The sequence below is a fragment of the Pelophylax lessonae genome (genome assembly GCF_965119305.1).
Source record: "Pelophylax lessonae genome assembly, chromosome: 11".
Taxonomy (NCBI): domain Eukaryota; kingdom Metazoa; phylum Chordata; class Amphibia; order Anura; family Ranidae; genus Pelophylax; species Pelophylax lessonae.
The window spans coordinates 175,579,773-175,697,849 of NC_138778.1; the positions used below are offsets into that span (position 1 = coordinate 175,579,773).

At 45.2% G+C, this 118,077-nt stretch overlaps 2 protein-coding genes and 1 pseudogene across 5 annotated transcripts; 2 read left to right on the forward strand and 1 right to left on the reverse strand.

Annotated features, from left to right (window-relative positions):
• Nucleotides 1-2,363: 2,363 nt before the first annotated feature.
• Nucleotides 2,364-20,459, forward strand: TMUB2 (transmembrane and ubiquitin like domain containing 2). The gene is made up of 3 exons (XM_082272566.1): nt 2,364-2,517; nt 16,419-17,062; nt 19,623-20,459. Exons 2-3 carry the CDS (start codon nt 16,422-16,424, stop codon nt 19,984-19,986), a joined length of 1,005 nt encoding a protein of 334 aa, XP_082128692.1. The 5' UTR covers nt 2,364-2,517; nt 16,419-16,421; the 3' UTR covers nt 19,987-20,459.
• Nucleotides 20,460-55,683: 35,224 nt separating this feature from the next.
• Nucleotides 55,684-116,304, reverse strand: ATXN7L3 (ataxin 7 like 3). 3 transcript variants are annotated; one of them, XM_082271708.1, is made up of 13 exons: nt 116,078-116,302; nt 107,202-107,319; nt 90,694-90,826; nt 88,463-88,634; nt 80,555-80,652; nt 80,119-80,141; nt 76,236-76,281; nt 75,474-75,505; nt 71,668-71,736; nt 67,669-67,712; nt 65,495-65,566; nt 64,188-64,321; nt 55,684-56,523 (listed from the first exon to the last, which is right to left on the reverse strand). In XM_082271708.1, the coding sequence occupies exons 2-13, from the start codon at nt 107,250-107,252 to the stop codon at nt 56,375-56,377; spliced, it is 1,023 nt and encodes a 340-aa protein (XP_082127834.1). In that variant the 5' UTR covers nt 107,253-107,319; nt 116,078-116,302; the 3' UTR covers nt 55,684-56,374. The 3 variants fall into 3 exon arrangements, with proteins under 3 accessions (XP_082127834.1, XP_082127833.1, XP_082127835.1); XM_082271707.1 differs by having other exon boundaries at nt 80,534-80,652; XM_082271709.1 differs by lacking the exon at nt 64,188-64,321 and having other exon boundaries at nt 56,390-56,523; nt 80,534-80,652; nt 116,078-116,304.
• LOC309566938 (syncytin-2-like) lies at nt 84,077-84,742 on the forward strand (annotated as a pseudogene). Its single transcript has one exon. The product of its transcript is annotated as a syncytin-2-like (transcript).
• Nucleotides 116,305-118,077: the final 1,773 nt, after the last annotated feature.

Below are 118,077 nucleotides of genomic sequence, written 5' to 3' on the forward strand. Positions count from 1 at the left end.
TCCGTATCTGGTTGTTCATTTGGATAAGGTGGTCTTGCGACCTAATCCTTCTTTTCTTCCGAAGCGAGTTTCGGAATTCCATCTTAATGAGGATATTGTCTTGCCTTCGCTGTGCGCGAAGCCTAAACATCCAAAGGAGGTGAGATTACATTCTCTGGATGTTGTTCGGGCGATAAGGGTTTACCTTAAATCGACTGAGTCTTTTCGAAAGACGAACTCCTTGTTTGTTCTTCCAGAGGGTCCTCGGAAGGGCATGGCGGCGTCGGCTTCTACCATCGCCAAATGGATCAGGCAGACCATTGAACAGGCCTATGCTTTGCAGGGGAAGGTTCCTCCTGTGCCTGTGAAGGCGCACTCTACTAGATCTCTAAGTACGTCTTGGGCCTGTCGTCATGGGGCTTCTGTAGCCCAGGTGTGTAAGGCGGCGACTTGGTCGACCGTGCACACTTTCACGAAATTCTACAAAGTAGATGTTCAGGCATCGGCGGATGCTTCCTTTGGCCGCAAGGTTCTTAGTGCGGCAATTCCCTAGGGTCCCTTGTTGGGGACCTCTGGCTGTTGGGATAAGTTTTTTATCCCCTGGTTATTTGTCTTTTCCTGGGTTGTTGCTCCTGTTGAGCAATTATTTTTCCTGTAGCCCAGCTGGTTTCCTTCCTTTGGTAAGGTTCCTTTCTTTAATGCGGAGACTGCGTTGCCTTTCGGCGCGGATGCGTCTCCCACCCCTCATGTTTGCACTGCTTTGGGACGTCCCCATATGTGACGAATATGAAGAGGCGGCGACTGTCGGAGGACGTAGGAGAAAACGGAATTTTTGTAAAATCTTACCTGTAAAATTCCTTTCTCTGAGTCCTCCGACAGTCGCCGCCCCCGCCCCTCTTTTGGGGTTTGGTTGTATACTCTACTGCTATTCCACTAAAACTTAGATATGGTTGCAGGAAGTAGGAGGGTATTGACTGAGGGGACCACCCTTTGAGGGTGGGATATGTTAAAAGCTTTAATGTTAACATATTCTGTTGCCTAGCTACTCCTTCGGAGCAAAGTCTAATACCCCATATGTGACGAATATGAAGAGGCGGCGACTGTCGGAGGACTCAGAGAAAGGAATTTTACAGGTAAGATTTTACAAAAATTCTGTTTTTTTCATTTTGGATAAAGCAAGGGAGGGTTATAACCCCTGGCAGATTTTTCTCGCCATCTGTGTCCCATTGTGGAGATTTACCTTCACTTCCTGTCCCATAGCCAAACAGGAAGCTAGAAGAAATCCCTGCAAATCAAGGGAATTCCTTGGGGACCTCCAGGTCATCACAACTAGTGTCCCCATTGGAAGATTTCCCCTCTATTATTTTTTCTAGAGTACAACCCAAAATGTGGGATTTTCTTTTACTTTTAATGATAATGGTAAACAGGACAAATAGAGAGGGGTAATCTACTTATCGGGGACACAGACAGCGATAAAAAGGGACAGATGTTCTGATCCCTCTCCACTCTATCTAAAACTTAATAAAAAAGTTTTGCCTTTAGTTATACAAACTGTGGCCCTCCAGCTGTTGCAGAACTACATTTCCCATGATGCATAGCAAGACTCTGACAGCCACAAGCATGACACCTAGAGACAGAGGCATGATGGGAGTTGTAGTTTTGAAACAGCTGTAGGGCCACAGTTTGCAGATACTTGCAAGTTTAGGTGGTTGAAGACAGACATGAGCCCTCTGACAGAGGAGCAGTGCTGCAGGGACTGTGCAGGACTATGGAGGAGGAAGCTGAGCCTGCAGATGTAATGAAGAAAGATGTCTGATCCCTGGCAACTGTATAATAAAGCTGAACACACATGGGAACTGTCTAATCTGCCAAAAGACTTCTATTCATCCATCCATCCAGTCCTAAGATGTATACAGAGAAGCCTCATTATTCTCTGCTGCAGTTTCACATTCAGGTCTCACCCCTCCCCCAGCCATGGACTGACAGTGACAGGAGAAGCAGAAGACGGATGAGTTCCCCTCTGATCAGAAGGTGTCAGGCTCTCAGTAATAATGACGTCACATTGAAGTCAATAGTAAATGATGATGGTAATGCACAGGCTGACAGATGAAATCACGTGACACACATCACTCCCAGGCTGCACACAGCACTTCCTCGTCTAATATTTATAGTACAGAAGCCTGGCTATACTGGATCTCTGCTGGTACTTGTAGTCCCCCCAACACTGCACCACTGCCACCTGATTATTTATAACACTGAAGGACCGCCCATGTCTGATCACATGACTCCGCACTCCCCCCCCCTCTTCCGGGTACCCGCCTACAGGGCGGACGATGATGACGTCGCGTGCTTCCATGCAGGCAGGTGATATTGACCGACGCATGCGCAGTAGGATCCGGACCTGTACGGTGGCAACACCAAGACGTCACCCGGGCCCGCCCCCATTGGTCGCGCAGCGTGTGACGTAAACTTTTCCTGTGTCGGGTGGGCCCTGGTGACCCGGATTTGGGGGTGACAGGATCGCAGCGGCGGCTGGCGGTGAGTGACATCCGTGTCCTGCTCTGACGTCACTGCGCCCCCTCCTGGTCTGCGTGTGGGCCGTGATGTCACCCTATACCTTCGTGTTCAATAACTGATACTATATAGAATGGCTGTATACAGGAGGTATGGGGGGGGGGATCGGTGTATAGAATGGCTGTATACAGGAGGTATGGGGGGGATCGGTGTATAGAATGGCTGTATACAGGAGGTATGGGGGGGGGATCGGTGTATAGAATGGCTGTATACAGGAGGTATGGGGGGGATCGGTGTATAGAATGACTGTATACAGGAGGTATGGGGGGGGGGATCGGTGTATAGAATGGCTGTATACAGGAGGTATGGGGGGGGGGATCGGTGTATAGAATGGCTGTATACAGGAGGTATGGGGGGGGGGATCGGTGTATAGAATGGCTGTATACAGGAGGTATGGGGGGGATCGGTGTATAGAATGGCTGTATACAGGAGGTATGGGGGGGGGGCTCGGTGTATAGAATGGCTGTATACAGGAGGTATGGGGGGGGGGCTCGGTGTATAGAATGGCTGTATACAGGAGGTATGGGGGGGGATCGGTGTATAGAATGACTGTATACAGGAGGTATGGGGGGGGGATCGGTGTATAGAATGGCTGTATACAGGAGGTATGGGGGGGGGATCGGTGTATAGAATGACTGTATACAGGAGGTATGGGGGGGGGATCGGTGTATAGAATGACTGTATACAGGAGGTATGGGGGGGATCGGTGTATAGAATGACTGTATACAGGAGGTATGGGGGGGGGATCGGTGTATAGAATGGCTGTATACAGGAGGTATGGGGGGGGGGATCGGTGTATAGAATGACTGTATACAGGAGGTATGGGGGGGGGGATCGGTGTATAGAATGGCTGTATACAGGAGGTATGGGGGGGGGGGATCGGTGTATAGAATGGCTGTATACAGGAGGTATGGGGGGGGGATCGGTGTATAGAATGGCTGTATACAGGAGGTATGGGGGGGGGGATCGGTGTATAGAATGGCTGTATACAGGAGGTATGGGGGGGGGGATCGGTGTATAGAATACAATTCTATTCCTTTGATCCTTTATTGCAGTAATTGCTTCACTACTTTGTCACTAGATCTATTTTTTGTTTTTTTGTACACATGTAAAAATCTGCATAAAATGACTCCAACCCCCAGAAGTTAATATATTTTCTAAAAGCAGAGACCCTGTAGATGGAAAAGATGATGGTTGCAAATTTTTTATGTTGCACATACAGTATCTCACAAAAGTGAGTACACCCCTTGCTACAATGTAAAGTAGTGAGTGTACAGCTTGTATAACAGTGTACATTTGCTGTCCCCTCAAAATAACTCAACACACAGCCATTAATGTCTAAACTGCTGGCAACAAAAGTGAGTACACCCCTAAGTGAAAATGTCCTAATTGGGCCCAAAGTGTCAATATTTTGTGTGGCCACCATTATTTTCCAGCACTGCCTTAACCCTCCTGGGCATGGAGTTCACCAGAGCTTCACAGGTTGCCACTGGAGTCCTCTTCCACTCCCCCATGATGACATCACAGAGCTGGTGGATGTTACAGGCCTTGTGCTCCTCCACCTTCCGTTTGAGGATGTCCCACAGATGCTCAATAGGGTTTAGATCTGGAGACATGATTGGCCAGTCCATCACCTTTACCCTCAGCTTCTTTTGCAAGGCAGTGGTCATCTTGGAGGTGTGTTTGGGGTCATTATCATGTTGGAATACTGCCCTGTGACCCAGTCTCCGAAGGGAGGGGATCATGCTCTGCTTCAGTATGTCACAGTACATGTTGGCATTCATGGTTCCCTCAATAAACTGTAGCTCCCCAGTGCCAGCAGCACTCATGCAGCTTTAGACCATGACACTCCCACCACCATGCTTGACTGTAGGTAAGACACACTGTCTTTGTACTCCTCACCTGGTTACTGCCACAAAGGCTTGACACCATCTGAACCAAATAGGTTTATCTGGGTTTCATCAGACCACAGGGCATGGTTCCAGTAATCCATGTCCTTAGTCTTCTTGTCCTCAGCAAACTGTTTTCGGGCTTTCTTTAGAAGAGGCTTCCTTCTGGGATGACAGCCATGCAGACCAATTTGATGCAGTGTGCGGCGTATGGTCTGAGCACTGACAGGCTGACCCACAACCCCTTCAACCTCTGCAACAACCTGTGGAAAGTGGAACCTGTCCCGTTAAACAGCTGTATGGTCTTGGCCACCGTGCTGCAGCTCAGTTTCAGGGTCTTGGCAATCTTCTTATAGCCTAGGCCATCTGTAGAGCAACAATTCTTTTTTTTCAGATCCTCAGAGAGTTCTTTGCCATGAGGTGCCATGTTGAACTTCCAGTGACCAGTATGAGAGACTGAGAACGACAACACCAAATTTAACACACCTGTTTCCCATTCACACCTGAGGCCTTGTAACACTAATGAGTCACATGACACCGGGGAGGGAAAATGGCTAATTGGGCCCAATTTGGTCATTTTGACTAAGGCTCCTGTCACACGGGCGGTGCACCCGACTGAGTCCGTTCTGGTCAGCGGGGGATCGATCCGCCGATCCCCACTGAGCAGGAGAATGACAGCTCCGTCTCCGCTCTGTGTGCAGAGATGGAGCTGTCAGATCCCCACTGTCCTCTATGGGAGATCTGATGAGAACGGACCGCCTGTCCATTCTCATCCGATACTATCCGATCCTCCAGACGGATGGATAATAGGGTTTCCATCCGTCCGGATTTCACGGAACGGATCGGATAGCAGCGGGGGTCAGCGGACATGTCATTGCTGACATCTGCTGCCCCATAGAGGTGCATGGAGCATCCGATCAGGTCCACCTGAAAAACTGACTGTTCGGAAAGCCCGTGTGAAAGGGGCCTTAGGGGTGTACTCTCTTTTGTTTCTAGCAGTTTAGACATTAATGGCTGTGTGTTGAGTTATTTTGAGGGGAGAGCAAATTTACACTGTTATACAAGCTGTACACTCACTACTTTACATTGTAGCAAAGTGACATTTCTTAAGTCCCCGTTCACACTAGGGCGACCTGTGAGGCGACCTGGTCGCCTCACAGGTCGCCGTAGGTTGCCTCCCATAAGGGAAGCTGCGGACCCGTTCTAATAGGAGTGACACAAGTCGCTCCGACTTAACAAAAGGGTCCGGAGCTTCTTTGGGGCGACCTGCATTGACTTCAATGTTATGAAGTCCGTGGCGGCCGCTCTGAGGTCGCGGCGCGCTGCTCGCACCGCGACCTCGGAGGGGGTATACTCACTCTAGGCATGTATGTGTTTGTATCTGTGGGAGGGGGGTGTGTGTTACATGATGTTTTTTTTAAATACATTTTACTATAATTTTTTTTTTATTTAAAGGACAACTAAAGGCAAAACTTTTTTTTGTTTTTTAGTTTTATTGCTGTCTGTACCCCTGTTACGGAGAGTCCCCTCTCTACTTGTCTTGTTTACCATTATCATTGAAAGTGAAAAAAAAAAGACAATCCCAAATTTTGGGTTGTCTCCATTAAAGTAATAGAGGGAACTCTTCCAATGGAGACACTAGTTTTGGTGACCTGGGGGTCCCCTACAAATGACCTTTTTAATATGCAGGGATTTTCTCTCACTTCCTGTTTTGACTATGGGATAGGAGGTGAGGGGAAATCTCCCCAGTGGGGCAAAGATGGTGAAAATAATCCTCCCTTACTCTATCAAAGATGAAAGAAGAAGTTTTGCCTATAGTTCTACTTTAACTTTGCTATCACAAGGGGTTAACAAAACGTCATGTGATAGCATTGGGCAGGTGACAGGTTCTTTATGTAGAGTATATTGAGGGTCTAGTAGACCCCAATGTTTCCCCTTCCTTTCAGAGCATCTAACTGATCAGAGATCTGCTTGGTTAGATGCTCCCTTGGCTGTAGCAGGCAGGGAATAGAAGGTCTGAAATTAAAAGTGACTAAGGCTCAGTCCACACTGCCGTGACCTACAGTGCAACTTTGCCAGGTGACTTCCAGGCAATTTGAGTAGTACTTGATGTGACTTTGAAGCAACTTTTGGGGAATGCCGGTGTAATCTTCCTGCAATGTCAGATCTAAATCACATCAATGAAGATCCAACTTGGCAGGGACTTCCATTAAAGTCTATGGGCACAAGTCATAGGAGTCACCATGTCATGTGAGTTGGGGTCTCACACGGGAAGTACAGGGGGGGGGTGGGGGTCACGCCATGTAGCCCGCCTGCACAGTGAAAGTGATCAGCGGCTATAAAGTCACTGGATAACTTTCAAGCTGGGAGCCGGCTGAAGAGACACAGTATAAGCAGTGAACCTTGGCACCCCAGATATTTTGGAACTACATTTCCCATGATGCTCATGCGCTCCGCAGTGTAGTTTTTAGGAGCATTTATGACATTTTTATAAATTTTTTTATTTTACTTGTAATGGCGGCCATCAGCCTTTTTTTTTTTTCTTTTTTTGAGGGACTGCGACATTGCAGCGGACAGATCGGACTCCTAACTGACGCTTTTGAGGGGATCAATGGCAATACTACAGTAATTAGTGCTAAAAATATACACCGTTGCTGTACTAATGACACTGGCAGATAAGGGGTTAACACCAGGGGTGATCAAAGGGTTAAGTGTGCTCCTAAGGAGTGCTTTCTAACTGTGTGGGGAATGGATTTACTAGATGAACAGAGACCTGTCTACATTAATAGTAGGAACAAAGGATCCTTGTGTTCATCTGTGACAGAACAGCGGTCTGCCTTGTTTACATATGCAGACCGCCGTTCTGTCTCCATAGGCAGCGATCACAGGTGGCTGGCGGACATTGCGTCCGCTGGACCTGCTGATTGGTTCCCTCTCAGGCTAATCGGCGCGCGCCCCCATTGTCTATTACACTTAATGACGTACAGGTACGTGGTTTCGCATAATAGAGCCGACCTGCCGCTGTAAGACTACGGCGGCTGGTCGGGAAGTGGTTAATTCTCCAAGTTCCCATTCTTCTTTTCAGGTGCCTCTTTAATGACAATAATAATTTGGGGACCACGTCACTTTAATTATTGCAAACATGAAAGATCTAATTATCCAAGCATAAGGTGCCTTAAGCCGGCCATAGATCAAAATTCGGCCAGTTCAGCAGGGACCGGGTGAATTTCGATCCTTCTGTGGCTATTCCTGCTAGAAAGAAGTCAATCAAACCTAGTGGCTTTATCCTGGAGGGGAATGTTGAAAAAAATTCCCTTCCATCATTGCTGCAGCCAATGAGCTACAGAGCTGATCGGTGTATTCTGACAGTGGAGGAATCCTCACCCACCTGGAATGAGTGCTTTATTTAGATCTGATGAATGAGCTCCTTCACCCAATCACCCCACATCCTTGCCATACACTAAAAGAGCAGGTTGATTGCCAATAGTGTTCCATTTTTTGACAGGATACAAAAAACAAAATTGTGTCTGATCTCTTCTCTTCCATACACGTCAATGGGAGCTTGGAGATCTCTCCTATAGGAGGCTCTTTATTATAAGAGTTCTGTGTATTCTTAACCACTTAAGCCCCAGAAGATTTTACCCCCTTCCTGACCAGGGTTTTTTTTGTTTTTTTTTTTACTGCGTGACTTCAACGGACAATTGCGCGGTCGTGCGATGCTGTACCTAAACGAATTTCACGTCCTTTTTTTCCCACAAACAGAGCTTTCTTTTGGTGGTATTTGATCACCTGTGCGTTTTTCTTTTTTTTTTTGATCATGCGCTATAAACAAAAAAAGAGCGTAAACTTTGCAAAAATAACAGTATTTTTCACTTTTTTTTATATGAAATTCCCCCCCCCCCCCCCCCCCCCAAAAAAAATGTAAAAATCAAAATTTTTCAACATTTTCGGCCAATTTGTTTTATGCTACATATGTTTGGTAAAAAAAATCGCAAAAAGCGTATTTTGATTGGTTTGCGCAGAAGTTATCGTGTTTACTAACAAAGGGAAAGATTTTTGTCATTTTTGGTGTGTTTTTTTTTTTTTTTTAACGAGTAATGGCGGCGATCTGCGATTTTTTTTTTTTTTTTTTTTTTTTTTTGCGGTACTGCGACATTGCGGCGGACAGATCGGACCCTTGACTGACATTTTTGACACCTTTGGGGTTACCAGTGACATTACTGCAGTAATCAGTGCTATACATATGCACTGTTACTGTAAAAATGACACTGGCAGGGAAGGGGTTAACTGTATTGGACAGGAAGGGGTTAAGTGTGTCCTAGGGGCGTGCTTCTAACTGTAGTGGGACATGGCTACTGGTGTAAAAACAGAGATCAACGGTCCTACATAATAGAACCGTCTGATCTTCATTTTTACACAGGGGAGAATGACAGGCGGCTTGTTTACATAAGCCGCCCGCCTTTCTCCTGCTCTACCGACGATCGTAGTGTGACCGGCGGACATCGGGTCCGCCGGTCACACGCCCGCACTCCTCCGTGAACGAGGCGGGCGCGCGCTCGCCCGCTATTGGCTCAAAACCCGGTGACAGGCGAGCGACGTAGACCTGTAGACCTCTGCCTGGCCGGGGCTGACTGCCGCAGTAAATATACTGTGTGCAGTCGGCAAGTGGTTAAATCTTGGTATGCTTTGTGTATTTCTTCCAGATCTGTGCAGTAATCCAGTGTGAGACTTCACCTTCCTGTATAAAGACCGCTCACTGCTGCTCTCTCTGCTTGTGCAGGGCGACTGGTCTTGTCTCCGCCCCCTCTTGTAGTTTTCTGCAGCCAGTCTGTAGTAGGTGGAGCCTGCTGGGCCCCTCCCACAGCTCCGCTCTCTGCACAGGCTATGTACAGCACAGTGATGATGTCACTGCTAATTTTACAAGGTAAAAATTTGGTTTGCAAAGGAGGTCTATATACTTTTTTGTTATAAAGGAATATATTTAAAGCAGAGTTCCACCCAAAAGTGGAACTTCCGCTTATCTGCTTTCTCCCCCCCCCCCCTTCCGCCTCTGGTGCCACATTTGGCACTTCTCAGGGGGGAGGAGGGAATGGGTTCCGGTTTGTTACAAGTACCGGGAGACAGTGCTGCAGCGCCGTCCATCAGAAGTTCCATCCCCTTTCTCCTTCCCCTGCTGCTGAACCAATGGCAATGCTGCGCAGCGCACTTCATGCATGTGTAGAAGGGAATCCGCTGTGAAGCCCAAAGGTTTCATTGCCGGTTTCCTTTAGAGTGAATGGCGGCGGCGGCACCTGGCAGCTGATCCAAAAATCATCTGGGGTGCTGACATCGCGGGCTCCCTGGACAGGTGAGTGTTTGTATATTCAAAGTCAGCAGCTACAGTATTTGTAGCTGCTGACTTTTATTTTTTCCACAGCTGGAACACCACTTTAAGGAGGAATTTTAGTGTCGCCCCCTTCCCTCCCCATGATTTCCTTTTTTTCTCCCCCTTACTGGTTATCCTGGATTTTCCGTCATTCAGATGCACACAATCTAGTGTTGTCCTGCTCAGGTGTCACAGCCTGGGTCTCATGTTGCCATCTGATGCAGCAACAGGCTGCCAGGCCCCAATGAGACGCATCAGGCTTGGAAGCAGGTATACATCATTTATACCTAAGTGAGAATGAGGGGGAGGTTGCAGGTAGGATCACTTCTTTTTGAGAGTGAAGGTCTCCTTTCAATTAAAGTTTTGTGTATCTGGAGTTCAGCTTTAAGCCGGGGGTTCTGTCAGATGACCTCTACCAATCGGATTGTGTAACGGAAGTGATGTTACGACAAAAACCACTTATGCCTCGTACACACGCATCGATAGTTGGCCGTGAATTTTCGGCTAACGTCCGATCGGCCGATTGTCGGCTTGTTAGTATGATGCTTCTGACAACCGACTCCGACTTTTTGGCCGAACAAAATCTGGTGTGCATGCTATAAAATTTTTGTTGGCCGTCAACACAGCGTCCGATTGTTCGTCAGTCAGTACAGATTTCGGCAGACAAAAATCTGATGAGTAAGACTGGGCATGCTCAGAGAAGAAAAAACACAAGGAAAGTAAACCAGAACATGACATCACTTCTGAAGTTGGTTTTTGTTGGCCGATAAAATTTGTGTGCAGCCTAGGCACATTCCAACCAACAAAACACAACTCTGGACAAAAGACAGCCGATCGGTCGGCCGATAATCGTTGCGTGTGTACAAGGCTTAAGGCTCGGTTCACATTGGTGCAATGCGGGAAACCTTAAGTTGCGAATCCACTGCGGGTTCCCGCATTGCACCTGACTCGCAGGCAGTTCACACGGCCATATGCGAGCCGCTGGGAGTGTCAATACAAAGTTAATGTCACCCCCAGATCTGTTTGCATATCGCAGTGCGAACTGTCAGTTCGGACATGAATCGGATCGTATAGGCGTGAACAGCCATGCGATCCGATTCTGGTGCGGACCAAAAAAGGGGTCCTGCACGACTTTGGTCTGAATGAGATGCGAATTCCGCCAATTTGCATCGCATGTGATTTGGGCATGCTCTATGCGTTCCATCACGGGTAGCGGTAATCTAATAGAACACCCATGCGGACATCTTACTACACCCAGCTATGTCTTGAATTGCAGAGTAATTTTAGCAATAAAGTGAGTGGATATAAATAAATATTGTATATTGACATCTGTGATGCTGTCTTGATGTTACCTGGGCACTAGCAGTAGGAAGGTGGCGGAGGCCATGTTGGTACACCCTGCACTAAACTTTTATGCTTTCAAAATGAAACCTCCAAACAGCATCACAGATATCAATATACTTTATTTCTATACGCTCACTTTATTGCTAAAATTACTCTGAAATTCAAGATGTAGCTTGGTGTAGTAAGATGTCCGCATTAGAGTTCAGGTTACTGCTACCCATCAGATCATGAAGTGTGTAGAACACATAGCGCATGCGCAATAAGTACTTTTTGTTGGGAACGTCATTTCTGTTACACAATCTGATAGAACACCGGCTTTCAGCCATAGTCACGCAGAGCTAAAACTTACTGAACGGCTGTTGAAGCCTGCTAGCTGCTGGATTGCAGTGACAAGCAGCACTCCTGTTATGATCCATGTTTAACATCCATAGACTGGAAATGAAGCTGCTGGAAACTTATAGAAAAGCTTGCTGTTCATATTGCTCTTATAAATTCTGACTCTTGCATGTACAAGGTCATCAGGAAGTTTGTAAACTCTTATGCTGGCCATCCATGGCTGGAATTCTGCACTGGTTTCTGTTGATTGGGTGTATGGCTAGCCTTAGATGATAAATCTGCAGCCCCGGGCTGACTGTTCATTAGCTGGCAGCTTAGCAGAGCCGTGGTTTGTATCCTCATGTGGGTTTGGCTTCTGTTTCAGGCCACTGATATGATTGTATAATGGTTTCTATGAGATTCCATGTACCCTTATGGCTGACAATAAATGTTCCCCGTTATCTGATTTCTAAATAAAGTTTGAATGCGTTGGAAGGCGCAGTGTTTGTTTCTGCCATAGTAACTGGAAATGCAGCCCTTTGTGGCAGTTCTGTGCCATGCCCGCTGCGTTCCTCCCCTGGCTTAGCGTCCTGGATGTGAGTACAAGTACTAGAGACACAGGAGCTTCTAGCTTGAACAAAATTGGAAAGTTTTAGAAGCTCCATCATATTTTTTCACTGTGTGTCCCCATTGGAGAGATTTCCCCTCCCTTCCTGTTCTGGTGACATTCACTGAGCAGTACCACCGCAGAACGCAGCCCATTCAAGTAAATGGGGCCATGCTGCAACTGTCCAACAACCGCATGCAGTGGTGTGGCATCCTCTGGATAAAAATAAGAGGCGAGGAGGTGACACATCTCATTGCCAGTTTTTGAAAAGTGAACCAACCATGGATGGCTTTTCAGAGGTGCGTAAGTAACAGCCATGTGTCAGCATAGCCTATACCAGGTGTTTCTCTCTCCGGGAGCTCTGTTACATGGGATGTAGTGAGGGAAGGTCGAAGCTGACGCTTCCACTGCTTACTCCTTTATAAACCATTCAGTAATGAAGGCGGCCATATTTCTGTTCACTTAAAGCAGGGATCTTCAAACTACAGCCCTCCAGCTGTTCAAGAACTACAATTCCCATCATGCCTGGGCATGGCTGTGAATGTCAGAGTTGTACAATGCCTCATGGGATGTGTAGTTCCACAACAGCTGGAGGGCCGTAGTTTGGAAAGTGACACTGTGGTAGCCCCCCCCTGTAAAAGAAGAGGGATTCTACTCCTAGGGGTCTCCTACCTTTCCACTCCTGGAAGTGTCTGGTTTAAAGATTCTGCCAGGGGCTTTAGCACTTTAACCACTTGCTGACTGCCGCACGACTATATATGTCGGCAGTCAGCCCCTCACAGGCAAAGTGACGTAGGGCTACGTCGCTAGCCTGTGAAGCTCTAGGGAGCGAGCGTGCGCCACCGAAGGCACGCTCCTGCTCGCTCACGCCCCCCCCCCCCCCCGCGCGTGTGAGCGGCGGACCCGATGTCCGCCGGTCACTCGCGATCGCCGGTTACACCGGGAGAAGGGCAGGCGGCTAATGTAAACAAAGCCGCCTGTCATTCTCCCCTGTGTAACAGCAGAGATTATACGGTCCTGCTATGTAGGACCGTAGATCTCTGCTGTTACACACACAGCCACATCCAATCACTGTTAGAATCACGTCCCTAGGAACACACTTAACCCCTCCTTCTCAAATAAAGTTAACCCCTTCACTGCCAGTGTCATTTTTACAGTAACAGTGCATATGTATAGCACTGATTACTGCAGTAATGTCACTGGTAACCCCAAAAGTGTCAAAAATGTCAGTCAAGGGTCCAATCTGTCCGCCGCAATGTCGCAGTACCGCAAAAAAAATCACAGATCGCCGCCATTACTCGTTAAAAAAAAAAAAAAACAATAAAAATGACAATCTTTCCCTTAGTTAGTAAACGCAATAACTTTTGCACAAACCAATCAAAATACTCTTTTTGCGATTTATTTATTTATTTTTTTACCAAACATATGGTAAAAAAAAAATTGGCCTACAATGTCAAATTTCGATTTTTACATTTTTTTGGGGGAATTTCATATAAAAAATGTGAAAAATATTGTTATTTTTGCAAAATTGACGCTCTTTTTTTGTTTATAGCGCATGATCAAAAAATTGCACAGGTGATCAAATACCACCAAAAGAAAGCTCTATTTGTGGGGAAAAAAGGACGTCAAATTCGTTTGGGTACAGCGTCGCACGACCGCGCAATTGTCCGTTAAAGTCACACAGTGCCGAATCGCAAAATAGGCCCTGGTCAGGAAGGGGGTAAAATCTTCCGGGGCTTAAGTGGTTAATGGAGGAAAGAGAGGAGACGCAGGCTACCAGAGAAGTGATTATAATACCTCTTCTGTTACTCAATTAATTCTCTGAAGTCTTTCTGTATGACACCTTTCATTGTCTGCCCTCCTTGCTAGTAAAGCCAGCCATAGGCGGATCGAAATTGGCCGGTTTAGCAGGGACACATTGAATTTTGATCTGCCTGGGCAGGCTGGCAGTACTGAATTCGATCCATTGGTTGACTTCAGTACAATCAACCTGTCGGTGGCTTCGGCCGCCAGCAGTGATCATTGTTTTCTGCCAGTGGGGAAGGCTCACTGCCGGCACAACACAGTAATGCTGCTGGACGGATTCCCCTATTGGCACTGACTGTGTTGATTGGGGAATTAAGCAATTTTCTGTGGTTGAAGGAAAGAATGTTGCATAATGTATGAATTGCCTTACACTTTTTCACCCTCCCCCTCCCCAGTTACCTGCTAGGAGAAACTGGTTAATCTGGTCATAGGGCTTTGGATTCTTTCCCCGCCTCTGTATGTTGCCTTTTCTTCTGAATGTCAGAGGCGCCCCCTTGATGACTGGAGAGGTATTGATGAAACAGGACAGGTGTAGGGAGTCAGCCACAGAATAGTGAATGAAGCCAAAGCAGCGGGGTCCATTGAAGAACATAATGGGGAAAGGAACTCTGCTTTGTAAATAGTATTGGAGACCTCTTTTATTCAGACTCTTGAAGGATCTTTTGTTACCAGTGATCAAACACTACATAATAGATTATTGTGTCCATGTAAGTATGCACTGGACAAGACAGAGGACTGGAGCCCAATGTGGCCACCACAGCCACCACCACACCCAAAATGTCTCATTTGGTACAATGGACACTCTATTGTTGTATTATAGTAACACATATCAAAGAACGTTCTACTGCAAGAGCCCTTTCACACTGAGGAGTTTTTCAAGCACTTTGGTGTTAAAAAAAAAAAAAAAAAGCTCACGAAAAATGCTCCCTATAAAAATCAATAAATACTTTCTTACCAGGGCGGTGCACTGGCTGGCAGCGCGGTGAAAAATATCCGGCATGCGGTATATTGGAGAGCTAAAAAAAAAGTGCTTCAAAAACGCCCCTCTCCTTTAAAATTAATGGAAAGCGCCTCAAAATGTTTTTTGGAGACGTTTTTGAGTCTCGTGTCCTTTAACTTCTTCATATTCGCGCTATAGCCGAAGTACGGCTACAGCGCGGACTCACATTTCCGGGAGGCTGTCTTTAAACGGCCTCCCAGTGACAGGTTCCCCGCGTGCTCCAACGAGCGCGCATCGGGGAAAATCTGTGACGGCCGTGTCCCTTGGACACAGCCAATCGCAGATCGTGGTAAATGGCCAATCACAGCGGCCATTTACCACGTGATCGGGCCGTGCGATGAGAGATGATCTCATATGTAAACATATGAGATCCTCTCTCATCGCCAGCGCTCCTTCCTCACACAGAGACTGCAGTGTGAGGAAGGAGCAGAGCCGATCAGCCATTCGGAGACAAAGAAAAATGTAATCAGGGCACTGATCACCAGTGGCCTGATTACAACAAAGGTAAATAAAATAAAATGTTCCCACAGTGACCTCCATCAGTGCCCATAGTGCTGCCAGTCAGTGCCCATCAGTGCCTGCTCATCTAGGCACTGATGAGCACTGACTGGCAGCACTGTGGGCACTGATGGTGCTGCTCATCAGTGCCACCCGTCAGTGTCCATCAGTGCCACCCGTCAGTGTCCATCAGTGCCGCCTCTCAGTGCCCAGCAGTGCCGCCTATCAGTGCTCATCAGTGCGGCATATTAGTACCTCCTCATCAGTGCCCATAAGTGCCACCTCATCAGTGCCCATAAGTGCCACCTCATCAGTGCAGCCTATCAGTGCCGCCTCATCAGCGCACATCAGTGAAGGAGAAAAATGTATTTATTTTCAAAATTTACTCGCAGAAAATAAGAAAAACTTTTTTTTTTCAAAATTTTCTGTATTTTTCTTTTTTTTTTTTGTAAGAAATAAAAAACCCAGAGGTGATTAAATACCACCAAAAGAAAGCTCTATTTGTGTGAAAAAAATGATAAAAATTTCATATGGGGACAGTGTAGCATGACCACGCAATTGTCATTCAAAGTGTGAGACCGCTGAAAGCTGAAAATTGGCCTGGATGGGAAGGGGGTGAAAGTGCACGGTAGGCAAGTAGTTAAAAAGCGAACTGCAAATGCTTCAAAAACACCTGAAAATCGCAGCAAAAGCGCTCAGCGTTTTAGGGGCAGCTTAGAAGCGCCTCAGCGTGAAAGGGCTCTAAAGGCCAAATCCTTCCGAAAGGAATGTGTTAGGTGGAAACACATGCAGAGTTCTCCTACTTCTTGGGGGTTCCAGGGTTGAGATCTGCTCACGGCTATCTCCAGTCCTTCCCTGAATGTCATAGTCAAATGATGGTGTGATCCTCATTGTAAGAAGTTTATAAGATGCATCCTACTGGTGGAATCTGTACACTAGAAGTCACTCTTACCATCCCATGAGAAATAACACCTTTAGGTGAAGCTGGCTTTTTCACGTTAACTCCATTCATTAATAATTTTTTTTTTTATTTTGCTGTAGAAAATGGGCATGGAGTCGCCCCCGCCAACCATGATAGAGGGCCTCGGCGATGAGGTGACCGTTGCAGTGGGCCTCTTTATCCTGCTCCTGGCACTCGTTCTGGCATGGCTGTCAACCTATGTGGCTGAGGGCAGCGATCCTCTACTGGGCAGCCTGATGCCTGCTGGAAGAAGAGAACCTCTTTTGGGCCTCAGCAACTCGGTGCCTCCAAATCCTGAAGCACAGAGGACTGTGGAGCCCCAAGTGGAAAAGCCAGAAGAAGGGGAGCAAGGCCAAGGCGGAGAACAGGGTGCCGACAGCGAGAGCACCAGCCTTGACCAGATGCTTGATATTCAAGGAGTGCCCAAGCGTGGCCAGCCTGTGACCACTGTAAGTGACACAGATGAAGACCTAACAGAAGGAGAGGTTGATGGAGCGGACATTTCCCAGGAAGTAACAAGACGGAAAGTTCCGCCAGAAGAGAGAGAGACAGAGCGGGAGAGCGGCACTAAGCAGCAGGATCTTGAATGGAGGAAGAGAACCAGCAAAAGCCAGGAGCAGACGCAGCCTGAGGAAGAACTGATCACAGTGCGGCTGAAATTCCTGAATGAAACGGAAGAGGTTGCTTTGGTGAGGCCAGATGACACCATCGGAACTCTGAAAAGGTAAGAATACTGGACTGGGAAGACTGGTATTCATCAGAAATAGTCAAAGTAGAACATAGGACTAGATTAATCCTATTAAAGGAGACAGCTATATTTTGTTTAGGAGTATTGATTACCTGGCCTTGGGATCTGGCCGGCCATACCTTGGAGAGGTGATCACAAGGCTCCTGTATTAAACCTAATACAGGAAATCTCAGAAAGTGAGCACCCCAGGAGTGTAGGATCCTGGTAGGCAAATTTGAACTAGCTCCTGCTATCTGGCTTAAATCCATGCCACCTCCTGGGTTCTCTTATGGCCAGGATTCCCATCGTAGTGATGGTTAATAGTGGGGTAACATTCTTGACCAGGGATGCTGGTTTAAAATTGCACACCAGGGTGATCCAGGTTTCAGGGTTTGTGAGGTTGTCAGCAGGAAAGGTAAATCTGTAGGCTGTAAGGCCCATCAGTGATCCTGGAGCACTGAGAACCTCCTTGCGTTCTTATGGCAGTAGTCTCCAAACTGTGGCCCAGGGGCCAGATGCTTGCTTTTTTCTGGCCTTCGCGCAATATTCCTCCCACTCTTAGCAACAGTGGAGCATAGTTCCTGCCATTGACACAGACAATGAGGCACTATTCCTCCCATTGACACCAATGATGGGGCACCATTTCTTCCACTGACCCGTTGATACCAAGGCCATCCCTCCCGTTGATACCAAGGCCATCCCTCCCGTTGATACCAAGGCCATCCCTCCCGTTGATACCAAGGCCATCCCTCCCGTTGATACCAAGGCCATCCCTCCCGTTGATACCAAGGCCATCCCTCCCGTTGATACCAAGGCCACCCCTCCCGTTGATACCAAGGCCACCCCTCCCGTTGATACCAAGGCCACCCCTCCCGTTGATACCAAGGCCACCCCTCCCGTTGATACCAAGGCCACCCCTCCCGTTGATACCAAGGCCACCCCTCCCGTTGATACCAAGGCCACCCCTCCCGTTGATACCAAGGCCACCCCTCCCGTTGATACCAAGGCCACCCCTCCCGTTGATACCAAGGCCACCCCTCCCGTTGATACCAAGGCCACCCCTCCCGTTGATACCAAGGATGGGAGGCCATCCCTCCCGTTGATAACAAGGCTGGGAGGCCATCCCTCCCGTTGATAACAAGGCTGGGAGGCCATCCCTCCCGTTGATAACAAGGCTGGGAGGCCATCCCTCCCGTTGATAACAAGGCTGGGAGGCCATCCCTCCCGTTGATAACAAGGCTGGGAGGCCATCCCTCCCGTTGATAACAAGGCTGGGAGGCCATCCCTCCCGTTGATAACAAGGCTGGGAGGCCATCCCTCCCGTTGATAACAAGGCTGGGAGGCCATCCCTCCCGTTGATAACAAGGCTGGGAGGCCATCCCTCCCGTTGATAACAAGGCTGGGAGGCCATCCCTCCCGTTGATAACAAGGCTGGGAGGCCATCCCTCCCGTTGATAACAAGGCTGGGAGGCCATCCCTCCCGTTGATACCAAGGCTGGGAGGCCATCCCTCCCGTTGATACCAAGGCTGGGAGGCCATCCCTCCCGTTGATACCAAGGCTGGGAGGCCATCCCTCCCGTTGATACCAAGGCTGGGAGGCCATCCCTCCCGCTGATACCAAGGGTGGGAGGCCATCCCTCCCGTTGATACCAAGGGTGGGAGGCCATCCCTCCCGTTGATACCAAGGGTGGGAGGCCATCCCTTCATCTAGCAGGTAATCATGGGGCATTGTTTACTCCCACTGACACCAGGACATTTTCTATTCCCACTGGTGACAGTCTGGCCCCCCTAAAGTTTGAAGAACAGTGAACTTGCCCTTTTTTTTTTTTTAGAAAGATTGGAGACCCCTGTCCTATGGCATTGCTCTTTTGCTGTTGCACCCATTGAGAGGAGTGGCTGCTGCAACCTTGTGACTCTGCCCGTGGCAGAATTCTCAGTGTAACTTAAGCCTGAATGTCAAATACCTTCAGTTTCATTGCAGTGTGGGGAATAGCTCATTGTTATCAGGGGCCCTGACACCTAATAAATGAAATGCACCTGAAATAAATGAAATTAAATTCCCCTTTCAGCAGTTGAAAGAGGACCTCTGGTTGCCATGGATTTCTGCGCATTCCACTGGTTGCCATGGATTTTAGGGAATTTCAGGGCATTCTATCTTGCTTTACCTTTTTGAATGAACCACGCTTTTATAAATGGCCATGAATGCACGTTTCCTACTTGGATTCAGTCCCTTTGACATTGTTGCACATTTTATATTTTCATTTTTGTGATGTGCATTGATGGGTTGGCTGTGAAAGTCATTTCTAGTTCTATGATGAAAATCCAGTAAACGAGCATTCCAATAGTAATGTAAGTAGACTATTGCCTACATCCAAAGAGCCAGCCTGATCAGTATAGCTAGGAGGAGAATATTTCTCAACCCCCTCCCTTTATAAAAAAACAAAAAAACTTTATAATCACTTTATTATAAATATATAGTGTATTTTTTGATATTTGTGCCTCAGATGTGTTTGCCCCCACTCTTAACATCTTCCTCTTCTTGCTTTTTCTCCTCCAGTAAATATTTCCCAGGCCAGGAACCCCAGATGAAGCTCATTTACCAGGGACAGCTCCTACACGACTCCTCACAGACCTTGCGCTCCCTTCATATCACAGACAACTGCGTCATCCATTGCCACCGCTCTCAGGCAACCGTCTCCTCCTCCCCAGTAGGCCCTGAATCTGGAGGGACGTCTACGGAGCACACCGGTCTCACCCCACCCATTGGGAACCTGATGATACCCATTTTTGTGGTCATGCTGGCCCTGATCTGGTATTTTCGGATCAACTACCGCCAGTTTTTCACTGCCCCCGCCACGGTCTCCCTGTGCGGGGTCACTGTTTTTTTCAGCTTTTTGGTCTTTGGCATGTATGGGCGATAGAACTGTGAAAAAAAAAAGGGTTTAAGTGACTTCTGACTGTTGTACAGATTTACTCTGTGGGATAAAGCAACAAAGCTTCTGTTATGTATTCTGTATCAATTCACCAATACCTTAATCTGGCTTAATCCCGTTCTCAGTACCAAATGGATTGGCCATGATTAGGGCCCTAAGCGGTATTAATTACTGTGTGGTATCAGATAGGCCTATCGTCACGGTGTCCCCAATTTATCCAGAAGGGCCTTGCGTAACAGGAGCATATTACGCTAGAGTCACCCCCATGACCTTTAGGACACAATGCTGGCATTGAGGTCAACAACAGGCTTAATAGGAAGCTCCATGAGTTTTGGTCTCTAAGGCAGTGCCAGTGAGATTGGGCCAAAGGCTGGAATAAGAAGGCCACATGTATGAGATCTGTAGGGGAGAGCATTGTAGGAAACATGACATTGTCTAAGGTGGATCTGTATGACATAATAGACTGGTATCTGCCACCTTGAAGTGAAGCCAAGTTTCCCATTTATGACTGGAGGCGTCCACTCCTGGATGCTGTGCCTATTCCGTGGTGGGCACTTCAATGTATGGGGCGTGGCAGAGGTGTGCTATGTTGTACTTTTTATTGAACTGGCTTTTGGTGGGAGTCTTTGACTATGACAAATACCCAGCTTCCTTTGGGGCTCAACCTTTTAACTCAATCAAAACTCCTACTACTTAGAGACATTGTATTTATGATGCTCTATAGGCATATTTAAAGGGCCACACCACCCAAAACCTCTTTGTAACAAGTGGATACATAGCTTTCTGTTTTTAACACTGAGAACTCCAACCACAGTTTAAAAAGTCGGTGGGATTCAACTACTGAACCTGAGGTATCGGTTTTGTGTGGACTGACCCTTTAAGGAAACTGGAATTGATGAGATAAGTCCATTAGCTGCCATTGCTGTTAGTTGCAGATGTAGCATCCTCTGTCTTTGTCTTCAGTTCCTAAACAGGTAGGCAGTAAGTGATCTGCATCATTGAAAGTATATGAGTCCGCGTGATGGCAAATTCATACGGATTTCAACAATGGTGTCTTCTTTATTTTTCTCATGGCAGGATTTCGGGAATAATGCAGTACAAAGGGCAGCCTTGGGGTGGGAAGGACCATTGAAATCTGGTTTCTGTCTGATACAAGCTCATTGTACTGTGTAATGAGCCTGTGAGGATTGCTTTCCCCGTATTGTATGAAATGTAGGTATTTTGGTGTTGCATGGTGTAAAGTTGGACAGAGCACAGATTGTGAGAATCCTGCGCATGTTGTGAAGCACCGTCTTCGGTATCTGCACAGGTGGTATTGTGTTAGTACCCGCACCTTTACTGGTGGCAGGGGCTCATGGGAGAACAGGTCGGTGTGAAGTCCCTACAGCGCAGGTATGCAGGCCTTGGGGTTTAACCTTCCAAAATATTTGGTGGTATAGAGCAGTGGTCCTCAACTGCGGTCCTCAGGGCCCACTAACAGGCCAGATTTTAAGTATTACCTTGGGGAGATGCAGACTAGAGTACTGCAATCACTGAGCAGCAAATTATATCACCTGGGATGTATTTCAGTTCTCTTGCAAACCTGGCCTGTTAGTGGGCCCTGTAGGCCAGGGTTGAGGACCACTGGTATAGAGGGTACAGTATATGAAAGGTGTTTGAAATGTTAGGTCTATATTTGATATTCTAGAGCAGGACAGGACATTATTATCCATTTTCATTATACGCACATAGGGCCTAAAAGGGAAATGTTTACGTTTTTGCTTTTGGCAATGGGGTTCTGTCAGTAGTAGGCACTTGATCACATTTGTGCATATTACCATTGGTGGTGCTGCTATTATTATTATTTACTGCAAATGGATGCAGGGACAGTTCAGATCTGTTCTCAGTGCAGGCTGCTCAGATCTTTGGAACGTGTAATAAAGGGGCCTGGAGCTTTTGGATGGTACTACAAGAAAACTCTACTCTGTCGGTATGTAAAATGTATGTATTCTGGACTGATTACTGCCTCATAGTAACTATCAGTATTTGCCTGGAATTGTTTTTAGCTAGTTTGCCCCCAAAAAGTGTCCCCAGAGTCGCTCCATATGCAGCCAGCACCCCCAGAATGACACGCTACTCAGTGCCCTTCTAGTAACTTAACAGAACCAGTGATCCCATATGCATACAGGGCCCTGAATAATGCAGACCCAGTGCCCTCGTTAAGTCCCCCCCCCCCCCCCCCCCCCGCAATCCGTTACCCAAGTCTGAAAAAACAACCCAATTAGATTCACTATGTGCTTCTATAGTGTGAATTATAGTCACACAGGCCTCTGCCTTCTGCCCCAATCCCAGTGCTTCAGTCCATGCCATAGTACTGCCCATGCTCCCTAAAGGCTGTCAGTGCCACCTCTACAGTCACTAGAGATCCTGGACTGCAGTGACTAATGTGAGTGTCTACTACGTCATTCTCACCATGCACTGCCACTGGGGACTTCAACTCTTGGGGTATTATGGGAGCAAGGATTTTGGTCCCATTGCTGGACGGTCACGGGTTCTGTGCAGAAGCAGATTGGACAGCCCAGCAAACCCTGGGGAGAACGTTTTAGGCTCTGTTCACACATGCTGCAGCCACGGGTCACAGCAGGGGTTCCGGTGCCTCCTTGTTCACTGATTCAGGTGTAAATCATATCCCAATTTTTGCCTGATTTTGCACCAGAAGATGCAAAGGACTCTTTTTCAATGTGAACCGGCTCCATTGAGAGCCATTCACACTCCTGTCATGCAAATTGGATGTGGGGAAAACCACATCCCATTCGCAAATATGTGAACGGAGCCTTATTGGACTAATAGTCCCCATCTGTCTGACAGCAACATTTCCTATAGGGTAACATGCATATTTTAAATCTAAACTTCAAGCAGAGCACCATTTCATCCAGGTATGAAAAAAAAAAAAATAAAACCATTACATGTATTTTTATATTAATACAACTAGCATTATTATCTAAATCTGTTTTTCTATTGGCTTCCAGGAAATCCCTGTAGTTCAGCACCCATCCCATCAGAGCTGTAAAAACAGTATATTTAGCAGTTTGCCTGGTGTTCAGTTATAACAGTATGGGGCGTGCAAAAGGAATACGATGAGTTATTAAATGTTCATCACTTTCTTCCCTAAAGAAAAAAAAAAAATCTCATATCTGCAGTGTTGTAACGGGCTTTAGCTGTCTGTAAGCCTCGCAGCCACACACGGGTTTCTGAACTAAAGCTGGACAGTGCAAAATCAGGCGCACTTCTGCATAGAAACCAATCCGCTTCCAGGTTTTATTGCCAATGCTTAATTGTACAGGCTGAGCTTAGAAGCTGATTGGTTACCATGCACATCTGCACCAGATTCTGAGTGCTCCCGTTTAAGTAAATCTCCCCCATATTTTGTGTTGGTGATCAGATGGGAATGTTCTCTAACAATGACAAGGAAACGGAAGGCTTGTTATTGATTTCAGGAAAGTTCACTATGGACTATTTGTGATACTAAGATGGGATGCTCCGACCTGGCTCACTACCCGACCCGAACTAGAAGCTGGAGGAAATGAGACCGCTGCTTTTATTATACCATGAAATGAAAAACAAATCTACAGGGTTAATATATGAATGAATGAATAAATAAATTTGCTTCTTCATGAACTGGATTTGAGGGGTAAGAGCTTTATTTTCCTCTGTATGCTAATTAAAGGTTTGGTTCATGTATTGTCCAATGAGAGTTTTGTTTACTGGTCACTAAGGCGGCAGAATGGCACTTGGAAGGGCTTAGCCATGGAGGTAAGACATCAGCAAACCCAATTAAATTTTAAGCCCCTCTCTGAGGGAAAAAATAAAATAAACCTCAATACCTCCTACAACCATGCTGTTCTCTGCTTTTACCTATTTACAATTAGTAAAGTGCTATTTTTTTTTTTTTATTCTCTCGGAGTCTGCTGTCACATGGCCCACCACAATGCCTCTTCTGGTAGTAAAGACCAGTGATCTACTGCTAAAGTTCAGGCCCACCAACCGGTCTTGTTGACATACCTTGGGTACGTATCTTCAGGTCTCTGTGAAGACCCCTCCGATCTTGAGGGCCCAGTGAACGGCTCAGAGACCAACATGGGCATTTAAAAAAGAACCCTCCCATGGTGAAAGATTACTTCTGACCTAGCATGTCATGTGACTGCTGATTCAGGATTTCTTTTTTTTTTTTGTAAGATGTAACAAACACATTAGTGGGGAGTGTCTGGACTTAAAGCGGAGTTCCACCCAAAAGTGGAACTTCCGCTTTAGGTATTCTAACCCCCTGACATGCCACATTTGGCATGTCATTTTTTTGGGGGGGGAGCGGGTACCTAGTTTTGACAGGTACCCGCTCCCACTTCCGCTCGGAGCGCCTCGGCGCCCTGAACTGAAGTTCTCCTCTCCCCCTCCCTCCATGCAATCTTCTGGGACATGTCAGAGGTCCCAGAAGATTGCCGGCCAATCAAGACGCGCAGCGCGACTCGCGCATGCGCAGTGGGTACCCGGCTGTGAAGCCGCAAACTGTCACAGCCGGGTGCCCACAGCAGTGCTTCCGGCGCCGAGGGAGAGGATCGAGGCTTCGGGCGGCTGCATCGCTGGACCGTTGGACAGGTGAGTGAAATGGCTGGAACTCCGCTTTAAGTTAGGCTGGCCAAACATTATACAGTTTTCCTTTTGGACTTACCAAAACCATATAATATGAGGTCAAACCTAAAAACTTAAATTTGTATGCAATCTGGCGGGCCCTTCCACTACATAGTTGAAGGTAAATCTGAAGGAAATTGAAATAGAAAATTGTTTAATGTATGGCCAGCTTTAGAGAGGAGCACAGGAAAGGTGTTTCTGGCTCTCACCAGCCATATGCATATATACTGAACAAAATTATAATTTTCATGAGTGTAAATCAAAAGATCTAGGAAAAACAGGATTCATCCATGAAGAGAACACCTCTCCAAAATGCCAGACGCCATTGAATATGAACCTTTGATCACTCAAGTCGGTTACGACGACGAACTGCAGTCAGTTTGAGACCCCGATGAGGACGACGAGCATGCAGATGAGCTTCCCTAAGACGTTTTCTGACAGTTTGTGCAGAAATTCTTTGGTTATGCAAACCGGTTGTTGCAGCAGCTGTCTGGTTGGCTGGTCTCAGATGATCTTGGAGGTGAAGATGTTGGATGTGGAGGTCCTTGGCTGGTGTGGTTACACGTGGTCTGTGGTTGTGAGGCTGGTTGGGTAAGCCAAATTCTCTGAAACGCCTTTGGAGATGGCTTATGGTAGAGAAATTAAAATTCAATTCACGGGCAACAGCTCTGGTTGACATTCCTGCAGTCAGCATGCCAATTGCACTCTCCCTCAAAACTTGCGACATCTGTGGCATTGTGCTGTGTGATAAAACTGCACATTTTAGAGTGGCCTTTTATTGTGGCCAGCCTAAGACACACCTGTGCAATAACCACGCTGTCTAATCAGCATCTTGATATGCCACACCTGTGAGGTGGATGGATTATCTCGGCAAAATAGAAGTGCTCACTAACGCAGATTTAGACAGATTTGTGAATATTTGAGAGAAATAGGCCTTTTGTGTACATAGAAAAAGTCTTAGAGCTTTGAGTTCAGCTCATGGAAAATGGGGGCAAAAACAAAGGCGTTGCGTATTATAATTTTGTTCAGTGTATGTGGTTTCTCCACAGGTGAGACTTAACGCAGAGATTCCGCATATATATATATATATATATATATATATATACAGTACAGACCAAAAGTTTGGACACACCTTCTCATTCAAAGAGTTTCCTTTATTTTCACGACTGAAAATTGTAGTCACACTTCAAGAGGTAGTCACCTGTCAGGTTTAATAAGTGTGATTTCTTCCCTTATAAATGGGGTTGGGACCATCAGTTGTGTTGTGCAGAAGTCAGGTGGATACACAGCTGATAGTCCTACTGAATAGACTGTTAGCTGCTTTTTTCTTGCCATAATACAAATTCTAAGTACAGGAAAACGAGTGGCCATCATTACTTTAAGAAATGAAGGTCAGTCAGTCCGAAAAATTGGGAAAACTTTGAAAGTGTCCCCAAGTGCAGTCACAAAAACCATCAAACGCTACAAAGAAACTGGCTCACATGCGGACCGCCCCAGGAAAGGAAGACTAAGAGTCACCTCTGCTGCGGAGGATAAGTTCATCCGAGTCACCAGCCTCAGAAATCGCAGGTTAACAGCAGCTCAGATTAGATACCAGGTCAATGGCACACGGAGTTCTAGCAGCAGACACATCTCTAGAACAACTGTTAAGAGGAGACTGTGTGAATCAGGCCTTCATGGTAGAATATCTGCTAGGAAACCACTGCTAAAGAAAGGCAACAAGCAGAAGAGACTTGTTTGGACTAAAGAACACAAGCAATGGACATTCGACCAGTGGAAATCTGTGCTTTGGTCTGATGAGTCCAAATTTGAGATCTTTGGTTCCAACCACCGTGTCTTTGTGCGACGCAGAAAAGGGGAAAGGATGGACTCTACATGCCTGGTTCCCACCGTGAAGCATGGAGGAGGAGGTGTGATGGTGTGGGGGTGCTTTGCTGGTGACACTGTTGGGGACTTATTCAAAATTGAAGGCATACTGAACCAGCATGGCTACCACAGCATCTTGCAGCGGCATGCTATTCCATCCGGTTTGCGTTTAGTTGGACCATCATTTATTTTTTAACAGGACAATGACCCCAAACACACCTCCAGGCTGTGTAAGGGCTATTTGACCAAGAAGGAGAGTGATTGGGTGCTGCGCCAGATGACCTGGCCTCCACAGTCACCGGACCTGAACCCAATCGAGATGATTTGGGGTGAGCTGGACCGCAGAGTGAAGGCAAAAGGGCCAACAAGTGCTAAGCATCTCTGGGAACTCCTTCAAGACTGTTGGAAGACCATTTCAGGTGACGACCTCTTGAAGTGTGACTCTACAATTTTCATAGTCATGAAAATAAAGAAAACTCTTTGAATGAGAAGGTGTGTCCAAACTTTTGGTCTGTATATATACCTAAAGATAAACAGAGCTGTGCTGAGAGCGTGCGCCCTGCACACTACCAGCGGGTAATGCAAAGCTCCCAATCGTGTGACAGTCAATCACAGCGGTCACATGATCAGAAACCCTGGCATCTGAAACCCCCTTAACCTTCCCCCATCCGCGCTACAGCCTATATACGGCTGCAGCGCGGACTCGAATTTTCGGGAGGCCGTTTTTAAACGGCCTCCCAGTGACACGCCCCCCGCGCGCTCCCGCGAGCGCGCTGCAGGGGACACGGCCAATCACAGATCGTGGTGAATGGCCAATCACAGCGGCCATTCACCACGTGATCGGGCCGTCCAATGAGCGATGATCTCATATGTAAACATATGAGATCATCTCTCATCGCCGGTGTACACCGGCGCTCCTTCCTCACACGGAGCCTGCAGTGTGAGGAAGGAGGGGGAGCCTCACAGCGCCGGGGACACAGGAGAATGTAATCAGGGCACTGATCACCAGTGCCCTGATTACTAAAGGTAAAAACACGCCCACAGTGCCCCCATCAATGCCCACAGTCAGTGCCCATAGTGCTGCTAGTCAGTGCCTGCTCATCTAAGCACTGATGAGCACTGACTGGCAGCACTATGGGCACTGAGTGTGGGCACTGATGGTGCCGCCCATCAGTGCCACCCATCAGTGTCCAGTGCCATCCGCCAGTGCCCAGCAGTGCCACCTCTCAGTGCCCAGCAGTGCCGCCTATCAGTGCTCATCAGTGCCGCCTATCAATGCCACCTATCAGTGCTCATCAGTGCGGCATATTAGTGCCACCTCATCAGTGCCCATAAGTGCCACCTCATCAGTGCCCATAAGTGGCACCTCATCAGTGCAGCCTATCAGTGCCGCCTCATCAGCGCACATCAGTGAAGGAGAAAAATTTATTTTCAAAATTTACTCGCAGAAAATAAGAAAAACTTTTTTTTTTTTTTCAAAATTTTCTGTCTTTATTCTTTTTTTTTGTAAAAAATAAAAAACCTAGAGGTGATTACATACCACCAAAAGAAAGCTCTATTTGTGTGAAAAAAATGATAAAAATTTCATATGGGTATAGTGTAGCATGACCGCGCAATTGTCATTCAAAGTGTGACAGCGCTGAAAGCTGAAAATTGGCCTGGATGGGAAGGGCGTTTAAGGGCACAGAAGGCAAGTAGTTAAAGGACCAGGATGAAGGGGGTTCAGGTAATAGTAGGGTAGGTAATAAGGCGTCTGCTTTTAGGCAGAATTGTAACATACAGTACAGCTTTTATAGTCTGCACATTAGCAGAGTGATAGGCTATGTAGTACTGCATGTATGTCCTTTTTATTACATATAAATGTATTTACATAAATGAAAAGTGTTGTACATGTAGGGCAGAGGATAGGTGTACTGACATCCGCTAGAGGTGAATTATATCCTACACACAGGCCTCATGTAGACTGGGACTTTTGTAAACCAATTTTTTCCTGGGAGGAGAAGAGAAGCTTCAAAAATGCGCCTAGACACATCAAGCGTTTGGCCGATTATTTAATTGACTAGAATACTAATTTATTCTGGACACCGAAATGAAAAGTGCTCAAGTGCTAAACCCGCCTACTGCTTAGGTGTGTTTTTAAAAACGCATTTTGGCATTCCTCTCTTTAACACAAGCGATGGGGTTTTCTTAATGCCTCTAAACATGGAGGGAGATTAGACGCAGGAAAACTCAAGTGTGCATGAGACCTTAGTGCGGGTTTGCATATTTACCCATAAGCTTTTCTTACATTTATTGCAAACTGGAATAGTGATCAGGTCCTAGCGGTCTCTGGGGTTGGTTAAGGAAGCATGAACCTGATGTGTGGAGTTACTGGTTTTTAATTGTTTCCGGGTTTACCAAATAAGCCTTTTGCTTCACACTCACTCAGTGGGTCCTCCCGTTCACCTCCACATTACTCCTGTGTCACAGAAGTCCGAGGGAGAAACTCCAGGATGTCTCCTAAAGTCAGCATTCCTCAGTCCTGGAGTAGCACAATTACCACTTCAGCCCTGGACGGTTTTACCCCCCCACTTAATGACCAGGCCATTTTTTGCAATACGGCACTGCGTTATTTTAACTACATAACGACCGCCCACTGCAGTTTTACTGCAGCAGGCAGCCGCTCCTGGGCAAAGCAACGTTATACTACGTCGCTCGCTCAGGAGACCGTAGGGGGTGAGCGCACACCGCCGGCTGTGCGTCCCCGCTCGTTAGCTGGGGAGCCAGCGCGTGTGATCGGCGGCTCCGATGGCCACTCACAATCTCCTGCAGCTGAGTGAAGGACAGACGGCTGATGTAAACACAGCCGTCTGTCCTTCTCACTGAAGTAATCAGAGGCTATGTGATCCTGCTATATAGGATCGCATGTGTCTGTGATTACTTCATAAGCCACGCCCCCTGACAGTTAGAATCACGCCCCTAGGGACACATTTAACCCCTTGATCACACATACTGTTAACCCCTTCCCTGCCAGTGTAATTTTTACAGTAACTGCATATTTTTAGCACTGATTACTGTAGTAATGTCACTGGTACCCCCAAAAGTGTCAAAAATGTCAGGGGTCCGATCTGTCCGCCGCAATGTCACAGTCTTGCAAAGAAAAAAAATCACCATTACTAGTAAAAATAAAAACAATAAAAATTACAAATCTTTGCCGTAGTTAGTAAACGCAATAACTTTTGCGCAAACATATCAAAATACACTTATTGCGAAGTTTTTTTTTTTTTTTTTTTACCAAAAATATGTAGCAGAAAACAAATTGGCCTAAAATGTTGAAAAATGTAGATGTTTACATTTTTTTTGTTTGAGAATTCCATATATAAAAATGTGAAAAATATTGTAATTTTTTCAAAATTGTCGCTCTTTTTTTGTTTATAGCGCAAAAAAAAAAAAAACGCACAGGTGATCAAATACCACCAAAAGAAAGCTCTGTTTGTGGGGGGGGGAAAGGACGTTAATTTCGTTTGGGTACAGCGTCACACGACCGCACAATTGTCCGTTAAATAATGCAGTGCCGAATCGCAAAATAGGGGCTGGTCATTGAGCAGCCAAATCCTCCATGGCTAAAGTGGTTAACTGACAATTGTGCGGTCGTGCGACGCTGTACCCAAATAAAACTGTTGTCCTTTTTTTTCCTTACCTCTGCGTTTTTTATTTTTTTCGTTCGAAAAAAAGAGGGCAGCAATTTTGAAAACAAAATAAATAAAATTCTGCTGTACAACCTATCCAATAAAAAAAAAGTGAAAAATTAAAATTCTTCATCAATTTAGGTCAATATGTATTCTGTTACATGTTTTTGGTAAAAAAAAAAAATCCCAATAAGCGTATATTGATTGCTTTGCGAGCAACTAGTAATGGCGGCAATCAGTGATTTTTAGTGGGACTGCAACATTGCGGCAGACGAATCGGACACCTGCTGCTTTTTTTGGGCACCAGTGACATTATTACAGTGATCAGTGCTAAAAATATGCACTGTTACTGTACTAATGACACTGGCAGGGAAGGGGTTAAATGTGTCCCTAGGGGGGTGCATGCTAACTGGAGGATGGTCTGACTTGATGTAGACCGAGATTGGTGTGACTGTTTGGCAGGAACACAAGATCTCTATCTTCTCCCCTGACAGAACCCCAATCTACCTTGTTTACATAGGCAGATGGCCGTTCGGGAACTATCAGCGGGTTCCCACAGACATTCGGTCCGAACACAGCAGGAGCAGGTTGCCGGTGGCGCGAACACCAGACCAGGAAGAGGAAGGGACCTACAGGTACGTCGCTTCGCACAGCCGGGCCGCCCTGCTGCAGTAAATGTGCGATGGGCAGTACGGAAGAGGTTAAAATAAGCCTATACATTTTTCTGGTAACCGGTTTATTTTCATTTTACGAACAGTAGAGAATTAGGATTGTTCTCGTGCGTGCGTGCGTGCGTGTTCTACTGCTCTGAATTCTCAGAAAAATGTGTCAGAGTTCTTGGCTACTTATTCAAAGCTACTTAACTTGGGCTGAGCATCTAATCGTCAAAAAAAAAAACTCTTCACAAAAGAGTTAAAAGATTAAAAAAAAAAAAAAAAAAAAGCTTTTGTTGCAATATTCATTTTCAATCCAGAGCTTTTCCCTGCAGTACTTCTTTTTCACCACAAGATGCCCTCAGTCTGATGACTAGCATAATTTAAACCATTTTCTCTGAGCCCAGACTGTCCTGTACCCATCCCAGCCTGTAAATGGACAGTGAGAGGAGAAGAAGCGCAGTGATGAACTCAAAAATACATTAATCAATGATTATGGGACACGGGGTGAGGAGGATACATATGGGTTACGCTGTCTCCTTAAAGGTGAATTGGATTCTGGCAAACAATGCCAGCCAGTATATTCTCTCCCACACGTTTTACTAACGTCCTAGGAGAATGGATAATGTTTCCCCTCAGGGTAAAGCAAGCCCATATCACTTAACATTTTCTTTTTATCAAGATATTTGTTCTGTTCTCAAGATTCCTCAATAGCGGCAGAGCCAAGAAAGCTCATCTTGCAGCTTCGTGAATTGGCTGACACTGAGCTACCTTGAGCTATAGCCTGACCCTGCCATGAAGATGTAGGACTGGCCTGTAATGTGATGCGCTTCCCAGTTCCCAGGTGCTTTCTTTCCTGTGTCAGTTGCAGTTCGCTTTACAGGTCCAGGACCCCCGCTAACATAATCCTGTCCCTGAAGACTCCCTTGGGATTATACCCACAACGGGAGCAAAGACTGGAATGTGCCAACTCACTGGCATTGGCCTTCCTTGCTAGGAGCAGACCTTGCATTGGCCTTCCCCAGTAACTGGTTGTTGTGTTTGTCACCGAAGGGAGCTCTTCAGACCCTCGCTGTGGTGAGTATTAAGGCTTTGCTTTTTTTTTTTTTTGTATACAAGTCTAGCTTGTGTAGTGTTTTCTGTATCAGGGGTCTACACTACAGCTGGGGTCAGCAACCTGTAGATCGTGGTCTGGGCTTGCTGACCCACCATCCCAGAGCATCAAACAGAGGGACTACTTGTCAAGTTGGATCTGTAGTAGAAAGCCACAAAAGCAGATGCCTCCTATGTAGTGCTGGCTCCTGTCCCATACCAAGTGATACCAACTGCACTCCACCTCTTATCCCAGCTAGCGGTCTCCAGAGCGGCGCCGCCGCCAACAGCATGAAAGAAGAGATCTTCAGGTCAGTGTAAAGCAATACACGGGGCATAATAGTATAGGGCTGCTTTCACATGGATGTGCTGCGGTTTACCCACACCCCAGGTGCAGTGCAGAGTACCTGCAGCTTTCCTATTGGTATGCAGCATTTAGCCATAGACTTCAATTATATCCTGTGGGTTTCATGAGCTTTCAGAAAGTGCACCACACCTGCAGGATAGGATATAATAGAAGTCTATGGCAAAGCGCAGCTAGCCCAGGAATGCAATGTGCTGCACCAACAGTGCAGGTAAACCGCAGCACAGTAGTGTGAAAGCAGCCTTATAGGGGGGCTCAGAACAGTAGGGATTCATTTACATTTGTAGTTGTGGGGGAGGACGGGGTGTAAAACTCCTTAGTTAAGATGTGTTTTTTTCACCAACCCCACTCCAACTGCACCCCCTTTAGCTGCAATGGGCAGGGGTGTACACATGTTGCAGCAAGAGTTATACGCCCTGTCATGGTTGATGAGTGTAGCACCCATCAAGCATGACCCATTCATGTGAATGAGACCGCTCTGCAAGTGCCCTGCAACGTTGTGCGGTACACAAGGGGTTAAAGTTGTGTTATTTTCTCTCCACCTGCTTTGACCCCCGCAGAAACATGCAGTTGCGGGGCGCTTGCAGGGTGACCCCACTTCAATAGGTTGCGATTGGCAGGCAGTAGCACCCATCAAAAGCAACAGCTTAATTCCTGCTGCAGCATGTGTACACCTTTGGCTGCTGCCCCAGCAGCTAAAGGGGGTAGAGTTTGGGGGTAGTAAAACTGACTCAACCACAGGGTTTTACCCCCCCAACTGTATGTGGGAATAAGCCCTAAGGGTGCCACTGCCGAATGCAACTAAGGGCTCATTATTAACAAGTGCAGCTGGCACTGCTGCTCAACTGAAAAGGGATCCGAGTGTGTTTGACAGGTGGTGAGGAGGTGATATGTTGCCTCCTAACCCCATGATTACCGCACATTGTACACAATTGCGACACAGTATTCAACCATTAGAGGTTTATCAGGTGTTAGGAGGCGGCACTGTGCCGCTGATCTTTGACTTCTCCCATGTGGATTGCCACCTCTTTAACCAGTTCTGGAGCGAAAGGATTTGCCTCTTAATGACCAGGCCATTTTTTGTGATTCGCCACTGTGTTCCTTTAACGGACAATTGCACGGTCGTGCAACGCTGTACCCAAATAAAATTGATGTCTTTTTCCCCACAAATAGAGCTTTCTTTTGGTGGTATTTGATCACCTGTGCGTTTTTTTTTTTTTTGTGCTATAAACAAAAAAAGAGCACATTCTGCTATATAACATTCCCAAAAAAAAATTAAAAATCAAAATGTTAACATTTTAGGCCAATTTTAGGCCTATTTGTTTTCTGTTACATATTTTTGGTAAAAAAATTGCAATAAGCATATTTTGATTGGTTTGCGTAAAAGTTATCGCATCTACTAACTACGGGAAAGATTTGTCTTTTCTTTTTTTTTTTTTTTACTAGTAATGGCGGCAATCTGCGATTTTTTTTTTTAGCGGGACTGCAACATTGCGGCAGACAGATTGGACCCCTAACTGACATTTTTTACACTTTTGGGGGGGACCAGTGACATTATACTACAGTAATCAGTGCTAATGCACTGTTACTGTAATAATGACACTGGCAGGGAGTGATTCTATCTGTGGGGGGTGTGGCTTCTGAGATGACCATAGAGACATGTGATCCTATATAGAAGGATCACATGAGCTCTGTGATCATTTCAGGGAGAAGGACGGTCGGCTGTGTTTACAACAACCGACCGTCCTTTTCTCTCAGCGGGGAGCGATCGCGGGTGTCAGGTGGCAATTGGAGCCCCCTGACCCGTGCATCGGCTTCCCCACTGATGATTGGGGGCGTGAGTGTGCCGCCGGCGGCGTGTTTTTGCCTACTAGCTCCTCCCAGGCAAAGAACGTACCCATACGTGTTTTTGCCTGGGAAAGCCACTCTACCGCCGTATATATACAGTATGTGGTTGGCAAGTGGTTAAGAAAAAATAATAAATGCACATTTTTTGCAGGTAAAGAAGTGCATTTTCGATTTTCTTTAAGAGTCTAGAAAGTATTGCACCCCCCCCCCCCCCCCTGCTCATGCACACCGTCGGTGTATGCTGGCTCACAGGGAAAAATCAATGAACTACCACAGCGTTTAACAGTCGTGGTAGTTAATTGGGAACTGCAAGCCCACCGCTGCAAAGTAAGTTCTATCGGTCTCCAAACAATGATAAAACTTTTACATGGGTACAGTGTTGCATGACCGCGCAATTGTTATTCGAAGTGCGACAGCACTGAAAGCTGACAATAGGCCTGGGCAGGAAAGGGGGTTAAGGTGCCCAGGAAGAAAGGTCCTACTTTTGCACAGAAGTGAAGCATTATAGTAGTAAGAAGTTTATACTAGATGACTAACAGCTCACCAATGTCCACATCTCCGAAAAGGTGGCAACATAACCCAGATGTCTCAGAATTCTAATGATCCTGTGTCCCTCAAAGAACACATGAAACAGATTCTATGATAAATCAAAAATCCAGCTTTGATAATTCTAGAGCTGCATTTATTTGAGTCTTTTATATCAACCCAGGGTTCTGATTTTAAGTTTACAAGGGGAATGCATACAATGGCTGCAAGTTCCACTACATAGTGCCTACAGCGTGTGGTAAAGAACAGCGATTGCATACCTGCATTTTGATTTGGGATGCACATTTTGGCATAAAATAGAATATATAATATATTTTGAGCCCCTGGCTGAAAGGAGGAGGGGGGGGGGGGGGGCTGTGGGACAACGTCATCCTGTAAAGCTGGTTTCTGTACAACATACTAGCCATTACAAATAATGCCATTTGATCCAACAGTAAGTCCGTCACTGTGGAAAGCTAGATCCGTAACAGACGGGATTTCTTGTAGCTGAAGAGAAGTCTTGTATGTTCAGATAAACACATGCAGTATATTGGCAGCAAATAAAAGTGAGGAATTCTCCTAATTTCTCTGCTGTCAGAGGACCTGCACCTGACTCCTGTGTAAACTTGACTGGAAGCCAAAGAAAACTGTCTGACAGAGGAGCCCTTTCATTTTTGTTTTACCATACTTCTCTCCCCAACCAACAACCTGATCCCTATAAAAACTGCAGCCATGATCTGAAAGTCCATTGGGGGCACACCACCCACTCCTTACTATCCTTACACTCATATTTCTACAAGTTGCAACATGAGCTAAAAGGAAACCTGTCACCAAATACATGGGCTGCACCTGCTGACCACCCTATTCCCAGGGGTCAAGGCCACTGGTGGGGTGAAAATCGGTTAAGCAAAGGCAAAGAAGGCTTTAATTATTGTGCTAAAGAGTTCGTTTTTTTTTTGATACTTTGACAATAAAGTACAATCGCATTTCAAAAATACTCAGCATTTCACATACGCGGTGCTATCACACTTCCATCCCATCACCAGGTAAATAGTAAAAATGTCCAAGCGTTTAACCAGTGACATTGTATTTATGTGTCATATATGGGTAAACGCTGCATATGTGTATACACAAATACTGTCTTGAAGCTAGAATCTATGGCACATATCAACCCCAGGGACCCTTGGCTATCTTATTAATTGATATATTCATGCAGTTCCTTGGAATTGGTAGGGGATATACTGCCACTAATACACCTTAAGGCCCCTTTCACACTTGTGCAATCTGAAATTCATGCAACTGAAATGACTTGAAACAATGCCTGTGTAATCTTGAAGTCTATGGACCTCAAGTCACATCAAAGTTGGACCAAAGTAGTGCAGGAACTACTTTGATACCCCGTTCAGACTGCGGCGACATGACTTGGTGGGGCGACCTGTGAAGTCGTGGTGCGCAGCGTGCACCGCGACCTCGGCGCGACTTGCACGGACTTCATATAATTGAAGTCAATGCAAGTCGCCTCCAGGTCGCCCCAAAGTAGTACAGGACCCTTTTTCTAAGTCGGAGCAACTTGTATCGCTCCTATTAGAACGGGTCCTGTACTATTCAATGGAGAGCGACCCACCGCGACTTGTCAGGTGACCAAGTCGCGCTAGTGTGAATGGGGTCTGAAGCCCCACAGATATGATCGGTACTCATTGGAAATTATGGCATGATTTTTGCAGGACAAGTCTCACAAGTGTAAAAGAGAACTTCAAGGAGGGATCGTGGTAGGGCCTGAATCGGAAAACTCTGGTATTAAACCTGAATGTATGTTGGGACAGTTATCTGTCCAGTAGAAGTCCAAGTCCCATAAACCTGCACTAATCTGCCGATCTCTGGCATCTGTGGTATCCTCGCAGCAGGATAATGCAGCCTCTCAAGTTCTCCCTGGTTCAACCCAGATAATGAGGTTCACAACGGGTGTGGGATATTGACCTTACTGGTTATTGCTATTTGATCCTGACTAAGCTATGCTTGTACACAAGCAATCACGTTGACATCACAGATATGTCATGTGACAGCCTGAATTCATGATCCCTTTGGCTCACAAATTAGTCTGATGGAACCGTAGTGATTGGTCCCGAAGCAGGCTGTGGCGAGAGCAGGCTGGCCTGGTGGAGATTAGAGCTGGAGCAGGAAATCAGCAGAGGTCATCGGCAGATAGCTGAATCTACATAACAGCTGCCGAAAGATTGGAAATCCACACCGCTGTGGTAAGACCTGCTCGCTCCATGCAAACTTGCAAATAACAATAACCAGTAAGGCCAATAGCCTGCACCCCATGTGAACCTCACTAGCTGGGTTGAACCAGGGAGAACTTGGAAGGCTGCCATATCTTGCTGCGAGATACCACAGATACCAGAGATCGTTAGATAAGTGAATGTGTATGGGACTTGGACTTATAGTGGACCTATTTCTGTCAACTATCCCAACATACATTCCCGTTTAGTACCGGAGTATTCTAATTCAGAGTGTACTTTGATCCTTACTTTTAATGCATATTAGCGGCAATAGAACTACTTGCAATTGGCCCTGTTAAATATCAATATAATGGACTTACCCTAATACATGCCACAGTGTGCAGTTCAGCTCTATGATAATACACATGGAGATCGTGGTTTACAAGCGATTATATCCTCTACCAATTCCATGGTCATGAATCAGTGACATTACTACAGTAATCAGTGCTAAAAATATGCACTGTTACTGTAATAATGACATTGGCAGGGAAGGGGTTAACACAGTGGTGATCAAAGGGTTAAATGTGAGCCTAGGGAGTGTTCACTAACTGTATGGGGGATGGGCTTGTGAAATTACCACAGACACCTGTGATCAATTTAGAGAGAAGAACGGTCAGCTGTGTTCTCTCTCAGAAGGGACCGATCGTGGGTGCCCAGCGGTCCCGTGAATCGGTATCCCCGCTCGTGCTCGCCCCCCCAGCACCACGTGCGTGTTCCCCCCCCAGCACCACGTGCGCGACCAATGTAGAGCTACGTTGTTTCGTGCAGCCGAGCCAGCCTGCCGCAGTAAATCTGCAGTGGGCGGCAAGTGCTTAAAGTTTTTTTTTTTTTTTTCCCTTAAAAAAAAAAAAAAAAAAAACATGTCATACTTACCTGCTCTTGTAATGGTTTTGCACAGAGCAGCCCAGATTCTCCTCTTCTGGCTCCTCCTACCTTCAGAGTGCCCCAATAGCAAGCTGCAAAGTATAGTATAGAGTGACTCAGTCTATAGGAAGGTAAAAAAAAAAAAAAAAACTTCTGGCTTTAGAACCACTTCCTGCCAAGGACTACATTTCCCATGAGGCATTGCTCCTCACACATTCACAAGTTCTAAGGCACTTACTGACATTTATGGACGGTGTACTGAGCTGTATGTGTGCTGCACTGTGTCTTCTGACATGTATGTACCGTGCAGTGAGCTGTGTGCTGCACTGTATTTCCTGATATGTAAACGTATAATGCATTCTGTATGCAGGCCAACTTATTGATTATGAAAATAGTTAACACTGGCACAGGGATAAAAGTGTTAAATTATTATTTTTCTTAACCACTTTGTGCCCGCCCACTGTCAAATGACAGCAGAGCGTTGCGGCTCTCTTTCTGGGATGAAGTCATATGCCGAGTCGGGGGCATGCAGCGATCACGGCTGTGCCATCTTCCTAGGACACAGGGCAGCCCTGATCTCGGTAAAAAGCCGATGATGCGGCTCTTTACCCATGTGATCAGCTGTGTCCAATTACAGCCGGTCGCCTGGTAATGCAGAAGTGCCGTTTAACTACACTCCTCGCCTCACACTGGTCAGGGAGCGACACGGAGAGAAGATCAGCAGCATCTTTCCGAAGGGATGACCAGGACAGGTAATCGGGGCACTGAATACAGTAAAGCCCCATCAGTCACACCAATCAGTGCCACCTATTAGTGCCGCATCAGTGCACATCAGTGAAGTAGAAAAATTACTTATTTACAAAATTTACTGTAAAAAAAAAAAAAATTATTTTTTTCTAAATTTTTGTTCTTTTTATTTTTTAGAAAAAAAAAAAAGCCAGCAATGATCAAATATCACCAAAGGAAAGCTCTATTTGTGTGAAAAAAATGATAAAAATTAAATTTGGGTACAGTGTTGCGTGAGTTGTCATTCAAAGTGTGACAGCGCTGAAAGCTAAAAATTGGCCTAGGCAGGAAGGGGGTGAAATAGCCCAGTAGGCAATTAAAGCAACAGTGTAAAAAATAAATAGAAATATATATATTTTAAAAAATGTTTTTAAAGTGCCCCTGTTGTAGCAAACACACGCAAACCGCGATCCATCTTACACATGTGAGGTATCACCGCAAACGCCAGATCATGGGCAGTACTTCTAGCACTAAACCTCCCTTTTACATCTAAAGTGGTAACCTGTAAAAGGCTTTTAAAGTGTCGCCTATGGATAGTAAAGTTTACATCGTTGTTTGTCACCATTGTGCGGGCGTGTGCAATTTTAAACGTTGACATGTTTGGTATCCATTTACTCAGCGTGATATCATCTTTTATATTTTACAAAAAATTAAGTATTGTTTTTTGCATTAAAATTATATATATATATATATATATATATATATTTTTTTTTTTTCACCAAAAACTGCTTTTGAAAAACGGTTGTGCAAATACTGTGCCAAAAATAATTGAAAAACCCACAAATTTAAATTCTAGGGCCTCTACTTAAGAAAAAAAAGAATATATATATATATATATATATATATATATATATATATATATATATATATATATATATATATATATATATATATATATATATACACACACAGTGGGTATGGAAATTATTCAGACCCCCTTAAATTTTTCACTCTTTGTTATATTGCAGCCATTTGCTAAAATCATTTAAGTTCATTCTTCTTCCTCATGAATGTACACATAGCACCCCATACTGACAGAAAAACACAGAATTGTTGACATTGTTGCAGATTTATTAAAAAAGAAAAACTGAAATATCACATGGTCCTAAGTATTCAGACCCTTTGCTCAGTATTTAGTAGAAGCCCCCTTTTGATCTAATACAGCCAGGAGTCTTTTTGGGAAAGATGCAACAAGTCTTTCACACCTGGATTTGGGGATCCTCTGCCATTCCTCCTTGCAGATCCTCTCCAGTTCTGTCAGGTTGGATGGTAAACGTTGGTGGACAGCCATTTTTAGGTCTCTCCAGAGATGCTCAATTGGGTTTAAGTCAGGGCTCTGACTGGGCCATTCAAGAACAGTCACGGAGTTGTTGTGAAGCCACTCCTTCGTTATTTTAGCTGTGTGCTTAGGGTCATTGTCTTGTTGGAAGGTAAACCTTCGGCCCAGTCTGAGGTCCAGAGCACTCTGGAGAAGGTTTTTGACCAGGATATCCCTGTACTTGGCCGCATTCATCTTTCCCTCGATTGCAACCAGTCGTCCTGTCCCTGCAGCTGAAAAACACCCCCACAGCATGATGCTGCCACCACCATGCTTCACTGTTGGGACTGTATTGGACAGGTTTGTGTGTTTTCTCCACACATACCGCTTAGAATTAAGGCCAAAAAGTTCTATTTTGGTCTCATCAGACCAGAGAATCTTATTTCTCACCATCTTGGAGTCCTTCAGGTGTTTTTTTAGCAAACTCCATGCAGGCTTTCATGTGTCTTACACTGAGGAGAGGCTTCCATCGGGCCACTCTGCCATAAAGCCCCGACTGGTGGAGGCCTGCAGTGATGGTTGACTTTCTACAACTTTCTCCCATCTCCTGACTGCATCTCTAGAGCTCAGCCACAGTGATCTTTGGGTTCTTCTTTACCTCTCTCACCAAGGCTCTTCTCCCCCGATAGCTCAGTTTGGCCGGACGGCCAGCTCTAGGAAGGGTTCTGGTCGTCCCAAACGTCTTCCATTTGAGGATTATGGAGGCCACTGTGCTCTTAGGAACCTTAAGTGCAGCAGAAATCTTTTTGTAAACTTGGCCAGATCTGTGCCTTGCCACAATTCTGTCTCTGAGCTCTTCAGGCAGTTCCTTTGACCTCATGATTCTCATTTGCTCTGACATGCATTGTGATCTGGAAGGTCTTATATAGACAGGTGTGTGGCTTTCCTAATCAAGTCCAATCAGTATAATCAAACACAGCTGGACTCAAATGAAGGTGTAGAACCATCTCAAGGATTATCAGAAGAAATGGAAAGCACCTGAGTTAAATATATGAGTGTCACAGCAAAGGGTGTGAATACTTAGGACCATGTGATATTTCAGTTTTTCTTTTTTAATAAATCTGCAACAATGTCAACAATTCTGTGTTTTTCTGTCAGTATAGGGTGCTATGTGTACATTCATGAGGAAGAAGAATGAACTTAAATGATTTTAGCAAATGGCTGCAATATAACAGAGTGAAAAATTTAAGGGGGTCTAAATACTTTCCATACCCACTGTAATATATATATATATATATATATATATATATATATATATTATAAAATAAATAAATAAAAGTGTCAGAAATGCCTGGTCTTCAAGTAGTGCAGAGTATTTTTGAAATGCAATTATTTATTTTTTTTGGATACTTTAACAGAATAGTAACTTTTTAGCCCAATACTTAAGCCTATTTTGCCATTTCTTAGCCACTCTTCACCCCACCAGTGGACTTTACCCTGGGAATAGAGTGTTTTTTTTTTTTTTTTCATGTATGCATTTTGGATGGTTCTTATGGCAACACCCAACAGATGAATAGGCATAAATAGGCTATTTGTTTTTTAATCCGAGTCAACATCACTGTTGACTAGAGTATTAACAAAGTCACTGACTCAAACACGTATACAGCCAGTGAAGTAAGAACAGGATCTGCAGATGTATTCCAAGGCTGCAATTCAGAAAGTACTGAAGCCAGAGGATCGGTACCAGAATCTGATATGATGGCCGTGTGTTTCGAGGCAATTTATGTTTAAAGGAAATCCTTCAGGACAATTAGGAAGGGATTCATATCAAATAACAAAACGTTGCAACCTGTTGCATCAGAAACTGAGATTTCATCATAAGCGTGTTCCTTTGCATAGAGCACCCCTTTGGGGCCTACTGCATGATTAAGGTTGCTGGGATGGTCTTTAGATACAGAAGAGGGGTTGTATTTGCTTAATGTTCGGCCATACACTGAGACCATGAGGCTGACAACAGTCGGCGTTGTACAGCACAGTTTATCACATATTGCACTGACTCGTGCACTGCAGAGGATGGAAGCCTCTCCTCACTGCACTTCCTTTAGGTTAATGTTAAGAATGTTTCAGCTCAATGTTCCAAGATCAGAAAATAAGAATAAAAAGCTGAACCTGAGCAGGAATAGTGCAGTAGCTCTGAGCCTTTAAAGGGGCCATGTCACCAGCAAAAAAGAAAAAAAAAGTAAAAGCACAGCTAAATCAAGTGTCTTTCTACTGCATTGAGGGACACAGAATTCAGAGAGTAGTGGTTAATGATTCTTACTCTGAATGGTCTAAGGTCATCAGTGGTGTACCCCAAGGTTCAGTGTTGGGACCCTTACTTTTTAATATCTTTATAAATTATATAGGGTCTGGGATTAAAAGTACCATTTCAGTCTTTGCAGATGACACCAAGCTTTGCAGTGGAATAACTTCCTTACAGGATGTCTCCAACTTACAAACTGATCTCAATGCACCGTTTCATTGGGAAACTATGTGGCAAATATAGGTGTAATGTTGATAAATGTAAAGTTATGCACTTGGGAGCTAAGAATATGCATGCATCATACATACTAGGGGGAGTAGAACTGGGGGAATCCATAGCGGAGAAGGATCTGGGTGTTCTGGTAGAGCATAAGCTTAATAATAGCATGCAATGCCAAGCTGCGGTTTCCAAAACAAGCAAAGTTCTTTCGAGAGATAGATAGAGAGATAGATAGAGAGAGAGAGAGAGAGAGAGAGAGAGAGATCTTTTTTTCCCCTGTACAGATCATTAGTAACTCATTTGGAATATGCAGTTCAGTTTTGGGCATCAGTTCTCAAAAAGGATATCAGGGAACTGGAGAAAGTGCAGAGAAGGGCAACCAAACTGATAAGAGGCATGGAGGAGCTCAGCTATGAGAAAAGATTAGAGGAACTGAATTTATTCTCTCTTGAGAAGAGGAGATTAAGGGGGGATATGATCAACATGTATAAATACATAAGGGGTCCATATAGTGAACTGTGTGTTGAGTTATTTACTTTAAGGTCATCACAGAGGACAAGGGGACACTCTTTACGTCTAGAGGAAAATAGATTTAGTCTCCAAATACGGAAAGGTTTCTTCACAGTAATAGCTGTGAAAATGTGGAATAGACTCCCTACAGAGTTGGTTCTGGCCAGCTCACTAGATTGCTTTAAAAATGCCTGGATTCTTTCCTGGGTGTACATAATATAAATGGGTACTAATATTTATAGATAAAGTTGATCCAGGGAATATTCGATTGCCTCTCGGGGGATCAGGAAGGATTTTGTTTTCCCCTGCTGTAGCAAATTGGATCATACTTTCCTGGGGTTTTTTGCCTTCCTCTGGAACAACTGTGGGTATAGGATTGTGTATATGGAAATTGAATGGTTGTGTTTTCTTTTTTGTTTTTTATTGGTTGAGCTAGATGGACTGGTGTCTTTTTTCAACCTAATTATGTTACTATGTCACAGTCTGGGGAAATTTGGAAAAAAAAAAAAACAGTTTTGGCAGTAGGTCCACAGCAAAACAAACAAAAAATCAGGTAGTTCTTACTACGGTCAGTTTCAAGGTTAGGAAACTGGGAATTAAAACCAGCTCTAAGTGGGCATACAAGGAGACGCCAGCACTCCAAGTCCAGCATTTTGTGCTCGGAAGCTATCATTAAAACAGGTTCTTCACCCTGTAAATAAAAATGTAAAAGTCAACAGCTACAAATACACACTTACCTGTCCAGTGATCCAGCGATGTGCTTATCTGACCTGGCTCTTTGCCAGTCTTTAGGTGCAAGTGCCGGCATCCTAACTGTGACTTCACAGCCAGCTGCCCACTGCTCAAGCATAAGCCGTGCCCCGTGCCCCCCCGTGGTCCTGCAGTCTCCTAGGACCTGTCACATGTCCCAAGAGGCCAAGGGGGGGGGGGGGCAGCTGCAGGAATCTGACCCATAATTGCAGTGGGTACCTATCAAAACCAGGCACCCACTGAGTAAAATAGGTATTTGATCCCCTACCAACTAACAATAATTCTGGCTCTCACAGACTGGCCAGTATGTGCTCATGTGGTACACAGATTAGTCCTGTCAATTTAATAAGGTTCTCCTAAAGACAACCCATTATGTGTATAAAAGACACCTGTCCTCAGAATCTCTCTTCTATTCAAACCTCACCATCATGGGTGAGATCAAAGAGCTGTCAAAGGATGTCAGGGACAATATTGTAGACCCGCACAAGGCTGGAATGGGCTACAAGACAATCAGCAAGAAGCTTGGTGAGAAGGAAACAACTGCTTGCGATTATTTGCAAATCGAAGAAATACTTAATAACCATCAATTGCCCTCAGTCTTGAGGTCCATGCAATATTTTTGCCTCATGGGGGAAGGGATGGAGCAGCCCAGATCTACACGTGGGGAGCTTTTGAATGATCTCAAGGCAGTTAGGAAGTCACTAAATAAGCCATTGGTAACACAATACGCTGCCATGGATTGAAATCCTACAGTGCCCGCAAGGTTCCCCTCCACAAGAAGGCACATCTGACATTTGCCAATCCACATCTAAATGATTCAGAAAAGTTTTGGGAGAAAGCTGTGGTTAGATGAGACCAAAATCAAGCTCTTTGGCATTAACTCAACTCGCTGTATTTGGAGGAAGAAAAATGCTGACTATGACCCTAAGAACACCATCCCTACAGTTAAGCACAGAGGTGGAAACAATGCTTTGGAGCCATTTCTCTGCTAAAAGGTACAGGCCGACTTTGCCACATTGAGGGGCAAATGGATGGGGCCTGTATCTTGGGATGAGAACATTCTTCCCTCAGCCAGAACAATGAAGATGGGTCTTCCAGCATGTCAATGACCCAATACATACTGCAAAAGACAACAAAGGAGTGGCTCAACAAAAGGAGTGTCTCAACAAAGAAGCACATTAAGGTCATGGAGTGGTCTAGCCAATCTCCAGACCTTAATCCTATAGAAAAGTTAGGGAAGGAGGTGAAACTTGGAGTTGCCAAGAAACAGCCAAAAAACCTTAAGGCGTTAGAGAAGATCTGTAAAAAAAATAAAATAAAATGAGTGGACCAAAATCCCTCCTGAGATGTGTGCAAACCTGGTAACCAACTACAAGAAATGTCTTACCTCTGTGCTTGCCAACAAGGGTTTCTCCACCAAGTACTAAGTCATGTTTTGCTTGGGAATCAAATACCCATTTTACCCCCTGAACTGTAACCCCATTTAAAACACTTGGATCATGTTTTTTTTCTGAATTCTTTGTTGATATTCTGTCTCTATCATTTAAATTACACTGATGCTAATTATAGACCCTGCATTTGTAAGTGGGCACCTCCACCAAAAGTATTGTGACGCCTGCCTTTACAAGCACAAACTTTATTGGCATCCATATCATAATCCTTAGGGTTCAATATTGAGTTGGCCTACCCTTTACCGCAAACAGCTTCAACTCTTCTGGGAAGGCTGTCCACAAGGTTTAGGAGTGTGTCTATGGGAATGTTTGACCATTCTTTCAGAAGCGCATTTGTGAGTGAAAGAAGGTCTGGCTCACAGTCTGCACTCCATTTCATCCCAAAGGTGTTCTATTGGGTTGAGGTCAGCCTACTTATACAGGTGCTGCTATTGGATGCCTGACTTCACTATATAGCTGGAAAATCCATAGGACTACTGCGACAAGGCCCTGGTGGGGTAATCAGCCAAATAGCACTGCTGGTCTCCTGTGACAAGAGATCCAGCACTGCTGGTAAGCAGGCATTTGTATTATTTCTTTGGTGATGTGTGCCACTTGGACAGTGAACAACTTATGATTTAGCACCTGCAAGTTGAGATTCCACCAACTTGGAATACCTACACAGGACTTTTCACAGCCTATCGCTATACTTAATTTTCCTTGTGATATCAGATATGTTTTAGTATCATTTTATATGTTTAATAATATGGTACCCAACAGGGAGCGCTGGGTACCATATTAATCCCCATAGTCTTAGCTATCCGTAAAGTGGGGCTTTGCATTACCTATGTTCTGCAGTATTTGGCCAAAGTCGATCCCCATGCCAGCCCATGTAAAAATTAAGCATTGGCCACCAAAAAAAAAAAAAATGTGTGTGGCTCCAAGAAGTCCTCTAGTATTAGTGTGCCAAGTATGGTGCCCTTAATCCCTGTGGTTTGGGTACTGCAGCCCCCATTTATAGTAGCTTGACTCGCTATGTTAAACTTTGGCACGGTCGTAGTCTGGGCATTTGAAGGACTGCAGCTTGGGCCCCCGAATGAGTCTGGGGGGCCATATTTGGCACAGGGGGTAGGGGAGGTCTTCCTTTATCAAATATTTTGGAGTCACTAGCCCAAAATTTCCTGGTCAACTATTTCCAGGGCCACTTGAGAGTTTGTGGCCCTCACCCCGTACTGCGGAGCGCTGGGTACTGCAGGAATCCCTGGACTTTTAGCTATTCAACAGTACCTGCAGAGTGGGACTCTGCAGTTTCTGTATTCCATAGTGGTTAGCTAAATCTACCCCTATGCAGGTCCCTGTAACAATTAAGCATCGGCCTCTGGGTATCCTATAGTACAGCGATAGCGAACAGTGGCACCCCCTACATTTCCAATGATGCTCAACTACACTGTAGAGTACATAAGCATCATCGGAAATGTAGTTCCAAAACATCTGGGGTGCCAAGATTCACCATCACTGCTATAATATCTCTGAGCTAAGTTTGAGGCCCCCTAGCCGCCAGGGTTCAGGTACCATGAGCCCCATAATTTAAGTTGGCTTGGTGCTGTAGGACTTGTACGGGGCACAGTTGCAGGGCCCCAAACAAGTCCAGGAGCCCATATTTGACACAAAGGTAGCGGAGATCTTCCTTTACCACTCTTAAAATGTTGGAGTAGCTAGCCTGAAATGTTCTGGTCAACTTTTTCAGGGGCCCCTTGGGAGTGGGTGACCATCAGGCAGTACTGTGGAGCAGGGACTGCTGGGTACCATATTAATCTCCATATTCTTAGCTATCCACTGGTACCTATTTTCCACAGTATTTGTGCAAATTCGACCTCCATGCCAGTCCTCATAAAATTAGGCAATGTCACAAAAAAAAATGCATGTGGCCCCTGGGGATCATCTAGTATCCCTGTACCAAGTTTGGTGCCCGTAACCCCCATTATTCGGGTACCACTGGGCCCTAAAATTATGATCGATTAGCCCGCTATGTTAATCTATGGCTCAGACCATAGACCAGGGAAAAGCTCGGCCCCAAAAAAAAAAAAGAGTCCAGGCTCCCACAGCTTGAGCCCCTGGACATGTTTGGGGCCCAAGCTGTGGCCCCTCAAAATTCCCTACTGTGCCATATATTAACATAGGCTAGGCCAAGCCAGCCTAAATGTAGGGCCCCGCGGTAGCGTAACAATGTTTCCCAGGGGCACCAAACTTGGTACCGGGCTACTAGAGGACTCCCAGGGGGCAATGCTTAATTTTCTTGGGGACCTGCATGGGGGTAGAATTTGCCCAACCATCGCAGGACACAGGAACTGCAGAGCCCCGCTCTGCAAATACTGTTAAATAGCTAAGAGTCCAGAGATGCCTTCAGTGCTCAGCAATAGCACCCGAGGGCCACACACTCCCAAGGGGCCTCCCAAAAAGTTGACCAAAACATTTCAGGCTAGTGACCTCAAAATTGTAGGGTGGTAAAGGAAGACTTTCCCTACCTCTGTATCAAATTTGGGCCCCTGGACTCATTTGTAGCCTGATCTGTGGCCCCTAAAAATTCTCAATCGCAGCTGCACCATAGATAACATAGCAGGTCTGGCTTGCCTTAATGTAGGGCTCTGTGGTAGCTGAACCAGAGTGCCCAGGCACCAAGTTTGGCACAGGGATACTATAGGATCCCCAGGGGCCAAATACATTTGTTTGGGGCAAATGCTTTTTTTTTTTTTTTTTCACAAGGACCTGCATTGGGGTAGACTTTAGCTGACCACCACAGAATAGTCAAGGGATTCCTGTGGTATCCAGCACTCCCTTGCTGTGCTGTAAGACCCAGGGGCCACATACGCTCAAGAGGCCCTAGAAAATGTTGACCAGGCTAACAAACCCCAAAATGTTTGGGGTGGTAAAGGAAGACCTTCCCTACCTCTGTGCCAAATATGGGCCCCCCAGACTCATTTGGGGTCCAAGCTGTAGCCCCTCAAATTTCCAGACTACGACCCTGCCATAGATTTACATAGCAGGCCAAGCTTCTATAAATGTAGGGCCCAAACCACAGGGGTTCAGGGCACCATACTTGCCAAACTTCTACTAGAGGACCTCCAGTAGCCACACACATTTTTTGGGGGCAATGCCTAATTTTCAAGTAAATGAAAAATAAAATCAGCACAATCCCAAGCAAATAAATAAATTTACAGCCCAATGGCAGCATACATTCAGTGTCTTCACTAAACACATAACAAACTAAATACGTAAATAATGCATTTTCAAGTGAATAAATGAATTGACTGAAAAATCAAAAACACAATTATCACAACCAACCAATAGTGTTAATTTGCTCTATAACAAACAAGTGAAAAACACAAAAAATGATATTATATTCTCATGCACATTAATCAAAAAGTCCATTAAAAAAAAAAAAAAAAATCCTTCCATGCTGTGCAATAAATATAAAGTGCTTATGCTCCATCCACACACAAGTGCTCCGTGTGTTTCCAATCAGTGCTCAATAGCAGCTCACTGTACTTTCTGACTCATATTCCAATGAGTCAGACACGCTGTTACACCCAATGGTGTCAAATATAATAGGATAACCTTCTCCTCCTTCCTCCTTTATAACTCAGGGTTGTACAGGCATAAATTCCATATTGTATGTAAGACAAAAGAGATATCCTCTTGTGCTCTCTGAATAGATTTTATTTAACCAGGACACAACAGATAAAACACTCACAATTTCAGGCACTGCAGTGCAGGCAATCACAGGCTCGTAGGTAGTCAATCAACCTGCTGACAAAGTCGTTTGAGCGACACAACGCGTACAGGGGCGAAGCCTGCGCATGGACGCCACATCCAGGTTGATTACCATAGTAAAACGGACAGACAAGCCTGTGATGGCCCGCACTGCTAAAGTGCCTAAAATCGTGAGCATTTTATCTGTTGTGTCCTGGTTAAACAAAATCTATTCAGAGAGCTCTAGAGGATATCTTAGATACAATATGGAATTTATGGCTGTATAACCCTGAGTTATAAAGGAGGAAGGAGGAGAAGGTTATCCTATTATATTTGACACCATTGGGTGCAACAGCGTGTCTGACTCATTGGAATATATGAGTCAGATAGTATGGTGAGCACTGATTTGGAAACACACGGAGCACTTGTGTGTGGATGGAGCATCAGCACTTTATATTTATTGCAGGGCACAGAAGGATTTTTTATTAATTGTCAAGATATTCATTCATTTATATTATGGACTTTTTGATTAATGTGCAGGAGAATCTAATATTTTTATAAGTGTTTTTCATAATAGACTAATTCACATTATTGGTTGGTTGTGGTAATTGTGATTGATTTTTATCAGTCAATTAATTTATTCACTTTTAATTTCACCTCTGGCGCTGCATTATTTACGTATTTAGAATGCCTAATTTTCTCAGAGAACTGGCACGGTGATAGACTTTGGCCAAATACTGCAGAACATAGGTAATGCAAAGCCCCACTTAATGGGTACTATCGGAGAGCTAAGACTGGAGATTACCTACTTGCCGACCGGGGCATAGCCAAATGAAGGCTACAGCGCGGTCAGCTTATAGTGGGAGGGCGTACAGGGATGTCCTCCCAGAATCGCGTTTCCTGCAGATTGTGGTAAAGGGCCAACGACAGGGGCCCTTTGCTAAGTGATCGCTTCATCTAATGACGGAGCGATAATTTGTCAACAAATTGCTGCATGTCCGGTTCAGCTCTCTCCTCACACGCTGTACACACCGATCGGCACCACTCCTGCCTCATCCATGCTTCGTTCATGCCCATGCGTGCCTCATCAGTGCAACATCAGTGGTCCCTCATCATCGAGCCTGTGTCCCCGTCAGAGTGCCCCTTATGAGCCCCAGTCAGAGATACGTGTTCTGTAATCACTACAATATTCCCGCCTTTTCCCAATAAGAATCTCAAATAAGAATAATCCCCCCAATAGGAATCCTTTTCCGTCAAATGCATGCGCAGATACCACAGAGAGCGAGGCAGAATCGGACATTTAGATTCTCGTCCCGCTGCACTCTGTCTCTCGTCGGATAATGCATCCGACAAACTGCGCATGCCAGTGTAATTATCACTCAAGCTGATCGAGGGAATAAGCTGGAGTGAGAAATCATGTACTGCGCATGCGCAGTTCGTCTGATGCATTCTTTGACGGGAGGCATTATTCGACAGAACACCGGTTCACACATATGCGATGCAGAAACCCTGCAAATCTACTAAGGGTTCTCACATTGCACTCGACTCGCAAGTAGTTCACACTGCCATATGCGAATCGAACACCCCCAGATCAGTTCAGACATGAATCGGCTCGCATAGGTGTGAACAGTCATGTGATCAGATTCTGGTGTGGACCAAAAAAAAAGGGTCCTTTGCGACTTTGTATAGTCGAATTTGCATCGCATTTGGACCAATCTGTATGGCTGAATTCGCAACGCACAGACATCGCATGTATTTGCAGAAGAGTGCGCTGCGAATCACATGCGATGTCTGACATCCCATATGTGTGAACCGGCACTAAAACTCGAGTGCCTGCTCATTCATAAGGGGTACTAAAAGTAGAGGACCCCTGTGGCAGATATCTTGAGTTTTTCAGAATGGTAGCCTAGGTTTTTTTTTATGGTTTGGTGAAACAAACAATGGGGATGATTTACAAAAACTGGAGTGTACAAAATCTGGTGCAGCTCAGTATAGAAACCAATCAGCTTCTAGTTGTTTCGTCAAAGCTTTATTCGAACAAGCAAGTTACAAGCCGATTGGCTACCATGCACAGCTGCACCAGATTTCGGATGCTCCAGTTTCACTAAATCAACCCCAACCTTTCGTTCACCAATCATAAAAAAAAACACAACACACACCATTCTGAAAAACTAAAGCCATCTGCCACAAGGGTCCTCTGCTTTTGGTACCCCTTCTGAAAGAGCAGGCACAGGTATAAATGCAGGGAAGGGACAACTCAAGTCTCTATGCCTGCTCTAAACCAGTGATTCTAAGTGCTGATATCAGGCTATCAACATGACAGCGAGTCAAATAGCACTGGCATGGATATAGTAACGGGAGTCTAGAGAGGAGGGGAGATGGCAGCTTTCCTAGATAGGAGGCTGGAGAGAAGATTAACATAGAACAGAGTCATGCAGGGTCATGGACACTTTGGACCCAACTTTGAACCCGGAGATAGATTAACTGTTTGTAATGAAAGAGGAATCTCTTAAGAGCCTTTTTAGACAAAAACCTATGGGAAACTTACAATAGGCATCAAAATGAATGACAAATAAGAAGCTTTACTCTTACAAAGACCCGGCTCCTTAGGGTGGTCCTCTGAAGGCTTGGGGAGGTCAGAACCTCACACTCTCCCGTAGCTCTAAGATGTTTCTCTAGGTAAAAGGTAATACAACGTTAAAACAAAATTATTAACAATGCAGCTCTAGGACGAATCCTAGCACACTGATTTGTATAGGCGGCACTTCATTTAAATCACTTGGGAGGGATGGAGAAGGTAAAAAAAAAAAAAAAAAAAAATCACAAAACCCCAATTGATCCAGAGAAAGGCAACCCTCATCAAAGTGTGGTCATGTTTATTCCAACAGGGAAAGAACAGTCCTCCTCGCTTACTAAAGACAATCCGCTAATCTGTGGATCAAGAGGAGTGAGCAGCTGTGATTTAGTAGAGGCTGGGAGTGGGTTTTTGGGGGCAAAAAGAGCAAGTTTTGTTGAATCCATTGACTAAATACACAGAGGCTGCACAATTTTGATCTATACAACCAGTGGTATGAAATGATCAATTTTTATCCCTTTATTATGGTAAATCTAATAAGCAACTGTAGCCGCTTCAATCATTTTAAGCTTGAACTCCATTCAGTCACATCTAAACCTGCGATCCTCAAAACTAGAAAATCTGAGTAATTTGAAGGATTACCCACTTCTTCTGCCAATCCTCACATGTTGTTTAAGTGAAGGGTGTACGCCCAGGGAGCTGAAAACACAAAACTCCTTCAGAGCCCTGTGCCGTGAACGGCGGCTCCCGCAGTGAGGTTATCGCGCCTCCAGCCAATCAGTTGGCCAGAGGACACAAACCAGGAAGGACGGCCGTACATGTCTGCCGTGTTACCAGTGAGAAGGCGGCACTGCGGTGGCTTCATTCTAAGGTAAGTATTTCATAATGGGCTAGTATGCTATGCATACTAGCTCATTATGCCTTTGTCTTTCAGGTCTTTTTTTTTTTTTCTCCTGAGGTTTACAACCTCTTTAAAAGCAGCCATAAAACTTTAGCAGGACTGGAGGCTACAATAACCTAGTTCACCTACCATGCCACCAAGTGGTGGTATCTGGGATTGCAGCAAATACTAAAGGGGACTCTACATAAGAATCTTTTTGCATGGCCTACATGGGGTTGATTTACCAAAACTGGAGAATGCAAAATCAGGTGCAGCAGTGCATTGTAGTCAATCAGCTTCTAACTTCAGCTTTGTTCGATTAAGATTTGACAAAAGAAACTGGAAGCAGATTGGTTTCCAAGTAGAGCTGCACCAGATTTTGCACTCCCCAGTTTTAGTAAATCAACTACATGTAAGCTACCCTGCAGATTTCTGCTTGGTTAGGGACTCACTCAGTGCTCAAGACAAGCAGGTAATGAACATGTTCTGGGGAGGTTAGAAATAGCCGCCAAATACATTTCCCTTGGCACAAGTCTTCTTTAAAGTATTTTTTTACTCCAACATTTCATTTTCCTGATATATGTGGCAGCTGTACCATGTACTTGTATGAGAATTGATCCTGTTCTCTTTGTATTGCTTCCTTTATGTGAAATCCCTGGTGTTTCTGCCAGTCCCTCGGCTTTCCTATTAAAAACTGACCACACCAAGCAGTAGAGCACAGTGTGGTCAGTTCCCTAGCTGTGCTGGGAATGCAGTTCTCTCCTCCAATGATCACTTGTCGTTTCACACCTCTGCTGCACAGCCATTCACTGGGAAGCTCAGTGTGCTGCTGCTTCTCATCCCCCCAGCTCTTCTGCAGCTGAGAACAGAGGATATGTGATCCTTTTTTTCTTCCCATTTTTTAGAAGTGATTTGTAACGTTTTTTTTATATCTATACACAAATGTTTTGCCTTTAAGTTATATTTTAAATTAAATGGGTTGTTTTACAAGTTGATAAATTTAGAATCCCTTTAAGGCCATTTGCTTAGAGAACGCACACATGCAGCCATTTTAGAAGACACAAATGCATGGATTTTTGAAGTGTATTTGCATACAGGTTTACCTCCAGCGTAAAAAAAACATGTTGTGCTGATCAAGGCTAAAAGTAGCTGTTGAAAGACATACAAATGCAGCTTCTATACATCAGGACATTAAAAAAATAAATATTACAAGGTAGCCATATACGCATCAAAAACCACATAGGAATGAAAGTAGTCTGTATATACTGTTAGGCAACAAAACCCTCTGACCCTGTAGCCAGCAATGAAAGTGCCCGATCTCACCAAGATGGACTTAAGAAAACTGCTTTAGCTCCTGAGGAGGTTGCCGCCTACTAGAAAAAGAGTACAATAGACCCTCTGTATAATCACAACAATGCGATTGCCCAATGTTTGCCACGTCAGGATCTTCTGACAGAAACCACCACATCGGCTGTAAGCACATGTGCTACATAGGTATAGGAACGCTGTAGACAATAGCCCCCATGCATTATCTTTCTCCTGTTAGCCTGTCACCCTTCCACTAGGTGGCAGTGTTTAGGCCTGCAACTGATTGTTCTGGCACAGAGCACTGCATAAAGGGGAGGAAGGGAGGGTCATGCTCAGAAGTTAAAGCAGAGCTCCACCCTCCGCTTGCTTGCATGCTCCCCCCTCCTCTGCCATATTTGGCACCTTTCCCGCTCCAACTTCCGGGTATGATCGCTGCACAATGAACTCAGTGATCTACAAATATTCTGGACCCTAATCCTCCCCCCCAGCTGCCTTCTGGGAGATACAGGGCCTAGAAGACAGCGGAACCATTCAGAAAGCTCAACGCGTCTCACCCATGCACAGTAGGAAGCAGGCTGTGAAGCCGCAAGGCTTCACTTTCTGTTTCCCTTAGTGAAGATGCCAGCGCCTGCACCCAAAGCCGATTTACAAGTTGGCTAGGGGTGCCAACATCGTGGGATACCTGGACAGGTAAGTTTCCTTATATTAACACTCAGCAGCAACAGTATTTGTAGCTGCTGGCTTTTACATTTATTTTTTTACTGGCTGGAACTCCACTTTCAACCCCAACAAATAACTTTTTCTTATTAGCTCCTTTTTAGTCTATTGAATGTACCAGAAAGCATTAAAGTGGTTGTAAACCCTTCCGTATACCCAACAACGTGACCGGCTTTAGGTGATATTAAGAGGTGAAATAAATCCTCCTACATAAGTTTTACTTGCAATCTTCACTTCTCTACAGCCGTTCAAAGTCCAGAATTTAGAACACTTGTCTGGGCTATCAGAAAAATTTAAAAAAAAATTAATTAAAGGGGGGGGGGGGGAGCTGAAGTTACACTCTGGAGAGCTCTGACAGCTGATTGGAGGGAAGGAACACACCCTCCCCCACAAAAGGAACAGAGATGAGGCTGTCAATCTGCTGGATTTCCCTCCCGTCACCATTTTTTCTTTTGGTTTCAGGAATACTTGTCAGAAGTGATTCATGCAGACAGCAGAGGAACGAAGCAGCAGACAGAAATGACACTTAGTGCTCTGGATTGAGACAAGCACACAATATAGAGGGATATGCTTTGTTTACATTTCATGTCTGAGGTTTACAACCACTTTAAGAAAAAAGTACCTGCTGACCATGCTAGGAATCTTGTGAGCCGATAACCTCCTGTACTGCACTTCTTCTCAGTTAGCATTGTACTCAGTTCTATCTGAACTACAGAACATACCCCTTTCCATGTTATGAAAGAGGAAAGCTGTTCTGTAGTCCTGTCCTATGGTGACAATAATGCTCCCTTATAGATGCAGTGACCATTGTCACCCTAGGACAGGAAGTGTGTTGCCGGCAGGATCACCAGGTTAAAATAAAAGGAAGAAAATTGAATTCAGCCACATCATCTGGTAAGCAGCAATATATTACATTTTTGTTCTTTGGTTTAGATCACTTTCTTATTTTCCAGGGGCTGTGCCTATTGTGAAAACAGGAAAGAAAGCCAAAAAGGGTAGAGTGTGACACATAAGAATAGCTACTAGGGGATCATTTCTACTTTACCTGAGAATGTGACAGGTCAACTTTAGCGACAAAGCGCGTCACCTCGCACCCCCCCCCCCCCCCATCCCCTTCAGCCACAGTAATCACAATGCATACAATTTCATTTGTCTTTATCACAACAAAAACAAATCACCTGTGTGAACACTGTCAGATTATGCCTACAGCAATATGACCTTTCCTTTACCCGTCTGTGGCCAAAGTCCTTTTGCTTTTACATGATTCTCTTTGTTAAAAATTACAATGTGATGGATGCACCCATTATACACATTTACAATGAAGCACTTGGGCTTGCAATGAAATACTTAGTGTGATTTTTTTTTTTTTTTAATAATACGTGCAAGATATCCTTTAAACCCTCCACCTGCCAGAGGCAGATACACTTCGATGCCACTGCTCCTCGACTGGCGCCAGGGCCCGCACACCAACACCTAGAACACTTCGTGCCTGAAGCGATGAGGTCACGTGTTTTTTTTTTTGAAAGTCTTCAAGTTTACGGCCTCGCATTCCAGAAAGTTCCAGAGATGAGAGTTACAGCACGGGGAGGGCAGAGCCCTGTCTCATTTAAAAAAAAAAAAAAGTCCAGTTATCCACTGAAAGACCTGATGTCGCTATACGACACAGCAGCAGAGGTCTAACACTTCGGCGAGGGGAGGAAACTCCATTTTGACCTCCCGTTTTCCACGGCCCACCTCCGTATTCCCTCCCCCCCAACTCTTTGCCACAGCCACGTTTCCACAATTGGGCATGACGTTACTGGCAGCAGAGACATGGCATACACAACATGGCAGCACAAGATGTCAGAAAAAGCTTGATGGAAATTGGTACTCTGCCTTATGTAAGGCATTACGTCTTCCTGTCATACAGACGCTGCTTTTTTTTTTCACAGTAGAAGGTTTATCATTTGAGAAAGAGAGGGGGGGTAAGCCTGTTTTTCAACCATTTTGCAGCTGATGGGCACCCGCCTGTGTACAAACAGGCCCACCGGCATCTGGTCCATAGCATTGCAACGCCCTTTTGTCTCAGTTGAGTTCACTGTACATTCCGGGTGTGTGTGGGGCGGGGCCTTTGGGTTTCTTCTTTTTACTGGCACCTCCACCCCCTGCGCTGCTCATGCTGATATGACTTGGCTTTTTCTTCTTGGGTTTCCGAGTGTCTGAGTTATTCGTGCCTGAGAAGCAGCAGACAGGGAGACAAGACATGGAACAAGTTATCATTCATTGCTGGCAAACACAAACACACCACATTTAACCCACAGAAGAGGAATTATAAAAATGATAAAGCCCCTAGCAACCGCTCAGATCCATCAGTGTCTCTCATACAATAAAACAATAACGACTGGAAATTGTAATGGGTCTGCCCTTCTTGTGTTTCCGTTTTACTTCAAGACCATAAAGTGGAAAAGCTGCCAAACTACACTTTGCGCTAGAAAGGGCCAGGCAATGGGCATGGCCTAATCTTAAATAGGGCAGAAGTCAAGGCCTCATGTACAGCCTGAGTGTAGGATCCAAGGGGCTTCAATGGAACATCGTTTTAATTTTAATGTAAATCTAGTATGTATAGTGGGTTTGTATTTATTCTCAGTTTACAAGTTTGATAACTCAAGGTGAAATTTTTGACAGTGGCATATCCTCCTTCCTCATTCAAGCTTCAAATCGGAGAGAGAAAAAAAAAAAAAAAAACCACACCTGATCTCACAAAAGTGAGAACACCCCTCACATTTTTTGTGAATATTTTAATATATCTTTTCATGTGACAACACTGAAGAAATGACAATGTAAAGTAGTGAGTGTACAGCTTGTATAACAGTGTAAATTTGCTGTCCCCTCAAAATAACTCAACACACAGCCATTAATGTCTAAACTGCTGGCAAAAAAGGTGAGAACACCCCCCCCCCCCCCAAGTGAAAATGTCCAATATTGGGCCCAAAGTGTCAATATGTTGTGTGGCCACCATTATTTTCCAGCACTGCCTTAACCCTCTTGGGAATGGAGTTCACCAGAGCTTCACAGGTTGCCACTGGAGTCTCCTTCCATTCCTCCATGACGACATCACGGAGCTGGTGGATGTTAGAGACTAGAGATCAAACGATTAATCGGCAGGGCCGATATGCACTTTCCCTGATATATCAGAATTGGCCTTTTGATTTACCGATATTGCCGATATTTTGGGGACGTCATTCCGTATGTTGAGCGCCCACGTTATGCCTTCTAACCCTGCCTCCCACGCCTGCGCGGCCCATACGTGACGCCATTTCATTGCGCGCTGCACTTAAGACCACCTCCTGCCTCGTGTTTTAGCAAGCTGCAGTCCGGTCACGCTGCCAGCCATCCACCCACCCACAGGCCCTGGCCTCAGCCACCCACCACAACAGGGTGCCAGCCCAGCGAGCAAGCAAGCAACCAGCCACCTAGATGACACCAAGCCCGCCACAACAGGCCTGGGTGAGTGACACCAAGCCAGCCACCCACACAACAGGATGACCCCAAGCCAGCCCCCCCACCACAGTGTTCCAGTCCAATCCACTGTGACATGTGTAGCTGTTGCCTTGCTCTTTTTTTTTAGTTTTTAGTTTTGCACTGACTGCACTGCAGTAGTTGCATTCAGTGACTTACTGCAGAGGTAGTCCTCTTCCACTGACTCCAGTCTATCCAATCCACTGTGTATGTGTATTTTGTGTAGCTGTTGCCTAGCTTTTTTTCTAGCTGTTTTTCACTGACTGCACTGCAGTAACATATTGCAGTGTGTGAATCCACTACTGCAGCACTTTATTATGCATTAATGCACAATCAGATGATGTGAAATGCAAAGCAAATGTCCCTGCAATTGAAGTTTCATATCAGTTTTTATGCAGTTAAGGTGTGAAGAACGAGCACTTAATGTTAAAAATGTTAATAAATAAAGATTAACATGTTTATTAAGAGATTTGTGTAGAATTTTGTGTTTTTTTGCGTAATTTTTACGTGTGTGAAAATATCGGCCAATACCGATATGCGATCAGCAAAATATCGGTATCGGCAACGAAAAAACAATATTGGTCGATCACTATTAGAGACCTTGCGCTCCTCCACCTTCCATTTGAGGATGCCCCACAGATGCTCAATAGGGTTTAGGTCTTGAGACATGCTTGGCCAGTCCATCACCTTTACCCTCAGCTTTTTTAGCAAGGCAGTGGTCGTCTTGGACATGTGTTTGGGGTCATTATGTTGGAATACTGCCCTGTGGCCCAGTCTCTGAAGGGAGGGGATCATACTCTGCTTCAGTATGTCACAGTACATGTTGGCATTCATGGTTCCCTCGATGAACTGTAGCTCCCCAGTGCTGGCAGCACTCATGCAGCCCCAGACCATGACACTCCCACCACCATGCTTGACTGTAGGCAAGACACACTTGTCTTTGTACTCCTCACCTGGTTGCTGCCACACACGCTTGACACCATCTGAACCAAATAAGTTAATCTTGGTCTCATCATACCACAGGACATACCAGTAATTCAGGTCCTTAGTCTGCTTGTCTTCAGCAAACTGTCTGCGGGTGCAGGCTTTTTTGTGCATCATCTTTAGAAGAGGCTTCCTGGGACGACAGCCATGCAGACCAATTTGATGCAGTGTGCGGCGTATGCTCTGAGCACTGACAGGCTGACCCCCCACCCCTTAACCTCTGCAGCAATGCTGGCAGCACTCCTACATCTATTTCCCAAAGAAAACCTCTGGATATGATGCTGAGCATGTGCACTTGACGTCTTTGGTCGACCATGGCGAGGCCGGTTCTGAGTGGAACCTGTCCTGCTAAACCGCAGCATGGTCTTTGCCACTGTGCTGCAGCTCAGTTTCAGGGTCTTGGCAATCTTACTATAGCCTAGGCCATCTTTATGTAGAGCAACAATCCTTTTTTTCAGATCCTCAGAGTTCTTTGCCATAAGGTGCCATGTTGAACTTCCAGTAAAGAGTATGAGAGAGTGAGAGCGATAACACCAAATTTAAACACAACTGCTCCCCATTCACACCTGAGACCTTGTAGCACTAACGAGTCACATGACACCGGAGAGGGAAAATGGCTAATTGGGCCCAATTTGGACATGTTTACTTAGGGGTGTACTCACTTTTGTTGCCAGTGGTTTAGACATTGTAGGCTGTGTGTTGAGTTATTTTTAGGGGACAGCAAATTTACACTGTTATACAAGCTGTACACTCACTACTTTACATTGTAGCAAAGTGTCATTTCTTCAGTGTTGTCACATGAAAAGATAGAATAAAATATTTACAAAAAATGGGGGGGCTCACTTTTGTGAGAATTTTTTTTTTTTTTTTTTTTTTTTTTTTATATTACACACACACACACACACACACACACACACACACACACACACACACACACACACACAATGTATATACATATATACACTGCTCAAAAAAAAAAAAAAAAAAAAAAAAATTAAGGGAACACTTTGAAAACACATCAAATCTCAATGGGGAAAAATATCATGCTGGATATCTGTACTGATATGGACTGGGTAATGTGTTCGGAACGAAAGGATGCCACATCCTTTGATGGAAATTAAAATAATCAACCTACAGAGGGCTGAATTCAAAGACACACCAAAAATCAAACTGAAAAAAAAATACAGCAGGCTAGTCTATTTTGTTAAAATTTAATTGCAGCAACTCAAAATGGCACTCAGTATGGGCCCCACGTCCTTGTATGCATGCCGGACAACATCCGGGCATGCTCCTAATGAGACAACGGATGGAGTCCTGGGGTATTTTCCCCCAGATCTGTACCAGGGCATCACCAAGCTCTTGAACAGACTGAGGTGCAACTTTGCAGCGGCGGATGGACCGAAACAATGTCCCAGTGGTGTTCTATTGGATTGAGGTCAACCGAGCCTGAGGGCCATTCAATGGTATCAATTTCTTCACCCTCCAGGAACTGGCTGCATACTCTCGCCACATGAGGCGAGTCACTGTTGTGCACCAGGAGGAGCCCAGGATCCACTGCACCAGCGTAGGGTCCGACAATGGGTCCAAGGATTGCATCCCAATACCTAATGGCAGTCAGGGTGCCATTGTCTAGCCTGTAGAGTTCTGTTTGTCCCTCCATGGATATGCCTCCCCAGACCATCACTGACCCACCATCAAGCTGGTCATGCTGAACGATGTTACAGGCAGCATAAATTTCTCCACAGCTTCTCCCGACCCTTTCATGTCTGTCACGTGAACCTGCTCTCATCTGTGAAAAGCACAGGGCACTAGTGGCGGACCTGCCATTTCTGGTGTTCAATGGCAAATGCCAATCAAGCTCCACGGTGTCGGGCAGTGAGCACAGGACCCCCAGGCCACCCTCATAAAGTCTGTTTCTGATTGTTTGGTCAGAAACATTCACACCAGTGGCCTGCTGGAGGTCATTTTGTAGGGCTCTGGCAGTGCTCATCCTGTTGATGGGTTAAGGACCTTCTTTGGCCTTGTCCAGCTCTCCTAGAGTAACTGCCTGTCTCCTGAAATCTCTTCCATGCTCTTAAGATTGTGCTGGGAGACACAGCAAACCTTCTGACAATGGCCCGTATTGATGTGCCATCCTGGAGGAGTTGGACTGCCTGTTAGGGATCCTCCGCATGAGGACCCAATAAAACACAATTAAACAATTCGGCCAGGATGAAGATTCTCTTCTGTCTGTTGTCTTTTTGGACATTAGTCTATAATCTGGAGTAGGATGCTGCAAAAACTAACATGATCTTACTGACTTGACATTTTCAACCTCCGGTTGAATAACTTCTGTCAGCCATTGTTTTGCCTTGGCCAATATATAAGAGAAAACATGATTCTTGTATCGAGGATCCAAAAGACATGCAAACACAACATTTTCATGCTCTTCATGCTTCTCAAAACGTTTGACGAGGCTGTCCTTCATAGCCTGCCTACATGTTTTCATGCCACGTGTGTTGAGTCCCTCATTCTCTTGAAGAGGCATCTTCAGCACTCTCACACATGGGATGACAGATGACACAGATGAGTCGTAATGACTCACCTCTAGTGTCACTTCCTCTATGGGGAGGAGGGTCTCAATGACTTTGGCTACAATGTCCCACTGATCAGCAGTAGGACAAGAAAATCCTCCATGTTCACCTGAATAGATGGTAAGAGCTTGCATTTGCTCCAGCATTCTTTGCAGCATGTGAAGTGTTGGAACAGCCTGAATCAAGTTGTTTTTGGGTAGTCCAAGGTCTTCCAGAATGCACCTCAGTCACTGCTTGGCAGGGATTGAATAGTGGAAATGGCCTGCGCACCTCTTCAGCATGCCACTTATATCAGTCAAAGCTCCCTGGCTTGACAGACCATCATTTACCATAAGATGCAGGGTGTGTGCCGTGCAACTGAGGTCTGACACTTCAGCAAGCCTCATTCCTTTAACCATGTTTACTCCGCTGTCTCGAAGCACAAGCATCACTCTGTCTTTGTTTATTCCCTAGTCTTCAAGCATGCCTAGAAACCTTTCTCTAATGTACTCCCCAGTGAGGGATCCTTGCATCACTTTTGTATTCAACACCAAATGCCTTTTTGTCAATCCGCTGTCAATGAAGTGGCATGCAAGACTCATTAGTGACTGTTTGTCCTGACCAGCAGTCAGTCTTGAATGAGAGTGAGTTGTCAGCATTCTCTGATTGCAGCATAGCCTTTACTAACGACCTTTTGGTGAATCTTTCCCAGCATTTCGGTTTGATAATATTTTTCACGCTTCAGTGTTTTACTTTGGCTCAGCTATGGACATCGACCGCTTAAATCCAGAGTCAGACGCCATTGTAAATGGCTGATTATCAGTGACCATCACTGTGAATACTCTGTCCAGCAGTTGGGATCTTCCATACGAATTTAGCCACCTGTTTTTTTTTTTTTTTTCCTGAAACATTTTTTTTTTTTTTATTGTGGTCTGGGATAGTGGGATAGTGGAGGTATTTTTGCTTTGTGATATAGTTTGTTTTTTCTGTGCTGCATTATATAATTCAACATGATGAACTCTTAGATGGGCCCAAAGATTTGATGTATTTTTGGTTTTTGCAGTTGCTGATCCCATGCTTACATTGTTTGTGCATGTGTTACGCACTGCTGCTTCTCCTGGGGGTGGTTGAGACGAGAAATAGTCCCAGACCACACTTTTACTTTTTCTGTCTGCATCCATCTCCATTGCAATTTGCAGAGTACTGAATAAGGTGAAAAAAACTGGGTGGCTGGCTGGCAGGCACAGGGACTTTGGGTAGGTGGATGCTGGCTGGTGTGTCCTCCGTGGCGCACACTGTCCTAGGTGAGGGAGGCAGCCAAAAAAGCCAGAACGTGTAGGCCCAGTGCGCAACATACTCAATGGCGTCACGTGTGCTCTACGCACAATATCGGTCATATCGGCAAATTCCGTGACCAATACTCAAAAAAAAAAACAAAGTGAAGAGTGAATTTCGGCCCCACCGATAATCAGTCGATCCCTACTGCCTGTGCAACCTCTATAGGGTTCAGGTATCGCCTAATGCTACCAATAGTGACATTGACCCTAGCCAAAAGAGGAGTAGGGGAAAAAAAATTAATAAATTCAGTGGCATCCACCAGAAACCATTCTGTTTTGGAGGTCATCTCATTGTTGCCCATCTAGTGCTCCTGTTAATTTCATTAACACCAAAGCAGCTAAATCTAACAACCCCATCTGCTACTTAATTGACACAATCAATATCCCAGGAGTTTAATTGACTTGATGCTATACTCCAAGTATAAACTTAAAGTGTTACTTAAATTTTTTTGGAGCAGTTTATATACAAACACACACACACACACTCACAAATTTATATACACTTAATTTGCCAAAAGTATTGTGACGCCTGCCTTTACATACACATGAACTTTATTGCCATCCCAGTCTTAGACCGTAGGGTTCAATACTGAGTTGGCCCACCCTTTGCAGCTATAACAGCTTCAACTCTTCTGGGAAGGCTGTTCACAAGGTTTAGAAGTGTGTCTATCGGAATATTTGACAATTTCTTTCAGAAGCCCATTTGTGAGGTTAGGCACTGATGTTGGATGTGAAGGCCTGGCTTGCAGTCTCCGTTCTTATTCATCCCAAAGGTGTTCCATCTGGTTGAGGTCAGGAATCTGTGCAGGCCAGTCAAGTTCCTCCACCCCAGACTTGCTCATCCATGTCGTTATGGACCTTGCCTTGTGTACTGATCCATATAATTTGGTGGAGGGGGGGGGGGGGGGAATTATGGTGTGGGGTTTTTCAGGGATTGGGATTGGCCCCTCAGTTCCAGTGAAGGAATTCTTAAGTTGTCAGCATACCAAGAAATTTTGACAATTTCATGCTCCCAACTTTGTGGGAACAGTTTGGGGGTGGCCCCTTCCTGTTCCAACATGACTGTGCAACAGTGCACAAAGCAAGGTCCATTAAAGACATGGATGAGCAAGTCTGGGGGGGAGGAACTTGACAGGCCTGCAGATTCCTGACCTTAACCAGATACATCACCTTTGGGATGAATTAGAGTGGAGACTGCGAGCCAGGCCTTCACATCCAACATAAGTGCCTGACCTCACAAATGGGCTTCTGGAAGAATGGTCAAATATTTCCCTAGACACACTCCTAAACCTTGTGGACAGCCGTCCCAGAAGAGTTGAAGCTGTTATAGCTGCAAAGGGTGGGCCAACTCAATATTGAACCCTACGGACTAAAACAGAGATGGCATTAAAGTTCATGTGTGTGTAAAGGCAGGCGTCACAATACTTTTGGTAATATAGTGCGCACACACACACAATGCAAACTAAAATGATAAATCTTTAATCTGCCCCATCTCCCAGATCTTACTGGCTTTGGATGAGGCCGAGTCAGATGGGGAGATATCAGAGGATCCATCCCATGGAAGTCGACCCATTAGGCCCTGTCCTTCCACCACATCGAAGCTGTCATTGTCTGTACTGCCATCAGGTTCTGGTAGAGACCTATGAGAGAGGAGGGCTGTGTAAGTAGTGGAATCATAGGAAGACCTCAGTATGTGTGTTTGCAAGACTGTCAGATAGGGTGATCAGCAATATTGGGGTTCCACGGGGGGGGGGGGGCAGTTCTCTCTCCCTTTCTTTTTGCAGTCTATACCACTGATTTTAGTTACCAGACAGAGTTTTGCCATCTTTAAAAGTTGTTTTTTTTTTGTTTTTTTTTTGAGGACTCTGCGGCAGGGGGAATGTATCAGAGATGGGGAAGAGTGACTAATAATCATCTGTATCTAAATGTGACTAAGACGAAAAGGAGCTGGTTAAGGATTTTAGAAGGAGAAAGGCACCAGTAACCCCCATCTCCATCCAAGGAGTGAATGTAGTAGAGAGTTACAAGTATCCGGGGGGGGGGGGGGGGGTGCACATAGATCAGCTGAACTGGAGCGAGAACACAGAATGTGCTCTATAAGAAGAGCAAGAGCCACCTCTTTTTTTTTTTTTTTTTCCTTCGAGGAGACTGAGGTCTTAACATTTGCCAGACAATGCTGAAGAGGTTTTAAGAATCTGTGGTGGTCAGCGCTCTCCTGTATGCAGTGGCTTGCTGGGGGAAGCAGGCATAGGGTGGCCGACACCAACAAACTGATTCGTAAGGCCAGTGATGTTGTTGGATTGGAGTGTTGTCCAGGGTACATTGAATCTTTGACAACTCCTCCCACCCACTCCACAATACGCTGGTCAGTCTGCAGAGTACCATCAGTGACAGATTGTTACAACGGAAATCATTTTTTACCTATGTAATAATATGTTATAAGTAATATGTTTAAATATGGTTTACGATCAGGATTTTTGTCATTTTTACAGTATTTTGGTATTAGATTAACTATTATTTGGGGTAATGCTAGAGAAAAAGTGGTGTATTATTTGCACTTTGGTAGTTTGGTTTTCTGTTATTTGTTAATCTGTGTCATTTATTCTTATGTTGAATTTTAATTTTATGGAGGGTTTATTAGAGTGTAGTCCTAATTCGTTTTGGTGCTAGTGATTTTGTTAGGTCTTTGTGTCTTGTCCTGTCCATTGTTGTAATCTTGTGTTGCAATAATTTCCCTTTGGGATTATTAAAGTATTCTGAATCTGAAGGGCTTTTAGCCGACACCACATTGTCCAATATGTGTGAAGACTTACGCAGAGGAGCCTAGGAGGTAAACTCTGACAGATCTACGCTGGTCATCCGTATGCTGGGGACACCGTAATGACCTGTAAAGAGGACAGTAAAAAGATCACAAGTGCATAGGGCACTTGTTTTCATCAGCGCATTAACAGTATAGTCTGCAATCTGTACGGTTTGATTCCCTTACTTATTTACTTCCTAAACATGGGAGCAGTTTTACCTTCCGAAAGTAAAGTATTTTTGTTTCTCCATCCAGTACAAAGATTTGCACATTCTGCCAAACACCAGGGTTAGGTCTGTGCCCTGACTTTACTGCATTTAAAAGGAGAAGTTCACCTTTTAGATCAACTACAACTACAGTCAGCCACTGCAGCTGACTACATGTAGTTCTGAATGGACTATAAGGGCGTTGATGAGCGCTCTCGTAATTCATTCACATGCCCTGCAGCTTGTAAACAGTCAGCCTGTATCAGCGGTATGGGGGGGAAAGCTGAACGGCGAGTCTGCAGAAGCCGGACATTGCACCCCTGATCCACCGATCACAGATGCAATGCCTTCCAGGCTCCTGCAAACACCTGCATTTTTATTTAATGGAAAAAAAATGACCTTCACTTTTAGTCATATTATAGTGCCCAAATAGAATTTCACAAAACCACATCCCAAATGCATATAACAATGGAAGAAAAAAAAAACTACTGGGTGATTCTTGATGGGGTCATATCCTATACACAAGCACATGTGTTTGTTTACAGTTTATATAAAATATCTCATTAAGAGCCGGTTCACACTGGGGGCGACCTGTCAGGCGACCTGGTCGCCTGCCATAGAGAATCTGTGGACCCGTTCTAATAGGAGTGACACAAGTCGCTCCGACTTAGAAAAAGGGTCCGGAGCTTCTTTGGGGCGACCCGGAGCGATCTGCATTGACTTCAATTATATGAAGTCCGTGCCGGCCGCTCCGAGGTCGCGGTGCGAGCTGCGCACCGTGACTTCACAGGTCACCCGGCAAAGTTGGCTCGCCCGAGTGTGAACGGGGTCTAATAGAACTTTAATGAAGATCTCAAATAACCTCACAAGACCATCACAATACACGAGTTATTCCCATTACACCAACTACAATGTTCTGAAAACTTGCTGGAGTTTTAAATGGGAAGAAATGCATTCCAATTGTCGTCTTGTGAGGTTTTTTCTTTTCTTAGATCTTCATGAAGCTTTTCCAAATGTTTTCAATAAGATTTCATATAAAAACTGTAAATAAAAAAAGGTGACATGCTCTTGTATATAGTATATGACACATCGATACCTCATAAATCCCACAGTGGTTTTTTTTTTTTGTTTCAAGGTTATAAACATACTAGGGCCAATTTAGACAGGAAGTAATTAATTTGATAACATGATCTTGAAGAGTGGGGGGAGGAACTACAGTACCCAAAGGAAACCCATGGAAGCACAGGGAGAATGTGCAAGCTCCATGCAGATAGTGTCCTGATCAGCATTTGAATCGGGGACCCTAGTGCTGCAAGAAGAAGAAGAAGTAATGTTACCCACCAAGTCACTATACTATTTATATATTACAATGAATAAAAAAAAAAAAATGTATAACAGTTGTCTTTTGTTGTTTATTGATTAAAAATTGTGAAAGTTGTTTAAATGTGAATCGAATTTAGCTTTATTGGACATCTATAAAAAAAAAAAAAATTTAAAAAAAAAAAATTATATATTTTATATATATATATATATATATATATATATATATATATATATATATATATATATATATATATATATATATATATATATATATATATTTTTTTTTTTTTTTTTAAGAGTACAGTATAGTGTATAAAATGTATATTAGAGTATAAACTACTTTATCCTATTCTTCAATACACTACAATCTTTGCACTCTGAGCTGACGGCCTGTTAACCCCGATATAAAGAAAAAAAAAAGTCAAGATAATAAAGAAAAAAAAATGTAGACTGCCATTTTTGGACTTTATCTCAGAATGCTGTTGCCTGGCTGTTTGTTGAAAATATCAAGACGTAGAGCTCCTGAATCCAACCAGTTTTTCTTCACCTATACACAAGGGAGAGGACTTGTATAGCTGAAATGTTTGCTATACAAACTGTGAATTACAAAGACCTAAACCATCAGACAGATGTCACATGCACTCTGCATCCCACTGACCTGGTGCACATCTTCTTGGTATGTTCTGATATGACTCCACATTGCTAAAAGAGAATAAATCCCAATTCAGAAAGACATTGGTGTACTACATGGCATGGTTATATAGGAGCCAGATGGCACAAATCTCAGCAACATGCAGTCATCAAAAATGCAACCAGGTAAAAAAGGGATATTTCATTTTCTGCAAAAAAAAAAAAAAAATACGGAAAGCCCTCTAACCACAGAACACTGGACCTGAAGTGTTTAGATCCATCCCATAGAAGAATACTCCAGTGGACACAGAACGAACCCTTGTTCGCTTTTAAGCACCAGAAATGAAGCCCGATAGGAGAAGGAATGGCAAGGCAATATACAACATTAAGCTTAAATGTCACTGATTAAAAAAAAGCATAAAGCAAAAGCTGTAAAATTGTCTGTGCCGTACTGGACTCAAGCTGGGTGCCCATCCCTCTGCAGTAAACAAAAAGAGGGGGGGGGGTCATTTTCAAGGTGAAATTACAGCCATAAACGTGAAAATCCATTTAAAATGTGTATCCAGAGCCAAGGCTTTAGCCTCAGATTGAGTGAGCCATCATGTTTCACTGTTATCTGAACCCCTGTTGAGAAAGTGAACACCACTGAGAAAGGAAATTAAATTTGCATCAACACTCATTTTACAATTATAATGGATGGGGCTGACATAGCCATGAAATCACCATCTACCTACATTTCTACTAGGTACATATCTACCACCCAAAAAAGTGACAGCTGGCATAAGGAAAACAGACACATAAGTTCATGAGTTTAGTTAATTTTTGTTTTTCAGCACAAGGGACAGTATTTGCATTAAATGAGCAGTGTTCCCTTGTACTGGCGACTCCTCTCAGTTGCAGTCTTCTGTCCTCTGCACCTTCATCCCACCCATATCCCTGCAGTGGTGATCTTCTGGTGCTGCAGGGGTTAAAGTGGTTGTTAAGCCACTTTGTACATTACACACAATCCCCTCGGTTAGAAAGCACCCAATGCTGCAGTGTTTTTTTTTTTTTTTTATACAAAGAACAAAGACGACTATGCCCATTACTACCTGTTTTCAGAGCGCCTCTAGGCGCTCACATGACTCCCCTCCTCCCCAGCTGATATCCTGGCTCTCTCCTCTTGTTCTTCGCTTTGAAATAAGGTAGTAATGGGCATATTTTTTTTTTACAAAGAACATACACTGCAGCATAGGATGCTTTGCAACCAAGGGAATTGCATGTTTGTTCTTTGTAAAAAAATATGCCCATTACTACCTTAGTTCAAAGCGCTGCTTGGCGCTCATGTGACTCATCGCTGCTCCCTCTCCCGATCTGACAGCTGAAGTCAGTCGGGAGAAGGGGAGGAGAACAGGAGAGAGCCGAGACATCAGCCAGGGAGGAGGGGAGTCACGTGAGCGCTTAGAGGCGCTCTGAAATCAGATTGTAATGGGCATATTCTTTTTTTTTTTTTTTACAAAAGAACAGACACTGCAGCATTGGGTACTTTCTAATCGAGGGGATTGTGTGTAATGTACAAAGTGGCTTAACAACCACTTTAACCCCTGCAGCACCGGAAGATCACCACTGCAGGGATACGGGTGGGATGATTTTCTACAGTTATTTCAGCAGCAGCAGTAGGAGGAGGGGGGGCAGGCACTGGTAAGAGCAGACAGACAGGGAGGAGGAGGACAGAGGAGAGCTGCGGATGACGGAGGCCCGTCAACTAACCACGGTGTCAGGGCTCAGAAGCCATGATAAACCATTGTCAGTTTACAAGGGGAAGGGCAGGACCAGGTAGGTCCAGCCAAGTATTGCAGGTGATACAAAGGGGCCAAATTACACAGCACAAGCATTGAGCTGTATAAACATGCTTCAAAGTAAAAGGATCTATTTTTTTTTTTTTTTTTTTTTTTTAGGGTTACAAACACTTTCATAAAGCCACTGGACTTGTTATAGGTACCTGCCAAGGAAGAAGCTATTCCACCCCCTCTGTCATTCATAGAAGCTGTGCTATAGCTTTGAGAAATCAAAATAATTCTATACATGGAGGGGGGTGAAGGGAAAGGCCCATCTCCTCCATTAATTCTGCCTATCATGTACTGATAGTACAGCCAGGACGAATTGGGGGACCCTGAAGATTGCAAGAAAGACCGCAGCCAACAGCACAAGGGACCTTTTTGTTGAATGTAAGTATACCTTGCGCCAATTAAAAGAAAAAAAAAAAAAAAAACAGTCTGCAAGAATTTATACAAGTGTCCCAATGTTCTTAGAGCATGCTATCACACGTGTTTTGTCTGTGTGATTCAGCGCAATACACTTTGTTTTCTGGTATTAAATGACCGAGGGGCATGAGCACACTTGTGGTGCCACACCCTAGAGCTTGTATTCCTCATAGTAGTAGGATGTTCTCCATGTAGGAGCCCGTGATGCCTTGAAATACCTTCTAATAAAAAAAACAAAATTGTGTGGATACTGCTACAAAAATTCATCCCATTGGGCACTTCTGGAGTGCAAAACTCCAACATCACGAAAAACGGCACCAGAGAAAATAAAAATTCCTTCTTTTTACTCCATATTCAAGCTGCAACAGCATCAATAGCAGAGTAATTATCTACAGTCTATGTTTGGGCTCTTGTCTGACCCTTTCTCACAGGTCTGATTTGTTCATCCTGAATAATCCTTGTATTATGCGGTCATGTAAGTTTTCACCCTATACAAGATGGCCAAGCTGAGGATCTTGACAGATCTTTCGAATAAACTAAAAATTCAGACCACTTCCGGTGCACCTACGGAGGGTATGGATTTATCACGGTAGTGTGTGTAACGTTACATTTGCGGCGGGTAAATTAAAACAGCTCCTCTGCAACATGAGTCATCTCCGCTCCTATCCCTGTCACTTCCCTGATCTCGGCTAATAAATATAAAAGCGGCGGCGGGTGTATGAAATGTAAATGATGGAGATCTGGGCTCCGTGATCCGCTTTTATATTTATTAGCCGCGATCAGGGAAGTGACAGGGATAGGAGCCGTTTTAATTTACCCGCCGCAAACGTAACGTTACACACACTACCGTTATAAATCCATACCATCTGAGCATGCACACTTGTCAGTCCTCTGCTGTTCAATGACGTATCCGCGGCTTTGAGCATGTGCACTGCTACGCTGCTCAGATGTTTCTGACAGGAAGTGACGAGGGTAGGCATTTCTCACGGGGTAAGTTATTCTCATGGAACACCGGTACACACTAGAAGTTTTTTTTTTGTTCAACCCAGCGGACTGATCGAAAAACAAAAACACATCACAGAGAGATCGCTGTACTGACACAAGTGATGTTAGCATGGTGATCTCCCCTGCTGTGCTAGCATATTCTGACAGTGGGACATTTCTGCCAAACGGAACCTACGTTTAGAAATGTTCCCTTCCCCCTCCTACCTATCCGGTGTAAAATAAAGATGCGAATATCTGCCTTTTTTCAGTCCGGTCACAGGGTCCCGCAGGTCTAGCTCCCGTGTCAGTGAGTGGCGGCTGCAGGGAAGAGTAAGTGCTGACAACAGCTGGGCCATGGGAGCCTATGGGTGACATCACCGATCCCTGAATTCACAGCCATTGTTCAGCACTCTGTCCTCTCCCCTGCAGCCACCATTCACTGGGGATCATGTGACTACACAAAAAAAAAAAAAATTACAGAGTTTTGTATTTGGTTTTTTTAAACACAGGTTAGGCAGGATAAACAGGAGGGGGAGGGGACTTTTTTTAGGAAAAGTGAGTGTTAAGCTGGCCATAGACTGTTCACAACATGTATGGGATAGCGTACGTTCCCAAGTTTATCGATCAACTTGGGTACAACCAGCCTGTCAGATTTTACACACAATTATTGCTAGCGGCTATTATAACACAATGACTCAGTAGAAGGTGGTTGCAGAAAGAAATTTGCTCAGTCTATGGCCAGCCTTAGACAGGAATTACACTTTAATTTAACATAAGGGTTGAATGCCTGCAACTCTTACCGTCGTTAGCAGTGTATGAAGCTCTTCTGGCCCAAGGTTTTCGTAACTAATTCCGGAACTGCTACTATACTGCAAAAAACAAAAAAAAACAAATATGTTTTGATTAAACCTTATATACCACTAAATTGCAAATAAAAGTAGAATCTAATACATTTTAATTCAAAATTATATTAATAGCAGTTTAAATAACAAAAAAAAAAAATCCACAGAATTAAAGTAATTGTAAACGTTTTTTTTTTTTTTTTTTAAACAAACAACATGTTATACTTACCTGCTCTGTGCAAGGGTTTTGCACGGAGCAGCCCCGATCCTCCTCTTCATTGGGTGCCCGTACAGAGAGCCGCTTTCCATGGGGGAACCAGTGCGGGCGCACTCATGAGTCCTGCTGCTGCGTCCATCGACACAGACAACAGGACTCAGCCCCACCCCGCACTTTTCGGTCATTAGATTTGATTGCCAATGGCCCATGCCATTATCAATCTATCCAATGAGGACCTAAGACAGAGGCTGGAGCTGCTGGGCCCATGCTCTTCGCTGGAACGTTTGGGTTCAGGTAACAAAAACATGGGATCTGGGGGGCAGCTGCAATCAAGGTTTTTCACCATAATGCAGGGCTTGACAAATTTGCCTGAAATCTAGGAGCCAGCTAAAAAAAAGTTAGGAGCCAGTTTTTTTTTTTTTTTAAACTAACAACCAAACTTTATTTAAAAAAAAAAAAAAAAAAAAAAAAAACTGATACTAAATTTACACATAAATACAACTAGAACCCCGCTCTACTCTATAGGGCAATCGGATGGAAACAGACCATCTGCCTGTTTCCATCCGATGCCATCTGATCCGATCCACGGGATGGATAGAAAATAGAATCACCATCCATCTGTTTTTGGCGGACAGGATCAGATGGCGGCAGATTACCGCTCCATAGAGGAGACTGAAGGGTCCGCCGATCAGGTCTGCCTGAGAAACTGACAGGTGGACCTGATCAGACAGCCTGTGTGAAAGGGGTCTTCGGCTGTGTGGCTGTGGCATGGCAGGGAGATGATAAAAAAAAAAAAAAAAATATTATATATTTCAATAATTGAAAAAAAAAAAAAAAAAAAACTATTATTTTTTAAATAATGTAAAAAATAAAATAATAATAATAATATTATTATTATTATTATTATTATTATTATTAATAATAATAATAATAACACTCCCTGTCCACTTACCTTTAAGCAAAGGTAAGTGGACAGGGAGATGAAGCCTGCAAAAACTTCCCTCTCATCTCCTCTTGGGAAGGAGATGGGCAGGCATTGAGAACAGGCAGTGGAAACAGTCATTAGTGACTGCTTGTGAAACTCCCGGCCACCACAAGAGGGCGTCAGTTCCCCGTTGGAAGCCTCTCTCATCTCACAGAAGAAGGCCGAAAAGCCGGGCCTCAATTTTCGGACGGCGTGGTAGTCCGTGCACTCGGGGAGGAGGTGGGGGGCGCAAAAGGGACAGGACACCTCCTGCAGGGCACCCCAGGCGCCAGGTCGCTAATTCTAGTCGCCAATGCGACCTGGCGCCCGGGGTTTGTCGAGCCCTGCCTTAATGTATAGAATACGTTCAGGTGAAAAACCTTGAGACTTTACAACTCTTAAGAACAAGAGCATTATAATACTTTGGCGCAAGCAGTAAGAGCAGCCAATACAATGTAACGCAGTGATGACCTCAAAAACAACAAAAAACATCTAGCACAATCCTCGAGCAAAGGGTTTTATTTCAGGTTTTCACTCTTACTGCAACACTTAAGCCTCGTACACATGCGTCAAAAATTAGCAGGGAATTTTCGGCCAACGTCCGATCTGCCGATTTTCGGCTTGTTAGTATGATGCTTCCGACAACTGACTCTGACTTTTCGGCCGAAAAAAATCTGGTGTGCAGACTATAAAATTTTTGTCTGCCGTCAAAACACGGCCGATTTTCGTGCAGTCAGTACAGATTTTGACAGGGAAAAATCTAATGAGCAAGACTGGCCATGCTCAGAGAAGAAAGAACACAAAGAAAGCAAACCAACACATGACATCACTTCTGAAGTAGATTTTTGTTGGGCGAGAAAATTCGTGTGCAGTCTAGGCACATTCCAACCAACAAAACACCACTCTGGACAAAAGTCGGACGATCGGTCGGCCGATAATCGTTGCGTGTGTACGGGGCTTAAGTTTGGAAAAAGATGAATAACGAACGGGTAGTCAGTCACAAAACATTGCCTTTACAGAACATTGTACCTTTGGATCTGGTCAGAATATGGGTGTCCATTTCTAGGTTGTCTTGGTATTCTCCCAACTTTTGTTTCTGGATCCCCCATACAGAAACTGATCAGCGCGGGTCCCCTATACAGCAACTGTGCACCTTAATGTGCAATGGAGATTCACTGGTGTACTACAAGATACCAGGAAGGCCCTTTGGGCAGGGCACCCGCTAGGCGAACAAGGCACCAGCCTAGTGTGCACTGCTGCCTAGGGGGCACTGGTTTCCCTACTGGCCTGGCCCCCAACCCAAACACTGGTGCGGGACCCGGCTGTTATTTGGTGTTATGTACCGGCACACAGAGTCCAGCCTGGCCAGTATGATGAGTGTGGCCCCTTCCTGCACCCCCCCCCCTCTCTCTCTCTCTCTCTCTCAGCGCCTGGTCCAACTACACGTGCAGCGCCACGCCGCTACCTCCGGGTTTCCTTTACACTGAGCTCGGCTTGTGGCGGTGGAGCAGGAGGCGGTGGGGAGGGAGCTGCTAGTGGGCTAGGCTGCGGGACCTGACTGCCCCGGAGGGACACACGAGACACTGCTGTGCGCGTTGTATTATATGTTAGTGGTCACACTGCTCCCCCCCCCCCTCCCCCGACACATGGCTCAGTTTCCTGGCTGCTAACAAAACACTAACTCTCAGAACTAGTACTACAGCTGGCTATAGACTGAGCGATTTTCTTTCCTGCAACCATGGAAAATCTAGAAAGAAAAAATTGCTCGATTCCCCTAACCATTAGCAATAATCGCATGTAAAATCCGACAGGCTGTTAGTTGAACAACATTCAGCCTGCCCATTCATGGTCCGAATCTCAGCTGGTCCCTGCTGAACCGGCCAAGGTTTAAACCGTCTATGGCCAGCTTTAGTTACAAGTCAATCAATTAAACTGCTTAGCAGGCACATGTGCTGCTTGGTCAGACCAGTGCTTGTGAATGTTACACTTAAGTTGGGTACACACTATAAGAAAATCGGGTGAATGAATGTTCATTTTTTCTCATCGTTTCACAGTAAACTGGATCAGATGAAGGAAAACCCGTACGAAAATGGCGTTTTTTTTGTGGTTTATGCTCATGCACAGTCTTTCATTTCTGATTTTTCATGTAGGAAAATGGTACACATTAAAACAAAAAAACCTTCGTCCTGTTCCCATACGAGAAACTTTTTGGAGCTTGTCCCTTCTGACCTTCTGAGCGAAAATTTCTGAATTGGCTGTAGAAAGTGGTGTACACGCTATACAAAAATCGCATGAAAGTTCCTCAGACGAAAATTATTTTCTTATAGTGTGTACGAGCCTTTAGGGCTAAGGGGTCATGCAGAAAGGTCCTTGCCGACTAACCCAATGTTTGGACACATTTTTTTAGAGCAATGGGTGGAGCGGCCCCTGGCACTGAGGTAAACCTGACATTTTATGAAGCAATGTTATACTTCACAAGTAGTAGAAGGATCTTTTTTCTACCTTTTTTGGCTATCCAGTTACTGCTTTGCAACTAGAAAGTGAACAAAAACCCTGGGAGTCAAACAGGAGCCAGGACTGTACCTTAAATGGGTCAGTGTTAACCGAGAGATCACCTAAAGAAATAAAAAATGAATTAATATGGATAAAAACAAATAAGAAATTACACAAAAGAGGCAAGCCCCTGAAGCCACGTCCCTGTAGTCCCTAGAATCAGTGTACGAGTGGCAACCTTAGCATGGACTCTAGCCGAGCCACGCTCCCAATGCATTTCACTCCGCCCCTCAAGGCTTATTTATGGCTAAGCTCAAGAGGCGAAGCGAAACAAGGTGGGGGCATGGCCTTGCTGAAATCTAGGCTGTTTTTGCCACTCTTACACCGATTCTAGGGACTACAGGGACGTGCAGCTCCAGGGACTTCCCCTTTTTTGTTCCGAGTCCCAGCAGGAGCTGGGACTAGCTCTATCCTGCTCCAGCACTCCCAGTGGCGAATGCTCGAGGATTTATACACCCCACTTAAACTGATCCTGAGGGGCATACTAAGTTGCATTGGGTCGCAAGAAATGACACAAGTCAGTTTAGTTACATACCCCAGAAATTGTACTTCATCTTCTCAGAGAATGTCAAATGCAGCTAGTGTTCCCAAGACCATGTTCTACCTGATCTACAATATTTCCTTCCCACTTCCTATAAACGTACGCCCTCAGAACAAATTCTCTACTGTTCTATTAGCCAGTAGACCACTGATGTCTTGGTTGGAAACTGACAGAAGGCAAACAGAGTCTCATCTGAACACTTCCCAACATTGCTGCCATTAAATAAGCTCAAACATAAATGTGTTGCATACCATTTTTGTGTTTTATGGACTTTGATCTCCGTGGGGAATTTGGATTCTGAAAGAGGAAACATAAGCACAATCAGTATCAAGAACAGCAAGACAACCTGACAAAACATTAAAACTGGCAGTAAAAAGGATTCTGTAGATTGTAGATTCTAGAATGTAAGCTCTAACAATCAGAGCCCTCTGATTCCTCCTGGATTGGATTGTAACTGTACTGTCTACCCTGATGTTGTAAAGCGCTGCACAAACTGTTGGCTCTATATTAATCCTGTAGAACAAGGGTCTTCAAACTATGGCCCTCCAGTTGTTCACGAACTACAATTCCTATCCTGCCTAGCCATGTCTGTGAATGTCAGTGTTTTACAATGTCTCATGGGATGTGTAGTTCCGCAACAGCTGGAGGGCCGTAGTTTGAGGATTCCTGCTGTAGAATAATAATGAGATTGAGTGGACAACAAACCATCGTTAAGGCTCCATTCACACCTGGGCGTTTTTGTTTCAGGCGTTTTTTCAGGCATTTTTTTCAGGCGTTTTTGCAGGCGTTTTACAGGCGTTTTTTGTGCAGGCGTTTTTAGATTGACTAGAGACCAATGGAAAACGCCTGTAATCTGCCCAAAAAGAAGCTCATGTACTTTTTTGAGCGTTGGGCGTTTTGTTTCAGGCATTTAAACTCTCAGATGTGAACAGGGGCCATTTAAATGAATGGGGTTTTACTTGTTGGGCGTTTTGGAAACGTTTCTTTTGAGCGTTTTTGGAGCTGAAAACGCCCAGGTGTGAATGGAGCCTTATGGTGCTGACAAACTCTTTATACAAACACTTGGCAGGGTTTGGTAGCAAAGTAGATCTGTCAAATATAATCTTTAGCCAGTCTCCGGAGGATGGGCTTCAATGTCTTCCTCACCCTTCCACTGGCCATTGATGGGAGATAAACACCCAAACTGGCTGACAACAGTAAGACTGGGATAAGACTATACCTCTTTGGACACACTTAAGCTTCTGCTGAAATGCCCGCCTTGGCCATCAATCCGTCAAGAAGCTCACAACCTAAAGACCTTATCAAACATATTAGGGCCAATTAACCTACCAACAGGTCTTTGGAGTGTGAGAGGTGACAAACACCCAGAGAGAAAAAAAAAAAAAAACACACCCAATGACAGGAGGACATGCAAACTGAGCACATAGTGTCCTAGGTTGGTTTGAAACGGAGGCCCACAGTGCTGCAAGGCAGGATAGAAACAAAAATCAGAGCGATAAGCCATAACATGATGACCACTGACAGTTACAGTTAACATGGATTATCTCATAACGGCATCTGAAAGTCATTGGGATATTTCGGGCAAAAATGTTGTCCCTGAAGTTGATATACTAAAAGCAAGTGCTAAATTTATAATGGTTAGACAACAGAGTCGGGGCATCTCCAAAACTGAAGCTGTTGTGGAACGTTCAGTCTGCAGTGGCAAGGATCTAAAAAAGTGGCCCAAGAAAAGAAAATTGGAAAACCGTTTATAGGGTCATGGGCAGCGAGAGCTCCTGAATGCACATGGGGAGTGAGCTGGGCTGTGCAGTTCAATCCAATAAAAAAGTACTACTGTAACTCAAACTGCAGAAAAAAAATGTATGCTGGTTCTGACAGAAAGGTATTCGAATACGCAGTGCATCACATTTGTTGTGTATGAAGCTGCGTAGCCACAGACCAGTTAGGGTGCCCATCCAGACAAATGTCCACAGCCAAAAGTGCCTACAAATGGGCACCTGAGCATCAGAACTAGACCACAGAAAAAGGAAAGTAGATTCCCGGTCTGAAGAATTCAAAAATATTTTATGTTTGAGGAAGTTGATGTGGCCTCCAAATTTTCCAGATCTTAATCCGAATCGAGAATCTGTGGGATGTGCTGGAAACTTAAAGGATCTGCTACTGACGGCTTGGTGCCAGATGCCACAGCATACCTACAGTCTATGCCTCGGCAGGTTATGGTGGGTGGTCATAAGGTTATGGTAGATTGAATAAAAAATAATGAGATAACATATAATTAATTTTTTTTGTATTTTACACACACACACACACACACACACACACTGGCCACATTATTATTAGCCTTGCTAGTACCGGTTGGACCCGCTTTTGCCTTCAGAACTGCCTTAATTCTGCATGGCATAGATTCAACAAGGTGTTGGGAACATTTCTCAGATTTTGGTCCATATTGACATGATAGCATGACAGTTGCTGCAGATTTGTCAGCTCCACATCCATGATGCGAATCCCATTCCACCACATCCCAAAAGGTGCTCTATTGGCACTAGTGTGACATAACACTAGTTATGTCACAAAAATGGCTTTTGTTGCAAAATATTGCAACAAAAAAACAATTTTATTCTTTAGGACAGGCATCACTAAATGGCGGCCCAAGTCCGGACCCAATCAATGTTCCGTCCAGCCCCGCAGCGGTCGCGCCATTTAGGATCTGTTTTTTTCTCTCTGCCGCTGCAGCTCTGTTTTTACAGAGCTGACATCGGAGGAGCAGCGCAGTGATTCACGGGAGGACGGGGGCTGGTACAGTTAACTGATTGGTTGCTAGAACTGCCCTGTATTCTAGCAACCAATCAGTTACCTGGGGCAGGTCCCGCCCTCCGTGCATCCCTTTGAGCACTTCCGATGTCAGCTGCTGTGCCTCCGATGTCAGCCACGCTGCCCTGTTTAAGGTAGGACAGGGAAGAGGCACTGCTAATGTGTTTTTTAGTTCTTTTTTTACAGCTCCGAGCAGAAAACGGCTCTGCACTGAATCGCGAGGGGGGTTGAATCGAGATCGCAATTTTTTTAACGATTAATCATACAGCTCCAACTCAGACCAGTCCGTCTGGCACCAACAACCATGCCACGTTCAAAGTCACTTACATCCCCTTTTATCCCTTTTCTGAGGTTTTGTTTGAACTTCAGCAAGTTTTCTTTACCACATTTAGATACCTAAAGGCATTGAGTTGCTGCCAAGTGATTGGCAATTCGTGTTACCAAGCAATTGAACAGGTGTACCTAGAAAAGTGTCCGGTGTGTGTTATACACACACACACAGTAGAAGAGTAATAAATGAAGTCTCAGTAAATTAAGCCAATGAACTGGTAAAACATGTTGGGCTTTTTTTCTGGTATAGAATTTGATTTGGAGAGATTGGAAGAAGGATAACAAGAGCAGCTGATATGACAGATAGAACCTCTGATCATTTCCAAGCTCCTATTCTCTCTCTGTGAGAATTAGCTAGACAATTATTAAATGGTACCCAGTCAGAGTGTAACATAACTTAAAGTGGATCTGCCATCCTTTAGGTAATGTCTAGAAAGGTTAATTGTGATTACACTGAAAAATTAATGTATTGTCTAAAATGACCCTGGATAAATACCACTGCACTTTCTGTCATGTGCCTAGGCACTCCTGTCTAAAAATCACCTAAACTAACCACAGGTTGAAGGAAAGAAAAATTGTATTCTGAGAGCGGGAGGTTTACCAGCCATCAGAATACAATGATCACTACGGACCAACGTAGTGCAGAGACTACTTTGAAGTCACAGATATGAACAGTACTCACTGGAAATGAAGGGGCTACAACTTGTCATGCAACTTTGCAGTCCCAAGTGGCACAAGTGTGAAAGGGGCCTAAGTTTATTTCTCCGTTTTAGAGTCCTATCAATGGCTAACCTTAAACCTGAGTAATGAAAAAGATTAAACTCAAGCTACTCCCAGGGTTATCCAAGAATATATCCAGGCCAAATGAAAGACAAAAACCTACCATTAATTATGAGGTCCTCCGTGGGGCATCCATACACAATCTGGTCTTTATAAACCCAAAAAGCCTTACCCATTATATTCCACAAACTTATGAAAATAGAAAAATCTTACCTTTTCTGATTTCCTCTTCTTTGCTGGAAATGGGGGAAGTTGTACAGCAGATACAGAGAAATAATGAGAGAAAGAACATAGATATATATAGCAGTGGTGACAGGACAAGGCAGCAAAAACAGGTGAGTAGGAGGTGAGACAGGTGTACAGGAAAAGGTCACAGGGAATCAGCAAGACAAGATGTATATGAGAAGATGACAAAGTCAATAAAAATCCCAATTATGCCAGAATGAAGAGCAAATATCGGTTGGGAAAAATTAAAGAATGAACATGTAAAAAAGGCACACCAGGTAAGGAAAAGGGGAGGAACAAAAAACAAACAAAAAAAAAAAATAAATTAAGTTCAGACCAGGTTTATGAATCAATCACAGAAAAAAGTCGTATGTAATTATAAAATACTGCACGGTTTAGTTACCTCCAGACTGACTAAACGCACCTTTCTTCTCCGAGCCGTACGACCAATCGTTATCGTTTACGTCATCGTTATCTTCTTGGTCGCTTTCTGATTTGTTCATATTGTTGCTGCTCGCAATCCTGAAAGCCAAGGTATCAGTCTTACCAATTAGTCATCATTTTTCCTTAAATGAAAACTTTGACCACGGGACTAAAATTATATATTTTTTAAAGTATGCGCACACACACACACACACACACACGATTGCTAACCAGTAACTCGAGGGTTCTAAACGCCGGCCTCATACATTTCCCGTTTTTTAATAACTGCCAGATCCTTTAAATTACTTCTGTTTTTTATACTTCAGGTAAAGACACAAAACAATAAAGTGGGAGGGTAACATCTCCAATGTACAGTAGATTAGCATAAGGTATTGTAATACAAAGTGCTAATGTCAATCTGTCACGTCAGTAAAGTTTATAAACATTGGTAAAGTGCTGGATCCTAGGCCTACTCTGTATACAGAGCAATCATTCAAGTCACGACTGATTGGAGTAACTCCCATTTATATACTTCCTACCCATTATACTGAAAAATATCAAGGTACGGTACTAGCAGTTGACAGCTGTCTTGGAAGTTAAAGTGGTTGTAAACCCACCTTTATAAAAAGCTTTTACCTATAGGCCGCCCGTGCCGTTTCTTCAGAGCCCTGTGCCGTGACTGGCGTCCAGTAATATAACTGGAGTCCGCAGACCCGGAAGGAAGGCGGGCGAAGATTAATGTGGCCGCCAACGGAGACAATGCGGCCTTCATTTGCAGGTGTCACATAATGTGCTAGTATGTGATGCATACCATCACATTATGCATTTACTTTGCAGGGAAGAAAAAAAAAAAAAAACGGAAGAGTTTACTTCCTCTTTAATATATGCTTGATGCACAAATAACTCCATTGCGCTAATAAGGGCACTTTTGGATATTACTATACGCCAAGCGCAATCAATCCCGTTGTGCTAAACAGCACAGTTCTCAGCTCTTTTGTATAAAAAGGTAATTGAGCGCTCTCCGCAATCCCAGGAATACAGGCTGTGATCACCTTAGATCAGGGATCCTCAAACTACGGCCCTCCAGCTGTTGCAGAACTACACATCCCATGAGGCATTGCAAAACTGTCATTCACAGACATGACGGGAATTGTAGTTCCTGAACAACTGAAGGGCCATAGTTTGAAGATCCCTGCCTTAGATGCTCACCAGAAATGTCCTGTCTTAGACAGGAAGCTTTATTTATAAGACAAAAAGGAACAATCATCAGGAAGTGATTACTATACTACATCAGCCAATCAGTTCCAAATGTACAGTCACATGACACAAGTTACTCATATAGAATCCGCCAATGACACACTTGTATACATTAAAATGTACAATACAAAAGGGAAGTACACAAATGTGAATGAGCAGAATCAAGTGTACGGCTTCCCGTCTAAAACTACACATTGAAACTATCTTTGTTTTTACTTCGAGTTGCCATTGACATGATAATGTCAAGGGAGGGGGATTGCTAGTGTGGTTTGAGCAATGCTTGGGGTTTCCCTTATGGTTTTTCTTTTTGTATTTTTATCAGGTCAAATTGGCAACATATTTAATTGATTAAACAGACTGCATGCTCCTTGCTTTTCCTGATTAAGGTAGAAGAAAGAAGTAGAAGAGTGAAAGCAGCATTCAGTCTGGTTTTTGTTTTTTTAGTACGCAACAATATTTTAGAAGGATCTTTGCTTAAATAAAATGTTTTTGAAACATGTTGCCAGTGGCTACAAAGATAGCTAAAGGCCAGGAAACTACATACCGATTGGTACACAATTTAAGGGCTCTGAACAAGATCATAACAGTTCTGCAAGGAGAAGGTTACATTGCACATCCCAGGATACCCAACATCTAACCACCCAGAGAGTAGAGCCCTTGAAAGACATTCAGAGACCTCGGAAAAGTCGGCAGTTGAGAGCCATTCTCGGACTTGTCAATTACTGCAGAGACAGGGTTCCTAATATATCATCCAAACTGGGACCCCTGACCCCTATGAACCTGACTCTAAGATGATGCACCATTTTGAACCCAGTGTCTCTTCTTCTTGTTATTGAGGTGGGGGGGGGGGGGAAATAATGGTGTGAAAAATGACAATTTTCAAAACATTCAAACTAACAATACTAATCTCTCGACCTCTGACCAAATTTCCAACCTAGAAGGACAACACGTTGAGGAGCAACATGACTGCCTTTCTTTGATGGAATGGGGATTAGTGGCCGTCAGTCCAGTAAAGGAGACCCCATCCCAGACGCAAAGAACCTTTTTTGTCGATGGTTCCAGGTATTTCACCCCGGATGGTAGGTTGCTGGGGTCTACTGGAAATGATAGAGTCGGATCGCGGCTCCCACGTCACCGGTCAGATCTTTGCAGATGTAAGGCTTTTCACATCAACCAGGGATTACAAACCCCTCATCATCCCCAAAGTAGTAGTAAGATTGAACGATTAAATGGGATCATTAAGAACAGAATCTAAAAATGATGGCTGATACTGGAAAACCATGGCCTGAATGTCTCCCCTAGCTCTCTTCTCCATCAGGAATGTCCCTAGACAGCCCCATGGGTTATCACCCTACAAGGTTTTGTTGGGAGTCAACCAAAGACTGGATTGTACTTTCCTCAGCAACTGTCATCTTTACATTTTCAGCTGATGGGGTATGTACAGTCCCTGCAAAGGGCATTTCAAAAAGGTCCATCATAGGGTTCGGGAGTCTCTCCCGGACCCAGACACGATAGCCGGTGTACATTCTATTCAACCAGGTGACTGGGTCGTTGTGAGGCAACATCAAAGTACAGGGACTAGAACCGAGATACACTGGGCCATTCCAGGTTCAACTGAGAATGCCGACTTCCTTAAAGCTTGAGGGACGTGACAACTGGTTACACGCCAGCCACTGCAAGAAGCTGATCAATTACATTAAAAAAATGGAGTATCGGTTTTATTTATATTCTTAGCCTAGAGTATTTTGGCAAGGGTAACGATGAAAAGCATCCCAAACTATGGTTTAAAATGCATCTCCAACTAGCTAAGATGGCAAACAGGACCAATTGCTGGGTTTGCTCTTAATTCCCACCAAGCCATTACACCCCAGCAATGGCAGCAGTTTATGCTATATACAACGTTCGTATTGGTATGAAGAAATATGAGAAACTTGCAAAGACGACTAGGAGACACTTGTCTATAGAACTTAATGACACATTCCTAGAGGGTAACATCAGTTATAGTTTTAATGTCAGCTCTGGTTCCTGTTCTTTGCTTTCTAATCCAGTATGGGTATCAGGACAACTAGGTAGTCCACAGATGTGCTTCAACCTTAGTTTTGGCAAAGGGAATAGATTTGTAGGCTCTACCGCTTGCGAGAAAGGTATAACAGTCAATCTTACCAATGAAACCCCTGGTCTATTTAAAGCCACCAATAGACCAGATTATATCTGCTGGAAGGAAAGGTGTGATGTTCAGACTGAGGGAGCAATCCCCCAGTCTATTATGTTACTACTTAGTGCCCATGACCGTCAGAGAAATTCTTCCTGTATGGTTCCGACAGGTCCTTTTTTCTTATGTGGGTCTGCCGCTCTTTAAGGTAATTCCCCCTAATGCGAGAGGTTCATGTGCTTTAGTGAAGCTTTTACCGGTATCCTACATTTCAGCCGATCCCGAGGATCTGCTGGTGTGAAGGAAGGCAAGGATGTCAGGGAGAGGTAGCAGGGAACTGTTCTCCAACCACGACCAAGCCTGGGCATGGTTCCCAGCTTGGACCTGGTGGGGGATTGAACTTATGAAGCGATTGAACAATTTCTCGACTATTGTGGATGAACCGTTCAATGAGACCGTTGAAGCAGTAAGTGCAGTAAGGGAGATTACTCAGGAAATGAGGACTCTTGTACTGCAGGAAAGATGGCACTTGATTATTGGTTAGCTTCCAAGGGGGGGTTCTGTGAATTCATAAGAGAAGACTGTTGTACCTGGATAGCAGATATCAGTGACAAGGTTCAGGCCCATATGGATAAGGTTACTTCCCTGCAAGGCACAGCCAAAGCTATAGCTAGTGAAGGTTGGAATTATTTTAAGGCTTTGGGAAGTTTTGGGGATTTATTGTTCTCCACTGGATCTTGGTTGAAGGAAATAGGGAGTATATTTACTAATGTTGTGTAGCACTGCCCCCTTAAGAGCTGATGTTTAACACTTTTGGATTCCCCTGGGATACCCGTAGCAACTGCAAGCAGAAGTCTTAGCAATTTATGTTCTTGGCTCAGTCAATGATCAGTCTAGCGGTTGATGTTTTTGTTGTTTTTATTTTATATTGGGATGGGAGAAGGGATGAGTGGGATACTCCAACACTTGAACTATTTACAATTCTGAGGACTTCTAACTTGAGGATGAGGCAAGGCCGCTACTTCATCCTGCCACTGGATGAATGTGAGGTTAATGTTCCTTATAGTATTTCTCTTCAGGGCACTCACCTAGTACCCCCTTTCCTCCAGCTGACACCCATCCACTGACTACACTACCCTGGAGTGGTCCCCTTCCTGGGCAGACCCTTAGGCAAGATCCTCTGTACTCCCGATACTGCGTCCAGATTCTCACAGTGCCTCAACATCTACAGTCAGCTCTCCTGGACCTCTGCGCTCAGCTCCACACCTCAGGCTCACCACCTGTGGCCATACACCAACTGCTTTAGAAGAGGAGGCAGCTGCCACCCTCCTTCTGGGACTCTGCTTCCCGCCAAAGACCCCGTGCCCACATGCCCCCTGGCTTTTTATACCACACCCCACAATGCACCGAGAAAGCCGTCTGTGCCAATCCCTGGGGCTGTATCAAAGCCTGTGTCCTCATTGGCCAGGTTTCCTCCACCGTCCAATGTGCCTCCCTATTGGGCACAGTGGGGACACTCCCTTAGACCATAAGAATAACACACTGGACATGTTGAGCAGACCCAACTCACAGATCCTGCGCCCTGTTAAGCAGAGTGCAATATAGAATTTACCTGCTGCTCCTCCGATAGGCAGACAGAGCCAAAAACTATACTCACTCTCTAGCACCTACCTAGGAGGGTGCTACAGTTGTTTTTGTTTCTATTCCTTCTATACACCGTGGTGAGATTTTCCTGTTGCCTGATCGATCGAGTCACCAAAGCCCGAACAGACAACCACATCCTTATTGCCGAGATGATGAAATCCAACCCGTGCACCAGATGCTGAGGAATCCAAACCGAATGACGATCAATACGACCCACAATCTCATGTCCTCCCCCTGAGTCACCGCCCGAACGGAACACTGATTCCGTTATCTTTCTTTTTAACTTGCTGAAATGGATTGATTTTGTGTATAAGAAGAGCTGGGCTGTTTATTTGGAAGAAGATCAAGGTTCATCACAGGGACACATGGGAGCATATGACAAAAGAGGAGGGGCTGTTGTGGAAATTTTATCAGGATTAGTGTAGACATTTTCAGAATTGAGCTAACTTCACGGTTTAGTTTTTTTTTTCCTCATTAAAGTGTATTTTTTCCCCAAAAACTGAATTTGAAAGACTTCTGCTCAATACAGTGTGACATAAAAGATTGCGCCGATCACCAATTTATTCTCTAGGGTCTCTGCTAAAAGTATATATAATGTTTGGGGGTTCTAAGTAATTTTCAAGCAAAAAAATACAGATTTTAACTTGTAAGCAACAAGTGTCAGAAAAATGCTTAGTCTTTAAGAGGTTAAACTGCCCTCACTTACAGGACGGAAGTTCATTCCTTTGATCTAAAAGGAATGAAAAGATACATTGTAAAGCATTGTGTTTATAGTCATCTAGCAGCCTAAATTGTTGATAAAGTGAGGCAAGCTGTGAGTGAGCAGAGAACAGCTCTGTAAGAATCGAGGAAATGCTGTTTTAGGCTCCATTCACACCCGAGCGTATAATTTTCAGGTATTTGTTTGGGCATTTTTCAGGCATTGACATCTAACAAAAACACTTGTAATCTGCCAAAAAACAAGCTCATGTACTTTGAGTTTCAGGCGTTTCACTTCAGGCGACAAAACGCTTATATGTGAACAGGGCCTTAAGATTGTGGGGGCGGGTCAATTGAGATTGCGATTTTTTAACGATTAATCGTACAGATCTAGTCAGAGCCCTACAAAATTACCTCAAGCAGGCCACTGGTGTGAATGTCAATCAGAAACAGACTTCATGAGGGTGGCCTGAGGGCCCAACGTCCTCTAGTGGACTCCGCGTTTACTGCCTGGCACCATTGAGCTCGATTAGCATTTGCCATTGAACACCAGAATTGGAAGGTCCGCCACTGGCGCCCTGTGCTTTTTACAGATGAGAGCAGGTACACCCTGAGCACATGTGACAGGCGTGAAAGGGTCTGGAAAAGCCAAGGTGAATGTTATGCTGCCTGTAACACCGTTCAGCATGACCGGTTTGGTGGTGGGTCATTGCTGGCCTGAGATGCACATTCACAGAGGGATGCCCAGACCTTTACAGGCTAGACAATGGCACCCTGACTGCCATTAGGAATCAGGATAAGATCCTTTGACCCATTGTCAGACCCTACACTGATTCAATGGGTCCTGGGTTCTTCCTGGTGCACAACAATGCCCGGCCTTATGTGGTGAGAGTATGCAGCCAGTTCCTGGAGAATGAAGGAATTTATACCATTGAATAGTCCCCACACTCGCCGGACCTAAATCCATTAAAACACCTCTGGGACATTAGGTTTGTTTTGGTCCATCTGGTTGCACCTCCGACTGTTCAGAAGCTCAAGGATGCCCTGGTCCAGATCTGGGAGGAAATACCCCAGGACTCCATCGGTCGTCTCATTAGGAGCCTGTCCGGATGTTGTCAGGCATGCATACAAGCACGTGGGGGGCCATACAAATTACTGAGTACCATTTTGAGTTACTGCATCGAAATTTCAGCAAAATGGAGTAGCCTGCTGCATCATTTTTTCACTTTGATTTTTGGGGTGTCTGCCTCCTGTGGGTTGATAAATTTAATTTCCATCAAACGATGTGGCATTCTTTCATTCCGAACACATTACCCAGTCCAAATCAGTACAAATGGGCAGCATGATATATTTTTCCCCATTGAGATTTGATGGGTTTTTAAAGTGTTCCCTTAATTTTTTTTGAGCAGTGTATGCATATACACCATACCTGGCCGTTCCCCCTGGAAGCTAGAAAATCACTACAGTAGACATGTCTACTTCAGTGATCTCCACTAGCTTCTAGGGGGGGTCCTATGCAGAGTGACAAGTCTGATGTATTCTTAATACAGGGTGTCGGCTGCTCAGCAGAGAATAATTTGCATTTTGTGAATAATTGTAAAGTGCTCTAGAATTGGACAAGGTAGAAAGCATGACATTGCTGTCCTACCTCATCCAATCAGAGAATGATTTGCATTCAGTCAGAAAATGCAAAGTTTTCAATAAATGGCACTTGTGCCGAGCGTCTGACCTTCTGTGTTTAGTAAGCAGGAATGCAACTGCTCGGCGCAGATCCCAAAAGCAAGTGGTGATCACTGGAGTAGCGGGTGCCCACCTCAGTGATTTCCAGCTTCAAGGGGTATGGGCCAGGTTTGGTACACATACATAGTTACCGTGGTCCAAGCAGTACAAATGTAACTATGTAAAAAGAAAAATTTAACTATGTAAAAAGAGAAATTAATGGCCTATGTATGTAGCACAGACACAGATTGTTTTTACAATAAAGTGAAAATGACAGGTTCACAAATTGATCCAAAGTAGTTCATAACTGGAGGGGGGAATGACATTCCCTTGAAGTGAGCATGCTACCTGGAAGATCCAAGCTAACAGAGGGCATACAGTTTAAAGTTTAGAAAACGCTACCCAAAAACGGAACTTAAAAAAGAGCCTCCCATGTACCTGCGATTTGCGATGCGGCTGCTGTTTCGGCCCATGCCCAGACATTTCTCAAGGTGCGGGGCGAAGCGGGAGGCTGCTATACTGCGATTGCAATTTGGACACACACACTCTTTGCTCTTCCACTGGTTATAAACTTGACCAAAGATGTCCACACCTGGCTGGTCTATGATTTCTGAAGTGCGGGGAAAAAAAAAAAAAAAAACACAACTGTGTCAACACACAAGAAAAGAACATGTAATGCATTAAATAACCAAAATGAAATTGTTGGGGAGCCACAGCAATAAACAGCCCCTGTCACCAGACCAGACATTTCAACAGCAATCTTCTAATATTATGTGTACATTTTATAACGTTTATGCATTATATTTGCCTGTAACAGCCCCCCCTGTGTAATCAAATAACTTGAGACTGCTGCTGGGTGTCACCATCTTGGATGTGATATCAGCAGCCCCTGCAGACAGAGCTGGCATTCAACTGACTTTGTATAGTATTCCCCTTCGCTCTTTGCCCAACAGGTACATGAAATGCTATGAAGGGAGATCAGGGGGAGGGACCAAGTAGCTGGGCCAGCACAGACACTCCTAGAAGAGAGAGCTTTGACATACAAAAAAAGGATGGAGCTGTGCTAGGGAATATAATCTTTCTGAAGTAGTCAGGTTCAGAGGTACACTACAGTGAATAAATAGTTTATGGAATGAAAAAACACTGCAAGTATGCATTTAAAATACTTTTTTGTAGGTCTTTATTTTTCCTGCAATTTTATTTTTAGATGGGCAAACGGAGCTGTAGTGGATATTCAAATACTTTACATTCTGAATGACTATTGTTGCAATGTGATTGTTTTACCTAGCAGACTTTGTACACACTGAAAGCATTCGCCTTTTTCGGTCAAAATCACTGCTCATCACCCAAAGACCAGATATGTGGATTGGCCATAAATCTACTAAACTCTAACTTAATGGAATGTAATCACTGAATGCTGCCATCAGGGTAGGTACTGATGTTCATCCCAAATTAATGCGGGCTTATGAATGATGTACAGCAAACACAGCCTCATCCAAAGAAATAGAAATACGTGTGGTCTAAGGAAAGTGCTTCATGGTGCCTCAGTGAATAGGGGCAACGTGGGTGATCCTAAAAGACGTGATTTCATGGGACACCTTCTCACATCTTCCAGGCTCAGCCTCCTTTGTGGCTCTCAGTTGTCAGTCACATGGCATCACGGAGTCACAAAGTAGTTGGTGTTGCAAATCCTCCCATCTGAAAGCTGCTGGGATCACAGGTCTGAAAGGGGAGCAGGTGGTTAGACAATACCCACCATCATGTGTAACCAACCATCTGCAGGCCCTGCTCCGATCGATGGCTGGATGGTACAGAATACACATTTAGGGCCATCAGCTCAACATGTCTTTCTAGAACTGTCTAGGAGGGAAACGCTCCCGTGCCCCCATCACTGCCCTCTCCTGGGCTACTAGCAATTGATTCTCCCATATTATACTAGAAACATACAGGAGAGATTGGGATTGGTTGGTGGGGGTGGGTAACAATAACAGTTCTGCCTGCATACACATTCTATCATGAAGTCAGTAGTTAGGCAACTGATTATGGTAAAAAAAAACAATACCACAGAAAAATATCAAACGACTCTCAAAGCAACAGTACCTCCAGCCTTGTGTAGGAACTTAAACACAAATATACCAAGGGTGCAGGAAAAACAAGAAGTTATTAATCCCTTAGGCCTTGCTCATAGATGCATACTATAAAACGTACGCCCGTGCAAGGACCAGGTTTGCCCACAGAGATGTGCAAATGTTCCATGCATCCCCTTGCAGGTGGTCCTATTCATGTCAATTGGGACACAGCAGCTGCACAGACACAGCCGCTGCTCCCAATTTAACAGCACGTGGGTGCGGGTGCAGTACTCTGAGGACCGTGCACCTGCACAGCTGCCCAACCGGGAGCAGCGGCTGTGTCCATCCAACTACTGCCTGCCATAAGAAATTAATGGGATTGCTTGCATGGAGCTGCACAGAACACCTGTGCATTCATGTGTAGGCACAGGCCTTGCACGGGCCTACCATTGTACGCAGTGAGAACCAGGCCTTAATCCTATCTTTCCTCGTCCTACAACAATTCTTCCCACTAACCCTCAACAGTATTACATCTGTGATACTAGCAACTCTTTTTCATACAATGTGCAGAAAAACAACACCCATGCTTTAGTGACTTACCGAAGTCTTTCATGCTCTCAGGGTCCGTCTCATCCAGCAGGAAATAACCACATTTAACAGCTCGGTGAATTTCAAAACTCAACCCCAAACAGGTATCCTCCACCAGGTCAGTGTAAATGTCATGAGCAAGGGCCTATGAGAAAATATGGATCAGGAAATTAATAGAAGATGCAATGACACTGAACTAGGTTTTATACACATCATTTGAGAAAAGATATAAAAAAAAAAAAAAAAAAAAAAAAACACATATTGGCACACAGATTCCCCCCCGCCAAATTATTATTTTTTTCTCTCCATCCAGTCCTGGAAATTATACCACAGAACACAGTCCCATTTGGAAGGTGAAGAGTTTTTTTTTCTGCTTTAGAACACAAATACAGTTCTTTTTCCATCCCAGCCTGTGAATGGACACTAAAGAGAAGCAGAAGACCAATGAGCTCTTCCCTGTCACACTGCTCTCTCGTCCAATCAGAATGCTCCTTGTACTGCCAGTCTGATGTATGGGGCAATTAAAACTGGAGGTATTTAGATGGCTTGCAATAAAAGAATAATGAATTACCAGAATACATAGGAGAATTGATTTATGTATTTTATATCTGCATGGTGTTCAGCTTTAAGTATTAAAATGTAAGTTTCCTGACTTTTTTTTTTTTAGCTATTTGGGGGCACATGTACAAATTGTTATTTTTACTGACTGCAGGATATAATAGAAATAAAAAATGTATATGAAGGGTCAAATGCACTTTATACAGGTCTGCAGGTCAGAAGGCCGGGTAGTCCCATGTATGTGCAGACATGCCACAGGTATCTCCTACCTTTTTGGGACGCTAGACAGACCAGCAGCATGTGGATGCACTGGAAGGGGGGGGGGGGGCATCTTGCAGCTGCCCTCATAAAAGGCCCTGTTCACACTAGTGTTATTCCTCCTGCATCTGCTATTGCACTGCAATGCCTGACAATGGAAATCACATTCTCTAAGATGCCTGTTCAAATCAGTGCAACATGGAGCAGTGTGGTTTCTGAAAAGGTGTAGGTGCTGCTTTTGGCGCAACATAGTACATTTGTGGCCAGCCTCGTTTCCACTGAGCGGAGCGGTTCGGGTTAGTACAGTTTGGAAGGGTTAGAATGGTCCGGTCTATTCAGGTGAGCGTTTCCACTGCACGTCGGGCCACCAGGGACCATGCGGGGTTTACACCAAATGAGGTGTTTGTTTTGCCCTTTCATTTGACATGAGCATTGAAGTTTTCCTGTCCGCCAATCAGTGGAATCTATCGTGTGACGCCAGTAACTCTGCCCTAACCGTACCGTACCATTTCCTATGGCCCTACATCTGAAGCAGGACCAGGAATGGGGCGGTTTGGTTTGGTTGTATGGGCCACTTTCATAATGGAAACACTCAAATTAGTGTACCGTACCGTACCGAACCGCTCAGTGGAAACGAGGCAATAGACTTCATTTGGAGTGCATTAAAAAAGCATGTACATTTTACATGCATCCATCCATGGTTTTTGGCAGGGTTTTGCACCCAAGTCTACGCCTCCCAAAAAATAAAATAAAAAAACACCCACACACATCCTGCATGAAGACGCATCATAAACCAGACAAACACCTGCTGCAAATACACACACTGAAAAGTGCATAATTATTCAGCAATTCTAATGCTGCAGTGCACGTAACAGGCTGCATAACAACGCATTTTCAAAAGAAAAAAAAAAAAAAGCCACAAACAACCAGTTTCCAGCCGGAGTAAAAGAACCTGACTGATTGGTATGATCAAACCCAACACTAGCTTTTCTTGTAGTTCCCAAAGAAGAATGTTACATCACTATGCAAAGCTGGATTTGTCTTTCACTTCCTCCAGCAATGGAATGTGAATTTTACACAGCCTTCCTGCAGCAGACAGCCAGAAAAGAAAAAACTGAACAAGGCAATCTACAGTCATCTGGTGCAACGCAGCCTGCCAGCCCTATTGATCTTTTCCCTGCCCAGTCATGGTGCCAGTGCTTCCAGTATGATAACCTTCACTTACAGTATTTTGTTCTGACTAGCACAGAGACTTGGACTACTGCCCCAACCAGAAACTGTGCCCAGGTTTTAAAGCTCCTTTTTTGGCTATTTATAGACTACAAACACCAGAGTATGGGCTGGAAAGCACACCACCAATGGACCCTCTGAATATGCCTTTATTCTCAAATATTTAGTGACCACTTTAGTGTACATAGAGCCAAACCAAAAATCACGTGGCTGTAACCAATACAGCGGCTTGTGCTACATAGCTAGCCAAATGTGCTAGAAAACAGGGATGTCCAGTTACACATTCACTACAGCCAAAAGGTACGTGGACACCCCTCCACATTTCTGGGCCCAGGTGTTTCCAGTGAAGGGAACAGTTAAAGGGCAACTCCAGTTTTGTTAAAGTGGTTCTAAAGGCAGAAGGTTTCTATGCATAAAAAAAAAAAAAAAAGAAAAAAAAAAATCTACAGTGTGCAAAAGCTCCCTTAGCCCCCCTAATACTTACCTGAGCACATCTCGATCCAGCATTGTTGCACAAGAGGCTCGGCTGTCTGGGACTTTCACTCATCATTGACTGAGACAGCAGCGGGCGTCATTGGCGCAAAGTCAGTCAGCCAATGAGGACAGAGAGGGGAAAGGGGGCCAGGCGACGGCTCCATATCTGAAAAGACTCAGAGCTGCAGCTCTGGAGGCGCTCAGCAGGAGGCAGGAGCATCAGGGCTGCTCTGTGCAAAACAATTACACAGAGCAAGTATAAAATGTTTAAAAAAAAAAAAAAAAAAAGCATATTTTGATTGGTTTGCGCAAAAGTTATCACAACTACAAACTAGGGGAAAGATTTATGCCATTTTTATTCTTTTACTAGTAATACCGGCAATCTGCGACTTTTAGCGGGACTGCGACATTGTGGCGGACAGATCAGACCCTTAACTGACATTTTTTACACTTTTGGGGGGACCAGTGACATTACTACAGTAATCAGTGCTAAAAATATCCAATGTTACTGTAATGACACTGGCAGGGAAGGGGTTAACCCAGGGGTGATCAAAGGGTTAAGTGTGAGCCTAGGGGAGTGTTTTCTAACTGTATGGGGGAGGGACTTGTGAAATGAACACAGAGACCTGTGATCCTATACAGGAGGGAGGATCACAGGAGCTCTGTGTTCATTCCAGAGAGAACAATGGCCTGATGTGTTTACAACAGCTGACCGTCATTCTCTCTCAGCGGGGAGTGAACGCGGGTGCCCGGCGGCAATCTGTGCCACCAGTCTCGTGGATCAGCTGTCCCGCTGCCTAGTGTTAGAGCAATTCACGTAGCCGAGCCAGCCTGCCGCAGTATATATGCGGCGAGTAGTCGGCAAGCGATTAAGTAGTTGTGAAGGCTCAAGGTTTTTTTATCTTAATGCATTCTTTGCATAAAGGTAAAAAAAAAAAAACTGTACAGCAGCTCCCCCATGCCCCCCAATACTTACCTGAGCCTGATCCTCCTCCAGCGATGTGCACGAGAGCCCCGGCTCTCCGGGGACTCTCCCTCTTCGTTGGCTGAGACAGCAGTGGGAGCCATTGGCCATCAGGACAGGGGGAGGGGGCGGGGACAGAGGTCCCGGGGGTATGTGAATGGACATGCAGAGGTGCAACTCGGGAATGAGCTGCTTGCTCTGGGGACACTTAGCAGGAGGGAGGGACCAGAGTGCCAATGGGGGACCTGAGAAGAGGAGGATTGGGGCGGCTCTGTGCAAAATTGCTGCACAGAGCATAGTAAGCATAACATTTTTGCTAAAAAAGAAAACAAAACTCCCTTTAAAAATATTACTTTAACACTACCCCCCCCCCCCCATACTGACAACACTGCTTTCTGCTGTGCCTCCTGTTCTAATTCATCCAGAGAGGTTTCACACTAATACAGGAGGTGTGTTACTGGCAAGATCACCAGGAAAAAAAAAAAGAGAAAAAAGCAAAATGAAGATGGATGCAACCACCACATCTAATTTTAATTGGTAAGCTACAACAGAATACCATTCTGATTTTGGGTTGAATACCACTTTAGGTTGCCATATAAATACAAGTATATCAAGCTAACTGCATGCGGAAGAGCCCACCTGAAATTCATTGCAAATGTTGAAAGTCGCACACAAGGAACTAGTGCTTATTTATAACCAGCCATGGCAGACTATAAAAAAATAGGTCTAAATTATTGCTGTATCATGGGCCAATCACAACACTAGATACTGTTCAAATACAGAATAAAGATGTGGGGAATGGACGTGGTAAGAGGATTATACAAATTTTACTATACTTTAAATGGAAACCGGTGTAAATGCTGGAGGAGAGCTACAAGAAAAGCCCTGATTGCACTGACCTGCATGACAGAGAAGATTCAGGAAGTGATAGAAGGGTGTGACCCTATGACAACAAACTCACTCTTTTCTATGCCTGCTTTCTAGCATACTAAGGATCTAAAAAAGAAAGATCAGTGCCTGGCACACTCAATTATGATTATTCAGAATGGAAATGTGCTCTGTTGTGATCTCGGCTCTTCGGCCTTCATTAAAATATACATTTTTATAATTTGGTTAAACCCTCAAAGTATTCTCAGCTTCCCTACATTGGCAAGATCACATTCATTCCTATGGAGAGACTCTCCATCGTTGAGACTCTGCTTTCCATAGGAATGAATTAAATTTTCTCTGTACACGTGCAGAAGAGGCAAGGGACCAGTAGGAGAGAGTAAATATATTTTCCAGCACACAACGCAACTTTAGGTTAAGGCCAAACTTTTTTTTATTGATGAATGATTACAAAACAAGAGTGCAATGTTTCAGAATCATGCAGGTCCCCTTCGTCAGGCGTGTTATCTTTACCTGCCTGACCAAGGGGTCCTGCGTGACTCCAAAACATTGCACTCTCTGGTTTGTAGTGCTCATTCTTCTTTGGCCTCAACCTGAAGATCCATGGTGTGCTGGCAAATCTCTTCACGACTTCCATGTATGATCCAGTCTCCAGTTAGTTGTTGCTGCAGCACCCAACATTTTAGAACTTTTTCCAGGAATGTGTGTGATGGAAATATTGATGGACCGGCAGAAAAGTCTTCAGCTGAACCTCAAAAAAAAGCAGCTAGGCAACTAGACGACCCTAACAGTACAAACAAATGGCCACTACCACCACCTATGGTCTTTGCAGCAGGGAACATATAGAAGGGCGATGCTTGTCAAAACCAAAGAAGATTCCCAGCTCAACTTACCGACCAGCCTGCAAACAACCAAATTGTCTTGCCTAACAGTAGGAGTTAAAACAGAGGTTTCGTTTGCACACATTTGCAAATACATGCGTGAGCTGCAGAGCCTTCTCACTGAACCCCAGTATTATCGGCAGTCCTAACTCGCAATTGTGAGAGCATCCACAGTGGAAGCTCAAGCATTATAATGTATAGGCAGAGGGCATGTGAGCCTGGAGGGAGCCCACTCCTAAAAAGGCATTTGCAAATTGTGCAAACTAAACCCCTGTTTTGAAACACATACTGTTAAGACAGGATAATGTAGTTGGTTGCAAGCCGGTCGATAAGTTGAGATGGGAATTTTTTTTGATTTGGTTTAGCTAGATGTCACAAATCTTTACAGTCTCCTTCCACACTGCAAGGGTTCAATGCTGGTTAACGACTGAGGATGAGCCATAAGATGTAATACTTACCTTTCTCTTTGGCAGGCTCTGCAGTGCTCTCCTCCACTCTGGCTTGTTGGGGGATCCCTCGCTGTCCCCCCATAGAATGTAGGGCTATTGACCCTTCATTGAACTTGAGGACATCATGCAACTGCAGCCCAAAGCACCTTATAGAACAGACTTCAGAGGTCTGAGCACACAGAAGGAGTACTTAAGCACAGAGTTAGTTTACCTTATTCCTCATCCCTTAGCTTTTACAAGCAATTCAATAGGAGTCTAGAATACTTACCTTAGTCCTAACAGTCCGACACCCGCAAAGTCTTTTACTGGAGCCTTTTCCCTGGACTCTGCTGGGTGCCAGTCTTTGGTCATCTTTCCTGGCTGGCGCAGGATGACGCAACTCCCACACATTTGTACGGGTTCAGGCACCTTGCTGGAATGTATACTAAGCTGTGTATGTGCAACTGAGTGTACATTTTAAGAAGACTGCGAGCAGACAGGAAAGTTTAAGTTACTGCAGTTGAGAAATTGCATGTCTTTTCTGCAATAAAGAGTCTGCCTGCTCACGATATTTTAAAGTTAGACTTCAGCTCGGCTTTAGGGCGGGGTGGGGGTTGAAGGGAAGGGCAAGGTTAGGGTCAGGGAGCTATTCAGAACAAAAAATAGTGAACATGTGCTGAGAAGACAGAACAAAAAGGGTGTGTGTGTGTGTGTGTTGAGAAAAAGACACAGTGCCAGTACTATACCTGGCCATTCTCCTTTGCACAGAAATGCGTGCATGTGCGTCAGAATGAACGTTTGCACTGGTGCACACATTCACACACACCTGCTGCCAGAACTGGCACCAAAACACGCTATAGAAGGACAGTGGCTGCACTTTTCAGAGTTTGCTGGATGATCTTCAGCTGCCAGTATGGCTTGCTCCTGTGTTCCTTGGACCTCCTGTTACCGACCTGGCTTGTCTTTGGACTTTCCTGCTTCCTGACTCCTGGTTTTGACCCTGGCTTGCTCTAAATAATTTTGCTACTCCTACCCTACCGTGTAGGACTCTGGCCGGTTACCCGGCTAATCTCTGCTTGCTCCACCCGATTCCCGTGTATGACCTGGGCTACTGTTTCGGACCACGCTTTAGCCCTCTCTCTGGCTTGCCTTTTTCCTGTAGGACCTCGGCTTCTTCCCTGACTATACTTCAGCCTGGCCCTGCCAGTCTGACCATGCTTCTACTTCAGGTGTCATCTTGCTTGTGGCCACTGCCTTGGTACTGCTGCATCTCCAAGGGCAACAGAGGTCCTGCCATTATTCCCAACAGACCAGCCGACAGTTATCCAGTGGACTGCTTAACAGGCACCTGTGCTTCTTCGAGCTGTGCACTCCCTGTTCTCACCTCCAGAGGTGCTCAGATGCAAGGGAAGCCCCCGTCAGGTCGGCCTCAGACAGCATTTGGTTTTCTTTAAATTCCATAAGCTGGGTTTTAAAAGGTTAACTATACAAAACGTATAGGGTGCCAGCCAAAGATAGATGATGTGATTACACCTTGATCAGAAGAGAAGCAGTTTTCAAGATGTGACCTCTGCATACACCCCACAATCAACCTATTTGTAAAGGAGTGGAGTCACTTGTACGAAGGGTGGTCAAGTCAAACCAGGAAACTTGAGTTTATATAATAAAATGCAATTTCTACTCCTTGAAATTTTTATATTTTTTTTTCAACCTACTCCCCTGCTACATTTACACACTTATCCCCAGCATTTACCTAATGGCTGGAAAGCTTTGGCATAGACAGATTCGTCAGTACACCTGAACCATCCTAGGACAGCCTGCTTCGCCATCAGTGCTGAAATGCTGATCCCCCGAGAGACTGTTTTAGATCCAAACAGGTGGCAATCACTCTGAGCGAGGTCCGGGCTATCAGGGGGGGGGGGGGGGGGGTTGGGGGGTGTAGCAAACCCTCCCAGCCAAGTTGCTGTAATGTGTACGCAGTGTGGTGAGCAGTAGGAGCTTGTGCGTTGTCCTGAAAAAAATAGGACTGCCTTAGTTATAGTGAGTACGCATGCTTCCACTGCTTTGATGCTCATTTGGATTCTGGAGTGAAATGATGTGCCCAGGTTTTGTCACATATAATGAAACGCTTCAATTAGTTGCAGACTAACTCTTCAGTGCCCAACGTGCGCTAACTTTTTCGAAAATGCAAAATGTCCATGAATGATTGTGATCACCGTTCCCACAAAAAAAAGATTTGCCTCTTAAGCAATTTCCCAACAGGTTATCCGTTGATTTTCCAGGATCAGGCGTTCCACATGCTGAATGTTCACAGGAATGACTGATGAGGGCTGGGAACCACCACTGCGTTGAGCATCGCTGACTGACGTACCACCATCTTTGAAATGTTTCCACCATTCAAATGTTTTACTGCAGCCGAGTGTCGCATCACTGTACTGTGCTTGAAGTCTTTGGTAGATATCCGAGGGTTTTACACCTTCGTTCCCAAGAATCTTCAACAATCACACACTGTACAATGCATGGCCTATCACTGTTGTCTGCCATCTTAACAGTCTCTGGACTGGCCCACAACATGAGTGCCGCCTATCAGTAATGGGACACACTTGCCACTTGCTAGTGTGGTGGTACTGCACCCAATAGTATCCCATTTTATACCTGTAAAATTAGAAGTCCTAGTTTGACTTGAACGCCCTTTGTATAAAATGAATTATCCCAGATGACTGCTCATGTACCCTGAGAGGATGCTTAGTTTATGAATATACATGATTTAAAGAGGGAAGAATATAGGTTTAGGTCTACGGAAGGATTATGTAGCAATCACATTCTCCAACCACCATCTCATCTCTATACTTAAAGCTGCTTTTAACCACTTGACCTCCAGATTGAGTTACACCCCCCCCCCCCTTACCGGCCAGGCCATTTTTTGCTATAAAGGCACTGCATTATTTTAACTGACAATTGCGCAGTTATGAAACACTGTACACAAATAAATGATATGTCGCGCCCCCCCCCCCCAACAGATAGAGCTCTCTTTTGGTGGTAATTGTTTACCACTGTTTATTTTTGCGCTATAAACAAAAAACGGAATTTTTGTAAAATCTTACCTGTAAAATTCCTTTCTCTGAGTCCTCAGACAGTCGCCGCCTCTTCATATTCGTCACATATGGGTATTAGACTTTGCTCCGAAGGAGTAGCTAGGCAACAGAATATGTTAACAATAAAGCTTTTAACATATCCCACCCTCAAGGGGTGGTCCCCTCAGTCAATACCCTCCTACTTCCTGCAACCATATCTCAGTTTTAGTGGAATAGCAGTAGAGTATACAACCAAACCCCAAAAGAGGGGCGGGGGCGGCGACTGTCGGAGGACTCAGAGAAAGGAATTTTACAGGTAAGATTTTACAAAAATTCCGTTTTCTCTTACGTCCTCCGACAGTCGCCGCCTCTTCATATTCGTCACATATGGGGACGTTCCAAAGCAGTGCAAACATGAGGGGGAAACGCCTCCGCGCCGAAAGGCAACGCAGTCTCCGCATCAAAGAAGGAACCTTACCAAAGGAAGGAAACCAGCTGGGCAACAGCAAAAAACAATTGCTCAACAGGAGCAACAACCCAGGAAAAGACAAAAAACCAGGGGATACAAAACTTATCCCAACAGCCAGGAGTCCCCAACAAGGGACCCTAGGGAACAGCCGCACTAAGAACCTTGCGGCCAAAGGAAGCATCCGCCGATGCCTGAACATCTACTTTGTAGAATTTTGTGAAAGTGTGCACGGTCGACCAAGTCGCCGCCTTACACACCTGGGCTACAGAAGCCCCATGACGACAGGCCCAAGACGTACTCAGAGATCTAGTAGAGTGCGCCTTCACAGGCACAGGGGGAACCTTCCCCTGCAAAGCATAGGCCTGTTCAATGATCTGCCTGATCCATTTGGCGATGGTAGAGGCCGAAGCCGCCATGCCCTTCCGAGGACCCTCTGGAAGAACAAACAAGGAGTCCGTCTTTCGAAAAGACTCAGTCGATGTAAGGTAAACCCTTATCGCCCGAACAACATCCAGAGAGTGCAATCTCACCTCCTTTGGATGTTTAGGCTTCGCGCACAGCGAAGGCAAGACAATATCCTCATTAAGATGGAATTCCGAAACTCGTTTCGGAAGAAAAGAAGGATTAGGTCGCAAGACCACCTTATCCAAATGAATAACCAGGTACGGAGACTTGCAAGACAAAGCCGCCAGCTCCGACACTCTGCGAGCCGAAGTGATCGCCACCAAAAAGGCGACCTTTCTGGACAACATAGACAACGAGATCTCCCTGATCTGTTCAAAAGGAGCACGTTGTAACACAGATAGAACGAGATTCAAGTCCCAAGGGGGCAGAGGATCCCGCCTAGGGGGAACCAGATGCCGCACACCCTGAACAAAGGTGCCAACCAATGGGTTGGAAGCCACGGGACGTTGAAACAGAACGGCCAGAGCAGACACCTGACCCTTTATCGTAGCCAGCGCCAAACACTGATCAACACCCGTTTGAAGGAAAGACAGCACACGGGACACCGAGTACGTGCGGGGTGAAAACCCCCTGGACTCACACCAGGCAAAATAGGCCTTCCAAGTACGGTAATAAACCTTCCCCGAGGAAGACTTCCTCGCGTTGATTAAAGTATGAACGACCTCTGGGGAGAGACCCTTCTCCTTCAGGACCTCGGTCTCAACAGCCAGGCCGTCAAAGCCAGCGACTGTAAAGCAGGATGGTATATCGGTCCTTGAGACAGTAGATCGTCTCGAAGAGGTAGACGCCACGGGGCGTCGACCGCCAGATTCACGAGGTCTGCGTACCAGGACCGGCGAGGCCAGTCCGGTGCCACAAGAATCACCGTGTTGCGTTCCGAGTGTAACCTGCGAAGGAACCTGGACAGCAACTGAAATCGGTGGAAACGCGTACATCAGCCTGTACTGATGCCACGGGGCCACTAACGCGTCCGACGCGTCTGCCCGAGGGTCGCGCGTCCTTGCCACGAACCTCTTCACCTTGTTGTTGAGACGAGACGCGAACAGGTCCACATCTGGAAGACCCCACTTCGCGCACAACATCTGGAAGACAGCCGGGTGGAGAGACCATTCCCCCTGATCCAGGGTCTGGCGACTCAGATAGTCCGCCTGCCAGTTCTCCACTCCCGGAATGTGAACCGCCGATATCGCCGGGACATGAGTCTCGGCCCAAGACAGAATGTCGGCCACTTCTCGAGCCGCTCGGGCACTCCTGGTGCCCCCTTGGTGGTTGATGTAGGCCACCGCCGTGGCATTGTCCGTCTGCACCCGAACCGGGCAACCCTGCAGCCGGTCCGTCCAGCGATGAAGACAGAGACTTATCGCACGCAATTCCAGAATGTTGATCGGAAGGGAAGACTCCCCCTCCGACCAAGTCCCCTGAGCGGACAGAACGCCCAGAACTCCACCCCAGCCCGACAGGCTGGCATCCGTGGTGATTACCGTCCACGAGATCGGACGAAACGACTTGCCCCCGGACACCAACGGGGACTGGAGCCACCACAGAAGGTTTTCCCTGGTGCGAAGACTCAACGAGATTTGAAGATCCAGAGATTGAGGTCGCCCGTCCCACCTGGACAGGATCTCCGCTTGGAGACCCCGCGTGTGAAACTGTGCGAAAGGAATCGCCTCGAAGGCCGAGACCATCAATCCCAGACATCTCATACACGTCCGCAGAGACGAGTTCGGAACGTCCCTGAGGGACCTGACTTCCTCCCGGAGAGTCCTGAGTTTGTCTTCCGGCAGGAAGACCTTCGCCTGCACCGAGTCCAGTATCATTCCCAGATAGGGGAGACGAACCGACGGACTCAGTGTCGACTTTGGAAAATTTATCGTCCAACCAAACTCCTGCAGAGTTTGCATCGTGACAGACAGGTCCTCCTCCAGACCCTGGCTGGTCGCAGACCGAACCAGAATGTCGTCCAGATACCCCAGGACAGAAACGCCCTGGGCCCTCAATAATGCCAGAACCGGTGCAAGCACCTTGGTGAAGACCCGCGGAGCCGAGGCGAGACCAAAGGGCAACGCCACGAACTGGTAGTGATCCTCCGCAATGGCAAATCGAAGGTACCTCTGATGACCCTCGAATATGGGGATGTGAAGGTACGCATCCTTCAAATCGATGGAGGCCATGAATTCCCCCGGAACCAGGGCAGCCACCACCGACCGCAGGGATTCCATGCGGAACTTGCGAACCCGCACAGAGCGGTCCAGAGCCTTCAAGTCCAGAATCGGACGAACCTTGCCCTCCTTTCTGGGCACGGTGAACAGATTGGAATAAAACCCCCGAAACCTGTCCCGATGAGGCACCGGAACCACCACTCCCTGAGCCCTCAGGTCCCGCACCGCCAGGTGCAGGTCCCGCAAGCGCTCTGGAGACAGTTGAAGATTTGAGGGAAAAAATCTGCTCTCCGGCCGAGAGAGAAACTCGATCTTGTAACCAGATCGAACGATTTCCTGAACCCATCTGTCCCGCACACGGGCCAACCAGGGCTGAAGAAAACCGAGCAAGCGTCCCCCCACCCCAAAACTGGGTGAGGGCGCCCCTTCAGGCCGAACTGTTATGGACTGCAGGTCCGGATTGGCCGGACTTCTGTTTACCAGACCAGGGCTTCTTCTGAGAGCCTTGACCTTTGAACGGTTTGCCCTTGTAGTGCGGCCGAAAGGCACGAAAGGACCCCTGAGGGGGCCGAAAATTAGCATGCTTCTTCCCAGAAGCCCCCTTAGCCTTGGGGAAATGGGGCAAGAGAGTGCTCTTACCCCCGGTGATCCCCTTAATCAACACATCCAGGGACTCCCCAAAAAGGCGAGACCCATCATAAGGCAGATTGGCTAAGGTCTTACGTGAAGATTGGTCCACCGACCAACATTTTAACCAAACCAGGCGGCGAGACAACACCGCCACGCTGTGCACACGTGCAGCCAACGGAATCAGGTCCAGGTCCGCATCACACAGATACATGACACCCTGGTGGATCTGATCCACCATATCCAGGGTCGCCGGCGAGGCCGAGTCGGCCACTAGGATGCGCCTAAGCATCTGCGTCCAACTTGCGATCGCCTGGGCCGCCATGAGAGAAGCAAACAGAGCCTTAAGCATAGAACCCGTAACAGAATAAGTATGACGGGCAAGAGACTCCAGTCTCCTATCCGTGGCATCACGGAAAACAGGGGAACCCTCTGCAGGAATCGCAGTGGCTTTGTTCAAAACCGCAATTGCATGATCCACTGGTGGAGGCACACACCACCTTTCATCAGTGGCAGGCGAAAAAGGATAACGCAGCTTGAATTTACTTGGTACCGCAAAAGGTTTGCGCAGATCGCGCCATTGATCCTTAACAGCGCGCTGAAAATCAGCATTGCAGGGAAAAACCTGCGGCGTCCTGCGTTTTCTCTGCGTCCCATAAGCCGCCAAGGCAGCGGGGGGACACACTTCGTCCTGCAAACACAGCGTTTGCTTAATGGAAGCAATCAACTCATCCATGATTGCAAGCTCTTCAGGCGAGCCAGGGGGAGAATTATCAACCCCCTCAACTTCAGCCTCCACCTCAGACCCCACTAGATCAAGAGAGGAGCGGGACCCCGACAAGGAGGCCCCTGCCAGAACAGCCCCATCACCTTCACCCTCAGAATCAGAGGAAAGAGCAACTCTGGGTCTATTAGTAGATTGAGCAGCCACCAGCATTTGCACCTGAGCAGCAAGGCCAGCCACAATAGTGGCTAAATCCCCCCCTGGGGGGGGAAACAGCGGTCCCCTGGCTTTCCACCAATACTGTAGGAAACTTGCCCTCCTGAGAATCCATTGCCCCTGTAATGCCAGACAACCAAGGGTTAACTGCCCCTTTTAAGCAAGCGCGGCAAGCGCAGCCCATCGCACCACACTCAAGCACAATGAGACCCCCACAGGGAATATGCAAACTGAACACAGGCAATGGATAGCAAGAACAGAAGGATAAAACCTGAGGAGACCCTCGCCGCTGCTGCTGCCTCGATCGGTGTTCCTGGAAAGAGGAAGTGATGCTGCCAGGGCGCTCTATGTAAGCCTATGGAGGCTACAAGAAAATGGCCGCCATGCATGTAAACCATGCGGCCGGAGCGGGTGTAGGCAAAATGGCGTCGTTTGGCGCCGAAACCGCCGCTCCACAGTGCATCAAAACACACATTACATTCCAATATAAGAATACATGTCAGATCGCCGCAGCGATCGCTGTATATGCCCAAACATGCCCCACAGCACACAGCTTCTCACACTGGCCAGTCTGACACACACAGTGTCATACAGCTCCCCCCCCCCCCCCCTTGCAGCCCACAGCATGCAGCCGAGAGATAGGGAGACAAGCAGTGTGAATAGAGGCAGGTTACACAGTCCCAGACTGACACCCCCCCAGACAGACAGGTCCCCACATAAATACACTTACCTCACGTGGCGTGGGGGACCCGCACAGGCGAACAAGCCGCTGCACATGAGGCAGGGAGAGTCGCAATTCAAGACGCACAAAATGGGGGTTAAGAAACCGCACGGCGTCCAGTGAGGTAGCCACCTCACCAATCATCCCTGCACCGAACAGGGATGGGTCGTTCACTATGCCAGGAGCGTTACCTGGCTGAACGCTCGATGGCAGACTGGGAAGCCACTGACCCACGACCTGCGACCAGGGGGATCAGCCCGAGACCCAGTCCGCATGATCCTCTTCGTCCGAAGAACTAACTAACGCTGACAAAATAACAGCTAAGTAAAAAGGTAGAGAGAAAACTCAAACAAAATATTAAAAAGAAGAAAGAGTCTGGGACAGAAAGTCCCAGCACAGAGAGAGCCAGCCACTCCTGACAAGCTAGACATTAAAACTGAGATATGGTTGCAGGAAGTAGGAGGATATTGACTGAGGGGACCACCCCTTGAGGGTGGGATATGTTAAAAGCTTTATTGTTAACATATTCTGTTGCCTAGCTACTCCTTCGGAGCAAAGTCTAATACCCATATGTGACGAATATGAAGAGGCGGCGACTGTCGGAGGACGTAAGAGAAAGATACATTTTGAACAAAAATAAATAATATTTTTTACTTTCTGCCAACACCGTTTCTTCATAAATTTGCTAACATGTATTCAGCTACTATAATTTTGGTAAAAAAAAAAAAAACCCCGAATAACCATATATTGATTGGTTTATACAAACGTTATAGTGTCTACAAACTAGGGTATATATAGAGGATTTTTTTTTTTTTTAATACTAGTATTGTTAGCAATCAGCAACTTATAGCAGGACTGTGATATTGCTGCAGACAAATCAGACATTGACACTTTGTGGGAACCAGTGACACTAATACAGTGATCAGTCCTAAAATATGCACTGTCACTGTACTAACGACACTGGCTGCGAAGGGGTTAAGCATTAGGGCGATCAAAGGGTTGTGTGCCTAGCCAGTGTTTTTGTGTATTGGGTTAGGTGCTTTCACTAGGGGAAGAGATGGATTTTATTCTCTACCTTGCAGGGACACAGAATTCATCCCTGGCAGAATGGAACACTGCTTTGTTTACCTAGGCAGAGGTCCGTTCTGTCTCTGCTGATAATATAGACGGGTGCTGGCAGACATCCAGTGCCTGGCTGTTCACTTGGATGTAATTACATTTTAATTTTCATGTACGACCAATTATTTATTTTGTCAAGCAAAGAAAACTTAGTGCCATTTTTTTTTTTTTTGATAATGGGATTAGGAAACAAGGTATAATAAATTGCAACATAAAACTGATAAAGTTAGAAGAACACGCCTTACAATATAGATATATATGACAGGCCATCAGTACCTATCCATACACACACGTGAGTACACCCAAAAGTGAGTACACCTCTCACATTTTTGTAATTTTATTATATCTTTTCATGTGACAACACTGAAGAAATGTCACTTTGCTACAATGTAAAGTAGTGAGTGTACAGCTTGTATAACAGTGTAAATTTCCTGTCCCCTCAAAATAACTCAATACACAGCCATTAATGTGTCTTTGTGTGGAAAAATAAATAAATAAATTTAATTTGGGTACAGTGTTGCATGACCGTGCAATTGTCAAAAAAGTGACAGTGCTGAAAGCTGAAAATTTTCTTGGGCAGGAAGGGGGGGGGGGGGGGGGGGGGAGTGTCTGTCTGGTACTGAAGTGGTTAACATTAGTCAGGTGGTACCAGGAATTCCACATTAACATAGGTGGTATTTAGATTTTGCAAACGTAAATGTTAGCACATGGCTGCCTAAATCCTAGCATTATCAAAAAAAAAAAAAACACTCAAACATCAGGTAAATACCTCTTCTTCTGCTTAAATTTACAGTCTTTTTTAATTCCCTCTTACCTTGTTTGTTGGGTTATCTCTAAAATATATATACACTCACACTTGCAGTGAAGTTCTCCTATAATCGGTCACTTCCATCTTCTTTACTTTTGTCATCGGGAGCTGGCTATCTTTTCCAAGTTCTTGCAGCTAGACCCCTGATGATGTGCATGAAATGCATAACCAGGGGACAGCTGGAAGAATCAGAAGAGACAGCCAGTCCCTGATGATGTGCAAAAAAAAGTACTAAAAAAATACCATGTGAAGGGAGTGACCAAGGAGTACACAAGGAGGATGAAGGTCTGCTTTTAAGACCATAACAACCAAAATAGGTTTCTACTGTGTTGTCAATAACGTTAGGCAGGACTCAAACCTACTGCTAAGCAATCAGAGAAGACCCAGCAAGGAATGAAGGCACATCCCCTCAACTTAACCCTAAATAATCAACTCTGTTAAAGCAATTCACCCTTACCTCTAGTTTACTGTTATCCAGGCCAGATAGAGACATGTCTTCCATTCTCATTTGCAACCAATGCTTGGTGGGTGAGGATGCCTGGCCAGGCAGAGAACAAACGACCAGCCCCCCTTATCTGTACAAAAGACGACAAAGGGAGAACATTGAGCACAAGTTTTAAAAGTGGGAGAACCCTCTGTTCCGACCTAAACTTTCACATCAGGACAGAAGACTGCATGAGCATTATGACCCAGTTACTTTACTGGGCAAGACAAACAAACAATTGTCAAGACCAATACAAATTGACTCCGAAACATTAAAGCTAAGGATGTTTATGGCTGCACACAGCAATATAAACATAGCAAAACTGACATTGCATTACAATTAAAGGGGTATAAATATATATACATATACACACACACACACACACACACACACACACACACAATCTCACAAAAGTGAGTACACCCCTCACATTTTTGTAGATATTTTTATTATATCTTTTCATGTGACAACACTGATGAAATGAGTAGTGAGTGTACAGCTTGTATAACAGTGTAAATTTGCTGTCCCCTCAAAATAACTCAGCACACAGCCATTAATGTCTAAACCGCTGGCAACAAAAGAAAGTACACCCCTAAGTGAAAATGTCCAAATTGGGCTCAATTAGCCATTTTCCCTCCCCCAGTGTCATGTGATTAGTGTTACAAGGTCTCAGGTGTGAATGGGGAGCAGGTGTGTTAAATTTGGTGTTATCGCTCTCACTCTCTCATACTGGTCACTGGAAGTTCAACATGGCACCTCATGGCAAAGAACTCAGAGGATCTGAAGAAAAAAAAAAAGATATATAATAATAATATTAAATAGTTGTTCTACATAAAGATGGCCTAGACTATAATAAGATTGCCAAGACCCTGAAACTAAACTGCAGCACGGTGCCCAAGACCGTACAGCGGTTTAACAGGACAGGTTCCACTCAGAACAGGCCTCGCCATGGTCGACTAAAGAAGTTGAGTGCACGTGCTCAGTGTCATATCCAGAGGTTGTCTTTGGGAAATAGACGTATGAGTGCGGCCAGCATTGCTGCAGAGGTTGAAGGGGTGGGGGTCAGCCGGTCAGTGCTCAGACCATATGCCGCACACTGCATCAAATTGGTCTGCATGGCTGTTGTCCCAGAAGGAAGCCTCTTCTAAAGATGATGTACAAGAAAGCCCGCAAACAGTTTGCTGAAGACAAGAAGACTAATGCCCCATACACACGTGCAGATTATCTGCAGACTTTTGTCTGCAGACTTACCAAAACCATATAATATGAGGTCAAACCTAAACACTTTCAATTTGTATGCAATCCGGCAGGCCCTTGCACTACATAGAAAAGGTAAGTCTGCAGACAAAAGTCTGCAGATAATCTGCACGTGTGTATGGGGCATAAGGACATGGATTACTGGAACCATGTCCTGTGGTCTGATAAGACCAAGATAAACTTATTTGGTTCAGATGGTGTCAAGCGTGTGTGGCGGGAACCAGGTGAGGAGTACAAAGACAAGTGTGTCTTGTCTACAGTCAAGCACGGTGGTGGGAGTGTCATGGTCTGGGGCTGCATGAGTGCTGCCGGCACTGGGGAGCTACAGTTCATTGAGGGAACCATGAATGCCAACATGTACTGTGACATACTGAAGCAGAGCATGATCCTCTCCCTTTGGAGACTGGGCCGCAGGGCAATATTCCAACATGATAATGACCACAAACACACCTCCAAGATGACCCCTGCCTTGCTAAAAAAGCTGAGGGTAAAGGTGATGGACTGGCCAAGCATGTCTCCAGACCTAAACCCTATTGAGCATCTGCGGGGCATCCTCAAATGGAAGGTGGGGGGGGGGGGGGGGGGAGTGCAAGGTCTCTAACATCCACCAGCTCTATGAGGTCGTCATGAAGGAGTGGAAGAGGACTCCAGTGGCAACCTGTGAAGCTCTGGTGAAATACAAGCCCAGGAGGGTTAAGGCAGTGCTGGAAAATAATGGTGGCCACACGGAATATTGACACTTTGGGCCCAATTTGGACATTTCCACTTAGGGGTGTACTCACTTTTGTTGCCAGTGGTTTAGACATTAATGGCTGTGTGTTGAGTTATATTGAGGGACAGCAAATTTACACTGTTATACAAGCTGTACACTCACTACTTTACATTGTAGCAATGTGTCATTTCTTCAGTGTTGTCACATGAAAAGATCTAATAAAATATTTACAAAAATGTGAGGGGTGTACTCACTTTTGAGAGATACCACACACACATACAATTCTAGAGCTGCACGATTCTGGATAAAATGAGAATCAATTTTTTTTGCTTAGAATAAAGATCACAATTCTCGGCATAACATATTTCACATTCTACAAAAACAATTGGGCTAACTTTACTGTTAAATTAAAAAAAAAAAAAAATCACTTATTAAAAAGTGTATTTTCCTCCCAAAAAATTGCCTTTGAAAGGCCGTTGCACAAATACAGTGTGACAAAAAAAATTGCAACGACCACCATTTTATTCTCTAGGGTCTCTGGTAAAAATATATAATGTTTGGGGGTTCCAAGTAATTTTCTAACAAAAAATACTGATGTTAACTTGAAAGCAACAAGTGTCAGAAAAAGGCCTGGTCTTAGGTGGTTAAAATGCCTTAATTTAAAAGGATGATGTTCATACCTTTTATCTAAAAGAAACAAATTGATACATTGTTTACAGTTATCTCCCAGTGCTGAACAATGTTGCTAAACATTCGCTGGAGGCTTTTTTTTTCTGACAGCTGTGAGTGAGCAGAGCTAAATAGCTCTGCAATGTATGCATCATGGAAATAAGGAAGAGGAGGGGGGGTTGAATCAAGATCGTGATTTTTAAACGATTAATCGTGCAGCTCTAATATATCCCCCCTTCTTTCTTAATTAATAACAATTGTAAAAAGCAGGCAGGGCTCCACCCAAATCAGAAACATGCTCCCAAAAAAAAAATTGTCCAACCAAAACCTGCTATTGGAGAATAAAATGTTTTGAGGGAAATCTCAGCATTGTCCAAGGTTTTGTAGTTATTATGATGGAGAATAGAGTAGAAGAAGCTTGGCGTTGTAGGCCAGAACTCCAAATTAAAGAGACCTTGTCACCACCTGATGAACAGCCAGAGAAACATAGCAAGTAAACAAACTCCTATCAATAGACAAATCCGACTTAATCTCTTAAAGCGTATCTCAGGTGAAACCCATCTTTTTAGTTTAGGTCAAAGAGGATTACCCTCACATTAGAAGATCTCCTCCGATTTCCAGCTGTGTCTCTGGGAGAGGAAGTGAGGAAAGGTTTGGTCGATGGTACACAGACAGTAGGCTGCTCACACTGGAGTATCTTAGCTGCTTCCCCTTCGACATCAACCAACTTCTTGGCAGTGGTCAGGCAAGCTTTGTGTGACCTGTTCTGATTAGCTATGACAATTGCGTGAGGCTTCCCTGTCCACTGCCAGGACCTTGGATAACGCAGGCATAAGAGGCAGCCAGACCTCTCAGAAACGCGATGCCTCCACTATTCCCAAAAGTGTCGGAGGTTATCAAGAATATAACTGAAGTTTTCAGGACACTAGGGGAATGAAATAAAAAATAAAAAAAAGGTAGAACAGGGGCTGCAAACTCAATTTAATCAAGGGCCGAATCAGCAATACAAGTGCCCTCAAAAGGGCCGGTTGTAAGACTAGATGCTCAGAGCATCCCCTACCCTTACATAAGACGTCAGGAGCCTCCATCAGAAGTTGAGTCCTCCACCCTCCCTTAACATGTGCTGCTGATGGGAGGAAGCATTGCTGAAAAGTAGAAAGCACATGGACTGGAGGGCCACATGAAATGGCCCGGAGGGCCGGATTCGGCCCGCGGGCCTTGTGTTTGACACATGCGAGGTAGAATTACTTACAGGTAGGGGAGTACACTTACCTGCTATGTCCAAAGCTGACAAACGGCTACATACACAGATGAAATCCATCTATGGGATTCGTTTTACCTGGCAGAAAACTTGTATCCTCCACTACTAGCAGGGAAGCTGGGATAATGTTTCCTGTGAGTGGGAAGGTGTATTGTTACACTTCAATCACCACAGAACATACTCTGTTACACCTTTAACAATCACAACATCACAGCATGCGTTCAGACAAATAACATGTAATCACTGCTTGGCTGGAATGCATAATGGGAAGTAGTGATTGTTAAGGTGTAACAGAGTATGATGTGCTACCTACCAAAGGATGTATACTTCTGTCCATCCAGCTCTGAAATTTACACAGCTGGGATTTAGGGGGGGTAGTTGTGGATAGAGCCCCAGGGACATCATTTACCTCTAATGATATGTAGCTCATGTCCTGCTGGCTACTGCTTACTGTAGAATCTTCCCTCCACTGACACCAGATACACCTCACAGTTGTGATTTAAGGGGTTAAAGTGGAGTTCCACCCATTTTTGGAACTTTAGATCTTTGTAATCCCCTTTAAAATGGCTTTTACCAATGGAAACTTTTTTTTTTTTTGCTAGTAAATACCTTAATTTCGGATTTATTCCTCCTCTCCTCACTTCCTGGTCCGATCGGCGATGACGTCATTCGGCGATCCGCAGTGTCTGCTGGGATGTATTCTATTCCAGAAATCTCAGTAGCTGTATCTGTACTGAGCCGTGCCTGCCCCGCCTCCGCCTCCTCTCAATGAATTGCATTGTATGAATGTATTAAGGCTGTTCTCTGCCCAGCCTCCGCCCCGCCTCCTCTCAATACAACTCAATGAGAGGAGGCGGGGTGGAGGCGGGGCAGAGAACGGCCTTAATACATTCATACAATGCAACTGAATGAGAGGAGGCGGGGCGGAGGCGGGGCAGGCACGGCTCAGTACAGATACAGCTACTGAGATTTCTGGAATAGAATACATCCCAGCAGACACTGCGGATCGCCGAATGACGTCATCGCTGATCGGACCAGGAAGTGAGGAGAGGAGGAATAAAGCCGAAATTAAGGTATTTACTAGCAAAAAAAAAAAAAAAAGTTTCCATTGGTAAAAGCCATTTTAAAGGGGATTACAAAGATCTATGTATTCCAACCTAATAAAAATGGGTGGAACTCCGCTTTAAGTCCAGCCGCAAAGCATCAATCCTGCTTGCCCTCCCTTTATTCACAGAACTTATAGTATTCTTCTGCAGAATGCAAAGCACTATGACTAGAGGAGGGGAGATGGTACCCTTCATTTGCCCCTTCCCCACTCACAGTGCATTCTCCAAAGCAGCTTCCTCTTTATGCCCCAGCACCGCTTCCCTGAACTTCCGGTTGGAGGGCACGTGTTGTAAACATCACCAAGTCCCATGACTTTCTGCAGTGCCACAGCAGGACTACAAGTCCCATCCTTCACCCTAGCGCATGGGTCACTAGCACTGGAGTGTAGCTGGACTCTCCACCCATTTACCTGCCAATGAATACCCAGGGGAGCAGCCACTTAAGGCAGACATGGGTGGCTCCAGGGGAACCTACAGGAAATGAAAGAGGCCAGGGTTTCTCAATGTGAATTGCACGCTAAACCCAACTAGTCTTAAAATGCTCCCTCCCCCTTCCAACACCTATGCTGACTATCCTGTGTAAGAAAGATATGTACACTCACCGGCCACTTTATTAGGTAGTAGGTACACCCTGCTAGTACCGAGTTGGACCCCCTTTTGCCTTCAGAACTGCTTTAATTTGTCGTGGCATAGATTCAAGGTGTTGGAAACATTCCTCAGATATTGTGGTCCATATTAACATGATAGCATCAAGGAGTTGCTGTAGATTTGTCCAAATTCTGGTGAGCCTGTGCTAACTGTAGTCTCAGTTTCCTGTTCTTAGCTAACAGGAGTGGCACCCGGTGTGGTCTTCTGCTGCTGTAGCCCATCTTCTTCAAAGTTCAACGTGTTGTGCATTCAGAGATGGGATTCTGCATTCCTTGCTTGTAATCAACAGTTATTTGCGTTACTGTTGCCTTTCTATCATCTTGAACCACTCTGCCCATTCTCCTCTGACATCAGCAAGGCATTTTCGTCCCCACAACTGTAGCTTACTGAATATTTTCTCTATTTCGGACCATTCTCTGTAAACCCGAGAGATAGTGGTGTGTGAAAATCCCAGTAGATCAGCAGTTTTTGAAATAGTCAGATCAGATCAGCCCGTTGCATCAACAACCATGCCACGTTCAAAGTCACCTAAATCCCCATTCTGATGCTTGGATTGAACTTCAGCGTGTCATCTTCACCACGTTTAGATGCTTAAATGCATTGAGTTTCTGCCATGTGATTGGCTGATTAGCAATTTTTGTTACCAAGCAATAGAACAAGTGTACCTAATAAAGTGGCCGGTGATTATATACTTCCCTATTTTGTCCGATCTGGCCAAGTGGTCAGCCAGCGGTGGCTGTAGGGCAGAGGACAGAGTGGTGACATCACCCAGGCCCTCTTCACTGCACCCATCACTGGCTGACAAAGGGGAGCCGGACCACATGACCAGATTGAAGTGGGCTGAAGATAGGCAAGTATATACATCTTAACATCTTTCTTACTCGAGTTAGTCAGCCTTGAGATGTTGGGGGGGGGGGGGGGGGGTGAAGCATTTTTGAGATTAGTTAGGTTTAGCCTGGAATTTTATTTAAACTTACAGCACTTCCACCCCACCCCATGTCCGTGTTTGGACAGCGACTGGCAAAGCAGAAGACTGATGAGCTCATCTCTCTGCTCTCTCCTCCTATTAGCACTGCAGAACAGCCATGGGCTCCTTGTGCTGCTTCTCTTTCGCATTCTAAGCTCTGCTGTACAGGGACTGCAAGAGAAGAACACCAGGTCAGATTCAGGTACTTACACATTTAGAAAAATATACATAAAAGACCCTCACCAGGATGAAGTTACCCTCCTCTACCTCTGGAAACTTAGCAAACAAAGACAAAAATGGAGAACAGGCCCAGTCTACATCTCTTCTGTATTAAAAAGGAACTTTATGCTAAAAAATAAAAAAAATGGTTGAACGGCAGGATTTTTAATGTAGAAGAGACATGATTCGTCTCTTCTGCATAAAGTTACTTACCTACCTGTCCGCTCCTGTGCAGTGAGTAGTGCACACGCAGCTCATTATACAACATTTGTCAATGCCGAAGGTGAAAGAACCCCCCCCCCCCCCCCCCATGCACAGGAGTGAGGTAATTTCAGCCTGGCCAATGATAGCAGCCGGCAATCCAGACCCGCTGGACTGAAGGAGAGTATAGCTCTTCTTTACACGTTTACCTGCCTTTCTACACTGTAAAATTCCCTGCCCACGCGCAGCTCAGTGTACAATTTCGGCAATGCTGAGATGAACTAACTCCTAGGCTTGCGCAGCAGGGACGTCATCTTGGTCCAGCCAATGGGAACTGCTAGAGATCGGTACCCAGAAGCAGAATGACTGAAAATGACAACGGCCGGCAGGGAGCCCTAGGACACCAGAGCGCTGGAGAGAAGAGGAGTAGAGTTCCATTTAAAGGATAAGTTCAGCTTTTGAAAAAGGAAGCGGAGGGGGAGGGAAGAAAGGGGGAATCAAGAGGGAGAATACGGGAGCATGTTGCACCCTTAAAGCGGAGTTCCGGGTACAAAATCGACCTAATCAATTTTGTGGCCATCTACTTGCTCTTCTTCCCCTGAAAAGGAATTGGATAGTTAGGATTATTTTTTTTTTAACTTACCTCGTAATTGTAGATAGAAATACTCACCTATTTTCTACTTCCTCCCTTTGCAGCCGCGGCCCGCGCCGTCACTTCCGGTTTGCAATGATTCCTGGGAGCTGAACGTCATTGCTCCCAGGAATCAATGCGACGGCACCGGCCCCGCTCGTCACTTCCGGTGCGACGCCGCATTCCCTGCTAAACAGCTTCTGGGCATGCCTAGAAGCTGTGGAGGAATGCGGCGCCACACCGGAAGTGACGAGAGGGGCCGGTGAAGGCGCATTCTGGGAGAAGAAGACGCGGAAGAGGATTGCGCTGGCTTCAGCTGCCCACAACAGAGATGGCAACGCTGGAGAAGAAATTTTAAAAGTGAGTATTTCTTCTTGCAGGAAAGTGCGAACCGGGACAGATCAGAGGCTATCCATAGTGGAATGTACTAGCCCTGACTGTCCCGGGGGTATGTTCATTGAAAAAAACGATTCTGTGCCCGGAACTCCGCTTTAAAGCGGATGTAACAAGATCCAAAGTTTAACTTATCCTTTAAATGCCTTTTTTTGTGACCTACCAAAGCTGCAGTCATGTGACGCTCAGGTCCCGAGACTTTCTCTGTTTACATCCAGAGGGGTCCTTCCTTAGGTGTCCACACCACTGCCTGAGTGATACAGAGCCTTCTGATAGGCTGTCCAGAAGTGGGTCCCCTCAGGGGCGGGGCCAGCAGTCCTCTGCACAAGGAAACGGCGGCGGTGATGGCCCCAGGCACGTATATCTTGCTTCAGCAGAAAAAATAAATGAAAAATCCTATCAGGAAAGGATAAGAATGATACATAATGTGGGTTTAATAAAGGAAAAACATGCAGTTGTTTGTCTTTTCTATCTGCCATTACTTTAGCATGTGCAGAGCGGTGACAGGGTCTCTTTAATGTCCCATTAGGGGGTCACACTCCACCTAGAGTGCCCCCTGTATACACACAGCCCATACTGGGGCCTATAGGTCCCCTCACAGCTCAGAGCCATGCTGGGCCTTGTGGTTCCCCCAGCCTGTGAGTGCCATGCCTGCCCATTGCACAATACACACTCCATAGACAGGGGGACACCACTGACACACACAGCCCTCCTCCCATCTCCCACACAAACATGGCTCCCTCTGACCAGCCCAGCCTCCCCCCAGTACACCCCATTGTTCCTACCCAGCATTAGTCCTGTCTGCCTCTTCTGTCCGGTCTCCTCAGTACCTAACAGCAGCAGCCGCCATTTTAGCCTGCCCAGGCGGCCTCAATCGCCGGCTGAGAACATCGAGCCGCATGCCACGCCCACTCTGGGCGTGCCCGCCCCGAACAGCAGCATCCACGCTCGGGGATCCACTGCGGTTTCCTCCAGACTGCAGCACTACGGTGTTGCGAGGATAAATGAGACGAGAAGAAAAAACACGGCGGCCAATGAACGGGGAGGGAACAAAGGGCCGCAGCCAATCAGCGAGGAGGAAGGGCGGGGTGAGCGAGTTGATAAGATGCCAGTAGTAGGAAAAAGGGGGGCGAGGCTATGTGGCGTTGTCATGGAAATAGAGCAGAGAGCTGCTTCGCAGTGTAGGTATTGTTGTCAGGAGTTGAGAGCTGAGCTATAGCGATCGATAAGGCTTGATCCAGCCTCATAGCGTCTTCTATTGATATTAAATCTAAATAACTATGAAATCTGCTCACATGTCTATACAGATGTAGATTTTATATACAAACTGTGTTCTCAAATACCTCAAAAAGGAAAATGGTGGTAACCCCCAAATCCAGGCAGAACTTTTTTCTCTTAGTTGGATGGAGCGGAGGGTGGGCACAACAAAGTGGTGGGTGATACTGAGCTGGTTGCTAGGATGTTGGCACCGCCTGTACAATAACACCCAATGATGCTGCAGCTGCCTGCATCCTAGCAACCAATGACGCGCAGGTTGCTAGGATGCTGGCTGGGCTACAGCATCATTGGCTGCTGAGACAAAACCAAAGTGGAGGGGGTTAAAAATAGGGGGCTGTGGTTGGTGGCACACAGGGGCAATGAAAAGAAGATAAAACACCCACCTCAGGTGGCAACTAACCAAGGCATACACCTGACAACACCTGTGTGTCGCGTTTATGGGCTTCTCAGCATCGTTGGTTGTTACGGGGCAGGCTCCTGAGATGAGGAACTAAGTTGGTTGAGGGGAGGCAGGCAGCTGGGCTTTTACATCAATGGTTGCTATGGTGCAGGATCCTGAGTGTTCAGGAAGCTTCATTCAGCAATATTTTAACTGTTTTTGTGCCAAAAAATGTAACCTTAACCCCAGTGGTAAACCTAGCCTCAATGGTAGCCATTTTCTGAATAGTAACCCTAAAGCCAATGATAAATCTAATCCCAATGGTAGCCCCAAACCCAATTGTAACTCTAATCCCAATGGGAACCCTAATTCCAATAATAACCCTAACCCAATGATAATTCTAATCCCAGTGGTAACCCCTAACCCAATGATAACCCCCAACCCCATTTGTAACTCCAATCCTGATAGTAACCCTAATTCCAATGATAGCCCTAACCCTAATAGTAACCCTAACCCCAATGATAATTCTAATCCTAATGGTAACCCCAACCCCCATGATAGCCCTAATCCCAATGATTACCCTAATCCCAATGTTAAACCTAATTCCAATGATAACCCTAACCCACAGGGCCATTTTACCGAATGGGCACGCTAGGCAGTTGCCCAGGGTCCCCACTTGCCCAGGGGGCCCCACCTACCCAGCGATCCAGCCCCAGCCAAGCATTAGTCCCGATTCCCGTGTGCATCCCGCCACTGAACGTAACAGGTGGCAAGCGCCTGTCGGCTCTGTGCTGCTGTCAGGCCTCTTGGGCCATGGGGGGGGAGCCCACAACTGCAGGAATGCCTGTCTGCCACCACGGGAACAGGCACACACAGGACAGTAGAGTCTGACTCCCGTGCGTGTGTGTGTTCCCCGGACCCAGCCGTCAGCCTTGGAAGCTGTCAATAGCTTAGCACTGCTGTACCAATAAATATCGCCTTATCGATAATTTCCATTTTTATTCTCATGGGTGATTGTGTAGGCGGGGCCCCAGTGCACTGCATTGCCCGGGCCCTTTAATGCTCTTAAAATGCCACTGCTAACTCATATACTAATCCTAACCCCAATCCCAATGATAACCCTAATCC

Bases quoted from the DNA above. Each gene is read 5' to 3' on its own strand.
- TMUB2 (XM_082272566.1), top strand. From the start codon at position 16,422: ATGGGCATGGAGTCGCCCCCGCCAACCATGATAGAGGGCCTCGGCGAT. The intron at 17,063-19,622 runs GTAAGAATACTG...TTTCTCCTCCAG, and splicing joins ACCATCGGAACTCTGAAAAG to TAAATATTTCCCAGGCCAGG.
- ATXN7L3 (XM_082271707.1), bottom strand. From the start codon at position 107,252: ATGAGAATGGAAGACATGTCTCTATCTGGCCTGGATAACAGTAAACTA. The intron at 80,653-88,462 runs GTACATGGGAGG...CTTGGCTTTCAG, and splicing joins AGCCGCATCGCAAATCGCAG to GATTGCGAGCAGCAACAATA. The intron at 75,506-76,235 runs GTATGCAACACA...TTATTTCTTTAG, and splicing joins GTCCATAAAACACAAAAATG to GTGATCTCTCGGTTAACACT.